General features: G+C 44.5%; 1 protein-coding gene across 4 annotated transcripts; it reads left to right on the plus strand.

Annotated features, from left to right (window-relative positions):
• The first annotated feature begins 46,658 nt into the window (after window positions 1-46,658).
• LOC109909287 (protein FAM168A) lies at window positions 46,659-103,274 on the plus strand. Of its 4 annotated transcripts, XM_031795491.1 has the most exons (9): window positions 46,659-47,088; window positions 66,012-66,119; window positions 73,509-73,597; window positions 80,720-80,800; window positions 97,154-97,317; window positions 101,904-101,948; window positions 102,068-102,248; window positions 102,510-102,643; window positions 102,927-103,274. In XM_031795491.1, exons 2-8 carry the CDS (start codon window positions 66,058-66,060, stop codon window positions 102,623-102,625), a joined length of 738 nt encoding a protein of 245 aa, XP_031651351.1. In that variant the 5' UTR covers window positions 46,659-47,088; window positions 66,012-66,057; the 3' UTR covers window positions 102,626-102,643; window positions 102,927-103,274. The 4 variants fall into 4 exon arrangements, with proteins under 4 accessions (XP_031651351.1, XP_031651352.1, XP_031651354.1 ...); XM_031795492.1 differs by lacking the exon at window positions 101,904-101,948; XM_031795494.1 differs by lacking the exon at window positions 80,720-80,800.
• Window positions 103,275-114,070: the final 10,796 nt, after the last annotated feature.

Here is a 114,070-nt window from a genome sequence, read left to right on the forward strand (position 1 = left end):
CCGCAATACCGGAAAAAGACGTAAACAAAGGAATTAGCGTAGCCGGCGCTACACAAACGCAGGAATAAAATATAAAACATTCATTACCTTTGACGAGCTTCTTTGTTGGCACTCCTATATGTCCCATAAACATCACAATTGGGTCTTTTTTTTCTATTAAATCCGTCCATGTATACCCAAAATGTCCATTTATGAACCCCGTCTGATCCAGGAAAAAGCAGCTTTCCAAAACGCAACGTCATTTTTTTTTTATTAAAAAAGTTGCCGATAAACTTTGACAAAACACTTCAAACTACTTTTGTAAACCAACTTTAGGTATTAGTACACGTTAATAATCGATCAAATTGATCACGGGGCGATCTGTATTCAATAGCAGCAGTTCTTGAAATGATGCTCCGTTTTCTCTCTCTCAAAAGTTCAAGATGTGTGCTCGATGACAGGAAGTGCCTATTTCTCATCTGACCAAGGATTAACTTCAAAGCAAATGACAGTACTGGCGACATCGTGTGGAAGCTGTAGGCATTGTAACCTCCTCGCTATCTATTTTCCCTTGCCATAGACAATACAGGCAACTGGCGGAAGGATATCCTTTTTTTTGTGAACAGTTTTCCTTGGGCTTTTGCCTGCTCCTCACGCTCTGTTATAGTCACAGACATGATTTAACTAGTTTTATAAACTTCAGAGTGTTTTCTATCCACACATACTAATATGCATGTACTATATTCCTGGCATGAGTAGCAGGACGTTGAAATTTTGCGCAATTTTTAACAAAATGTTGAAAAAAAAGTCCCGAGCTTTAAGAGGTTTTAAACAAGTCTTCCCATGGTGCCCCAAATTCCTAATGAGTTCATTGTTAAATGATTAATTTAAATTGAGTAACAATTAAAACATACAGTGCCTTGCGAAAGTATTCGGCCCCCTTGAACTTTGCAACCTTTGCCACATTTCAGGCGTCACACATAAAGATATGAAACTGTATTTTTTTGTGAAGAATCAACAACAAGTGGGACACAATCATGAAGTGGAACGACATTTATTGGATATTTCAAACTTTTTGAACAAATCAAAAACGGAAAAATTGGGCGTGCAAAATTATTCAGCCCCCTTAAGTTAATACTTTGTAGCGCCACCTTTTGCTGCGATTACAACTGTAAGTCGCTTGGGGTCTGTCTCTATCAGTTTTGCACATCGAGAGACTGAAATTTTTTCCCATTCCTCCTTGCAAAACAGCTCGAGCTCAGTGAGGTTGGATGGAGAGCATTTGTGAACAGCAGTTTTCAGTTCTTTCCACAGATTCTCGATTGGATTCAGGTCTGGACTTTGACTTGGCCATTCTAACACCTGGATATGTTTATTTTTGAACCATTCCATTGTAGACTTTGCTTTATGTTTTGGATAATTGTCTTGTTGGAAGACAAATCTCCGTCCCAGTCTCAGGTCTTTTGCAGACTCCATCAGGTTTTCTTCCAGAATGGTCCTGTATTTGGCTCCATCCATCTTCCCATCAATTTGAACCATCTTCCCTGTCCCTGCTGAAGAAAAGCAGGCCCAAACCATGATGTTGCCACCACCATGTTTGACAGTGGGGATGGTGTGTTCAGGGTGATGAGCTGTGTTGCTTTTACGCAAAACATAACGTTTTGCATTGTTGCCAAAAAGTTCAATTTTGGTTTCATCTGACCAGAGCACCTTCTTCCACATGTTTGGTGTGTCTCCCAGGTGACTTGTGGCAAACTTCTTGCCACTCTTCCATAAAGGCCAGATTTGTGCAATATACGACTGATTGTTGTCCTATGGACAGAGTCTCCCACCTCAGCTGTAGATCTCTGCAGTTCATCCAGAGTGATCATGGGCCTCTTGGCTGCATCTCTGATCACTCTTCTCCTTGTATGATCTGAAAGTTTAGAGGGACGGCCAGGTCTTGGTAGATTTGCAGTGGTGTGATACTCCTTCCATTTCAATATTATCGCTTGCACAGTGCTCCTTGGGATGTTTAAAGCTTGGGAAATCTTTTTGTATCCAAATCCGGCTTTAAACTTCTTCACAACAGTATCTCGGACCTGCCTGGTGGGTTCCTTGTTCTTCATGATGCTCTCTGCGCTTTTAACAGACCTCTGAGACTATCACAGTGCAGGTGCATTTATACGGAGACTTGATTACACACAGGTGGATTGTATTTATCATCATTAGTCATTTAGGTCAACATTGGATCATTCAGAGGTCCTCACTGAATTTCTGGAGAGAGTTTGCTGCACTGAAAGTGAAGGGGCTGAATAATTTTGCACGCCCAATTTTTCAGTTTTTGATTTGTTAAAAAAGTTTGAAATATCCAATAAATGTCGTTCCACTTCATTATTGTGTCCCACTTGTTGTTGATTCTTCACAAAAAAATACAGTTTTATATCTTTATGTTTGAAGCCTGAAATGTGGCAGAAGGTCGCAAACTTCAAGGGGGCCGAATACTTTCGCAAGGCACTGTAGTTGGTGAATTAAATAAATAATTGTCATCAGATTAAGGAAAGTTAAGTCACAACTACACAATATTTAAGGAATGTAGTGTTTGGTAGCCTAAGATATAAACAAGGTGTTCCAGAGGGTTAGACTCAGACTTTTAAATATCTTCAGCCCTCATTATAGCCTATTCAGGGTAACACATGTCAGTAGTCTCACCACCCTGTGGACACGCCACCATTATAATTGCTGTCTGACCCCATGTACTTCTGATCTAAGAGGGAAGCTCTGTGTGTGTGTGTGTGTGTGTGTGTGTGTGTGTGTGTGTGTGTGTGTGTGTGTGTGTGTGTGTGTGTGTGTGTGTGTGTGTGTGTGTGTGTGTGTGTGTGTGTGTGTGTGTGTGTGTGTGTGTGTGTGTGTGTGTGTGTGTGTGTGTGTGTGTGTCTGCATGTCAGTCTGTTAATTATGACAAGATACTGACAAAGTAAACTAACAGACTTCATTAAACATGATTAGACCTAGCTCACTTTGGTTCAGAGGAGGAAGTAGCAAGGAAGGGAGGGAGGAATTAAACATTTTCTTAAATTGATATGTTTTTGTTACTGGCCTACACACAATACCCCATAATGTCAAAGTGGAATTATGTTTTTTAAATTTTGTACAAATGAATAAAACATTAAAAGCTGAAATGTCAATAAGCATTCAACCTCTTTGTTATGGCCAGCCTAAATAGGTTAGGAGTAAAAATTAGCTTAACAAGTCACATAATAAGTTGCATGGACTCACTCTGTGCAATAGTAATGTTTAACATGATTTTTGAATGACTATCGCTGTACCCCACACATACAATCAATTTGTATCTGTAAGGTGCTGACATGTCACATTCTTAAAATAAAGTGGGGATCCTAACTGACCTAAAACAGGGATTTTTTTACAAGGATTAAGTGTCAGGAATTGTGAAAAAATGAGTTTAAATGTATTTGGCTAAGGTATATCTATAGAGTCGGCCCGATAATTGAACCCTGTGGCATCCCCATAGAGACTGCCAGAGGTCCGGACAAAAGGCCCTCCAATTTGACACACTGAACTCTATCAGAGAAGTAGTTAGCGAACAGGGCGAGGCAGTCATTAGAGAAACCGAGTCTGTCAATAAGAATACGGTGATTGACAGAGTCGAAAGCCTTGGCCAGGTCGATTAAGACGGCTGCACAGTACTGTGCATACACGTTGGATGATGTATCAATACACCCAGTCACTACAAAGATAAAGGTGTCTTTCCTAACACAGTTGCCTAGGAAGAAAGGAAACCGCTCATGGATTTCACCATGAGGCCAATGATAACTTTAAAATGGTTACAGAGTTTAATGGCTTAAATAACAGAGAACTGAGGATGGATCAACAACATTGGAGTTACTCAGCCTGGTCTCATAGACTAGATGTAACATACTAAATGTAAATGGAATATTTTTTATTTACATTTAGTATGTTACATCTAGTCTATGAGACCAGGCTGAGTAACTCCAATGTTGTTGACCTGTTTGCAACAAGGCACTAATGTTGCAAATCAACGTAACTTTTTTGTCCTGAATACAAAAGTGCTATGTTTGGTGCAGATTCAATACAACACATTACTAAGTATCACTCTCCATACTTTCAAGCATAGTGGTGTCTGCATCATGTTATGGGTATGATTGTAATTGTCAAGGACTTGGGAGTTTATCACCATAAAAAATCAAATCAGTCCAGGCAAAATCCTCGAAGGAAACCAGTTTAGGCCAAATCTGCACTGGAGATGCTTACCAAGAAGACAGTGGAAGTTCCTGAGTGGCCGAGTTACAGTTTGTCTAGCAATGATCAACAACCAATTTGACAGAACTTGAGGATTTTTTTTATAATAATGGGCAAATGTTGCACAATCCAGGTGTGGAAAGCTCTTCTAGACTTACCCAGAAAGACTCACAGCTGAAATCACTGCCTAAAGGCACTTCTACAAAGTATTAACTCAGGGGTGTGAATACTTATGTAAATTAGATATTTCTGTATTTCATTTTTCAATACGTTTTCTAAATATGGGGTAGTGTGTGTAAATGGGTGAGAGAAAGAAATCTATTTAATCCATTTTGAATTCAGGCTGAAACACCTAAATGTGGAATAATTCAAGAGGTGTGAATACTTTCTGAAGGCACTGTGTGGCTGTACTAATGAACACTTATGAACACTTATGAACACTTATGAACACTTATGAACACGTATGAACACTTATGAACACTTATGAACACTTATGAACACTTATGAACACTTATGAACACTTATGAACACGTATGAACACTTATGAACACTTATGAACACTTATGAACACTTATGAACACGTATGAACACTTATGAACACTTATGAACACTTGCAAAGAGTTCTCAACATAGAGGAGATCTCTTTCCCCCTGATCTGTGTTTTCTGACTGTCACCATCCCATAAACCTGGCTCTACACAGTGGTTACCAGCAGTTTCCAAAACTCTCTACCCATGAAGCAAATTGCTTTCCATCCCCACTGATCACATCACCAGTGGATCAGCTGCCATCAAAGCACCACACACGCACTCACACAGGCACACACAAAACCATTGAAGTGCTCTCACTTCACTTCCTAATGTCTCAAATAAAGCTATGAATGTTAGCCTCTTGAATGCTGTCTCTTTGAAATGTAAAAAAAACGGGGGAAAGGAAAAAACTGACAGAGATGAGAAAGACGAGTGCTACCTAGCTCCTGCTGTCTCTCGTGGAGTTTGGTGAGAAAGACGAGTGCTACCTAGCTCCTGCTGTCTCTCGTGGAGTTTGGTGAGAAAGATGAGTGCTACCTAGCTCCTGCTGTCTCTCGTGGAGTTTGGTGAGAAAGACGAGTGCTACCTAGCTCCTGCTGTCTCTCGTGGAGTTTGGTGAGAAAGATGAGTGCTACCTAGCTCCTGCTGTCTCTCGTGGAGTTTGGTGAGAAAGATGAGTGCTACCTAGCTCCTGCTGTCTCTCGTGGAGTTTGGGGAGAAAGATGAGTGCTACCTAGCTCCTGCTGTCTCTCGTGGAGTTTGGGGAGAAAGATGTTAATTTGAAAATCTGCTTGTATCAGTGGAGGTCAGTGCCGTTTAAGGTGAGGGAGGACAAAAAAAATGTTAATGAGCATGGCCTTATTTCTATTACAGCATATTGGATGACTATCATTTGTAAGTGCACACAGGTCAAGAGACAAATTTGATGTGACCGCCTTGCGCACTCTTACCTGCATCTAGATGATATAGGGTGTAATCATTAGTCCAACATTTGCAAACAAGAGTTTCTATTCGTCAAATTCAGGTATGTTTATCCCCATTTTGTTCCTTTTGCTTCCATTTAAGGTGGTGAGAACAATGAGGCTCCTAGGTTTTGTATTGAAGTCAATGTACCCAGAAGAGGATGGAAGCTAACTGTCCTCCGGCTACACCATGGTGCTACTCTACAGAGTGCTGTTGATGCTACTGTGGACCTTCTTTGCAAAACAGTGTGTTTTAATCAATTATTTGGAGACAGGTGATTATATTTTGTATAGTTTTATCTAAAAAGGATAACTAAAATGATTTAATCTTATTTTTATGAAATTCACTGAGGAGGATGGTCCTACCTTCCTCCTCTGGGGAGCCTTCCCTGGCCTGTCTGTATGTGTGGTTTGTGTGGTGTGTCTTCTCTCATCATCACACATTGAGATTATTATTTTGGGAACTGTGTCATTTAAGGGCTGGGGCACAGTGCATGGTATAATCCACACTGTATCCCTTAAACAGCTATTTGTTTACCTTGATGGTCCACAATACAGCAAATGAGGTTTATTGGAATCCTTTGCTAATGACATTGTTTTTCTTTTCACTGTTGGAACGAGTCAGTGTGCCGTTCTTTCTGTGAGCTGTTGGAGAAGGTTTTACCCTCTGAATCGAATGAAAAGCTATTAGATCTGTCTACAGCAGGGGGAAGAAGAGTTAAGCATGTACTGTGAACTAAACGGGTCTGATATCATACTGTCTTCTTTCTCCATTCCCTGCTTTCACCTTAGATGAACAGAGGGAAGAAGATCATTGAGAGGGGTAATGAGAGAGAGAGAGAGAGGGGGGGGGGGGGGGACTTGTATTAGGAGTTGAAGGGCAGTACTCAGTGGAGGTGTCTGAAGTTCTCTCTCTCACTCAGTACTCAGTGGAGGTGTCTGAAGTTCTCTCTCTCACTCAGTACTCAGTGGAGGTGTCTGAAGTTCTCTCTCTCTCTCTCTCTCTCTCTCAGTACTCAGTGGAGGTGTCTGAAGTTATCTCTCTCAGTACTCAGTGGAGGTGTCTGAAGTTCTCTCTCTCTCAGTACTCAGTGGAGGTGTCTGAAGTTCTCTCTCTCAGTACTCAGTGGAGGTGTCTGAAGTTCTCTCTCTCAGTACTCAGTGGAGGTGTCTGAAGTTCACTCTCTCAGTACTCAGTGGAGATGTCTGAAGTTCTCTCTCTCAGTACTCAGTGGAGGTGTCTGAAGTTCTCTCTCTCTCAGTACTCAGTGGAGGTGTCTGAAGTTCTCTCTCTCTCAGTACTCAGTGGAGGTGTCTGAAGGTCTCTCTCTCTCAGTACTCAGTGGAGGTGTCTGAAGTTCTCTCTCAGTACTCAGTGGAGGTATCTGAAGTTCTCTCTCTCAGTACTCAGTGGAGGTGTCTGAAGGTCTCTCTCTCTCAGTACTCAGTGGAGGTGTCTGAAGTTCTCTCTCTCTCTCTCAGTACTCAGTGGAGGTGTCTGAAGGTCTCTCTCTCTCTCTCAGTACTCAGTGGAGGTGTCTGAAGTTCTCTCTCTCTCTCAGTACTCAGTGGAGGTGTCTGAAGGTCTCTCTCTCTCTCTCTCAGTACTCAGTGGAGATGTCTGAAGGTCTCTCTCTCAGTACTCAGTGGAGGTGTCTGAAGTTCTCTCTCTCTCTCAGTACTCCATAAGGCTACTCAGCTGTATGCCTGGTCGTGATATGAGTAGCGTTTTCCACTACTGCAGGTCTTCATCACGCTTCAACAAAGATAACATGTGTGTTTACTGACACACCAGCTTCTTTTATCTGTTTAAACTGCCACCACCGCATCTCTCAAGACATCATTACAGTGCAGGGAGGCAGAGATTACAGCTTCACTCACTGCTCTTATGTTTTCCATTTAGATAGCCCTCATTTCGCTACTGACCCCTTTGATGTCCTGACTTCGCTCGGAGGAGAGACAGACAGACAGAGTAGAAAGAGAAAGGGGGAAAGTGAAAGGGAGAAAGAGAGAGCAGAATCTGTTCTTTTCTTTTGATCGTGAGGTCTGTGAGTGTCTCGTTGTGTTAGATAATGAGAGAGTTGATGGTGTCTGTGTCAAACTCTTCTGAAGTCAGGTCAGAACCAAAACAAAGTTTCCATCTGTGCGTGTGCGCGCATGTGTGTGTGTGTATGCGGTGCGTTTGTGTGTTTCCTCAGGTGGGGGGGGTATTCCTTCTGGCTTTCATCTTTAATGAAGCGATGGGTTAGCTGGCTGACTGTGAAGTTGTTTGATCCAGCAACACCGTCATCTTTAACAGGAGAAAGGTTGCCGGTTCAAACCCCAGTTGTACCTTAAGACTTCTGAAGTCTATTGGTTTGTGTCTGGACAGTAATGGCTTCCTCTCCTTGAGTCTTTGAAATGTCCCTTTTCAGTACTGATGTGAAATCATTCAACAGGTGACCAAAGCAAATACCTGGTAGGCATCTGTAGTGTATTAGTGACACCTAGTGGTGCCATACCAGGAACGGATGAGGCTTGGGGGTATAAAGTTGGATGGGTTTTGAGACCAGAAGTAAAGTACAGGTTAATGATTCCTGTGAGTCTGAGTCAAGTTGATACATTACAAATGGCGACGATGATATGGAAATAAAAATAAACATTATCCACTCAAGAAGCTGGGTGAGTACAGGAAAAATTCATTTGTAAAAGGACTTTTCATGAAAATCTAGCAAGCCAAACTGTTCAGTTAACAGAGCTAACTAGCAAACAAATGTGCTACCTAGCAAAATAAGCTAAGAACAATGGCACTGAGCTTACCTTATCTTCCACTGTTTGATGTGCATTCAGACCCAGCCAGTGTTGGTTTGCTATGGGCAAAATGAATTACTCGTTTCAAACTGTTCATCACTTATTCAGGAGTCAAATATGCAGCATGAAAACAAGCTCTTGTATTGCACTTGGGAGGTTGGGATGAGCAGAATATATTCACCACGTTAGAGGACATGGGGGAAGACAAGGACTATGAGATCGCGTTGACAAATCTAAACGAGTATTTCATTCCACAAAAAAACAAAAAAACATTCCTTATAAGAGACATTTGTTTAAGCTGAACAAGCGCAGGGGGAAATCAGTGGACACGTTTGTGAGTAGACAAACAGTTGGCTGCTACATGTGATTAAGGGGCCGAGTGATTGACCAGTGTCACTCAAATGTGTTGCGCAAGCGGCATCTATGCGAGAGGGACTTCGCTCTCACCGCTCTAATGGTTAGAGCAAGAACAATGGAGGCTGTTGACCAGCAGGCAGCCAGAATGGAAAGACAATATCAATACAATTCAAAAGGGGAAAAGAGAACAAAAATAACCCAGACGGGAATAGGACAAACTGGAAAACAAGATGTTCTTCAACTAACGATGACCACGCTGTCCACATTTTATTCCAAACCTTTATTTAACTAGGCAAGTCAGTTAAAACTACTTGGCACCACACGTCCCGCTAGGGCACCTCCCCCCACTGCTCAACTGACACAGTAGCACACAGAACGCAAAAAATATTCTTAGAAATATTTAACCTCCACACATTAACAAGTCCAATATCTCAAATGAAAGATAAACACCTTGTTCATCTAGCCACCAAGTCAGATTTCTAAAATGTTTTACGGAGAAAACATAGCACATATTTATGTCAAACCACCACCAAAGATAGGCTAATTTACATAGCCATTTTGTAGAACAATAGATGCAATCACAAAAGCAGGATTAAAAGTAAAATAATTCACTAACCTTTTGAAAATCTTCATCAGATGACAGGAATAGGACATGTTATACAGTACATTTATGTTTTTTTCAATAATATGCTAATTATATCCATAAATCACGGTTTACATAGAAGGTCATGGCTAAAAAATGCTACAACAATGCCTGGAGAAATTATGGTAACTCTGCCAGATAACAGAAATACACATCATAAACGTTGACTAAATATACATGTTCTACATATACTTAGAAAGATACACTTCTTCTTAATAAAACAGCTGTGTTACATTTATTTTTAACTTTACAGATTTCGTTCACTAGGCTATAATGTGAGTCGGCGCTCAGGAATTAGCATTTTGGCTCCTCCACAGAAACCCAAATTTAACACATAAATGTTCCCTTACCTTTGCTGTTCTTCCATCAGAAGACCTGGAAGGGTTTATACTTACCAAAAACAGCTTTAGTTTTGAAGTCTGTGTCTTTCGGTTATCAAACAAGGTCTCTTTCACTTGATTAGAATATTCCACGACAAGGGCAAGCCATCTAATGATGACCACACTGTCAAATGCTTCAGATGTGTTCAGGAGGGCCATGGAGGATAGGCAAGTTCCTTCACAAAAGGTAAACAATGCAACAAATGTGGCAAGGATAGACATTTCTCCAAAATGTGCAGGACAAAGACAAAACAGAATCAAAATCAAGTCACAAACATATGTGCTATACAAAATTAAACAGCCAATGATGAACATGTGTTCACACTTCCCAGCAGTACTGATGATGCTAAAATACAGTTAATAGTTAATGGCCAGCCAGGTAACATGTTCATTGACTCTGGGGTTAGCTATAATATTGACTCTGGGGTTAGCTATAATATTGACTCTGGGGTTAGCTATAATATTGACTCTGGGGTTAGCTATAATATTGACTCTGGGGTTAGCTATAATATTGACTCTGGGGTTAGCTATAATATTGACTCAGGGGTTAGCTATAATATTGACTCTGGGGTTAGCTATAATATTGACTCTGGGGTTAGCTATAATATTGACTCAGGGGTTAGCTATAATATTGACTCTGGGGTTAGCTATAATATTGACTCTGGGGTTAGCTATAATATTGACTCTGGGGTTAGCTATAATATTGACTCTGGGGTTAGCTATTATATTGACTCTGGGGTTAGCTATAATATTGACTCTGGGGTTAGCTATAATATTGACTCAGGGGTTAGCTATAATATTGACTCTGGGGTTAGCTATAATATTGACTCTGGGGTTAGCTATAATATTGACTCAGGGGTTAGCTATAATATTGTGAGGACAGCAACATTCCGTCATTTGCAGACCAAATGCAATGTGCAATTGAAAACATATTCCAAGATACTTTACCCATATGGTTCAACACATCCATTAGCAGTTCAAATCAAATGAAATTTCCTTGGTCACATATACATATTTAGCAGATGTTATTGCGGGTGTAGCAAAATTATCGTGTTTCTAGCTCTAACAGTGCAGTAGTATATCATTCACAACAATACACACACATCCAAAAGTAAAAGAATGGAATTAAGAAATATATACATATTAGGATGAACAATGTCTGAGTGGCATTGACAAAAATACAGAAGAGTACAGTATAGACATATGAATGAGTAAAACAGTATGTAAACATTATTAAAGTGACTAGTTTTCCATTTAAAGTGACCAGTGATTCCAAGTCTATGTATATAAGCCAGCAGCCTCTAAGGTGCCGGGTTGAGTAGCCGGGTGGCAGCTGGCTAGTGATGGCTGTTTAACAGTCTGATGGCCTTGAGACAGAAGCTGTTTTTCAGTCACTTGGTCCCAGCTTTGATGCACCTGTACTGACCTCGCCGTCTGGATGATAGCGGAGTGAACAGAATATGTTTCGGGTGGCTGATCCCCACCCTCCTCCAGAGAGCCCTGTGGTTGCGGGCGGTGCTGTTGCCGTACCAGGCGGTGATACAGCCCGACAGGATGCTCTCAATTGTACATCTGTAAAAGTTTGTGAGGGTCTTAGGGGCCAAGCCAAATTTCTTCAGTCTCCTGAATTTGAAGAGGCGCTGTTGCAACCTTCTTCACCACACTGTTTGTGTGGGTGAACCATTTCAGTTTGTCAGTGATGTGTACGCCAAGGAACTTGAAGCCTTTTGAGAGCTTGTTCACTGCCAACATTACAACAGTTGTTAGTTCTGAGTCAGTCACTGCAGACATTCTAGTCATGAAAGATGCACAGACATCTGTCCTGGGAAAGAGACATATGTACTGGGAAAGATAACAGCAGTTGCTCTTGGCATTTTGTACATAGGACCAAAAGGCACAAACTCAGTCCAAGATGATGACACACAGACATTCAAAGCTGCACTGCAGGAGGAATACAAAAAGACAGTTTCACAGGGATGGGAAAACTGAACGACGTCCAGTTATGAATTCATGTAGATGAGACTGTCACACCTGGTGCACATCCAGTAAACGAAATACCATTCAGTATCAGGAAGCTGGTTGAAGAGAAGATGAACGAGCTAGAGGACATGGATGTTATTGAGAAAGTGAATTGGACCTTCTCCGTGAGTTGTAGTACACAAGAAAACCGGTGACGTCAGAGTATGTGTTGACATGCGTAGAGCGAGTGAAGCTGTTGTGCTGGAGCGACAACCCCCATCCCCACCATCGACGAGATCCAGGAGGACATGTCAGGAGCCGTGGTCTTCTCAAAGCTGGACCTAAAGTGGAGATATTATCAAGTTCAAACTGAAACCAGAGTCTTGTTCACTGAGCACAGTTGTGACTCACACAGGTGTGTGGCTTTTTCTCTGCTCCAGAGACATATCAACATATCATCCACCAAGTCCTACAAGAGACTGATGTTTGGTGTCTCCTCTGCTCCAGAGACATATCAACATATCATCCACCAAGTCCTACAAGAGACTGATGTTTGGTGTCTCCTCTGCTCCAGAGACATATCAGCATATCATCCACCAAGTCCTACAAGAGACTGATGTTTGGTGTCTCCTCTGCTCCAGAGACATATCAGCATATCATCCACCAAGTCCTACAAGAGACTGATGTTTGGTGTCTCCTCTGCTCCAGAGACATATCAACATATCATCCACCAAGTCCTACAAGAGACTGATGTTTGGTGTCTCCTCTGCTCCAGAGACATATCAGCATATCATCCACCAAGTCCTACAAGAGACTGATGTTTGGTGTCTCCTCTGCTCCAGAGACATATCAGCATATCATCCACCAAGTCCTACAAGAGACTGATGTTTGCTGTCTCCTCTGCTCCAGAGACATATCAACATATCATCCACCAAGTCCTACAAGAGACTGATGTTTGGTGTCTCCTCTGCTCCAGAGACATATCAGCATATCATCCACCAAGTCCTACAAGAGACTGATGTTTGGTGTCTCCTCTGCTCCAGAGACATATCAACATATCATCCACCAAGTCCTACAAGAGACTGATGTTTGGTGTCTCCTCTGCTCCAGAGACATATCAACATATCATCCACCAAGTCCTACAAGAGACTGATGTTTGGTGTCTCCTCTGCTCCAGAGACATATCAGCATATCATCCACCAAGTCCTACAAGAGACTGATGTTTGGTGTCTCCTCTGCTCCAGAGACATATCAACATATCATCCACCAAGTCCTACAAGAGACTGATGTTTGGTGTCTCCTCTGCTCCAGAGACATATCAACATATCATCCACCAAGTCCTACAAGAGACTGATGTTTGGTGTCTCCTCTGCTCCAGAGACATATCAGCATATCATCCACCAAGTCCTACAAGAGACTGATGTTTGGTGTCTCCTCTGCTCCAGAGACATATCAACATATCATCCACCAAGTCCTACAAGAGACTGATGTTTGGTGTCTCCTCTGCTCCAGAGACATATCAACATATCATCCACCAAGTCCTACAAGAGACTGATGTTTGGTGTCTCCTCTGCTCCAGAGACATATCAGCATATCATCCACCAAGTCCTACAAGAGACTGATGTTTGGTGTCTCCTCTGCTCCAGAGACATATCAACATATCATCCACCAAGTCCTACAAGAGACTGATGTTTGGTGTCTCCTCTGCTCCAGAGACATATCAGCACATCATCCACCAAGTCCTACAAGAGACTGATGTTTGGTGTCTCCTCTGCTCCAGAGACATATCAGCATATCATCCACCAAGTCCTACAAGAGACTGATGTTTGGTGTCTCCTCTGCTCCAGAGACATATCAGCATATCATCCACCAAGTCCTACAAGAGACTGATGTTTGGTGTCTCCTCTGCTCCAGAGACATATCAACATATCATCCACCAAGTCCTACAAGAGACTGATGTTTGGTGTCTCCTCTGCTCCAGAGACATATCAGCATATCATCCACCAAGTCCTACAAGAGACTGATGTTTGGTGTCTCCTCTGCTCCAGAGACATATCAACATATCATCCACCAAGTCCTACAAGAGACTGATGTTTGGTGTCTCCTCTGCTCCAGAGACATATCAGCATATCATCCACCAAGTCCTACAAGAGACTGATGTTTGGTGTCTCCTCTGCTCCAGAGACATATCAGCACATCATCCACCAAGTCCTACAAGACATCGAGGGGGTCCACAACATCTCAGATTATATCATTGTGTTTGGGAAGAACACACAAGAACACAACAAAAATGACGGCACCAAGTCCTGAAAGAACTGCAGGAGAGTGGGGCTCACGCTCAACAGTGACTAATGTGATGTACATAGACATGGAATCACCGATCACTTTAATAATGTTTACATACTGTACTACTCATTTCATATGTATATACTGTATTTTAGTCAATGCCACTCAGACATTGCTGGTCCTAATATTTATATATTTCTTAATTCCATGATTTTACTTTAGACTTGTGTGTATTGTTGTGAATTATTAGATACTACTCCACTGTTGGAGCTAGGAACACAAGCATTTAGCTATACCTGCCATAACATCTGCTAAATATGTGTATGTGACCAATTTGACTGTTGTTCAACAGCCAAATTTGAACCAAACTGCCAGAGCTATCAGCCAACATGCAGCCAGGAGCTGAACCACACCATCCGATGTAGGAGAGAAACAGAAAGCAGAATCCAGCAAGGTGGCATGATTCTGCTTCAGCAAGACAGTTGTCAACTACCTTCGAACCAGAGCTATAGACCTTCGTGGACAGGAAGGGGAATACTGTTGTCCTGGAAAGGAATAGCAACAAGCGGTGCAGACAACAAGCGGTGCATCTGAAGGACAATGTTAGATAGACATGTTGCCATAATGGAATATAATCATCTCTGGCACAGTCTCAATGGCAGGGCAGTCTACTCCTAGCCATCACAGAACATCTTTGGCACAGTCTCAATGGCAGGGCAGTCTACTCCTAGCCATCACAGAACATCTCTGGCACAGTCTCAATGGCAGGGCAGTCTACTCCTAGCCATCACAGAACATCTCTGGCACAGTCTCAATGGCAGGGCAGTCTACTCCTAGCCATCACAGAACATTTTTGGCACAGTCTCAATGGCAGGGCAGTCTACTCCTAGCCATCACAGAACATCTCTGGCACAGTCTCAATGGCAGGGCAGTCTACTCCTAGCCATCACAGAACATCTCTGGCACAGTCTCAATGGCAGGGCAGTCTACTCCTAGCCATCACAGAACATTTTTGGCACAGTCTCAATGGCAGGGCAGTCTACTCCTAGCCACCACAGAACATTTTTGGCAAGAATTCTTATTAAATAAACAACAAAAGAGTTCCAGCAATGTAACCAGTGTTATGGTTCCGAGTTTAAGGAAACAATGGTAGGACATAACAGTATGTTGTTGTTGGAAAATATATTTTTTATTTTGAGTACTAAATCATGTTTTGTTACATTATAATGCATTGATCTGCAGTATGGAGATGTGCCATCATAATGGTTAGTGTCATCATAATGGTTAGTGTCCTCAAAATGGTTAGTGTCCTCAAAATGGTTAGTGTCCTCAAAATGGTTAGTGTCATCATAATGGTTAGTATCATCATTATGGTTAGTGTCATCATAATGGTTAGTGTCATCATAATGGTTAGTGTCCTAAAAATGGTTAGTGTCATCATAATGGTTAGTGTCATCATAATGGTTAGTGTCATCATAATGGTTAGTGTCATCATAATGGATAGTATCATCATAATGGATAGTATCATCATAATGGTTAGTGTCATAATGGTTAGTGTCATCATAATGGTTAGTGTCATCATAATGGTTAGTGTCATCATAATGGTTAGTGTCATCATAATGGTTAGTGTCATCATAATGGATAGTATCATCATAATGGTTAGTGTCATAATGGTTAGTGTCATCATAATGGTTAGTGTCATCATAATGGTTAGTGTCATCATAACGGTTAGAGTCATAATGGTTAGTGTCACCATAATGGTTAGTGTCATCGTAATGGATGGTATCATCATAATGGTTAGTGTCATAATGGTTAGTGTCATCATAATGGTTAGTGTCATAATGGTTAAATAAAATCAAATCAAATTGTATTTGTCACATACACATGGTTAGCAGATGTTAATGCGAGTGTAGCGAAATGCTTGTGCTTCTAGTTCCGACAATGCAGTAATAACCAACAAGTAATCTAACTAACAATTCCAAAACTACTGTCTTATACACACTGTAAGGGGATAAAGAATATGTACATAAGGATATATGAATGAGTGATGGTACAGAGCAGCATAGGCAAGATACAGTAGATGATATCGAGTACAGTATATACATATGATATGAGTATGTAAACAAAGTGGCATAGTTAAAGTGGCTAGTGATACATGTATTACATAAGGATGCAGTCGATGATATAGAGTACAGTATATACGTATGCATATGAGATGAATAATGTAGGGTAAGTAACATTATATAAGGTAGCATTGTTTAAAGTGGCTAGTGATATATTTACATCATTTCCCATCAATTCCCATTATTAAAGTGGCTGGAGTTGAGTCAGTGTCATTGTCAGTGTGTTGGCAGCAGCCACTCAATGTTAGTGGTGGCTGTTTAACAGTCTGATGGCCTTGAGATAGAAGCTGTTTTTCAGTCTCTCGGTCCCAGCTTTGATGCACCTGTACTGACCTCGCCTTCTGGATGATAGCGGGGTGAACAGGCAGTGGCTCGGGTGGTTGATGTCCTTGATGATCTTTATGGCCTTCCTGTAACATCGGGTGGTGTAGGTGTCCTGGAGGGCAGGTAGTTTGCCCCCGGTGATGCGTTGTGCAGACCTCACTACCCTCTGGAGAGCCTTACGGTTGAGGGCGGAGCAGTTGCCGTACCAGGCAGTGATACAGCCCGCCAGGATGCTCTCGATTGTGCATCTGTAGAAGTTTGTGAGTGCTTTTGGTGACAAGCCGAATTTCTTCAGCCTCCTGAGGTTGAAGAGGCGCTGCTGCGCCTTCTTCACGATGCTGTCTGTGTGAGTGGACCAATTCAGTTTGTCTGTGATGTGTATGCCGAGGAATTTAAAACTTGCTACCCTCTCCACTACTGTTCCATCGATGTGGATAGGGGGGTGTTCCCTCTGCTGTTTCCTGAAGTCCACAATCATCTCCTTAGTTTTGTTGACGTTGAGTGTGAGGTTATTTTCCTGACACCACACTCCGAGGGCCCTCACCTCCTTCCTGTAGGCCGTCTCGTCGTTGTTGGTAATCAAGCCTACCACTGTTGTGTCGTCCACAAACTTGATGATTGAGTTGGAGGCGTGCATGGCCACGCAGTCGTGGGTGAACAGGGAGTACAGGAGAGGGCTCAGAACGCACCCTTGTGGGGCCCCAGTGTTGAGGATCAGCGGGGAGGAGATGTTGTTGCCTACCCTCACCACCTGGGGGCGGCCCGTCAGGAAGTCCAGTACCCAGTTGCACAGGGCGGGGTCGAGACCCAGGGTCTCGAGCTTGATGACGAGCTTGGAGGGTACTATGGTGTTGAATGCCGAGCTGTAGTCGATGAACAGCATTCTCACATAGGTATTCCTCTTGTCCAGATGGGTTAGGGCAGTGTGCAGTGTGGTTGAGATTGCATCGTCTGTGGACCTATTTGGGCGGTAAGCAAATTGGAGTGGGTCTAGGGTGTCAGGTAGGGTGGAGGTGATATGGTCCTTGACTAGTCTCTCAAAGCACTTCATGATGACGGATGTGAGTGCTACGGGGCGGTAGTCGTTTAGCTCAGTTACCTTAGCTTTCTTGGGAACAGGAACAATGGTGGCCCTCTTGAAGCATGTGGGAACAGCAGACTCGTATAGGGATTGATTGAATATGTCCGTAAACACACCGGCCAGCTGGTCTGCGCATGCTCTGAGGGCTCTGCTGGGGATGCCGTCTGGGCCTGCAGCCTTGCGAGGGTTAACACGTTTAAATGTCTTACTCACCTCGGCTGCAGTGAAGGAGAGAACGCATGTTTTCGTTGCAGGCCGTGTCAGTGGCACTGTATTGTCCTCAAAGCGGGCAAAAAAGTTATTTAGTCTGCCTGGGAGCAAGACATCCTGGTCCGTGACTGGGCTGGATTTCTTCCTGTAGTCCGTGATTGACTGTAGACCCTGCCACATACCTCGTGTGTCTGAGCCATTGAATTGAGATTCTACTTTGTCTCTGTACTGACGCTTAGCTTGTTTGATAGCCTTGCGGAGGGAATAGATGCACTGTTTGTATTCGATCATGTTAACAGACACCTTGCCCTGATTAAAAGCAGTGGTTCGCGCTTTCAGTTCCACACGAATGCTGCCATCAATCCACGGTTTCTGGTTAGGGAATGTTTTAATCGTTGCTATGGGAACGACATCTTCAACGCACGTTCTAATGAACTCGCACACCGAATCAGCGTATTCGTCAATATTGTTATCTGACGCAATACGAAACATGTCCCAGTCCACGTGATGGAAGCAGTCTTGGAGTGTCGAGTCAGCCTGGTCGGACCAGCGTTGGACAGACCTCAGCGTGGGAGCCTCTTGTTTTAGTTTCTGTCTGTAGGCAGGGATCAACAAAATGGAGTCGTGGTCAGCTTTTCCGAAAGGGGGGCAGGGCCTTATATGCGTCGCGGAAGTTAGAGTAACAATGATCCAAGGTCTTTCCACCCCTGGTTGCGCAATCGATATGCTGATAAAATTTAGGGAGTCTTGTTTTCAGATTAGCCTTGTTAAAATCCCCAGCTACAATGAATGCAGCCTCCGGATAAATCGTTTCCAGTTTGCAGAGAGTTAAATAAAGTTCGTTCAGAGCCATCGATGTGTCTGCTTGGGGGGGGATATATACGGCTGTGATTATAATCGAAGAGAATTCTCTTGGTAGATAATGCGGTCTACATTTGATTGTGAGGAATTCTAAATCAGGTGAACAGAAGGATTTGAGTTCCTGTATGTTTCTTTCATCACACCATGTCACGTTAGCCATAAGGCATACGCCCCCGCCCCTCTTCTTACCAGAAAGATGTTTGTTTCTGTCGGCGCGATGCGTGGAGAAACCCGTTGGATGCACCGCCTCGGATAGCGTCTCTCCAGTGAGCCAAGTTTCCGTGAAGCAAAGAACGTTGCAGTCTCTGATGTCCCTCTGGAATGCTACCCTTGCTCGGATTTCATCAACCTTGTTGTCAAGAGACTGGACATTGGCAAGAAGAATGCTAGGGAGTGGTGCACGGTGTGCCCGTCTCCGGAGTCTGACCAGAAGACCGCCTCGTTTCCCTCTTTTTCGGAGTCATTTTTTTGGGTCGCTGCATGGAATCCACTCCGTTGTCCTGTTTGTAAGGCAGAACACAGGATCCGCGTCGCGAAAAACATATTCTTGGTCGTACTGATGGTGAGTTGACGCTGATCTTATATTCAGTAGTTCTTCTCGACTGTATGTAATGAAACCTAAGATGACCTGGGGTACTAATGTAAGAAATAACACGTAAAAAAAAAAAAATAACTGCATAGTTTCCTAGGAACGCGAAGCGAGGCGGCCATCTCTGTCGGCGCCGGAAGTGTATGTTAGGTTAGTGTCATCATAACGGTTAGTGTCATAATGGTTAATGTCATCATAATGGTTAGTGTCATAATGGTTAGTGTCATCATAATGGTAAGTGTCATAATGGTTAATGTCATCATAATGGTTAGTGTCATCATGGTTAGTGTCATCATAATGGTTAGTGTCTCCTGTCTCAGCCTCCAGTATTTATGCTGCAGTAGTTTATGTGTCGGGGGGCTAGGGTCAGTTTGTTATATCTGGAGTACTTCTCCTGTCCTATTCGGTGTCCTGTGTGAATCTAAGTGTGCGTTCTCTAATTCTCTCCTTCTCTCTTTCTTTCTCTCTCTCGGAGGACCTGAGCCCTAGGACCATGCCCCAGGACTACCTGACATGATGACTCCTTGCTGTCCCCAGTCCACCTGGCCATGCTGCTGCTCCAGTTTCAACTTCCACCTGACTGTGCTGCTGCTCCAGTTTCAGACTGGCCACCCACATAGCCTGGTTCCTCTCTAGGTTTCTTCCTAGGTATTGGCCTTTCTAGGGAGTTTTTCCTAGCCACCGTGCTGCTACACCTGCATTGCTTGCTGTTTGGGGTTTTAGGCTGGGTTTCTGTACAGCACTTTGAGATATCAGCTGATGTACGAAGGGCTATATAAATAAATTTGATTTGATTTGATTTGATCATAATGGTTAGTGTCATAATGGTTAGTGCCATCATAACGGTTAGTGTCATCATAACAGTTAGTGTCATCATAACGGTTAGTGTCATAATGGTTAATGTCATCATGGTTAGTGTGATCATGATGATTAGTGTCATCATAATGCTTAGGGTCATCATAATGGTTACTGTCATCATAATGGTTAGTGTCATCATAACGGTTAGTGTCATCATAATGGTAAGAGTCACCATAATGGTTAGTGTCATAATGGTTAGTGTCACCATAATGGTTAGTGTCACCATAATGGTTAATGTCATCATAAAGGTTAGTGTCATCATAATGGTTCGAGTCACCAGAATGGTTAGTGTCATCATAATGGTTTGTTTCATAATGGTTAGTGTCACCATAATGGTTAGTGTCACCATAACGGTTAGTGTCATCATAATGGTTAGAGTCACCATAATGGTTAGTGTCATCATAACGGTTAGTGTCATAATGTTTAATGTCATCATAATGGTTAGTGTCATAATGGTTAGTGTCATCATGACGATTAATGTCATCATAATGCTTAGTGTCATAATGGTTAGTGTCATTATAACGGTTTGTGTCATCATAACGGTTAGTGTCATCATAATGGTTAGTGTCATCATAACGGTTAGTGTCATCATAACGGTTAGTGTCATCATAATGGTTAGAGTCATCATAACGGTTAGAGTCATATTGGTTAGTGTCACCATAATGGTTAGTGTCATCATAACGGTTAGTGTCACCATAATGGTTAGTGTCATCATAATGGTTAGTGTCATCATAATGGTTAGTGTCATCATAACGGTTAGTGTCGTCATAACGGTTAGTGTCACCATAACGGTTAGTGTCACCATAACGGTTAGTGTCATCATAATGGTTAGTCATCATAATGGTTAGTGTCATCATAATGGTTAGTGTCATCATAACGGTTAGTGTCATCATAACGGTTCGCGTCATCATAACGGTTAGTGTCACCATAACGGTTAGTGTCATCATAATGGTTAGTGTCATCATAATGGTTAGTGTCATCATAACGGTTAGTGTCATCATAACGGTTAGTGTCACCATAACGGTTAGTGTCATCATAATGGTTAGTGTCATCATAATGGTTAGTGTCACCATAATGGTTAGTGTCATCATAACGGTTAGTGTCACCATAACGGTTAGTGTCATCATAGCGGTTCGAGTCATAATGGTTAGTGTCATTATAACGGTTAGTGTCATCATAATGGTTAGTGTCATCATAACGGTTAGTCATCATAATGGTTAGTGTCATCATCACGGTTAGTGTCATCATAACAGTTAGTGTCATCATCATGGTTAGTGTCATCATAACAGTTAGTGTCATCATAACGGTTAGTGTCATCATCATGGTTAGTGTCATCATAATAGTTAGTGTCATCATAATGGTTAGTGTCATCATAATGGTTAGTGTCATCATAACGGTTAGTGTCATCATAACGGTTAGTGTCACCATAACGGTTAGTGTCATCATAATGGTTAGTGTCATCATAATGGTTAGTGTCACCATAATGGTTAGTGTCATCATAACGGTTAGTGTCACCATAACGGTTAGTGTCATCATAACGGTTCGAGTCATAATGGTTAGTGTCATCATAATGGTTAGTGTCATCATAACGGTTAGTGTCACCATAACGGTTAGTGTCACCATAACGGTTAGTGTCATCATAATGGTTAGTGTCATCATAATGGTTAGTCATCATAATGGTTAGTGTCATCATAATGGTTAGTGTCATCATAACGGTTAGTTCCATCATAACGGTTAGTGTCATCATAATGGTTAGTGTCATCATAACGGTTAGTGTCACCATAACGGTTAGTGTCATCATAACAGTTCGAGTCATAATGGTTAGTGTCATCATAACGGTTAGTGTCATCATCATGGTTAGTGTCATCATAACAGTTAGTGTCATCATAATGGTTAGTGTCATCATAATGGTTAGTGTCATCATAATGGTTAGTGTCATCATAACAGTTAGTGTCATCATAACGGTTAGTGTCATCATCATGGTTAGTGTCATCATAATAGTTAGTGTCATCATAATGGTTAGTGTCATCATAATGGTTAGTATCATCATAACGGTTAGTATCATCATAATGGTTAGTGTCATCATAATGGTTAGTGTCATCATAATGGTTAGTATCATCATAACGGTTAGTATCATTATAATGGTTAGTGTCATCATAATGGTTAGAGTCACCATAATGGTTAGTGTCATCATAATGGTTAGAGTCATAATGGTTAGTGTCACCATAATGGTTAGTGTCATCATAACGGTTAGTGTCATCATAACGGTTAGTGTCATCATAACGGTTAGTGTCATCATCATGGTTAGTGTCATCATAATAGTTAGTGTCATCATAATGGTTAGTGTCATCATAATGGTTAGTATCATCATAACGGTTAGTATCATCATAATGGTTAGTGTCATCATAATGGTTAGTGTCATCATAATGGTTAGTATCATCATAACGGTTAGTATCATTATAATGGTTAGTGTCATCATAATGGTTAGAGTCACCATAATGGTTAGTGTCATCATAATGGTTAGAGTCATAATGGTTAGTGTCACCATAATGGTTAGTGTCATCATAACGGTTAGTGTCATCATAACGGTTAGTGTCATCATAACGGTTAGTGTCATCATAACGGTTAGTGTCATCATAATGGTAAGAGTCACCATAATGGTTAGTGTCATAATGGTTAGTGTCACCATAATGGTTAGTGTCATCATAACAGTTAGTGTCATCATAATGGTTAGTGTCATCATAACGGTTAGAGTCATAATGGTTAGTGTCACCATAATGGTTAGTGTCATCATAATGGATAGTATCATCATAATGGCTAGTGTCATAATGGTTAGTGTCATCATAACGGTTAGTGTCACCATAACGGTTAGTGTCACCATAACGGTTAGTGTCATCATAATGGTTAGTGTCATCATAATGGTTAGTGTCATCATAATGGTTAGTGCCATCATAACGTTAAGTGTCATCATAATGGTTAGTGTCACCATAATGGTTAGTGTCATCATAACGGTTAGTGTCACCATAACAGTTAGTGTCATCATAACGGTTCGAGTCATAATGGTTAGTGTCATCATAACGGTTAGTGTCATCATAACAGTTAGTGTTATCATCATGGTTAGTGTCATCATAACAGTTAGTGTCATCATAACAGTTAGTGTTATCATCATGGTTAGTGTCATCATAACAGTTAGTGTCATCATAATGGTTAGTGTCATCATAGTGGTTAGTGTCATCATAACGGTTAGTGTCATCATAACGGTTAGTGTCACCATAACGGTTAGTGTCATCATAACGGTTAGTGTCATCATAACAGTTAGTGTCATCATAACGGTTAGTGTCATCATAATGGTTAGAGTCATCATAACGGTTAGTGTCATCATAACGGTTAGTGTCATCATAACGGTTAGAGTCATAATGGTTAGTGTCACCATAATGGTTAGTGTCATCATAACGGTTAGTGTCATAATGGTTAATGTCATCATAATGGTTAGTGTCATAATGGTTAGTGTCATCATAATGGTTAGTGTCATCATAATGGTTAGTGTCATAAATGTTAGTGTCATCATAACGGTTAGTGTCATCATAACGGTTAGTGTCATCATAACGGTTAGTGTCATCATAACGGTTAGTATCATAATGGTTAATGTCATCATAATGGTTAGTGTCATAATGGTTAGTGTCATCATGATGATTAGTGTCATCATAATGCTTAGTGTCATAATGGTTAGTTTCATAACGGTTAGTGTCATAATGGTTAGTGTCATCATAACGGTTAGTGTCATCATAACGGTTAGGGTCATCATAATGGTTAGTGTCATCATAATGGTTAGTGTCATCATCACGGTTAGTGTCATCATAATGGTAAGAGTCACCATAATGGTTAGTGTCATAATGGTTAGTGTCACCATAATGGTTAGTGTCATCATAACGGTTAGTGTCATCATAATGGTTAGTGTCATCATAATGGTTAGTGTCATCATAACGGTTAGTGTCATCATAACAGTTAGTGTCATCATAACGGTTAGTGTCATCATAACAGTTAGTGTCATCAAAACGGTTAGTGTCATCATCACGGTTAGTGTCATCATAACAGTTAGTGTCATCATCATGGTTAGTGTCATCATAACAGTTAGTGTCATCATAACGGTTAGTGTCATCATAACGGTTAGTGTCATCATAACAGTTAGTGTCATCATAACGGTTAGTGTCATCATAATGGTTAGAGTCATCATAACGGTTAGTGTCATCATAACGGTTAGTGTCATCATAACGGTTAGAGTCATAATGGTTAGTGTCACCATAATGGTTAGTGTCATCATAACGGTTAGTGTCATAATGGTTAATGTCATAATGGTTAATGTCATCATAATGGTTAGTGTCATAATGGTTAGTGTCATCATAATGGTTAGTGTCATCATAATGGTTAGTGTCATAAATGTTAGTGTCATCATAACGGTTAGTGTCATCATAACGGTTAGTGTCATCATAACGGTTAGTGTCATCATAACGGTTAGTATCATAATGGTTAATGTCATCATAATGGTTAGTGTCATAATGGTTAGTGTCATCATGATGATTAGTGTCATCATAATGCTTAGTGTCATAATGGTTAGTTTCATAACGGTTAGTGTCATAATGGTTAGTGTCATCATAATGGTTAGTGTCATCATAACGGTTAGGGTCATCATAATGGTTAGTGTCATCATAATGGTTAGTGTCATCATCACGGTTAGTGTCATCATAATGGTAAGAGTCACCATAATGGTTAGTGTCATAATGGTTAGTGTCACCATAATGGTTAGTGTCATCATAACGGTTAGTGTCATCATAATGGTTAGTGTCATCATAATGGTTAGTGTCATCATTACAGTTAGTGTCATCATAACAGTTAGTGTCATCATAACGGTTAGTGTCATCATAACAGTTAGTGTCATCAAAACGGTTAGTGTCATCATCACGGTTAGTGTCATCATAACAGTTAGTGTCATCATCATGGTTAGTGTCATCATAACAGTTAGTGTCATCATAACGGTTAGTGTCATCATAACAGTTAGTGTCATCATAACGGTTAGTGTCATCATCATGGTTAGTGTCATCATAATAGTTAGTGTCATCATAATGGTTAGTGTCATCATAATGGTTAGTGTCATCATAACGGTTAGTGTCATCATAACGGTTAGTGTCACCATAACGGTTAGTGTCATCATAATGGTTAGTGTCATCATAATGGTTAGTGTCATCATAACGGTTAGTGTCACCATAACGGTTAGTGTCATCATAACGGTTCGAGTCATAATGGTTAGTGTTATCATAACGGTTAGTGTCACCATAATGGTTAGTGTCACCATAACGGTTAGTGTCATCATAATGGTTAGTGTCATCATAATGGTTAGTCATCATAATGGTTAGTGTCATCATAATGGTTAGTGTCATCATAACGGTTAGTTCCATCATAACGGTTAGTGTCATCATAATGGTTAGTGTCATCATAACGGTTAGTGTCACCATAATGGTTAGTGTCATCATAATGGTTAGTGTCATAATGGTTAGTGTCATCATGATGATTAGTGTCATCATAATGCTTAGTGTCATAATGGTTAGTTTCATAACGGTTAGTGTCATAATGGTTAGTGTCATCATAACGGTTAGTGTCATCATAACGGTTAGGGTCATCATAATGGTTAATGTCATCATAATGGTTAGTGTCATCATCACGGTTAGTGTCATCATAATGGTAAGAGTCACCATAATGGTTGGTGTCATAATGGTTAGTGTCACCATAATGGTTAGTGTCATCATAACAGTTAGTGTCGTCATAATGGTTAGTGTCATCATAACAGTTAGAGTCATAATGGTTAGTATCACCATAATGGTTAGTGTCATCATAACGGTTAGTGTCATCATAATGGTAAGAGTCACCATAATGGTAAGTGTCATAATGGTTAGTGTCACCATAATGGTTAATGTCATCATAACGGTTAGTGTCATCATAATGGTTTGAGTCACCATAATGGTTAGTGTGCGCCACACCAAACTGGAAGTCTTCCGACTAGCTTGGAAAGACAGTACCGTGCAGTACCGAAGAGCCCTTACTGCTGCTCGATCATCCTATTTTTCAAACTTAATTGAGGAAAATAAGAACAACCCGAAATTCCTTTTTGATACTGTCGCAAAGCTAACTAAAAAGCAGCATTCCCCAAGAGAGGATGACTTTCACTTTAGCAGTGATAAATTCATGAACTTCTTTGAGGAAAAGATTATGATTATTAGAAAGCAAATTACAGACTCCTCTTTAAATCTGCATATTCCTTCAAAGCTCAGTTGTCCTGAGTCTGCACAACTCTCCCAAGACCTAGGATCAAGAGAGACGGTCAAGTGTTTTAGTAATATATCTCTTGACACAATTATGAAAATAATCATGGCCTCTAAACCTTCAAGCTGCATACTGGACCCTATTCCAACTAAACTACTGAAAGAGCTGCTTCCTGTGCTTGGCCCTCCTATGTTGAACATAATAAACGGCTCTCTATCCACCGGATGTGTACCAAACTCACTAAAAGTGGCAGTAATAAAGCCTCTCTTGAAAAAGCCAAACCTTGATCCAGAAAATATAAAAAACTATCGGCCTATATCAAATCTTCCATTCCTCTCAAAAGTTTTAGAAAAGGCTGTTGCGCAGCAAATTACTGCATTCCTGAAGACAAACAATGTATACGAAATGCTTCAGTCTGGTTTTAGACCCCATCATAGCACTGAGACGGCACTTGTGAAGGTGGTAAATGACATTTTAATGGCATCGGACCGAGGCTCTGCATCTGTCCTCGTGCTCCTAGACCTTAGTGCTGCTTTTGATACCATCGATCACCACATTCTTTTGGAGAGATTGGAAACCCAAATTGGTCTACACGGACAAGTTCTGGCCTGGTTTAGATCTTATCTGTCATAAAGATATCAGTTTGTCTCTGTGAATGGTTTGTCCTCTGACAAATCAACTGTAAATTTCGGTGTTCCTCAAGGTTCCGTTTTAGGACCACTATTGTTTTCACTATATATTTTACCTCTTGGGGATGTTATTCGAAAACATAATGTTAACTTTCACTGCTATGCGGATGACACACAGCTGTATATTTCAATGAAACATGGTGAAGCCCCAAAATTGCCCTTGCTAGAAGCATGTGTTTCAGACATAAGGAAGTGGATGGCTGCAAACGTTCTACTTTTAAACTCGGACAAAACAGAGATGCTTGTTCTAGGTCCCAAGAAACAAAGAGATCTTCTGTTGAATCTGACAATTAATCTTAATGGTTGTACAGTCGTCTCAAATAAAACTGTGAAGGACCTCGGCATTACTCTGGACCCTGATCTCTCTTTTGAAGAACATATCAAGACCATTTCAAGGACAGCTTTTTTCCATCTACGTAACATTGCAAAAATCAGAAACTTTCTGTCCAAAAATTATGCAGAAAAATTAATCCATGCTTTTGTCACTTCTAGGTTAGACTACTGCAATGCTCTACTTTCCGGCTACCCGGATAAAGCACTAAATAAACTTCAGTTGGTGCTAAATACGGCTGCTAGAATCCTGACTAGAACCAAAACATTTGATCATATTACTCCAGTGCTAGTCTCTCTACACTGGCTTCCTGTCAAAGCAAGGGCTGATTTCAAGGTTTTACTGCTAACCTACAAAGCATTACATGGGCTTGCTCCTACCTATCTCTCTGATTTGGTCCTGCCGTACATACCTACACGTACGCTACGGTCACAAGACGCAGGCCTCCTAATTGTCCCTAGAATTTCTAAGCAAACAGCTGGAGGCAGGGCTTTCTCCTATAGAGCTCCATTTTTATGGAACGGTCTGCCTACCCATGTCAGAGACGCAAACTCGGTCTCAACCTTTAAGTCTTTACTGAAGACTCATCTCTTCAGTGGGTCATATGATTGAGTGTAGTCTGGCCCAGGAGTGGGAAGGTGAACGGAAAGGCTCTGGAGAAACGAACCGCCCTTGCTGTCTCTGCCTGGCCGGTTCCCTTCTTTCCACTGGGATTCTCTGCCTCTAACCCTATTACAGGGGCTGAGTCACTGGCTTACTGGGGCCCTCTCATGCCGTCCCTGGAAGGGGTGCGTCACCTGAGTGGGTTGATTCACTGATGTGGTCATCCTGTCTGGGTTGGCGCCCCCCCTTGGGTTGTGCCATGGCGGAGATCTTTGTGGGCTATACTCGGCCCTGTCTCAGGATGGTAAAATGGTGGTTGAAGATATCCCTCTAGTGGTGTGGGGGCTGTGCTTTGGCAAAGTGGGTGGGGTTATATCCTTCCTGTTTGGCCCTCTCCGGGGGTGTCCTCGGATGGGTCCACAGTGTCTCCTGACCCCTCCTGTCTCAGCCTCCAGTATTTATGCTGCAGTAGTTTATGTGTCGGGGGGCTAGGGTCAGTTTGTTATATCTGGAGTACTTCTCCTATCCTATTCGGTGTCCTATGTGAATCTAAGTGTGTGTTCTCTAATTCTCTCCTTCTCTCTCTCGGAGGACCTGAGCCCTAGGACCATGCCCCAGGATTATCTGACATGATGACTCCTTGCTGTCCCCAGTCCACCTGGCCGTGCTGCTGCTCCAGTTTCAACTGTTCTGCCTTCTTATTATTCGAACATGCTGATCATTTATGAACATTTGAACATCTTGTCGATGTTCTGTTTTAATCTCCACCCGGCACAGCCAGAAGAGGACTGGCCACCCCACATAAGCTCTCTCTAATTCTCTCTTTTTTTCTCTCTCTCTCGGAGGACCTGAGCCCTAGGACCATGCCCCAGGACTACCTGACATGATGACTCCTTGCTGTCCCCAGTCCATCTGACTGTGCTGCTGCTCCAGTTTCAACTGTTCTGCCTTATTATTATACGACCATGCTGGTCATTTATGAACATTTGAACATCTTGGCCATGTTCTGTTATAATCTCCACCCGGCACAGCCAGAAGAGGACTGGCCACCCCACATAGCCTGGTTCCTCTCTAGGTTTCTTCCTAGGTTTTGGCCTTTCTAGGGAGTTTTTCCTAGCCACCGTGCTTCTACACCTGCATTGCTTGCTGTTTGCAGTAGTTTATGTGTCGGGGGGCTAGGGTCAGTTTGTTATATCTGTAGTACTTCTCCTGTCCTATTCTGTGTCCTATGTGAATCTAAGTGTGTGTTCTCTAATTCTCTCCTTCTCTCTCTCGGAGGACCTGAGCCCTAGGACCATGCCCCAGGATTATCTGACATGATGACTCCTTGCTGTCCCCAGTCCACCTGGCCGTGCTGCTGCTCCAGTTTCAACTGTTCTGCCTTCTTATTATTCGAACATGCTGATCATTTATGAACATTTGAACATCTTGTCGATGTTCTGTTTTAATCTCCACCCGGCACAGCCAGAAGAGGACTGGCCACCCCACATAAGCTCTCTCTAATTCTCTCTTTTTTTTTTCTCTCTCTCGGAGGACCTGAGCCCTAGGACCATGCCCCAGGACTACCTGACATGATGACTCCTTGCTGTCCCCAGTCCATCTGACTGTGCTGCTGCTCCAGTTTCAACTGTTCTGCCTTATTATTATACGACCATGCTGGTCATTTATGAACATTTGAACATCTTGGCCATGTTCTGTTATAATCTCCACCCGGCACAGCCAGAAGAGGACTGGCCACCCCACATAGCCTGGTTCCTCTCTAGGTTTCTTCCTGGGTTTTGGCCTTTCTAGGGAGTTTTTCCTAGCCACCGTGCTTCTACACCTGCATTGCTTGCTGTTTGGGGTTTTAGGCTGGGTTTCTGTACAGCACTTTGAGATATCAGCTGATGTACGAAGGGCTATATAAATAAATTTGATTTGATTTGATATGATTTGAGTGTCATCATAATGGTTAGTTTCATAATGGTTAGTGTCACCATAATGGTTAGTGTCATCATAATGGTTAGAGTCACCATCATGGTTAGTGTCATCATAATGGTTAGTTTCATAATGGTTAGTGTCATCATAACGGTTAGTGTCATCATAACGGTTAGTGTCATCATAACGGTTAGTGTCATCATAATGGTTAGAGTCACCATAATGGTTAGTGTCATCATAATGGTTAGAGTCATAATGGTTAGTGTCACCATAATGGTTAGTGTCACCATAACGGTTAGTGTCATCATAACGGTTAGTGTCATCATAACGGTTAGTGTCATAATGTTTAATGTCATCATAATGGTTAGTGTCATAATGGTTAGTGTCATCATGACGATTAGTGTCATCATAATGCTTAGTGTCATAATGGTTAGTTTCATAACGGTTAGTGTCATAATGGTTAGTGTCATCATAACGGTTTGTGTCATCATAACAGTTAGTGTCATCATAATGGTTAGTGTCATCATAACGGTTAGTGTCATCATAATGGTTAGAGTCATCATAATGGTTAGAGTCATCATAATGGTTAGTGTCACCATAATGGTTAGTGTCATCATAACGGTTAGTGTCATCATAATGGTTAGAGTCACCATAATGGTTAGTGTCATCATAATGGTTAGTGTCATCATAATGGTTAGTGTCATCATAATGGTTAGTGTCGTCATAATGGTTAGTGTCATCATAACGGATAGTGTCACCATAACGGTTAGTGTCATCATAACGGTTAGTGTCATCATAACGGTTAGTATCATCATAATGGTTAGTGTCATCATAATAGTTAGTTTCATCATAATGGTTAGTGTCATCATAACGGTTAGTATCATCATAATGGTTAGTGTCATCATAATAGTTAGTTTCATCATAATGGTTAGTGTCATCATAATGGTTAGTATCATCATAACGGTTAGTGTCATCATAACGGTTAGTGTCATCATAACGGTTAGAGTCATCATAACGGTTAGTGTCATCATAATGGTTAGTGTCATCATAACGGTTTCGAGTCATAATGGTTAGTATCATCATAATGGTTAGTGTCATCATAATAGTTAGTTTCATCATAATGGTTAGTGTCATCATAATGGTTAGTATCATCATAACGGTTAGTTTCATCATAACGGTTAGTGTCATCATAACGGTTAGTGTCATCATAACGGTTAGAGTCATCATAACGGTTAGTGTCATCATAATGGTTAGTGTCATCATAACGGTTTCGAGTCATAATGGTTAGTGTCATCATAACGGTTAGTGTCATAATAACGGTTAGTGTCATCATAATGGTTAATGTCATCATAATGGTTAGAGTCACCATAACGGTTAGTGTCATAATGGTTAATGTCATCATAATGGTTAGTGTCATAATGGTTACTGTCATAATGGTTAGTGTCATCATAATGGTTAATGTCATCATAATGGATAGTGTCATAATGGTTAGTGTCATAATGGTTAGTGTCATAATGGTTAGTGTCATCATGACGATTAGTGTCATCATAATGGTTAGTGCCATCATAATGGTTAGTGTCATCATAATGGTTAGTGTCATCATAATGGTTAGTGTCATCATAACGGTTAGTGTCATAATGGTTAATGTCATCATAATGGTTAGTGTCATAATGGTTAGTGTCATCATAACGGTTAGTGTCATCATAACGGTTAGTCAAACATCTAAGAAGAGAAGGGTATTTAGTGACACCAAGTGGTGCAATACCAGCAGGGACTATGAGGCATGTGAGGAATGGATGGGGCTAGGCTTGGGGTATAAAGTTGGATGGGTTTTGAGACCAAGAATAAAGTACAGGTTAATGATTCCCATGAGTCGGAGTCAAGTCGATACATTACAGCATTCATTTTGCTCTCACCTATCCTATGTTTTCATATCAGTGGAGAGGAAGGAAAGGAAAGGAAACGAGGAAGCAATGTTAGACTATTTAGATGTGCCCAATGTCTTCTGAACAGGCGGCTTTCGCTGATTCAAGCAGTGGTGTGTCCTTGATGTGTCCGCAACTACCTGAGGCACGTACAGTGCGGCTGTTGCCTCCACTTGGCAACGCATTTAACCGCAGTCTCAACCCAGCCAGACATCAAAGGACAAACACACGCACACTCTGAAGAGAGCTGCCATCTGTTGTCACCTTGACAGCTTTCTCATGTCTGTCCTTGTTCTTCTAAAGTACATCTCTATCATCTTTCTCTGTCTCTCACCCGTGCTCTCTCCCCATCCTCAGTCTTTAGTTTCTCCATCTCTCACCCTCGCTCTCTCCTGCATCCTCCTCAGTTTTTGGTTTCTCCATCTCTCACCCTCGTTCTCACCCTCGCTCTCTCCTGAATCCTCCTCAGTTTTTGGTTTCTCCATCTCTCACCCTCGTTCTCACCCTCCCTCTCTCCCCCATCCTCCTCAGTTTTGGGTTTCTCCGTCTCTCCCCCTCGTTCTCTCCCCATCCTCCTCCGTCTTTGGTTTCTCTAACGTTCCCTTTCTTCGCATCCTTAGGTTTCTCCCCTCTGTCTCTCCCCCTCTACTTTTCCTTTGGTAGTTAGGTGTGTATGTCTGGTTAAATGCACTGCAGCATGTGTATGTGTGTGTCAGGCCGCTGGAGGACTTTTAGAAGTCAGAGAGAGACCTCAGATTCCCCTCAAAGAGCCTTGGTCTCCATAGATGCAAGACGCTCAGAAAAAAACAAAAGGAGGGGTGGTATTTTTCTCCTTTTCTGACTCAATCTCGTTTTCCCGCTCACTGTCATTACCAGTCTCTACAGAGCTGTACAAACATGAAGAGTGATCAAAGTGTCTGGGGTGTCAGTCAGTCAGAAGAGAGGGACAAGAAGAGGGATGTGAATGGAAGACATGATGAGCTGGTCACCATAGAAACATATATTCCATTACCCTCAGTCACATTTACCATGCCATGGTGAGCTGGTCACCATAGAAACATACATTCCATTACCCCCAGTCACATTTACCATGCCATTGTGAGCTGGTCACCATAGAAACATACATTCCATTATCCCCAGTCACATTTACCATGCCATGGTGAGCTGGTCACCATAGAAACATACATTCCATTACCCCCAGTCACATTTACCATGCCATGGTGAGCTGGTCACCATAGAAACATACATTCCATTATCCCCAGTCACATTTACCATGCCATGGTGAGCTGGTCACCATAGAAACATACATTCCATTACCCCCAGTCACATTTACCATGCCATGGTGAGCTGGTCACCATAGAAACATACATTCCATTACCCCCAGTCACATTTACCATGCCATGGTGAGCTGGTCACCATAGAAACATACATTCCATTACCCCCGGTCACATTTACCATGCCATGGTGAGCTGGTCACCATAGAAACATACATTCCATTACCCCCGGTCACATTTACCATGCCATGGTGAGCTGGTCACCATAGAAACATACATTCCATTACCCCCGGTCACATTTACCATGCCATGGTGAGCTGGTCACCATAGAAACATACATTCCATTACCCCCAGTCATTTTTACCATGCCATGGTGAGCTGGTCACCATAGAAACATACATTCCATTACCCCCAGTCATATTTACCATGCCATGGTGAGCTGGTCACCATAGAAACATACATTCCATTACCCCCAGTCATTTTTACCATGCCATGGTGAGCTGGTCACCATAGAAACATACATTCCATTACCCCCAGTCATATTTACCATGCCATGGTGAGCTGGTCACCATAGAAACATACATTTCATTACCCCCGGTCACATTTACCATGCCATGGTGAGCTGGTCACCATAGAAACATACATTCCATTACCCCCAGTCATATTTACCATGCCATGGTGAGCTGGTCACCATAGAAACATACATTCCATTACCCCCAGTCATTTTTACCATGCCATGGTGAGCTGGTCACCTTAGAAACATACATTCCATTACCCCCAGTCATATTTACCATGCCATGGTGAGCTGGTCACCATAGAAACATACATTCCATTACCCCCAGTCATATTTACCATGCCATGGTGAGCTGGTCACCATAGAAACATACATTCCATTACCCCCAGTCACATTTACCATGCCATGGTGAGCTGGTCACCATAGAAACATACATTCCATTACCCCCAGTCACATTTACCATGCCATGGTGAGCTGGTCACCATAGAAACATACATTCCATTACCCCCAGTCATTTTTACCATGCCATGGTGAGCTGGTCACCTTAGAAACATACATTCCATTACCCCCAGTCACATTTACCATGCCATGGTGAGCTGGTCACCATAGAAACATACATTCCATTACCCCCAGTCATATTTACCATGCCATGGTGAGCTGGTCACCATAGAAACATACATACCATTACCCCCGGTCATTTTTACCATGCCATGGTGAGCTGGTCACCATAGAAACATACATTTCATTACCCCCGGTCACATTTACCATGCCATGGTGAGCTGGTCACCATAGAAACATACATTCCATTACCCCCAGTCATATTTACCATGCCATGGTGAGCTGGTCACCATAGAAACATACATTCCATTACCCCCAGTCATTTTTACCATGCCATGGTGAGCTGGTCACCTTAGAAACATACATTCCATTACCCCCAGTCATATTTACCATGCCATGGTGAGCTGGTCACCATAGAAACATACATTCCATTACCCCCAGTCATATTTACCATGCCATGGTGAGCTGGTCACCATAGAAACATACATTCCATTACCCCCAGTCACATTTACCATGCCATGGTGAGCTGGTCACCATAGAAACATACATTCCATTACCCCCAGTCACATTTACCATGCCATGGTGAGCTGGTCACCATAGAAACATACATTCCATTACCCCCAGTCATTTTTACCATGCCATGGTGAGCTGGTCACCTTAGAAACATACATTCCATTACCCCCAGTCACATTTACCATGCCATGGTGAGCTGGTCACCATAGAAACATACATTCCATTACCCCCAGTCATATTTACCATGCCATGGTGAGCTGGTCACCATAGAAACATACATACCATTACCCCCGGTCATTTTTACCATGCCATGGTGAGCTGGTCACCTTAGAAACATACATTCCATTACCCCCAGTCATATTTACCATGCCATGGTGAGCTGGTCACCATAGAAACATACATTCCATTACCCCCAGTCATATTTACCATGCCATGGTGAGCTGATTCAGCTACACAGTTGATATTATGTTCCATAAATGTTTGAACGTCAAATCACTTCACTGCGGTAGACAACAAAAGCAACGCTGACATTTCAGACGGGAGCCAAGCCAGATCACAGCACACAGACAGAACACACTATCATCTGTGCTCCTTAGCTAGACGAAGATAGAGTGTGTCTGTGCTCCTTGCAGGGGCATGTATAGGACTTTTTGATCTTTGATCTTTCGTCTCTCTGCGATTCCTACATTTCCTTCAATTTGCCTAGTAACTGAATGCATCTCACCGGAGAATCATCTTATCAAACGAAACAGCGCCTTTCTGTCTCAGTATGAGTAGTGTATCGATCTGATGCTGTCTGGTCAAAAAGAGTATGACATTGTTGTCGCTCATTGCCTTGAATGCAAGGGAAGCCAGCAAGCACTTAGCCAATCAGCGTTGAACTAAGCTCAGTTGTGAATTGTCCTGGTGCACCAAAAAACTGAGTAAAGAGAAGCCAGTGTGGATTTGGCTTCAGACCAATCACTTCATATCAGAAGCCAAACATCATTGACAGAAATAAACTTGAATTGTTCCATCTCGTTGTGTTGTTGTCCTCTGGTGGCTCGCTAGCTAAAATCAGCCTTTTCCTAAATTAGCTATGGATGGAGAAAGGGATTTGGACTTGTGGTTTAACTTAATTCTCCGTACTGGCTAATGATTATAACGGTGATTGTGATCTAACCATAAATTCCTACATTGTGCCCCCAGCCTGAGAGGATGTAAATTGAACATGTAGCTAGATGTGGTATGCTAATGTTAACTAGCTGGCCTGGCACATTGCTGAAGATGAAAGGAAGTTAGGCTTGCAAGTAAGCAATTTAGCCAGATAGCCTAGGACAACAAAAACAACAAGCCTGTATTGTATAACAGAGTCATAGACGGTTTATGCAACATGAAAGAGGATGGCATTGGGAGAAGTCAACAGTTTTACTACTTGCACCTACACACACACACACACACACACACACGACACACACAGAAATTAATACCATGGACGGACACATATCTAGCTTACGTTGATTGGACTAAATAGTTTTGGTGTCTTTTAGATGTCACTGTATTAAACTAAACTAAGATGATGTTGAAATGTTGAAGTTGAAATGTTGCTGGAATAGTGGAGGCGGCTCCTGTTTTCTTTGCATCTTGCAGTAACTCTCCGTGGTTCTAAATCAATAGTTGTTTAGTGGTCTGACAATGTGGAAACCATGAACTTGCCTGACCATACTGTAGGTCATGTCTAACTGTCTATTACTGTACATGCACAGTACTTTGTGGACTTCACCAGACAGATGTTGCTCTCCGGTTTTGTAATAAAACAAAATGTATGGTTGAATTTATTCTGCCACTGTGTCTTCTTATTGTCTTGGCCTTAGGCCTATATATCACGGTGGCAAGACATATGAACTAACAGATTAAAGAACAAACAACACAATTATCATAACACATAGATTGTCATATGGCTTTTTTTCTGGCTTCCCGGTGATTGTACCCAAGCACCGCTATTGGCTCCTTGGCTAGACGGAGGAGTTTGTGCTCCTTGGCTAGACGGAGGAGTTTGTGCTCCTTGGCTAGACGGAGGAGTCTGTGCTCTTTGGCTAGACGGAGGAGTTTGTGCTCCTTGGCTAGACGGAGAGGAGTCTGTGCTCTTTGGCTAGACGAAGATGAGTCTGTGCTCCTTGGCTAGACGAAGAGGAGTCTGTGCTCCTTGGCTAGACGAAGAGGAGTCTGTGCTCCTTGGCTAGACGGAGAGGAGTCTGTGCTCCTTGGCTAGACGAAGATGAGTCTGTGCTCCTTGGCTAGACCAAGAGGAGTCTGTGCTCCTTGGCTAGACGAAGAGGATTCTGTGCTCCTTGGCTAGACGAAGAGGAGTCTGTGCTCCTTGGCTAGACGAAGAGGAGTCTGTGCTCCTTGGCTAGACGAAGAGGAGTCTGTGCTCCTTGGCTAGACGAAGAGGAGTCTATGCTCCTTGGCTAGACAAAGAGGAGTCTGTGCTCCTTGGCTAGACGAAGAGGAGTCTGTGAACAGAGTGCAGTAGTAGTTCCCTACTGGGTTGCAGCACAGTGGAACAGCTGCAGAGGCTGTGTAATTCCTCTAAAACAGTGTCTGCTAGATAAATATGCCCTTTTCAAAAGACTGATCACGGGTGCATGAAGGAAAGGAGAAAAAGTCTTAAAGACATTTCTTCACCTTGTCTCCTCTTGTTCATCTGCACGTACATTGAAGAACCAGACAGCTGAGAACAAGCACAATCTTGCTTTTTCAACTATCCCCTTTAAAGTCAAATCCCCTGATAACCTGAGTGTCAATGGTTCTCCTTAGTCCTGACAACTAGCAGGGAACATCTGTTCTGTGTCAAGGAGTAACTCTCCCACCCACACGGCCATGCTCAGCTGTGAGTGTGTCAATGTTATTGATGCCATGGGAACAATGTCTGTCTATCTGTCAGTATGTCTGAGGTGCTGTGGAGTCACATCGCCCTCTAGAGGATCCTCTGCATCATAGCAGCAACAGAACTGCCCCTGTATCAGACTACATTAAATCACTACAGAACAGCAGACTTGGTGCACCTCAATAGTCTAGAGACTTGCTACTCCCCACACACACACATGCACACACGCACACGCACACACACACAATTGTTTAGCACTCAGATTCACTGTTTCAGAATGTTCTGAGGGGAAATGAATGCTGAAAACCACCAGTGGGCGTAAGTGATACACACAAGAACCAATACTTCTCATGTCATACTTATTAATACGTTAGGGGCGGTGCCGCATATACACAGAGTGTACAAAACATTAAGAACACCTTCCTAATATTGAGTTTTTTGCCAATTATTTGCATACTTATCTATTACCTAATGTGTAAACACCAAAAAACACATGGAATCTGATCTTTGAACTTCCAGTTCAATTCCACCTCCATATGGCTGCGTTTACACAGACAGCCCAATTCTGATATTTTTTCAGTAACTGGTCTTTTGACTGATCAGATCAGCTCTGAAAAAGATCGGATGTGATTGGTCAAAAGAACAATTAGTGGAAAAAAGATCAGAATTGGGCTGTCTGTGTAAACGCAGCCATTGTGGCTCTGAATCCTGATACAAACCCCATCCTCCATATGCAACCTATTTCTGGACGCTCAGATCAGATTTATTTGCTCTGAAGTGGTGTTTTTGCACATGATCTAGCCTAGTGGTTAGAACATTGGGCCAGTAACCGAAAGGTTGCTAGATCGAACCCTGAGCAAGGCAGTTAACCCATTGTTCCTAGGCCGTCGTTGTAAATAACAATTTGTTCTTAACTGACTTAAATAGTTGAATAAAGGTTAAATAAAAACAAAACAAATATCCATGACAGAAATGTGAACAACTGAACAATTACCTGACGCATAAAAGTACCTTTTGTCTAAATTAATCTAAAAAGATACAATTCTATGAGGGAGAGCCCTTAAATCATGGGAAAAGGCCGCACCGTTGCAATTGAATCATTCCCTTGGTGAAGGGCAAGGCTATGAAACCACACACTATGGCAGAGACTTGAATTTTACCGGCCACGATATGGTGAAAAGAATGTGTGGGGAAGCAGAGGCACATAAAGTCACATCAATACTTAATTAACACTTTTAAACAAATAATTTATTCTCTGACTGAACGACTCAAAAACTCCCCAGTTTATGCTCCCCAAATGGACGTTAGCTGTGAGGGCCGAGATGCCCGTGCATTGACTTTTGTCTTCTATACATGTCAGGGGATGCTATTCACGAGGACATATTGTTCTGTCTCACGATTTCCAAGCATGAATTGGCATAGAGGGTGATCAGTGTGCTGCGTGGCTATATTGACGAAAAACAGATTCCGTATGGGATCGAATGGTGGGCTTTTGCACAGACGGGGCTCCATCTATGGCGGGACGGCGAGCAGGCCTCTACACTCTAGTTAGTAATGTGTCTCCCTCTGCAATAAAATGCAAATTAATTACTTAAAAATCATACAATGTGATTTTTGTTTTAGATTCCGTCTCTCACAGTTGAAGTGTACCTATGATAAAAAATTACAGACCTCTACATACTTTGTAAGTAGGAAAACCTGCAGTGTATCAAATACTGTGTGTGTGTGTGTGTGTGTTAGTGTGTGTTAGTGTTAGTGTTACTGTTAGTGTGTGTGTGTGTGTGTGTGTGTATATATATATATATATAAACAAGCAATATGTCTTTTTTTATATTACATTTTTTTAAATGAATTTTACCCCCTTTTTCTCCACAATTTTGTGATGTTCAATTGTGATCTTGTCTCATCACTGCAACTCCCCAACAAGCTCGGGAGATTCGAAGGTCGAGTCATGCATCCTCTGAAACATTACCCGCCAAGCTTCTTAACACCTGCCCGCTTAACCCAGAAGTCAGCCACACCAAATTGTCGGAGGAAACACTGTTCAACTGACAACAATAGTCAGCATGCAGGCGCCCGGCTCACCACAATGAGTCGCTAGAGTATGGCCAAGTAATGGGATAGAACCCCAGGCTGTAGTGACGCCTCAACACTGCGATGCGGTGCCTTAGACCGCTGCGCCACTCAGGAGGCCCTCAATAGAAGCTATGTTGATACTGCCATGTTGAGCTGAGCTTTGCTGTTGGAAAACCACTACAGTTGACATGTTCACATGCTAGTCGAAACTACGAAACTCAGAAATGTCTGACTTGCTGATTCGTTGAACGCGGCACATGTATAACTACAACCAGCAAGTCGGAAATTTACAAGTTTCCTAGCTAGCATGAGAATGCAGCAAATGTCCGACTTTCTGCTGTAACAGATGCACCAACCAACCATACTCGCTGACTTTCATCTACATTCGGCTTCATTAGGCTTACCGCATGAACATACTCAACAGCTGAAAGGTCTCACCTGATCTAAAGGGCTTTTTTATGGGGCTCCTGAGTGATAAGGCGAAAGCAACTGACTGTAGACAAAAGTCGAGGAGTGAAGTTCGGGGAGTAGGACACTGGCTTGGTTTTCCAACAGCAAGGCTCAGTACAACATAGCATTGTTTCTAAAAGTTGTTCTTTATAATGTCTCCAACCCCCATAACATACACTCACAAACTGGAAATATGTGTGTACATTGTACAATCAATTGGTGAGAGAGTCTCAAATATCACATTAATTTGTACATATCCACTACATGAATTGTGGCAAAGTTGCTTCCTGTTTCCATCATGTCCTTGGTCACGTTTGCGTGGGTCAAACAAAAACACCATAATGATTGGTTGACAATAAAGCCTCCCATAATAGAGTCCCACAGTTCAATACCCATAAAACCTAGAGGTCACACCGGGGAATGGTTCCAAACATTTTTACACCATTAATTTTTCCCGTTAGGGATTTTAGAAATACTTAAAATAAGGGCTGTGTTTGGTGTAGACCTACCCTGGCGTGACGTTTTGATAATTATGTAAATCTCTCTCGGACAATGTGACTTTTATCAATATATTTGGCTCTATTTACTCTCAGGTTCGAAAATGCTAATTAGCATCAAAGTAGACATCATGCAAAACAACAAATCCCTGCACGCTCCTGTACGTAATCTCTCGCTGACACCTTTGCTAAGAGGTATAGTGTCAAAGAAAAACTTGTGCAAGACAATTCATAGAATTGTCCATTTAAAGACATTTTGCCAATTTTTAATTACTACATATAGCTAACATTAGATAGTTAATCCAGAGATTCTTACCTTTTCCTCGATTCAGCAGCCTGTCCAGATCATCATCGCATTTATAGTTCTTTATGATAGCCACATTAGCAGCTGATTAACATTTCATTTGTGGGTAAATTCAGGCAAATGTATTGATAATAGTCACACTGTCCTAGAGAGATTTACACAGCTATCAAAATGTCACGCCAGGGTAAGCCTACACAAAACACAGCAATAATTTTAATTGTTTCGAAAATCCCCTATGGGAAAAAACGATTGGAACTGTTTCCCTGTTTGACCAATAGGTTTTATGGGTATTATGACTCATACTGTGGTACTCTATAAAGGCGATGGTTGCAGGATGAAGTTGAAGAGCAACTTGCAGTTGAAAATTCATGACATTTGATCACATGATTTTTTGTCAAATTCATGCAGTCAAGTCGGCCATTTTGTATCCCCATAATGCAATACACTTTGAAAGGAGGTGACCAACGATGGTCATCGACTTGACAAAAGGAATCCACTGAAACGCCCCCATTATATTCTCACTCAATCATTTGATATCTATATGGAATGCAACGCTGGTTTCCTTTAATTATTTTTCGATTTGCGATTGTTGTTTAGATCATAGTACTTTGTTCTATATTCCACTTTGTCGTCTATAGTTTCACTCAATGCTAGGGGGTTAAGAAATAATGTAAAGCGCAAAGCATTATTTTTTATTTGCCAAACAGTTTAAAACAGATTTATGTTATTTTCAAGAGTCTCATTCAGTTGCTACTTCTGGAGATCTCAGTGGGGTAATGATGTATGTCTCTCTCATGGTTCTGAACGCTCTGCTGCAGTTATCACTCTAAAGAATCATTTCAATGGAAGTATTTTGCACTCCGACTGTGACCCTTTTGGTCACTTTCTTCTGTCTTGTTATCAACTGTAACAGCATCATCATTACCAACATTTATTGGTTCAATTCCAAACTTGAAAATGAGCACTTACTTGAATCTTTATAAAAGCGTATTCACCATTGGCTAACCAAGATCCCGAATGCTTTACTTATAGTAGGTGGGGATTTTAATATTTCTCTGAATAATTTCATTGATTGATGGCCTCCGGGACAGTCCACTTCTATGAATACAAGTTTGAGGCAGTTTATGGAAAGGTTTGATATTATAGATATTTGGAGAGTAAAGTTTCCTAATGACAAGTCTTTCACATGGAGTAATGAGGCACGCTCCAGACTGGTGTTTAAATGTTTTGATAAACAGGGTATTTCTGTTAACATCCTGGCCACTCCCCTTACTGATCATAAAGCTATTTATATAGACATTCAACTTTTTCTCTCTGATACTGGCCTTGGCAGAGCATCCTACTGGAAGCTGAATAGCTCTATATTAAAACACGAGTTGGTCAAAATGGAGATAGACAATTTAATTACACACTTTTGGAACAAAGCTATAAGTCATACAATTCATACAGTAATAACTGGGAGCTTTTTAAATATGAGATTGGGAAATATTTAAGAAAATATGGGAGTTTTCTTGCCAAGATCAGGAGAGCTGAAGAAGAAAGTGTAATTACAAAGATCACCTGTCTTGTTCAAAAGCCTGTTGAAAGTCTCTCAGAGGAGGACAAGTCTGTTCTGTTTGAGCTGCAACACAAGTTGGATGATATGTATAAACTGAAAGCAGAAGGGAGCCTGTATAAACTGAAAGCAGAAGGGAGCCTGTATAAACTGAAAGCAGAGGGAGCCTGTATAAACTGAAAGCAGAGGGAGCCTGTATAAACTGAAAGCAGAAGGGAGCCTGTATAAACTGAAAGCAGAGGGAGCCTGTATAAACTGAAAGCAGAAGGGAGCCTGTATAAACTGAAAGCAGAAGGGAGCCTGTATTAACTGAAAGCAGAAGGGAGCCTGTATAAACTGAAAGCAGAAGGGAGCCTGTATAAACTGAAAGCAGAAGGGAGCCTGTATAAACTGAAAGCAGAAGGGAGCCTGTATAAACTGAAAGCAGAAGGGAGCCTGTATAAACTGAAAGCAGAAGGGAGCCTGTATAAACTGAAAGCAGAAGGGAGCCTGTATTAACTGAAAGCAGAAGGGAGCCTGTATAAACTGAAAGCAGAAGGGAGCCTGTATAAACTGAAAGCAGAAGGGAGCCTGTATAAACTGAAAGCAGAAGGGAGCCTGTATAAACTGAAAGCAGAAGGGAGCCTTTGTCAGATCTAGGAAGAAGTGGCTCGAGGAAGGTGAACAAAATGTATCTTATGTTTTCAGGTTAGAAAAATACCACTCTAAAAATAATACGATTCAACAATTAAATATTAATGGTCTCATCACAGATGATCCCAAATGAATCTCTAACTTTAGTTGCAACTTCTACAGGAATTTATATAGTTCTGAGTATTGTGAGGTTTCCTCAACTCTTCTTTTTACTCTCTGGGGGATGTGAAATCAATTGGGGAGGCTGAGAGGGAACATTGTGATGACCATATTTTAGTTGAAGAGATAATTTATTCTATTGAACACCTTAAAAATAATATGTCTCCTGAGACTGATGGTATATCTGCTGAGTTTTACAAAACTTTTTCTCAACAGTTGGCCCCATTTCTGTTGGGAGGTCTTTTCTGAAAGCATTGTAAATAATGCTCTCCCTCCCCGTTTGACTTAAGGTCTGATTACATTTATACCTAAGCCCAAGAAAGACTTGCTTCTCCTCCATAATTGGCGTCCAATCTGTCTGCTCAATAATGACTACAAAATACTAGCCTCTATATTTGCAAAAACAATGAAGGCAGTATTGGACTCAATTATAGAAGAGACCCAATCTGGCTTCATGAGGAATAGACATATATCTAATAATATCCGACTGGTGTTAGATCATATTGACTATTCTGAGTTAATCTTCGAAGATAGTTTTGTCTTCTTAGACTTTTATAAAGCCTTCGATACAGTGGAACATGAGTTTATATTTCTCTCCCTTGAGAAATGTGGTTTTGGGGAATTATTGTGTAGTACTATTAAAACCCCCTAGCATATGTTATCATTTTATAAGAACTGGTTCAATAATCATATCCTGCTGGTGAGTCAACTTCTTAATGCAGAAGGATTGTTACTCAATTATGAGGAATTTTTATCTCGTTACAATATCCCTGTAAGACCTAGAGAGTTCTCCATAGTCTATTCCACCTGGAACTCTCATGTTGTTTAACCAGGCCTCACCTTCTTGACCTACCCTCGCTTAATCCAGTTGACTCTCCGTTAGGAAAAATATGTTTCTCCTTGTTCCATCAGAACAACAGATCTATACATGTTTTGTTTCAAAGGGAGATTGTATCCATTCCTTATGTCACAAGTTACTGGAATACATTGGTCACTAATATCTGTTGGGAAAAAGTCTGGTTATTACCACACACATACTTTATTTTTAACAAGGTCAAAGAGATCTCTTTCAGAATGATCCATAATAATTACCCTGCGAATCATTACCTGAAGAAACTCAAAACAGACATTAACATTGATTGTACTTTTTGTGTTGAGCATGCAGAAGCAGTTTCGCATTTATTTTGGCATTGTCTACATGTCAAACAATGGAAAAATATTTATAGTTTTATCATTATTAATATACTTGATGACTTTTGTTTGTTATGGGAGAATGTGCTGCTCGGTTTCCTTAACGATAATAAAGATAAAGAAAGACAAATTTACCTCAAATCTTATTGTGCTAATGGAAAATGTTCATATTCATAAATGTAAATTCACGAATAAAAAAACACTCTTCTGTGTTTTCTATAAGGTGTTCGAGCAGTACATTAAAAATCTCTTTAGGCTGAGATCCTTCTAACGGGATCGATATGACAACAGCCAGTGAAAGTGCAGGGCGCCAAATTCAAAACAACAGAAATCCCATAATTAAAATTCCTCAAACATACAAGTATTTTACACCACTTTAAAGATACACTTCTTGTTAATCCCACCACATTGGCCAATTTCAAAAAGGCTTTACGACGAAAGCAAACCAAACGATTATGTTAGGTGAGTGCCTAGTCACAAAAAAACACAGCCATTTTTCCAGCTAAAGAGAGGAGTCACAAAAAGCAGAAATAGAGATAAATTAATCACTAACCTTTGATGATCTTCATTAGATGACACTCATAGGACTTCATGTTACACAATACATGTATATTTTGTTCGATAACGTTAATATTTATATTAAAAAATCTCAGCGCGTTATGTTCAGTAGTTCCAAAACATCCGGTGATTTTGCAGAGAGCCACATCAATTTACAGAAATAGTCATAATAAACATTGATAAAAGATACAACTATTATGCATGGAATTATAGATACACTTCTCCTTAATTCAACCGCTGTATCAGATTTAAAAAAAGCTTTACCGAAAAAGCACACCATGCAATAATCTGAGTACAGCGCTCAGAGACCAAAACAACCCAAACAGATATCCGCCATGTTGTGTAGTCAACAGAAGTTAGAAATAGCATTATAAATATTCACTTACCTTTGATGATCTTCATCAGAATGCACTCCCAGGAATACCAGTTCCACAATAAATGTTTGTTTTGTTCGATTATGTCCAGCATTTATGTCCAAATACCTCCTTTTTGTTCGCGCGTTTAGCCCAGTAATCCAAATTCATGACGCGCGATCACTAGGAGCAGACGAAAAGTCAAAAAGTTCCGTTACAGTCCTTAGAAACATGTCAAATGACGTATAGAATCAATCTTTAGGATGTTTTTAACATAAATCTTCAATAATGTTCCAACCGGAGAATTCCTTTGTCTTCAGAAATGCAATGGAACTCAAGCTAACTCTCACGCCCGTGGTCAGCTCATGCCTCTCTGGCAGACCTCTGACTCAATCCCCTCTCATTCGCCCCCACTTCACAGTAAAAGCATCAAACAAGGTTCTAATGACTGTTGACATCTAGTGGAAGCCTTAGGAAGTGCAATTTGACCCCATAGACACTGTGTATTTGATAGGGAATTAGTTGAAAAACTACCAACCTCAGATTTCCCACATCCTGGTTGGATTCTTTCTCAGGTTTTTGCCTGCCATATGAGTTCTGTTATACTCAGACATCATTCAAACAGTTTTAGAAACTTCAGTGTTTTCTATCCAAATCTACTAATAATATGCATATATTAGCAACTGGGCCTGAGTAGCAGACAGTTTACTCTGGGCACCCTTTTCATCCAAGCTACTCAATACTGCCCACAGCCATAACAAGTTAAGACCGTTCTACATTCTTCTAATAAGAAAGCTGTTAAAACAATCCATATGTGTGTTTCTTTTAAGGTCTTTGTATAATCTTTAATTTCTTGTACAACCTAGCATATGTTATCATGGTCTATTTATGTACTTTTTGTTTTTGTAAAAAAAATGTGCACCCCTGTTATTTTTTACCTGTTCTACTAACTAGAGTCCCAAAACTATATTCCTACCCTTTCACAGTTATTCAGCCTAACAAAACTCTGTGATTTGAATTTCCCAAAAAGAGAGGCAAACATTTTATCTCGTCGTTTTTAGTGACTGTGCTAGTTTGTTAAATTATGTTTGGGAAAAATCCAAACGTGCCGCTCAAGGGCCATCCATTGCCTACAAAACGTCATAAAATGGCGCCGCACTCTAAAATACTTTGATGGGAAATGTCGTATTTTCTTTTTTGCTCAAACGAGCTCAAGTTTCAACCTCGACCTTCTTTATCCTCCTGACCAAATCTTTTCAATTTTCATTCTCTTTAAAAATGAGTTACTTCCAAACTGATATATCTGTACCCAATTTCAAGTTTAGGTTGTAGTTCTAGAGGTGGTGTCCTTTTGTAATTATGGGAGGCTGAAAAGCCCATCACCATCCAATGTTTGTTTGCCTGCTCATGGCCCCTCTCTCCACCCATCACTCCCAATCTCGGCATCCCCATCCCCCACTCCGTGGTGTTCCCAACGCCGCTGCTAGCCGGATAACGCTGTAGCAAAGTGAGAAGCTAGAACACCGATAGCGTTAACATAGCCACTGTCAACGAGTTTGAAGATACCGGAACAAAATAAGGATTTTAGATAACCACATTTGTCCATCACATTGGTAAGACTCGCCCGCTGAATATTGTTGTGTCATCTCTGCTCTTTCCCCTCTTTTTTTCTGTCAATTGTCCGACACCGATATGGCATGGTAACGTTACATGGAAAATGTATTGATGGTGGAGGACAACTAGCATTAGCGAGCTAGCTAGAGCTATCTTAGTAGTTGGACAAAAATAACATTTCAGTGATGGGCTTCAGAGTGTAACTATTTTATGTGACTTAAATGTAATGCACTTCCTCCATCGTTTGAGATAAAATAGCTAGCCAATCTACGTATCGGATTGTATGAGAAGGGACAGTGTGTGGCAAGGATGCTAGGAAACGTGATGGGATCTAGTATGATTGCGGTGGAATTGTCTAGTGTCTAGCTAGCTACTACTTTCCAATAGCTCGCTGGTCACGCATTTTTAAACCACCCAGCGCAGTAAAGGACAGTGGTTTTTCAAAATGGTGTCGGCATCTCTGTTTGGTTTAATTAATAATGTTGGACTGTAACTAACTAGCGTAACTCGCTTAAACTATTGCTGCGGGTGTGGATTTTTAGGTATCAGAAATTCACTTTGTCAAAGAGTTTTGTCATATAACATTTTCATTTTTGTTTACCGACCTCGAACCTTGAATAACTGAAGTGGGCCATTGCGTTATCAATTAGCCTGGTATTGTTTCGATTTAACAAGGCAATCAACAATTTCAGATGCGTGTTGAAAGAGAAACGTTAACAGGTCAAATGCTTTCTGGATTATTGTCTTGATGTGAGCCTAATCTGCGAATTTCCGATTATCCTGTTTGTAATAGGGATTTATCGCAGGTTTTATGGCTACTGACTGACGTTATAACCCGTGTGGGAATGTGTGCAATCAATCACGACAGGCACTATTAATAATGAGGACATTTGAATGCTGAACATGTTTTTTTTATTTGATCTAGATATGGCTGAATAACTAGGCTTTGTAATAACGTTATAACGCATCACTGAAAATGATTCACGGCCCAACCAGTAATGACAACACTTGCGTCTAGCTATCCAAAGTGAGTGGGACAATTCATGTCATTGTGCGTTTTATTCATACCTGTATACCTTGACACAAAGAAAATACAATAAATTTACAGTAAAGTAAAAGATTAGCTATAGAGAAAGTGGCACTCAAGATACAATTATTTAACCCTATATAGCTTGAAACCACGTGTACCTTTGTGTGCTTGAGTTATTTATTGTTATGTACTTGAACAGTAGGCAGCTCAGGAACAATGCATTCAGCCATAAAACTTTCACAGGGAGGGAGAAAGGAAGAGAGCCCTACAGGACCAAGGTCTGTGATCAGACAGTCTTCTCTTCTGTCTGATCATTCTGCTTGAGAATAGGACCAGTGGATTAGTACAGGCTACTTGCTCTCAATTCAGGAGGAATCGTTCCATCAGAGGCAGAATATTTATTTACTTACTTCTTTGTGTGTTGAATGAATGTTCACCTGTCAAGGACTTGAAAGGCCTTTATTTGAACAGTTTCATGACTTCAGAACATTGTTGTCTTGTTTTGATTTCTGGAGTTGTTTGTTTTGATGTTTCAGTGGGGGGTGGATATTGGAAATAGGCTTAATCGTCAAACGTCTGCAGAAATGACTTGACAGAAGAGTCATGTTCATTCCAGTTCTCTCTATGTCCTTTGACTTACTTGTGACTTTTTAGGTGAAATTACACCGTCAATGACCTCAGTGTTCTAATGCAAGATACGTGTGCTTCTTCATCTGTTGTTTGTGTGTGTGTGTGTGTGTGTGTGTGTGTGTGTGTGTGTGTGTGTTGTTTGAACATTTCTCACCATGTGTTTGCCAGGATGAAACAATCCTGTGTGTCTTTCTGTACTCGTGGCCGAGGTGCCAGGGTGGAAACTGGAAGCCGGGCATTTCTGTGTTCTTATTCTCAACCCTATTTCTGCTCCAGGATCATTCGTTTCCTGTGTTCCTCCTACACCTGGAGATGAACCCATTGATAGTCCAGTCAAGTGTGACAGCGTGTGCTTGCCCACCTCTGTGTCTTGTTGTCCCTTGCCCTACCTGACGGTGCTGCTTCTTGTTGGTGACAATCACTCATCGGCCTCTGTAGTGTCTGCCAAATCAGTTTTAATGGTCAGTGCCTCTCTGTCCTCTTGCCTTGTGAGAGGTTAGTTCTGGCCTACACCCTATTTTCTGTGCAATCCCCAAAAGGTGAGCTTTTCCCACCAGCCAGAGAGACAGACCTTGAGAAGTGCTCAAGTCCAGGGCCAGGTCTGTGAGTCAGCCATGCTGTGACCAGTGGGCTAGTCATCCTTTCAGTCTGCTCTCTGAGACACTGCTACAGAGAGGTGTGTGTTGGCATTCCCTCTACAGAGAGGTGTGTGTTGGCATTCCCTCTACAGAGAGGTGTGTGTTGGCATTCCCTCTACAGAGAGGTGTGTGTTGGCATTCCCTCTACAGAGAGGTGTGTGTTGGCATTCCCTCTACAGAGAGGTGTGTGTTGGCATTCCCTCTACAGAGAGGTGTGTGTTGGCATTCCCTCTACAGAGAGGTGTGTGTTGGCATTCCCTCTACAGAGAGGTGTGTGTTGGCATTCCCTCTACAGAGAGGTGTGTGTTGGCATTCCCTCTACAGAGAGGTGTGTGTTGGCATTCCCTCTACAGAGAGGTGTGTGTTGGCATTCCCTCTACAGAGAGGTGTGTGTTGGCATTCCCTCTACAGAGAGGTGTGTGTTTTCAATGACAGCCTAGGAACAGTGGGTTAACTGCCTGTTCAGGGGCAGAATGACAGATTTTGTACCTTGTCAGCTCAGGGATTTGAACTTGCAACCTTTCGGTTACTAGTCCAATGCTCTAACCACTAGGCTACCCTGCTGCCCCTGTAAACAATATGAATATCGATGTTTGTCTGGTCTAGACCCCTGTTTTTATAGAATCCCAACAGTCAATATTTGATTCACACGTTTCTCTCCATCCCTCATTCATGTTCCCTGGTGGAGCCATGTGTGTTGTTTAGAAGGCCCACTGGAATGGTCTCAATGGAAACTAACTAGGGGTCCTTGTTGATTTATAATTCATGATTGCTGTCTCATGTCATCTTTAGCTGTGCTTCCCAGAATATGACAGCTTCAGGGTTCCCTGGAATAAAGGAGCTCACCTCTTGAATCAAATAAAATCCAAGTTTATTGGTTGCGTACACAGATTTGTAGATATCACAGGTGCAACAGCAATACAAAACAATCTGCACATAATCCATAAGTAAAAAGATAGAAGTTAAGAAATATCAGAGCGATCAGAGTCGGAGTCCAGAGTATACAGTGCATTCAGAAAGTATTCAGACGACTTCACCTTCTCCACATTTTGTTACGTTACAGCCTTATTCTAAAATATATTAAATTGTTTTTCCCTCCTCAATCTATACACACAATACCCCATAATGACAAAGCAAAAACAGGTTTTTAGAAATGTTTGCAAATTTATAAAAAATGTAAAACTGAAATATCACATTTACGTAAGTATTCAGACCCTTTACTCAGTACTTTGTTGAAGCACCTTTGGCAGCAATTTACAGCCTCAAGTCTTCTTGGGTATGATGCTACAAGCTTGGCACATCTGTATTTGAGGAGTTTCTCCAATTCTTCTTTGCACATCCTCTCAAGCTCTTGTCAGGTTGGATGGTGAGCGTCGCTGCACAGCTATTTTCAGGTCTTTCTAGAGATGTTTGATCGGGTTCATGTCCAGGCTCTGGCTGGGCCACTCAAGGGCATTCAGAGACTTGTCCTGAAGCCACTCCTGCATTGTCTTGGCTGTGTGCTTAGAGTCGTTGTCCTTTTGGAAGGTGAACCTTTGCCCCAGTCTGAGGTCCTGAGTGCACTAGAGCAGGTTTTCATCTAGGATCTCACTGTAATTTGCTCATTTCATCCTTCCCTAAATCCTGACTAGTCTCCAAGTCCTTTCCGCTGAAAAACATCCTCACAGCATGATGCTGCCACCACCATGCTTCACCGTAGGGAAGGTAACGCTTGGCATTCAGGACAAGGAGTTCAATCATGGTTTCATCAAACCAGAGCATCTTGTTTCTCATGGTCTGAGTCCTTTAGGTTCCTTTTGGCAAACTCCAAGCGGGCTGTCATGTCCCTTTTTACTGAGGAGTGGCTTCCGTCGCGCCACTCTGCTATAAAGCCCTGATTGGTGGAGTGCTGCAGAGATGGTTGTCCTTCTGGAAGGTTCTCCCATCTCCACAGAGTAAATCTGGAGTTCTGTCAGAGTGACCATCGGGTACTTGGTCACCTCCCTGGCCAAGGCCCTTCTCCCCCGATTGCTCAGTTTGGCTGGGCAGCCAGCTTAATGAAGAGTCTTGATGGTTCCACACTTCTTCCATTTAAGAATTTAATATATATATATATATATATATATATATATATATATATATATATTTTAAAAGTGTACCTTTTATTTAACTAGGCAAGTCAGTTAAGAAAAATTCTTATTTTCAATGACGGCCTAGGAACAGTGGGGTAACTGCCTTGTTCAGGGGCTGAACAACATATTTTTACCTTGTCAGCTCGGGGATTCGATCTTGCAACCTTTTGGTTGCAGGTCCAACGCTCTAACCTCCAGGCTACCTGCCACACCATGATGATGGAGGCCACTGTGTACTTGGGGACCTTCAATGCTGCAGACATTTTTTGATACCCTTCCCCAGATCTGTGTTGTGACAAAATCTTGGAGCTCTACGGAGAATTTCTTCAACCTTATAGCTTGGTTTTTGCTCTGACATGCACTGTCAACTGTGGGACTTTATATAGTCAGGTGTGTGCCTTTCCAAATCATGTCCAATGAATAGAATTTACCACAGGTGGACTCCAAGTCGTAGAAACATCTCAAGGATGTTCAATGGAAACAGGATGCACCTGAGCTCAGTTTCGAGTCTCATCGCAAACGGTCTGAATACTTACAGTTGAAGTCGGACATTTACATACACCTTAGCCAAATACATTTAAACTTAGTTTTTCACAATTCCTGACATTTAACCTTTCTAGCGAGGCGCCCTCGACAACATTCCGCTGAAAAGGCAGTGCGAGAAATTCAAAAATATTTTTTAGAAAATGTAACTTTCACACATTAACAAGTCCAATACAGCAAATGAAAGATAAACATCTTGTTTACAGCTAAAGCACAACATATTATGTTAGATCACCACCAAGTACAAAAATACACAGCCATTTTTCCAGCCAAAGATAGGAGTCACAAAAAGCTGAAAAATAGATAATCACTAACCTTTGATCTTCATCAGATGACACTCATAGGACACCATGTTACACAATACATGTATGTTTTGTTCGATAATGTGCATATTTATATCAAAAAATCTCAATTTACATTGGCGCCTTATGTGCAGTAATGTTTTGATTCCAAAACATCTGGTGATTTTGCAGAAATACTCATAATAAACATTGATAAAAGATGCTAGTGTTATTCACAGAATTGAAGACAGACTTCTCCTTGATGCAACCGCTGTGTCAGATTTCAAAAAGGCTTTACGGAAAAAGCACAATCTGAGAACGGCGCTCAGAACCCAAAACAGCCAGAGGAATATCCGCCATTTTGGAATCAACAAAGTTAGAAACAACACCATTAAATATTCACTTACCTTTGATGATCTTCATCAGAAGGCACTCCCAGGAATCTCATTTCGACAATAAATTACTGATTTGTTCCATCATTTATGTCCAAATAACCACTTGTTGTTAGCGTGTTCAGCCCAGTAATCCTTCTTCACGAGGCGCAGGCACTTCATCCAGACAAAAACTAAAAGTTCTGTTACAGTCCTTTATAAACATGTCAAACGATGTATGGAATCAATCGTTAGGATGTTTTTAACACAAAACATCAATAATGTTCCAACCAGAGAATTCCTTCTCTGGTTCTCTTCTCTCAGAGAGGTAACTCTGTCGGGAGTGCTCGTCATGAGACCAAGGCTCTCTGCCAGACCACTGACTCAGAGGTCTCCATGAGCCCCTCCTTTATAGTAGAATCCTCATTCAAGTTTCAATAGACGGTTGACATCTAGTGGAAGCCCTAGGAAGTGCCAAGTAGGCCAAGCTTTGAAAAACCACAAACCTCAGATGTCCCACTTCCTGGTTGGATTTTTGTCAGGTTTTCGCCTGCTATATGAGTTCTGTTATACTCACAGACATCATTCAAACAGTTTTAGAAACTTCAGAGTGTTTTCTATCCAATACTAATATGCATATATTAGCATCTGGGACAGAGTAGGAGGCAGTTCACTCTGGGCATGCTATTCATCCAAAAGTGAAAATGCTGCCCCCTATCCCAAAAAAGTTAACCCTAGTAAAAATTCCCTGTCTTAGGTCAGTTAGGATCACCACTTTATTTTAAGAATGGGAAATGTCAGAATAAGAGTGGAGAGTGATTTATTTCAGTTTTTATTTCTTCCATCACATTCCCAGTGGGTCAGAAGTTTACATACACTCAATTAGTATTTGGTAGCATTGACTTTTAATTGTTTAACTTGTTTAACGTTTCGGGTAGCCTTCCACAAGCTTCCCACAATAAATTTGGTGAATTTTGTCCCATTCGTCCTGGCAGAGCTGGTGTAACTGAGTCAGATTTGTAGGCCTCCTTGCTCGCACATGCTTTTTCAGTTCTGCCCACAAATTTTCTATAGGATTGAGGTCAGGGCTTTGGGATGGCCACTTCAATACCTTGACTTTGTTGTCCTTAACTTTGGAAGTATGCTTGGGGTCATTGTCCATTTGGAAGGCCCATTTGCGGCCAAGCTTTATCTTCCTGACTGATGTCTTGAGATGTTCCTTCAATATATCCACATAATTTTCCACCCTCATGATGCCATCTTTGTGAAGTGCATCAGTCCGACTTGAAGCAAAGCATACCACAACATGATGCTGCCACCCCCGTGCTTCACGGTTAGGATGGCGCTCTTCAGTTTGCAAGCATCCCCCTTTTTCCTCCAAACAAAACAATGGTCATTATGGCCAAACAGTTCTATTTTTGTTTCATCAGACCAGAGGACATTTCTCCAAAAAGTATGATCTTTGTCCCCATGTGAAGTTGCAAACCATAGCCTGGCTTTTTTAATGGCAGTGGCTTCTTCCTTGCTGAGCGGCCTTTCAGGTCCTGTCGGTATAGGACTCGTTTTACTGTGGATATAGATACTTTTGTACCTGTTTCCTTCAGCATCTTCACAAGGTCCTTTGCTGCTGTTCTGGGATTGAGTTGCACTTTTCAAGACAAAGTACGTTCATCTCTAGGAGACAGAACGCGTGTCCTTCCCGAGCGGTATTTATTGGTCTTGGCTGATTTCTTTTGATTTTTCCCATGATGTCAAGCAAAGAGGCACTGAGTTTGAAGGTAGGCCTTGAAATACATCCACAGGTACACCTCCAAATGACTCAAATTATGTCAATTAGCCTATCAGAAGCTTCTAAAGCCATGACATTTTCAGGAATTTTCCAAGCTCTTTAAAGGCACAGTCAACTTCTGAACCACTGGAATTTTGATACAGTGAATTATAAGTGAAATAATCTGTCTGTAAACAATTGTTGGAAATATGAGTTGTGTCATGCACAAAGTACATGTCCTAACCGACTTGCCAAAACTATAGTTTGTTAACAAGAAATTTGTGGAGTGGTTTAAAACGAGTTTTAATGACTCCAACCTAAGTGTATGTACACTTCTGACTTCAACTGTATGTAAAAAAGTTATTTCTGTTAGTTGTAATTAATGTGCAAAAATGTCTAAACCTGTTTTTGCTTTGTCATTATGGGTATTGTGTGTAGATTGATGAGGAAGTTTCATTTATTTACTGAATTTTAGAATAAGGCTGTAACGTAACAAAATGTGGAAAAAGTGAAGGGGTCTGAATACTTTACGAATGCACTGTATATTTACACTATATTTATACAAAAGTATGTGGACACCCCTTCAAATGAGTGGATTCGGCTATTTCAGCCACCCTTTGCTCACAGGTGTATAAAATCGAGCACACAGCCATGAAATCTCCATAAGCCAACATTGGCAGTAGAATGGCCTTACTGAAGTGCACAGTGACTTTCAACGTGGCACCGTCATAGGATGCCACCTTTTCAACAAGTCAGTTTGTGAAATTTCTGCCGTGCTAGAGCTGTCCCAGTCAACTGAAAGTGCTGTTATTGTGAAAATGAAACGTCTAGGAGCAACAACGGCTCAGCCGCTAAGTGGTAGGCCACAAAATCTCACAGAACTGGACCGCCAAGTGCTGAAGTGTGTAGCGTGTGAAAATGGGCAGTCCTCGGTGGCAACACTCTCTACCGACTTCCAAACTGCCTCTGGAAGCAACGTCAGCACAAGAACTGTCAGACTGGAGCTTAATGAAATGGTTTCGCATGGCCGAGCAGCTGCACACAATCCTAAGAACACCATGCTCAATCCCAAGTGTTTGCTAGAGTGGTGTAAAGCTCGCTGCCATTGGACTCTGGAGCAGTGGAAACACTTTCTCTGGAGTGATGAAGCAAGCTTCACCATCTGACCGTCCGACAGACGAATCTGGGTTTGGCAGATGCCAGGAGAACGCTACCTGCCCCACAATGTGGTGATGAGATTGGACAATGGCCATATACTTCAGAGACTAACGTATTGAGACCAACATAGCAGACCGCAGTAAAAGAGGACTCAGTAAAACACTTGCTGTTAGGAAACGATCCAATTATAGTACTTTTGTTTTTAGGTCTGTGCCGGTCCAGTTTTTTGTTTTGGTCGGTTTGTTTTTATTTAGTGCCAACTGTTAAGTTTGGTGGCGGAATGAATCACAGTCTGGGGCTGTTTTTCATGGTTTGGGCTAGGCCTCTTAGTTCCAGTGAGGGGAAATCTTAACACTACAGAATACAATGACATTCTAGACTATTCTGTGCTTCCAACTTTGTGGCAACAGTTTGGGGAAGGCCCTTTCCTGTTTCAGCATGACAATGCCCCAGTGCAAAAAGTGAGGTCCATACAGAAATGGTTTGTGAGATCGGTGTTGAAGAACTTGACTGGCCTGCAAAAAGCCCTGACCTCAACCCCATCGAACACCTTGGGGATGAATTGGAATTGGCCATAATCATCCAACATCAGTGCCCGACCTCACTAATGCTCTTCCCAGAAGAGTGGAGGCTGTTACAGCAGCAAAAGGCGAGACCAACTCCATATTAATGCCCATGATTTTGGATTGAGATGTTCTACGAGCAGGTGTCCACATACTTTTGTTAATGTCAGCCTACAATCAATGCAGCCTCGGGATATGCGGTTTCAAGTTTGCAAATAGTTGTCGCGGTGTCTGCATGGAGCCGTCGCGGTGTCTGCTTGGGGGGTAATATATACGGCAGCGACCAAAGGAAATTATCTCGTAAAATAATGTAATCTGCATTTAATGATGAGGTATTCCACGCAATCATCTCTCTTAATCCACTCTTCATAAGTTAATCCTTCACCCAATATCTTCATGAAGGCTTTAAATGGCTTGGCCAATAGAGTTTCAAACTTTCAGAGCTAGAATCAGTCCTTGCGGCAAGAAAGTGCCTCCCTCTCACGTGTGTCTGTAACGTGAATCTAGTAGAGGGCTATCTACTACTGACACTACAGAGCCCAGGGTTATTTCTGAGTGATGGGGGAGGAACATATGTTGAATAGTAGTATGTCATTATGTCCTAATAACACAAGGCTGCCCAGACAGCAGATGCTGGAGGAGAGGGGGGGGAGAATATACGTTTATATTACTTTCACTGTAACCCCCCCCCCCTCCCCCTCCATAACTACCAACTAGGCCCACTAGAGAACCCAAGAGAAGGAGAACAAAAAAACACCTGCTCCCGCACACAGTGTTAGCATGTAGCGGTTAGCATGGAGCTGTGCACATCACCAGGCTAGGAACAGCTGCTCTCTCTCTTATTCTTGTGCCCCATGGCCACTGAGTGTGTTCTGCTTAATTAAGTCCCCCTAGCTGCTCGGCTGAGTCTGGGATCAGGTGTTTTGCACTTAATCGCCCCCCCCCCCCTCCTCTCATATGCCCCATCATATGGTTGTTTGACATTGTAGTTGTGTGAACTAAAGCTCTGACACAAAGGTGTCGATCACTCATAATGCCTGTATGAATTTAAAGCTCTGATGTGTTGGTTCAGTGTGATTGTCCTGTGAGGAATAGTTTTAAGTGGTCTGTGGAATGGAGAACTTAGGGGAAGAATGGGCTTTTCACAACCAAGGGGGCAAAAACACTCAACATCGACCAGTTAAAACACAGACACACACTGTCATACTCTGACACACAGACACTTCACCTCGTCTTTTTATTCAGGCACAGCTAGGACGTGCCATGGGGTCCTGGGTAGGGCTGGGCGATGTGGCCTAAAAATCCTATCTCAATTTTTTTTCAAACTTTTCAATAGATAACAAATATTTTTTTTGATAATTTTTCTCAAAATAAGTGTTGTGCATTTAAAGTTTAAATACACTGCATTTCAGACAGTCAGCAATAATCTAATGAGTTCAGTCATACCTAGGCTAAATATAGGCTTTCCACAGTCATAAGACCCACTACTAATATTTATCTATATAGTTAAACCTGCTTTTTTGATGTTGCAATGATCATTGATCTGGCATTCAAGTCTATGAAAAAGGCCCCTTTGTCATTACAGATTTAACTAGAACCATGTATAATGCAGATTCACTAATAATGACTAACATCTTGTAGCAGGCATTAGAAAATGAACACAGGTCTCATCAACAGCTAGATGCCCTCTATCTCACACAAATCACCAAGGAACCCTAAATCTGTAAACAAGGGCACCCTCATAGATGTTATCCTGACCAACTGACCCTCCAAATACACCTCCGCTGTCTTCAATCAGGATCTCAGCGATCACTGCCTCATTGCCTGTATCCGCTACGGGTCCGCAGTCAAACGACCACCCCTAATCACTGTCAAACGCTCCCTAAAGCAGCGAATGAGCAGGCCTTTCTAATCGACCTGGCCCGGGTATCCTGGAAGGATATTGACCTCATCCCGTCAGTTGAGGATGCCTGGTCATTCTGTAAAAGTAACTTCCTCACCAACTTAGATAAGCATGCTCCGTTCAAAAAATTCAGAACTAAGAACAGATATAGCCCCTGGTTCACTCCAGACCTGACTGCCCTCGGCCAGCACAAAAACATCCTGTGGCGGACTGCAATAGCATCGTATAGTCCCCGCGATATGCAACTGTTCAGGGAAGTCAGGAACCAATACACGCAGTCAGTCAGGAAAGCAAAGGCTTGCTTTTTCAAGCAGAAATTTGCATCCTGTAGCTCTAACTCCAAAAAGTTCTGGGACACTGTAAAGTCCATGGAGAACAAGAGCAACTCCTCCCAGCTAATCACTGCACTGAGGCTAGGTAACACGGTCCCCACCGATAAATCCATGATAATCAAAAACTTCAACAAGCATTTCTCAACGGCTGGCCATGCCTTCCTCCTGGCTACCCCAACCCCAGCCAACAGCTCCGCACCCCCCGCAGCTACTTGCCCAAGCCTCCCCAGCTTCTCCTTTACCCAAATCCAGATAGCAGATGTACTGAAAGAGCTGCAAAACCTAGACCCGTACACATCACCTAGGCTTGACAATCTGGACCCTCTATTTCTGAAACTATCCGCCGCAATTGTCGCAACCCCTATTACCAGCCTGTTCAACCTCTTTCATATCATCTGAGATCCCCAAGGACTGGAAAGCTGCCGCGGTCATCCCCCTCTTCTCCGCTGTGCAATCTGGTTTCCGAGCCGGTCACGGGTGCACCACAGCCACGCTCAAGGTACTAAACGATATCATAACCGCCACCGATGAAAGACAGTACTGTGCAGCCGTCTTTATCGACCTGGCCAAGGCTTTTGACTCTGTCAATCACCATATTCTTATCGGCAGATAAGAAGTCTAATGACTGCCTTGCCTGGTTCACCAACTACTTTGCAGACAGAGTTCAGTGTGTCAAATCGGTGGGCATGTTGTCCGGCCCTCTGGCTGTCTCTATGGGGGTGCCACAGGGTTCAATTCTCGGGCCGACTATTTTCTCTGTATATATCAATGATGTTGCTCTTGCTGCGGGCGATTCCCTGATCCACCTCTACTCAGACGAAACCATTCTGTATACTTCTGGCCCTTCCCTGGACACTGTGCTATCTAACCTCCAAACAAGCTTCAATGCCTTACAACACTCCTTCCATGGCCTCCAACTGCTCTTAAATGCTAGTAAAACCAAATGCATGCTTTTCAACCGTTCGCTGCCTGACCCGCACGCCTGACTAGCATTCACACGCTGGATGGTTCCGACCTAGATTATGTGGACATCTATAAGTACCTAGGTGTCTGGCTAGACTGTAAACTCTCCTTCCAGACTCATATCAAACATCTCCAATCCAAAATCAAATCTAGAATCGGCTTTCTATTTCGCAACAAAGCCTCCTTCACTCACACCGCCAAACTTACCCTAGTAAAACTGACTATCCTGCCGATCCTCGACTTCGGCGACGTCAGCTACAAAATAGCTTCCAATACTCTACTCAGCAAACTGGATGCAGTTTATCACAGTGCCATCCGTTTTGTTACTAAAGCACCTTATACCACCCACCACTGCGACCTGCATGCTCTAGTCGGCTGGTCCTCGCTACATATTCGTCGCCAGACCCACTGGTTCCAGGTCATCTACAAGTCCATGCTAGGTAAAGCTCCACCTTATCTCAGTTCACTGGTCACAATGGCAACACCCACCCGGTGCACGCACTCCAGCAGGTGTATCTCACTGATCATCCCTAAAGCCAACACCTCATTTGGCTGCCTTTCCTTCCAGTTCTCTGCTGCCTGTGATTGGAACGAATTGCAAAAATCGTTGAGGTTGGAGACTTTTATCTCCCTCACCAACTTTAAACATCTGCTATCTGAGCAGCTAACCGATCGCTGCAGCTGTACATAGTCCATCGGTAAATAGCCCACCCAATTTACCTACCTCATCCCCATACTGTTTTTATTTATTTACTTTTCTGCTCTTTTGCACACCAGTATCTCTACCTGCACATGACCATCTGATAATTTATCACTCCAGTGTTAATGCAAAAACAAAGTGTTGGAGAAGAAAGTAAAAGTGCAATATGTGCCATTTAAGACAGCTAACTCTTAACATATGAAAACTGGTGGTTCCTTTTAACATGAGTCTTCAATATTCCCAGGTAAGAAGTTTTAGGTTGTAGTTATTATAGGAATATTAGGACTATTTCTCTGTATACGATTTGTATTTCATTAACCTTTGACTATTGGATGTCTTTCAATTTGCAGAGGTTTTGTTTCCTGACTACTGAACATGACGGTTGAGCAGAATCTCTGATGAAGCAATAAGTCTCGAGGGGGTGTGGTATATGGCCAATATACCACGGCTAAGGGCTGTTCTTAGGCACGACGTAATGCGTAGTGCATGGACTCAGCCCTTAGCCGTTGTATATTGCCCATATACCACAAACCCCCGAGGTGCCTTATTGCTATTATAAACTGGTTACCAACGTAATTAGAGCAGTTAAAATAAATGTTCTGTCATACCCGTGGTATACGGCCTGATATACCACAGCGGTCAACCAATCTTCATTCAGGGCTCAAACCACCCAGTTTATACTAAACTACCAGAGAGGAAAGGAAAACAGCAGTACTTGTTTATTAAGATAGTATTTAATGTTGGATTTGAGTGGCAACAGTAGTGGTAGCAGACTTTATGTTTGTGGGGGTAGATTAGTGGTATCACGGTGGGTTGGTTCCCTCTGTCTTATTGTACTGATGACCTCCTTTATCAAGTGTGAGCCAGCCGTCACCATGGATACCTGGGGAGGGGGAGCTGTGATGGAATGGGGAAAGGGAGAGCAGGCAAACGAAAGAGGAGAGAGAACCCGAGTACGGAAGGGGTAAAGAGATGGGAGAGAGGAATATATCTGATTGAGGTTGAGTGGGTTCCAATCAGTGACTCTGACCTGCTATCTCTCTTCTTCACTTCCAATCAATGACACTTAGCATGGAACCAGGGGTCTGGAGTGGCAGTGTGCAGGTTCAAGCCCAGCATTAACACACAAGTCAACTAACTGTGTCTGTGTGTGTGTCAGAGGCTGCCTCGGAACCTGTCCTTTGGCCAGCGATAGCTAGTTAACCAACAGGACTGGCGCGCACAGGGTTCCCACAGAGTGGCGCGCACAGGGTTCCCACAGAGTGGCGCGCACAGGGTTCCCACAGAGTGGCGCGCACAGGGTTCCCACAGAGTGGCGCGCACAGGGTTCCCACAGAGTGGCGCGCACAGGGTTCCCACAGAGTGGCGCGCACAGGGTTCCCACAGAGTGGCGCGCACAGGGTTCCCACAGAGTGGCGCGCACAGGGTTCCCACAGAGTGGCGCGCACAGGGTTCCCACAGTGCACTCTTGGCTTACTATGCTGCTACAGTGTTCCTCTCAACAGTCAGCAGCTGAATCATTTATACCTGGCCTTATTCATTCTCTCCCTGCCTCTCTCTCCCTGCCTCTCTCTCCCTGCCTCTCTCTCCCTGCCTCTCTCTCCCTGCCTCTCTCTCGCTCTCCTTGCCCCTCTCTCTCCTGCCTCGCTCTCCTTGCCCCTCTCTCTCCTGCCTCTCTCTCCTTGCCCCTCTCTCGCTCTCCTTGCCCCTCTCTCTCCTGCCTCTCTCTCTCCTTGCCCATCTCTCTCCCTGCCTCTCTCTCCTTGCCCCTCTCTCGCTCTCCTTGCCCCTCTCTCCTGCCTCTCTCTCTCCTTGCCCCTCTCTCTCTCTCCTTGCCCCTCTCTCTCTCTCCTTGCCCCTCTCTCTCTCTCCTTGCCCCTCTCTCGCTCTCCTTGCCCCTCTCTCCTGCCTCTCTCTCCTTGCCCCTCTCTCTCTCTCCTTGCCCCTCTCTCTCTCTCCTTGCCCCTCTCTCTCTCTCCTTGCCCCTCTCTCTCTCCTGCCTCTCTCTCTCCTTGCCCCTCTCTCTCCTTGCCCCTCTCTCTCCTTGCCCCTCTCTCTCCTTGCCCCTCTCTCTCCTTGCCCCTGTCTCTCCTGCCTCTCTCTCCTGCCTCTCTCTCCTGCCCCTCTCTCTCTCGCTCTCTCCCTGCCCCTCTCTCTCTCGCTCTCTCCCTGCCCCTCTCTCTCTCGCTCTCTCCCTGCCCCTCTCTCTCTCGCTCTCTCCCTGCCCCTCTGCCATTCTTTCTCTCTCGCTCTCTCCCTGCCCCTCTGCCATTCTTTCTCTCTCTGCCTCTCTCTGGGAAAGAGGGGGAAGGATTGAGAGTGAGTCTGAAGAAACGAGTGAGTTGTTGAAGATGAGGCGATGGATCAGTGCATGTTATCCTGTAGGCTTGTGATTGTGTGTGCACATAGCTGCTCTGCCTGGATGGAGCCTCAGGCCGTGTGTCTGCCTGGGGCCATATAGGGTGGTAGGAGGAGGTAGAGAACAGTGGATGAGAGAGAGAGAGAGAGAGACGGGCTGCCAAATTTTGATGCATTAATTAAAAATCAAATCAATCAAATCAAATTTGATTTGTCACATACACATGGTTAGCAGATGTTAATGCGAGTGTAGTGAAATGCTTGTGCTTCTAGTTCCGACAGTGCAGTAATAACCAACAAGTAATCTAGCTAACAATTCCAAAACTACTCTTATACACAGTGTAAGGGGATAAAGAATATGTACATAAAGATATATGAGTGAGTGATGGTACAGAGCGGCATAGGCAAGATACAGTAGATGGGATGAGTTTGTAAACAAGTGGCATAGTTAAAGTGGCTAGTGATACATGTATTACATAAAGATGCAGTAGATGATGTAGAGTACCGTATATACATATGAGATGAATAATGTAGGGTATGTAAACATTATATTAGGTAGCATTGTTTAAAGTGGCTAGTGATATATTTTACATCATTGCCCATCAATTCCCATTATTAAAGTGGCTGGAGTTGAGTCCGTGTCATTGACAGTGTGTTGGCAGCAGCCACTCAATGATAGTGGTGGCTGTTTAACAGTCTGATTGCCTTGAGATAGAAGCTGTTTTTCAGTCTCTCGGTCCCAGCTTTGATGCACCTGTACTGACCTCGCCTTCTGGATGATAGCGGGGTGAACAGGCAGTGGCTCGGGTGGTTGTTGTCCTTGATGATCTTTATGGCCTTCCTGTGACATCGGGTGGTGTAGGTGTCCTGGAGGGCAGGTAGTTTGCCCCCGGTGATGCGTTGTGCAGACCTCACTACCCTCTGGAGAGCCTTACGGTTGTGGGCGGAGCAGTTGCCGTACCAGGCGGTGATACAGCCCGACAGGATGCTCTCGATTGTGCATCTGTAGAAGTTTGTGAGTGTTTTTGGTGACAAGCCACATTTCTTCAGCCTCCTGAGGTTGAAGAGGCGCTGCTGCGCCTTCTTCACGATGCTGTCTGTGTGGGTGGACCAATTCAGTTTGTCTGTGACTACCCTCTCCACTACTGTTCCATCAATGTGGATAGGGGGGTGTTCCCTCTGCTGTTTCCTGAAGTCCACAATCATCTCCTTAGTTTTGTTGACGTTGAGTGTGAGGTTATTTTCCTGACACCACACTCCGAGGGCCCTCACCTCCTCCCTGTAGGCCGTCTCGTCATTGTTGGTAATCAAGCCTACCACTGTTGTGTCGTCCGCAAACTTGATGATTGAGTTGGAGGCAAATGTTTCCCCAAAATTCAATAACACAAATATCCCCACAACACAGTGCATTTGAACATGTTCACATTGTAACACCTTACGCCTATTGAAAACAACACTTTTCAGTAGCCTTGTAGAAAGTCTAGATCCCTTACCCCACTGAGTGTAGATCCCTGACCCTGCTGAGTCTAGAACCCCCCCTGACCCTGCTGAGTCTAGAACCCCCCCTGACCCTGCTGAGTCTAGAACCCCCCCTGACCCTGCTGAGTCTAGAACCCCCCCCTGACCCTGCTGAGTCTAGAACCCCCCCCCCCCCCGACCCTGCTGAGTCTAGAACCCCCCCCTGACCCTGCTGAGTCTAGAACCCCCCCCTGACCCTGCGGAGTCTAGAACTCCCCTGGCCCTACGACCAAGGGAGCGAGAGGGATGCACATGGGGGGCACCTTTATTTTCTATCAGCAGCAGGAGGTGATCCTGTCATGGCCTGATTAATCAGACACAGAGCAACACACACACACACACACACACTGAGTCAACACTAAATAACATGTACACAGTCTACACTCAGCAGTAAAATACATATGGGGCACACAAATCGGAGCACCACACTGGCTGACTGGCTGACTGGCTGACTGGCTGGCTGGCTGGCTGGCTGGCTGGCTGGCTGACTGGCGCACACACTTGACTCTCAACACATTTGCCTGTGATTAGCTCATCTGTGTATTGATCCATTGCTTGGTGGATAATTTGGCAAATTCCTCTCTCTCTCTCTCTCTCTCTCTCTCTCTCTCTCTTCCTCTCTTGATCTCTCTCTCTCTCTCTTCCTCTCTTGATCTCTCTCTCTCGATTTTTCTCTCTCTCTCTCCCTCTCTCGATCTCTTTCTCTCTCTCTCTCTTCCTCTCTTGATCTCTCTCTCTCTCCCTCTCTCAATCTCTCTCTTCCTCAATCTCTCTCTTCCTCTTGATCTCTCTCTCTCTTCCTCTCTCAATCTCTCTCTTCCTCAATCTCTCTCTTCCTCTTGATCTCTCTCTCTCTTCCTCTCTCGATCTCTCTCTTCCTCTCTCGATCTCTCTCTTCCTCTCTCGATCTCTCTCTTCCTCTCTCGATCTCTCTCTTCCTCTCTCGATCTCTCTCTTCCTCTCTCGATCTCTCTCTTCCTCTCTCGATCTCTCTCTTCCTCTCGATCTCTCTCTTCCTCTCGATCTCTCTCTTCCTCTCGATCTCTCTCTTCCTCTCGATCTCTCTCTTCCTCTCGATCTCTCTCTTCCTCTCGATCTCTCTCTTCCTCTCGATCTCTCGATCTCTCGATCTCTTCCTCTCGATCTCTCGATCTCTTCCTCTCGATCTCTCGATCTCTTCCTCTCTCGTCTCTTCCTCTCTCGGTCTCTTCCTCTCTTGGTCTCTCTTCCTCTCTTGGTCTCTCTTCCTCTCTTGGTCTCTCTTCCTCTCTCGATCTCTTCCTCTCTCGATCTCTTCATCTCTCTTCCTCTCTCGATCTCTCTTCCTCTCTCGATCTCTCTTCCTCTCTCGATCTCTCTCTTCTCTCGATCTCTCTCGATCTCTCTTCCTCTCTCGAGATCTCTCTCTCTCGATCTCTATCTTTTTGTTCCTTCTCAGTGGCAGATGGTGTGTTTTGCTTTGGTCCCTCCATTGTTTTGCTGGTGTGCATTGGGGCTACGCCTGTCTGAGGGTGCCTACATATACACACATACAGATACCTATACATTGAGTGTACAAACCATTAGGAACACCTCCCTACTATTGAGTTGCCATGTTGACTCCAAGTTGGCTGGGTGTCATTTAGGCGGTGGACCAATCTTGATACACAAAGGAAGCCGTTGAGCGTGAAAAACCCAGCAGCGTTGCAGTTCTTGACCCACTCTAAATGACACAAATACACAATCCATGTCTCAATTGTGTCGAGGCTTAAAAATCCTTCATTAACCCGTCTCCTCCCCTTCATCTACACACTGATTTGAAGTGGATTTAACAGGTGATTTCAACAAGGGTTGAATCCAGGTAAAAGCTGTGTCATGGAAAGACAGCCCTCAGTGTACATAAACACACATCAATTAATACAACTGTGAACACGCAACTCTATCACACACACACACACACACACTAGTACAACCGTTCAGCATAAGATCCCTCAACATAAACGAACACAGGCCTCTACCATGACTGTGATTGATGTGCTTCATTATAATCATGATCTGTTGCTGTTTTAATTTCAGATTTGCATATCCACTCCCACCTCTTCCTCATTTGCATACAACGAGAATGGCGAGCGGGCACCCCACTGACAAATACAGTTTCATGTACCAACCAGACACGCACAAGAGGTACGACACACACACACACACACACACACACACGAGGTGCAATACACACACAAGGTATAATACACACACACACACACACAAGGTACAATACACACACAAGGTATAATACACACACAAGGTACAATACACACACACAAGGTATAATACACACACACAAGGTACAATACACACACACAAGGTATAATACACACACACAAGGTACAATACACACACAAGGTACAATACACACACAAGGTACAATACACACACAAGGTACAATACACACACACACACAAGGTACAATACACACACACACACAAGGTATAATACACATACACACACAAGGTATAACACACACACACACACAAGGTCTAACACACACACACACAAGGTCTAACACACACAAGGTATAACACACACACACACACACAAGGTATAACACACACACAAGGTATAACACACACACACACACACACACAAGGTATAACACCACACACCACACACACACACACCACACCAACACACACAAGGTATAACACACAAGGTATAACACACACACACAAGGTATAACACACACACAAGGTATAACACACACACAACACACACACACACACAAGGTATAACACACACACACAAGGTATAACACACACACACACAAGGATAACACACACACACACACACACACAAGGTATAACACACACACACAAGGTATAACACACACACACACAAGGTATAACACACACACACACACAAGGTATAACACACACACACACACACAAGTATAACACACACACACACACACACAAGGTATAACACCACACACACAAGGTATAACACACACACACACAAGGTATAACACACACACACACAAGGTATAACACACACCACACAAGGTTAACACACAACACAAGTATAACACCACACACACATAGGTATATCACACACACACAAGGTATAACACCACAACACAAGGTATAACACACACACAAGGTATAAACACACACACACACAAGGTATAACACATCACACACCACACAAGGTATAACACACACACACACACACAAGGTATAACACACACACACACACACACACAAGGTATAACACAGCACACACACAAGGTATAACACACACACACAAGGTATAACACACACACACACACACACAAGGTATAACACACACACACACAAGGTATACACACACACACACCAACACACACACACAAGGTATAACACACACACACACACAAGGTATAAACCACACACACACACAAGTTATAACACACACACACACCCACAGTATAACACACCACACACACACCAAGTATAACACACACACACACACCACACACAAGGTAATAACACACACACACACACACACACACAAGGTACAATACACACACAAGGTATAATACACACACAGTACAATTACAGACACACAACACACAGGTACAATACACACACACAAGGTACAATACACACACAAGGTATAATACACACACAAGGTACAATACACACACACAAGGTACAATACACACACACAAGGTATAATACACACACACAAGGTACAATACACACACAAGGTACAATACACACACAAGGTACAATACACACACACACACAAGGTATAACACACACACACACACACACAAGGTATAACACACACACACACACACACACAAGGTATAACACACACACACACACAAGGTATAACACACACACACACACACACACAAGGTATAACACACACACACACAAGGTATAACACACACACACACACACACAAGGTATAACACACACACACACACACAAGGTATAACACACACACACACAAGGTATAACACACACACACACAAGGTATAACACACACACACACACACACACACAAGGTATAACACACACATACACACACAAAAGGTATAACACACACACACAAAAGGTATAACACACACACACACAAAGGTATAACACACACACACACACACACAAGGTATAACACACACACACACACACAAGGTATAACACACACACACACACAAGGTATAACACACACACACACACAAGGTATAACACACACACACACAAGGTATAACGAACACACAAGGTATAACACACACACACACACACACAAGGTATAACACACACACACGGTATAACACACACACACACACAAGGTATAACACACACACACACAAGGTATAACACACACACACACACAAGGTATAACACACACACACACAAGGTATAACACACACACACACACACACACACACAAGGTATAACACACACACACACAAGGTATAACACACACACACACACACACAAGGTATAACACACACACACACACAAGGTATAACACACACACACAAGGTATAACACACACACACACACACACACAAGGTATAACACACACACACACACAAAAGGTATAACACACACACAAAAGGTATAACACACACACACACACAAGGTATAACACACACACACACACACACAAGGTATAACGAACACACAAGGTATAACACACACACACACACACACAAGGTATAACACACACACACACAAGGTATAACGAACACACAAGGTATAACACACACACACACACACACAAGGTATAACACACACACACGGTATAACACACACACACACACACAAGGTATAACGAACACACAAGGTATAACACACACACACACACACACAAGGTATAATACACACACACACAAGAGTACAGCACACACACACAAGGTACAACACACACACACCAGACATGTACAAGAGGTAACACACACACCAACTCATAGTTTCAATAGACCAACCAAACACACGAGGTATGGACAGGTACTAACACGACACTCTCACACCAGTAAGACCTACACAGTAGGATAAGGTAAGTACACACATGATGAGGATGTGTTATCAACGGTGTGAATCGCTCTGTTCATCTCCTCTTTATGAATGTAGATTGTGTGAGAAAGAGGCTGGGCTTGTCCTGTTGTTTTTGACTGAGTAACTATTAGAGACCCAGCTTGTCCTATTGTTGTTTTTGACTGAGTAACTATTAGAGACCCGGCTTGTCCTGTTGTTTTTGACTGGGTAACTATTAGAGACCCGGCTTGTCCTGTTGTTGTTTTTGACTGGGTAACTATTAGAGACCCGGCTTGTCCTGTTGTTGTTTTTGACTGGGTAACTATTAGAGACCCGGCTTGTCCTGTTGTTTTTGACTGGGTAACTATTAGAGAGACCCGGCTTGTCCTGTTGTTTTTGACTGGGTAACTATTAGAGACCCGGCTTGTCCTGTTGTTTTTGACTGGGTAACTATTAGAGACCCGGCTTGTCCTGTTGTTTTTGACTGGGTAACTATTAAAAAGAGACCCGCCTTGTCCTGTTGTTTTTGGCTGGGTAACTATTAAAAAGAGACCCGCCTTGTCCTGTTGTTTATGACTGAGTAACTATTAAAGAGACCCGGCTTGTCCTGTTGTTTATGACTGAGTAACTATTAGAGACCCGGCTTGTCCTGTTGTTTTTGACTGAGTAACTATTAAAGAGACCCGGCTTGTCCTGTTGTTTTTGACTGAGTAACTATTAGAGACCCGGCTTGTCCTGTTGTTGTTTTTGACTGAGTAACTATTAGAGACCCGGCTTGTCCTGTTGTTGTTTTAGACTGAGTAACTATTAGAGACCCGGCTTGTCCTGTTGTTTATGACTGAGTAACTATTAGAGACCCGGCTTGTCCTGTTGTTTATGACTGAGTAACTATTAGAGACCCGGCTTGTCCTGTTGTTTTTGACTGAGTAACTATTAAAAAGAAACCCGCCTTGTCCTGTTGTTTTTGGCTGAGTAACTATTAGAGACCCGGCTTGTCCTGTTGTTTTTGACTGAGTAACTATTAAAAAGAGACCCGCCTTGTCCTGTTGTTTTTGACTGAGTAACTATTAAAGAGACCCGGCTTGTCCTGTTGTTTTTGACTGAGTAACTATTAGAGACCCGGCTTGTCCTGTTGTTTATGACTGAGTAACTATTAGAGACCCGCCTTGTCCTGTTGTTTATGACTGAGTAACTATTAGAGACCCGCCTTGTCCTGTTGTTTTTGACTGAGTAACTATTAAAGAGACCCGGCTTGTCCTGTTGTTTATGACTGAGTAACTATTAGAGACCCGGCTTGTCCTGTTGTTGTTTTAGACTGAGTAACTATTAGAGACCCGCCTTGTCCTGTTGTTTTTGACTGAGTAACTATTAGAGACCCGGCTTGTCCTGTTGTTGTTTTAGACTGAGTAACTATTAGAGACCCGGCTTGTCCTGTTGTTTATGACTGAGTAACTATTAGAGACCCGGCTTGTCCTGTTGTTTATGACTGAGTAACTATTAGAGACCCGCCTTGTCCTGTTGTTTATGACTGAGTAACTATTAGAGACCTGGCTTGTCCTGTTGTTTTTGACTGGGTAACTATTAGAGACCCGGCTTGTCCTGTTGTTTTTGACTGAGTAACTATTAGAGACCCGGCTTGTCCTGTTGTTTATGACTGAGTAACTATTAGAGACCCGGCTTGTCCTGTTGTTTTTGACTGAGTAACTATTAAAAAGAGACCCGCCTTGTCCTGTTGTTTTTGACTGAGTAACTATTAGAGACCCGGCTTGTCCTGTTGTTTTTGACTGAGTAACTATTAAAAAGAGACCCGCCTTGTCCTGTTGTTTTTGACTGAGTAACTATTAAAGAGACCCGGCTTGTCCTGTTGTTTTTGACTGAGTAACTATTAAAGAGACCCGGCTTGTCCTGTTGTTTTAGACTGAGTAACTATTAGAGACCCGCCTTGTCCTGTTGTTGTTTTAGACTGAGTAACTATTAGAGACCCGCCTTGTCCTGTTGTTGTTTTAGACTGAGTAACTATTAGAGACCCGCCTTGTCCTGTTGTTTTTGACTGGGTAACTATTAGAGAGACCCGGCTTGTCCTGTTGTTTTTGACTGAGTAACTATTAGAGAGACCCGCCTTGTCCTGTTGTTTTTGACTGGGTAACTATTAGAGAGACCCGGCTTGTCCTGTTGTTTTTGACTGAGTAACTATTAGAGAGACCCGCCTTGTCCTGTTGTTTTTGACTGGGTAACTATTAGAGAGACCCGGCTTGTCCTGTTGTTTTTGACTGAGTAACTATTAGAGACCCGGCTTGTCCTGTTGTTTATGACTGAGTAACTATTAGAGACCCGGCTTGTCCTGTTGTTTATGACTGGGTAACTATTAGAGACCCGGCTTGTCCTGTTGTTTTTGACTGAGTAACTATTAAAAAGAGACCCGCCTTGTCCTGTTGTTTTTGACTGAGTAACTATTAGAGACCCGGCTTGTCCTGTTGTTTTTGACTGAGTAACTATTAAAAAGAGACCCGCCTTGTCCTGTTGTTTTTGACTGAGTAACTATTAAAGAGACCCGGCTTGTCCTGTTGTTTTTGACTGAGTAACTATTAAAGAGACCCGGCTTGTCCTGTTGTTTATGACTGAGTAACTATTAGAGACCCGGCTTGTCCTGTTGTTGTTTTAGACTGAGTAACTATTAGAGACCCGCCTTGTCCTGTTGTTTTTGACTGAGTAACTATTAGAGACCCGGCTTGTCCTGTTGTTGTTTTAGACTGAGTAACTATTAGAGACCCGCCTTGTCCTGTTGTTGTTTTAGACTGAGTAACTATTAGAGACCCGCCTTGTCCTGTTGTTGTTTTAGACTGAGTAACTATTAGAGACCCGCCTTGTCCTGTTGTTTTTGACTGGGTAACTATTAGAGAGACCCGGCTTGTCCTGTTGTTTTTGACTGAGTAACTATTAGAGAGACCCGCCTTGTCCTGTTGTTTTTGACTGGGTAACTATTAGAGAGACCCGGCTTGTCCTGTTGTTTTTGACTGAGTAACTATTAGAGACCCGGCTTGTCCTGTTGTTTATGACTGAGTAACTATTAGAGACCCGGCTTGTCCTGTTGTTTATGACTGAGTAACTATTAGAGACCCGGCTTGTCCTGTTGTTTATGACTGAGTAACTATTAGAGACCCGGCTTGTCCTGTTGTTTTTGACTGGGTAACTATTAGAGACCCGGCTTGTCCTGTTGTTTTTGACTGAGTAACCATTAGAGACCCGGCTTGTCCTGTTGTTTATGACTGAGTAACTATTAGAGACCCGGCTTGTCCTGTTGTTTTTGACTGAGTAACTATTAAAAAGAGACCCGCCTTGTCCTGTTGTTTTTGGCTGAGTAACTATTAGAGACCCGGCTTGTCCTGTTGTTTTTGACTGAGTAACTATTAAAAAGAGACCCGCCTTGTCCTGTTGTTTTTGACTGAGTAACTATTAAAGAGACCCGGCTTGTCCTGTTGTTTATGACTGAGTAACTATTAGAGACCCGGCTTGTCCTGTTGTTGTTTTAGACTGAGTAACTATTAGAGACCCGCCTTGTCCTGTTGTTTTTGACTGGGTAACTATTAGAGAGACCCGGCTTGTCCTGTTGTTTTTGACTGAGTAACTATTAGAGAGACCCGCCTTGTCCTGTTGTTTTTGACTGGGTAACTATTAGAGAGACCCGGCTTGTCCTGTTGTTTTTGACTGAGTAACTATTAGAGACCCGGCTTGTCCTGTTGTTTATGACTGAGTAACTATTAGAGACCCGGCTTGTCCTGTTGTTTATGACTGGGTAACTATTTCTTCTATGTGCTCTAACATTCTTCTTCCTTCTCTCTCTCCTGTCTCTCTCTCCTGTCTCTCTCTCTCTCTCCTGTCTCTCTCTCTCCTGTCTCTCTCTCTCTCTCCTGTCTCTCTCTCTCTCCTGTCTCTCTCTCTCTCCTGTCTCTCTCTCTCTCCTGTCTCTCTCTCTCTCCTGTCTCTCTCTCTCCCCTGTCTCTCTCTCTCCCCTGTCTCTCTCTCTCTCCTGTCTCTCTCTCTCCCCTGTCTCTCTCTCTACACCCATCCCCTGTCTCTCTCCCCCGTCTCTCTCTCTCTCCCCCGTCTCTCTCTCTCTCCCCCGTCTCTCTCCCCCGTCTCTCTCTCTCTCCCCCGTCTCTCTCTCCTGTCTCTCTCTCTCTCCTGTCTCTCTCTCTCTCCTGTCTCTCTCTCTCTCCTGTCTCTCTCTCTCTCCTGTCTCTCTCTCTCCCCTGTCTCTCTCTCTACACCCATCCCCTGTCTCTCTCCCCCGTCTCTCTCTCTCTCCCCCGTCTCTCTCTCTCTCCCCCGTCTCTCTCTCTCTCCCCCGTCTCTCTCTCTCTCCCCCGTCTCTCTCTCTCTCCCCCGTCTCTCTCTCTCTCCCCCGTCTCTCTCTCTCTCCCCCGTGTCTCTCTCTCTCTCCCCCGTCTCTCTCTCTCTCTCTCTCCCTCCCCTATCCCCCGTCTCTCCCTCCCCTATCCCCCGTCTCTCTCTCTCCCTCCCCTATCCCCCGTCTCTCCCTCCCCCTCAGTAAGAACAGATTATCCAGTATGAATCCCGTCTACAGTCCTGTTCAGCCTGGAGCTCCCTACGGTAACCCCAAGAACATGGCCTACACAGGTGAGACACATATTACCTTGCTCCCACCCACCAATAAACACCCTCTCATCAAACCGAAGTGATTGGGCTAAGTGCTAATGATAATGACATGGTGGTTATGAGGCTGCTATACTAAGTCTACTAATGATAATGACATGGTGGTTATGAGGCTGCTATACTAAGTACTAATGATAATGACATGGCGGTTATAAGAGGCTGCTATACTAAGTACTAATGATAATGACATGGTGGTTATAAGAGGCTGCAGTACCAAGTCTACTAGTGATAATGACATGGTGGTTATAAGAGGCCGTTCTACCCCTAGAAAAAAGTGTAAAACCCCTACAGCAATGCAAAGATTTAAAAACAGACACATTTGTGGAATTGTTTTCTTGACATGTCGTCATGGAAACTGTAGGCAGTTAAACACTCAAACAGAATCAGGATGTGTCTTATTTCTATAGATATGGATGATTTACGAAGCCAGGCGTTTTGATCAGAAAGGCTATTGATTATAGACCTAATTAAGTTGGTTTTTCTCTCTCCTCACTTTTCTTATACAATTTAGGCGAGTGCTGTTTTCTCGTCTCCTGACTTCGCCGCTTCCTTCTCCACATTGTTCTCGACACCAATATGCTGGTTAACTGTGTTATTATTCACACAGTTAACATGGTCTAGGAAAAGGCGCACTGAAGTGTTTCTGAACCCGCGGACAGCAACCACTATCTAACATGGGAGAAAGCGTGTTTGTTAAAATATTCTAATTTGTTTTAGTGTTGCGCCATTGTTGTTACATAGTATAACCATATCCCATTTTAGTATCACATGTCTTAGAGTGATGGACTGTACCATCCCCACGGCCTTCATAATGGTTCAGTCCACTCAGACAGGCATGAATCAGACAGGTGTCTTGTACACCATATTGTACACCATTAATATTTATATATACTCGACTAAAGAAAGCTTGGTCGGCCAACAGCCTATCGACCAAACGATTGACCAGTCGATTTAAATGGGGTCAGTCAAAACACATCTTCCGGTAGGAATCAACTCCTTAAAATTCAGAATTTTTGGAAACGTAGGAGACAGATACGTTACCGAGTTTCCGAGAACGCAAACACTTGCGTCTTTCATAGCGAGCTAGCGAGGGACGGAGAGAGAGAGAGGCGAGGGACGGAGAGAGAGAGAGGCGAGGGACGGAGAGAGAGAGAGGCGAGGGACGGAGAGAGAGAGAGAGGCGAGGGACGGAGAGAGAGAGAGGCGAGGGACGGAGAGAGAGAGAGGCGAGGGACGGAGAGAGAGAGAGGCGAGGGACGGAGAGAGAGAGAGGCGAGGGACGGAGAGAGAGAGAGGCGAGGGACGGAGAGAGAGAGAGGCGAGGGACGGAGAGAGAGAGAGGCGAGGGACGGAGAGAGAGAGAGGCGAGGGACGGAGAGAGAGAGAGGCGAGGGACGGAGAGAGAGAGAGGCGAGGGACGGAGAGAGAGAGAGGCGAGGGACGGAGAGAGAGAGGGACGGAGGGACGGAGAGAGAGAGGGACGGAGGGACGGAGAGAGAGAGGCGAGGGACGGAGAGAGAGAGAGGCGAGGGACGGAGAGAGAGAGAGGCGAGGGACGGAGAGAGAGAGAGGCGAGGGACGGAGAGAGAGAGAGGCGAGGGACGGAGAGAGAGAGAGGCGAGGGACGGAGAGAGAGAGAGGCGAGGGACGGAGAGAGAGAGAAGCGAGGGACGGAGAGAGAGAGAGAGAGAGAGAGGCGAGGGACGGAGAGAGAGAGAGGCGAGGGACGGAGAGAGAGAGAGGCGAGGGACGGAGAGAGAGAGAAGCGAGGGACGGAGAGAGAGAGAGAGAGAGAGAGAGGCGAGGGACGGAGAGAGAGAGAGGCGAGGGACGGAGAGAGAGAAGCGAGAGACGGAGAGAGAGAGAGAGAAGCGAGGGACGGAGAGAGAGAGAGAGAGAGAGAGAGGCGAGGGACGGAGAGAGAGAGAAGCGAGGGACAGAGAGAGAGGGGCGAGGGACAGACAGAGAGAGGGGCGAGGGACGGAGAGAGGGGGAGAGAGGGGCGAGGGACGGAGAGAGAGAGGCGAGGGACGGAGAGAGAGAGGGGCGAGGGACGGAGAGAGGGGGAGAGAGGGGCGAGGGACGGAGAGAGAGGGGCGAGGGACGGAGAGAGAGGGGCGAGGGACGGAGAGAGAGGGGCGAGGGACGGAGAGAGAGAGGCGAGGGACGGAGAGAGAGAGGCGAGGGACGGAGAGAGAGAGGGGCGAGGGACGGAGAGAGAGAGAGAGAGAGAGGCGAGGGACGGAGAGAGAGAGGCGAGGGACGGAGAGAGAGAGGGGCGAGGGACGGAGAGAGGGGCGAGGGACGGAGAGAGAGAGAGAGGCGAGGGACGGAGAGAGAGAGGCGAGGGACGGAGAGAGAGAGGCGAGGGACGGAGAGAGAGAGGCGAGGGACGGAGAGAGAGAGGGACGAGGGACGGAGAGAGAGGGGCGAGGGACGGAGAGAGAGGGGCGAGGGACGGAGAGAGAGGGGCGAGGGACGGAGAGAGAGAGGGGCGAGGGACGGAGAGAGAGAGGGGCGAGGGACGGAGAGAGAGAGGGGCGAGGGACGGAGAGAGAGAGAGGCGAGGGACGGAGAGAGAGAGAGGCGAGGGACGGAGAGAGAGAGGCGAGGGACGGAGAGAGAGAGAGGCGAGGGACGGAGAGAGAGAGAGAGAGGGGCGAGGGACGGAGAGAGAGAGAGAGAGGGGCGAGGGACGGAGAGAGAGAGAGGCGAGGGACGGAGAGAGAGAGAGAGAGGCGAGGGACGGAGAGAGAGAGGCGAGGGACGGAGAGAGAGAGGCGAGGGACGGAGAGAGAGAGAGGCGAGGGACGGAGAGAGAGAGAGAGGCGAGGGACGGAGAGAGAGAGAGAGGCGAGGCGAGGGACGGAGAGAGAGAGAGAGAGGCGAGGGACGGAGAGAGAGAGGAGAGAGGCGAGGGACGGAGAGAGAGAGAGAGAGGGCGAGGGACGGAGAGAGAGAGAGAGAGGCGAGGGACGGAGAGAGAGAGAGAGAGGCGAGGGACGGAGAGAGAGAGAGAGAGGCGAGGGACGGAGAGAGAGAGAGAGGCGAGGGACGGAGAGAGAGAGAGAGGCGAGGGACGGAGAGAGAGAGGCGAGGACGGAGAGAGAGAGAGGCGAGGGACGGAGAGAGAGAGAGAGAGAGAGAGAGGCGAGGGACGGAGAGAGAGAGAGAGAGAGAGGCGAGGGACGGAGAGAGAGAGAGAGAGAGAGGCGAGGGACGGAGAGAGAGAGAGAGAGAGAGGCGAGGGACGGAGAGAGAGAGGCGAGGGACAGAGAGAGGCGAGGGACAGAGAGAGGCGAGGGACAGAGAGGCGAGGGACAGAGAGAGAGAGGGGCGAGGGACAGAGAGAGAGAGGGGCGAGGGACAGAGAGAGAGAGAGAGAGAGGCGAGGGACGGAGAGAGAGAGGGGCGAGGGACGAAGAGAGAGAGAGGGGCGAGGGACGAAGAGAGAGAGAGGGGCGGGACGGAGAGAGAGGGGCGGGACGGAGAGAGAGAGGCGAGGGACGGAGAGAGAGAGAGGCGAGGGGCGCAGTAATAGGTAGGTTCGGCCATCAGGCAGACAGGCCCTAGTGCATGGTTCTGTCTGTCTGGTGGCTGACCTGCCTATACTGATAGATAGACCTAGTGCATGGTTCTGACTATCTGCAATCAAAAGCTGTATCTCGCAATGGGATGCTGAATTTCACAATATCTTGGCTTGTAAATGTCTCGCGACTTCAGTAAAGCAGAACCTGTCATCAATGAACAGGCTAGGATATTCTACATGCAAGAGACCGAAGACTGAACACATTGGCATCATTAGCGAGGAGAGTTGAGTTTCATTTGAAGAAGAAAAAAAGAGGGGGAAAAAATGTCCCTTTTTTAGGATTTTTCTCATCGTTAAGGATCCCAATTTTGTTTAAGAGTTTGGACATTTAAACGTTTATGCCTTCCAATCCCTACGCCAACAGCAGACGTTCAGGAAGTGGCCTTTTCAGATCTATGAGTCCCCTGTGCAACCATTTGATGGCTCAGAGACTGACTTTAGAGATGGTATGATAGTCAGTCACTATACCAGGGTTATAACAGGGCCTGTATGTCACAGTGTGATGCTACCATGCACTATACCAGGGTTATAACAGAGCCTGTATGTCACAGTGTGATGCTACCATTCACTATACCAGGGTTATAACAGGGCCTGTAGGTCACAGTGTGCTGCTACCACTCACTATACCAGGGTTATAACAGAGCCTGTATGTCACAGTGTGATGCTACCATTCACTATACCAGGGTTATAACAGGGCCTGTAGGTCACAGTGTGATGCTACCATTCACTATACCAGGGTTATAACAGGGCCTGTAGGTCACAGTGTGATGCTACCATTCACTATACCAGGGTTATAACAGGGCCTGTATGTCACTGTGATGCTACCATTCACTATACCAGGGTTATAACAGGGCCTGTATGTCACAGTGTGATGCTACCATTCACTGTACCATGGTTATGACAGGGCCTGTGTGTCACAGTGTGATGCTACCATTCACTATACCAGGGTTATAACAGGGCCTGTAGGTCACAGTGTGATGCTACCATTCACTATACCATGGTTATGACAGGGCCTGTATGTCACAGTGTGATGCTACCATTCACTATACCAGGGTAATAACAGGGCCTGTATGTCACTGTGATGCTTCCATTCACTATACCAGGGTTATGACAGGGCCTGTATGTCACTGTGATGCTTCCATTCACTATACCAGGGTTATGACAGGGCCTGTGTGTCACAGTGTGATGCTACCATTCACTATACCAGGGTTATAACAGGGTCTGTAGGTCACAGTGTGCTGCTACCATTCACTATACCAGGGTTATAACCGGGCCTGTATGTCACAGTGTGATGCTACCATTCACTATACCAGGGTTATAACAGGGCCTGTAGGTCACAGTGTGATGCTACCATTCACTATACCAGGGTTATAACAGGGCCTGTATGTCACAGTGTGATGCTACCATTCACTATACCAGGGTTATAACAGGGCCTGTATGTCACAGTGTGACGCTACCATTCACTATACCAGGGTTATAACAGGGCCTGTATGTCACAGTGTGCTGCTACCATTCACTATACCAGGGTTATGACAGGGCCTGTATGTCACTGTGATGCTTCCATTCACTATACCAGGGTTATAACAGGGCCTGTATGTCACTGTGATGCTACCATTCACTATACCAGGGTTATAACAGGGCCTGTATGTCACAGTGTGATGCTACCATTCACTGTACCATGGTTATGACAGGGCCTGTGTGTCACAGTGTGATGCTACCATTCACTATACCATGGTTATGACAGGGCCTGTGTGTCACAGTGTGATGCTACCATTCACTATACCAGGGTTATGACAGGGCCTGTATGTCACTGTGATGCTTCCATTCACTATACCATGGTTATGACAGGGCCTGTATGTCACTGTGATGCTTCCATTCACTATACCAGGGTTATGACAGGGCCTGTATGTCACTGTGATGCTTCCATTCACTATACCAGGGTTATGACAGGGCCTGTATGGTACTGTGATGCTTCCATTCACTATACCAGGGTTATAACAGGGCCTGTATGTCACAGTGTGCTGCTACCATTCACTATACCAGGGTTATAACAGGGCCTGTATGTCACAGTGTGATGCTACCATTCACTGTACCATGGTTATGACAGGGCCTGTGTGTCACAGTGTGATGCTACCATTCACTATACCATGGTTATGACAGGGCCTGTGTGTCACAGTGTGATGCTACCATTCACTATACCATGGTTATGACAGGGCCTGTGTGTCAGTGTGATGCTTCCATTCACTATACCATGGTTATGACAGGGCCTGTGTGTCACAGTGTGATGGGACTGAGTGTGATATCTATCAGAATGTATGACTGTCCCCAACCACACAGCTGTCACCTCCACATACCACACACACACAGCAACATGGATGCTGCCTGTGTCATGCTTCTTCTCTCTCTCCATCCATCCCTTTCTCCATCCATCCCTTTCTCTCCATCCCTTTCTCTCTCCATCTATCCTTCTCTCCTCATCTCTCTTTCTCCATCCATCCATATCTCCCTCCCTCTCTTCCTCATTCCCTCCCTCTCTCCATCCCTCTCATTTCTCACCTTCCTCCCTCTCTCTTCCTCATTCCCTCCCTCTCTCCATCCCTCTCATTTCTCACCTTCCTCCCACACAATGTAATCACTGAAAAGACATAAACAATTCCTTGTCTCGTTAGTCGTTATACTGGAGGTTTTAATGTCTGCTAATTGGTGAGCCGATTAGCCGTCTGTTTCATCTCATCATTACACTGACACACAAACACAGTCTGGTTCCAGTTGTCTGGTTGTGTGAAACATCTCTCAATGAAGACAGATTAACAGCCAGAACCACTGTTCAACATGCTGTAGTATCCTGGTGTGCACCATGTTCTACTGTCTACACACACACAGGTGTTAACTCAACAGGAGAGCTCTCCCCCTCCTGCTGTGTGTGCTAAAACCATATGCATACATACTGTAAGACCGAGTGTCAATGTTTACAACTATACATTCACCCCAAAGTGTGTTGTCTGCCAGTGTGTGTGTTGCCTTCACCCTAGAGTGTGTTGTATACCAGTGTGTGTTGCGTTCACCCTCGAGTGTGTTGTATACCAGTGTGTGTGTTGCCTTCACCCTAGTGTGTTGTATACCTGTGTGTGTATGTGTGTGTGTTGCTTTCACCCCAGAGTGTGTTGTATACCAGTGTGTGTGTGTTGCGTTCACCCCAGAGTGTGTTGTCTGACAATGTGTGTGTGTTGCGTTCAGCCCAGAGTGTGTGTGTGTTGCGTTCACCCCAGTGTGTGTGTGTGTGTGTGTGTGTGTGTGTGTGTGTGTGTGTGTGTTTGTGTGTGTGTGTGTGTGTTGCGTTCACCCCAGTGTTTGTGTGTGTGTGTGTGTGTGTGTGTTACGTTCACCCCAGGGTGTGTTGTATGACAGTGTGTGTGTGTGTTGCGTTCTCATCATGTATGAACTGTTTCAGACTGTTTCTGGTGGGACTCTCCTTAAGACTCTCTTGTCCTCTGTAGGTTACCCAGGAGGTTACCCTACTGCTGCTCACACCTACACACCTAACCTCTACCAAACGGCTAGTCCAGGGTACCCACCAGGTAAGAACACACACCTAACCTCTACCAAACGGCTAGTACAGGGTACCCACTGGGTAAGAACACACACACACACCTAACCTCTACCAAACGGCTAGTCCAGGGTACCCACCAGGTAAGAACACACACCTAACCTCTACCAAACGGCTAGTCCAGGGTACCCACTGGGTAAGAACACACACACACACACCTAACCTCTACCAAACGGCTAGTCCAGGGTACCCACCAGGTAAGAACACACACCTAACCTCTACCAAACGGCTAGTCCAGGGTACCCACCAGGTAAGAACACACACCTAACCTCTACCAAACGGCTAGTCCAGGGTACCCACCAGGTAAAAACACACACCTAACCTCTACCAAACGGCTAGTCCAGGGTACCCACCAGGTAAAAACACACACCTAACCTCTACCAAACGGCTAGTCCAGGGTACCCACCAGGTAAGAACACACACCTAACCTCTACCAAACGGGTAGTCCAGGGTACCCACTGAGTAAGAACACACACCTAACCTCTACCAAACGGCTAGTCCAGGGTACCCACTGGGTAAGAACACACACACACACACACACACCTAACCTCTACCAAACGGCTAGTCCAGGGTACCCACCGGGTAAGAACACACACACACACACACCTAACCTCTACCAAACGGCTAGTCCAGGGTACCCACTGGGTAAGAACACACACCTAACCTCTACCAAACGGGTAGTCCAGGGTACCCACTGGGTAAGAACACACAAACACACACCTAACCTCTACCAAACGGCTAGTCCAGGGTACCCACTGGGTAAGAACACACACCTAACCTCTACCAAACAGGTTTGTCCAGGGTACCCACTGGGTAAGAACACAGACACCGGTAGAAAATGGCTTATCGCAGTGGTTATTAACAATTTCATAAATCATCACCTAGCTACACTTAAAGGCTTATAGCAGTGACACTTGTAGATGTCAGCTACCTCTAGGAGATAGAGTTACTGTTGGAGCTGTCAGTTAGCTCTAGGAGGTAGATTTACTGTTGGAGCTGTCAGCTAGTTCTAGGAGGTATAGTTACTGCTGGAGCTGTCGGCTAGCTCTAGGAGGTAGTTACTGCTGGAGCTGTCAGCTCGCTCTAGGAGGTATAGTTACTCCTGGAGCTGTCAGTTAGCTCTAGGAAGTTTGGAGCTGTCGGCTAGATCTAGGAGGTAGAGTTACTGTTGGAGCTGTCAGCAAGCTCTAGGAGGTAGAGTTACTGTTGGAGCTGTCAGCAAGCTCTAGGAGGTAGTTACTGTTGGAGCTGTCAGCTAGCTCTAGGAGGTAGAGTTACTGTTGGAGCTGTCAGCAAGCTCTAGGAGGTAGTTACTGTTGGAGCTGTCAGCTAGCTCTAGGAGGTAGAGTCACTGTTGGAGCTGTCAGCTAGCTCTAGGAGGTAGGGTTACTGTTGGAGCTGTCAGCTAGCTCTAGGAGGTAGAGTTACTGCTGGAGCTGTCAGTTAGCTCTAGGAAGTATAGTTACTGTTGGAGCTGTCAGCTAGCTCTAGGAGGTAGGGTTACTGTTGGAGCTGTCAGTTAGCTCTAGGAGGTAGGGTTACTGTTGGAGCTGTCGGCTAGATCTAGGAGGTAGGGTTACTGTTGGAGCTGTCAGCTAGCTCTAGGAGGTAGGGTTACTGTTGGAGCTGTCGGCTAGATCTAGGAGGTAGACTTACTGTTGGAGCTGTCAGCTAGCTCTAGGAGGTAGGGTTACTGTTGGAGCTGTCGGCTAGCTCTAGGAGGTAGAGGTACTGTTGGAGCTGTCAGCTAGCTCTAGGAGGTAGTTACTGTTGGAGCTGTCAGCTAGCTCTAGGAGGTAGGGTTACTGTTGGAGCTGTCAGCTAGCTCTAGGTGGTATAGTTACTGTTGGAGCTGTCAGCTAGCTCTAGGAGGTAGGGTCACTGTTGGAGCTGTCAGCTAGCTCTAGGAGGTAGGGTTACTGTTGGAGCTGTCGGCTAGATCTAGGAGGTACAGTTACTGCTGGAGCTGTCGGCTAGCTCTAGGAGGTAAGGTTACTGTTGGAGCTGTTGGCTAGCTCTAGGAGGTAGAGTTGCTGTTGGAGCTGTCAGCAAGCTCTAGTAGGTAGAGTTACTGCTGGAGCTGTCAGCTAGCTGTAGGAGGTATAGTTACTGTTGGAGCTGTCAGCTAGCTCTAGGAGGTAAAGTTGCTGCTGGAGCTGTCAGCTAGCTCTAGGAGGTAGGGTTACTGTTGGAGCTGTCAGCAATCTCTAGGAGGTAAAGTTACTGATGGAGCTGTCAGCTAGCTCTAGGAGGTAAAGTTACTGATGGAGCTGTCAGCTAGCTCTAGGAGGTAGGGTTACTGTTGGAGCTGTCAGCTAGCTCTAGGAGGTAGGGTTACTGTTGGAGCTGTCATCTAGCTCTAGTAGATATAGTTACTGCTGGAGCTGTCAGCTCGCTCTAGGAGGTATAGTTACTGCTGGAGCTGTCAGCTCGCTCTAGGAGGTAGGGTTACTGTTGGAGCTGTCAGCTAGCTCTAGGAGGTAGGGATATTGTTGGAGCTGTCAGCTAGCTCTAGGAGGTAGAGTTACTGTTGGAGCTGTCTGCTAGCTCTAGGAGGTAGAGTTACTGTTGGAGCTGTCAGCTCGCTCTAGGAGGTAGGGTTACTGTTGGAGCTGTCAGCTAGCTCTAGGAGGTAGGGATATTGTTGGAGCTGTCAGCTAGCTCTAGGAGGTAGAGTTACTGTTGGAGCTGTCAGCTAGCTCTAGAAGGTAGAGTTACTGTTGGAGCTGTCAGCTAGCTCTAGTAGGTATAGTTACTGCTGGAGCTGTCAGCTCGCTCTAGGAGGTAGGGTTACTGTTGGAGCTGTCAGCTAGCTCTAGGAGGTAGGGATATTGTTGGAGCTGTCAGCTAGCTCTAGGAGGTAGGGTTACTGTTGGAGCTGTCAGCTAGCTCTATGAGGTAGAGTTACTGCTGGAGCTGTCAGCTAGCTCTAGGAGGTATAGTTACTGTTGGAGCTGTCAGCCAGCTCTAGGAGGTAGAGTTACTGTTGGAGCTGTCGGCTAGCTCTAGGAGGTAGGGTTACTGTTGGAGCTGTCAGCTAGCTCTAGGAGGTAGGGATATTGTTGGAACTGTCAGCTAGCTCTAGGAGGTAGAGTTACTGTTGGAGCTGTCAGCTAGCTCTAGGAGGTAGAGTTACTGTTGGAGCTGTCTGCTAGCTCTAGGAGGTAGAGTTACTGTTGGAGCTGTCAGCTCGCTCTAGGAGGTAGGGTTACTGTTGGAGCTGTCAGCTAGCTCTAGGAGGTAGGGATATTGTTGGAGCTGTCAGCTAGCTCTAGGAGGTAGGGTTACTGTTGGAGCTGTCAGCTAGCTCTATGAGGTAGAGTTACTGCTGGAGCTGTCAGCTAGCTCTAGGAGGTATAGTTACTGCTGGAGCTGTCAGCTAGCTCTAGGAGGTAGAGTTACTGTTGGAGCTGTCGGCTAGCTCTAGGAGGTAGGGTTACTGTTGGAGCTGTCAGCTAGCTCTATGAGGTAGAGTTACTGCTGGAGCTGTCAGCTAGCTCTAGGAGGTAGAGTTACTGTTGGAGCTGTCAGCTAGCTCTAGGAGGTAGAGTTACTGTTGGAGCTGTCTGCTAGCTCTAGGAGGTAGAGTTACTGTTGGAGCTGTCAGCTCGCTCTAGGAGGTAGGGTTACTGTTGGAGCTGTCAGCTAGCTCTAGGATTTAGGGATATTGTTGGAGCTGTCAGCTAGCTCTAGGAGGTATAGTTACTGTTGGAGCTGTCAGCTAGCTCTAGGAGGTATAGTTACTGTTGGAGCTGTCAGCCAGCTCTAGGAGGTAGAGTTACTGTTGGAGCTGTCGGCTAGCTCTAGGGGGTAGGGTTACTGTTGGAGCTGTCAGCTAGCTCTATGAGGTAGAGTTACTGCTGGAGCTGTCAGCTAGCTCTAGGAGGTATAGTTACTGTTGGAGCTGTCAGCCAGCTCTAGGAGGTAGAGTTACTGTTGGAGCTGTCGGCTAGCTCTAGGTGGTAGGGTTACTGTTGGAGCTGTCAGCTAGCTGTAGGAGGTAGGGTTACTGTTTGAGCTGTCAGCTAGTTCTAGGATGTAGGGTTACTGTTGGAGCTGTCAGCTAGCTTTAGGAGGTAGGGTTACTGTTGGAGCTGTCAGCTAGCTCTAGGAGGTAGAGTTACTGTTGGAGCTGTCAGCTAGCTCTAGGAGGTAGAGTTACTGCTGGATCTGTCAGCTAGCTTTTGGAGGTAGGGTTACTGCTGGAGCTGTCAGCTAGCTCTATGAGGTAGAGTTACTGCTGGAGCTGTCAGCTAGCTCTAGGAGGTATAGTTACTGTTGGAGCTGTCAGCCAGCTCTAGGAGGTAGAGTTACTGTTGGAGCTGTCGGCTAGCTCTAGGAGGTAGGGTTACTGTTGGAGCTGTCAGCTAGCTCTATGAGGTAGAGTTACTGCTGGAGCTGTCAGCTAGCTCTAGGAGGTATAGTTACTGTTGGAGCTGTCAGCCAGCTCTAGGAGGTAGAGTTACTGTTGGAGCTGTCGGCTAGCTCTAGGGGGTAGGGTTACTGTTGGAGCTGTCAGCTAGCTCTATGAGGTTGAGTTACTGCTGGAGCTGTCAGCTAGCTCTAGGAGGTATAGTTACTGTTGGAGCTGTCAGCCAGCTCTAGGAGGTAGAGTTACTGTTGGAGCTGTCGGCTAGCTCTAGGTGGTAGGGTTACTGTTGGAGCTGTCAGCTAGCTGTAGGAGGTAGGGTTACTGTTTGAGCTGTCAGCTAGTTCTAGGATGTAGGGTTACTGTTGGAGCTGTCAATCTGCTAAGTTTGGGTCTCAATTTACTGTTGCAAGTTAGTATAGTAGAGTATTTGGTTGTGCGCTAGCATTTTTTCTCTCATGTCAGTCACTGATAGTTACTCAATTAGCCCATGTCAGCAAACATATTTAGATTGGTAAGTTAGTCTAGCTACCAGGATCTCTAAACTTAGTAATCATGGTCGAATTACCTGCCGATGGTTCCTCATTGATTTTGTTAGTCAGTCTCACTCAGATGTCATATTTCAAACTGCAAACATTTCTCTCCATCCTATTTCAAAATTTGTAAAATTGCAGGAAATTAGTTATAAAATGGCAAAATTGTTCTCTGCGCCCCATGACAAAGTGTGTAGAATTGCCCAAAATGTATTCTAAAGTGTAAAAATGTCTGTCCCCTGTCAAGAAGTGGGAATCTTAAACAAATTGGCTCTCAATGTGTGTGGGGAGGGGGTGTGGATGCAGGTACGCACAGACACACAAGCAACTGCGGCCCCTCATGAATCTAAAGCTAACGTAACCTTGTCTCGTCTCCACCTTCTGGCCCATCTCCACTTTCTGGCCCATCTCCACTTTCTGGCCCATCTCCACCTTCTGGCCCATCTCCACCTTCTGGCCCATCTCCACTTTCTGGCCCCAGTGATTCTCTGGTGGGTTACATGAGGACTTCGTGTTTTCAGCACTAGACCTCAACGTTTTTGAATAGACTACGCAGGTCAATTTCAGAGAGCAGTGTTGTGATTAAATACATTATCCACATACTGTTCATTCACCCACGGCCTTCAGTCTGGAGACAATAACACAGTTTGGTAGCGGCTGTACGCTGATGCTGCCGTTCAGAGCTGGTTGATGGTGATGCATACTGGAGCTCCTCAGCATCTCTCTCTCTTTGTTCCGGTGTCCTTGGCTCTGTATTCTAGAAGCCTCTAAACAGAGCAGCACTTTACTGTATGACCTTCATCTGCCCCCTGGTGGTTTTAACAGAGTACTACACAACGGTGTACAGTTGAAGTCGGAAGTTTACATACACCTTAGCCAAATACATTTAAACTCAGTTTTTCACAATTCCTGACATTTAATCCTAATAAAAATCCCCTATTTTAGGTCAGTTAGGATCACCACTTTATTTTAATGTCAGAATAATAGTAGAGATAATTATTTATTTCAGCTTTTATTTCTTTCATCACATTCCCAGTGGGTCAGAAGTTTACATACACTCAATTAGTATTTGGTAGCACTGCCTTTAAATTGTTTAACTTGGGTCAAATGTTTTGGGTAGAGTTCTGTGTTGGGTGAATTTTGGCCCATTCCTCCTGACAGAGCTGGTGTAACTGAGTCAGGTTTGTAGGCCTCCTTGCTCGCACACGCTTTTTCAGTTATGCCCACAAGTTTTCTATAGGATTGAGGTCAAGGATTTGTGATGGCCACTCCAATACCTTGACTTTGTTGTCCTTTAAGCCATTTTGCCACAACTTGGGAAGTATGCATGGGGTCATTGTCCATTTGGAAGACCCATTTGCGACCAAGTGTTAACTTCCTGACTGATGTCTTGAGATGTTACTTCAATATATCCACATAATTTTCCTTCCTCATGATGTGAAGTGCACCAGTCACTCCTGCAGCAAAGCACCCCCACAACTAGAGGCTACCACCCCTGTGCTTCACGGTTGGGATGGTGTTCTTCGGCTTGCAAGCCTCCCCTTTTTTCCTCCAAACAAAACAATGGTAATTAGGGCCAAACAGTTCTATTTTTGTTTCTTCAGACCAAAGGACATTTCTCCGAAAAGTATGATCTTTGTCCCCATGTGCAGTTGCAAACCGTAGTCTGGCTTTTTTATGGCAGTTTAGGAGCAGTGGCTTCTTCCTTGCTGAGCGGCCTTTCAGGTTATGTCGATATAGGACTCGTTTTACTGTGGATATAGATAGTTTTGTACCTGTTTCCTCCAGCATCTTCACAAGGTCCTTTGCTGTTGTTCTGGGATTGACTTGCCCTTTTCACACCAAAGTACGTTCATCTCAAGGAGACAGAATGCGTCTCCTTCCTGAGCGGTATGAAGGCTGCGTGGTCCCATGGTGTTTATACTTGCGTACTATTGTTTGTACAGATGAATGTGGTACCTTCAGGCATTTGGAAATTGCTCCCAAGGATGAACCAGACTTGTGGAGGTCCACAATGTTTTTTCTGGGGTCTTGGCTGATTTCTTTTGATTTTGTCAAGCAAAGAGGTACTGAGTTTGAAGGTAGGCCTTGAAATAAATCCACAGGTACACCTCCAATTGACTCAAATGATGTCAATTAGCCTATCAGAAGCTTGACATAATTTTCTGGAATTTTCCAAGCTCTTTAAAGGCACAGTGAACTTAGTGTATGCAAACTTCTGACCCACTGGAATTGTGATACAGTGAATTATTAATTAAATAATCTGTCTGTAAACAATTGTTGGAATAATTACTTGTGTCATGCACAAAGTAGATGTCCTAACTGACTTGCCAAAACTATAGTTTGTTAACAATACATTTGTGGAGTGGTTGAAAAACGAGTTTTAATGACTCCAACCTAAGTGTATGTAAACTTCTGACTTCAACTATAGATCAGGGGTTTCCAACAGGTTGATTGGGAGCTACCAGTAACTCAGAGCTACCAGTAGTAACTCAGAGCTACCAGTAGTAACTCAGAGCTACCAGTAGTAACTCAGAGCTACCAGTAGTAACTCAGAGCTACCAGTAGTAACTCAGAGCTACCAGTAGTAACTCAGAGCTACCAGTAGTAACTCAGAGCTACCAGTAGTAACTCAGAGCTACCAGTAGTAACTCAGAGCTACCAGTAGTAACTCTGAGCTACCAGTAGTAACTCTGAGCTACCAGTAGTAACTCTGAGCTACCAGTAGTAACTCTGAGCTACCAGTAGTAACTCTGAGCTACCAGTAGTAACTCTGAGCTACCAGTAGTAACTCTGAGCTACCAGTAGTAGCTCTGAGCTACCAGTAGTAACTCTGAGCTACCAGTAACTCTAGCTCGGAGCTACCAGTAGTAGCTCGGAGCTACCAGTAGTAGCTCGGAGCTACCAGTAGTAGCTCGGAGCTACCAGTAGTAGCTCGGAGCTACCAGTAGTAACTCGGAGCTACCAGTAGTAACTCGGAGCTACCAGTAGTAACTCGGAGCTACCAGTAGTAACTCGGAGCTACCAGTAGTAACTCGGAGCTACCAGTAGTAACTCGGAGCTACCAGTAGTAACTCGGAGCTACCAGTAGTAACTCGGAGCTACCAGTAGTAACTCGGAGCTACCAGTAGTAACTCGGAGCTACCAGTAGTAACTCGGAGCTACCAGTAGTAACTCGGAGCTACCAGTAGTAACTCGGAGCTACCAGTAGTAACTCGGAGCTACCAGTAGTAACTCGGAGCTACCAGTAGTAACTCGGAGCTACCAGTAGTAACTCGGAGCTACCAGTAGTAACTCGGAGCTACCAGTAGTAACTCGGAGCTACCAGTAGTAACTCGGAGCTACCAGTAGTAACTCGGAGCTACCAGTAGTAACTCGGAGCTACCAGTAGTAACTCGGAGCTACCAGTAGTAACTCGGAGCTACCAGTAGTAACTCGGAGCTACCAGTAGTAACTCGGTGCCAACATATGAGTAGCTCGCCAAACAATTCTGAAAACACATTACATTTTCTATATTTTCCACTGAAAACTGTCATTAACAAATCAGACAATGCAAGCTCACAGTTTATATCTAATTTATGCAGCATTGACATTATCCCACCCCTGGTTAGCCACTAAAGCCAAACCTAACACAATATCTGCCAATTAATTTCCAGCAATATTGCCCCTGGCTATCTGTGTGCGTTTGTCTATTTTTTGTATTTCATCTAGTATTAACTAGGCAAGTCAGTTAAGAAAAAAATTGTATTTTTATTGACGGCCTACCCCAGGCAAACTCTGACAACGCTGGGCCACCTTATTGGACTCCCAATCACGGCTAGATGTGACACAGCCTGGATTCGAACCAGGGACTGCAGTGTTGCCTCTTGCACTGAGATGCTGCGCCACTCGGGAGCCCTTTAATTGCACATCTAGTGAGTGAGGAATGTGCAGGTACTTTAACTTTGCAGTAAACGTTTAATTAAGGTTTTTGGGGAAGTATCTGTCAACTCACACCAACTGGCTACAGACGGTGTTCCTAGGCCGTCATTGAAAATAAGAATTTGTTCTTAACTGACTTGCCTAGTTAAATAAAAAATTAAAAAATGTTTTCTTCCAGACCAAAATAAAATTGTTCTGATGTGATTTAAGCATTGAAATTCTCTATGAACAATTTTTTATTTTGAGAGTGAAAAACAAAACAAAACCAGGAACATTTTAACTGAATATAATTTGGGGAAAAGCCCAGATTGTATAGCCCCCCCCCCCTCTTAGTTATTATTTTACCATGTATATTGATAAAATCTGTGCACTACTTTCTCTTGTACACTAAGGACCCAGGGGAGGGGAGAGAAGAAGAGAAGAATGTGCCTATTTGAAAGCTAGAAAAAATGGTGTAGCTTGGACATGTTTAATTTTAAAAAGTAGCTCTCATGCTAGAAAAGGTTGTAAACCCTGTTGTAGAGTAGTCGGCTGCCCACTGGTGGTTCTATCAGAGTACTACAAGTCAGTCGGCTGCCCCCTGGTGGTTCTATCAGAGTACTACAAGTCAGTCAGCTGCCCCCTGGTGGTTCAATCAGAGTACTACATGTCAGCTGCACCCTGCTGGTTCTATAAGGGTCTGAATTATGTGTGTGTGTGTGTGTGTGTGGTGTGTGTGCGTGCGTGCGCAGTGCATTCGGAAGGTATTCAGACCCCTTGACGTTTTCCATTTTGTTACATTACAGCCTTATTCTAAAATTGATGAAAAAAATATGTTCCTCGGTAATCTACACACAATACCCCATAGTGACAAAGCAAAAAAAAAATGTTTTTAAATGTTTGCAAATTTATAAAAAGTGAAATTACATTTACATAAGTTTTCAGACCCTATGCTCAGTACTTTGTTGAAGCACCTTTGGCAGCGATTACAGCCTCGAGTCTTCTTGGGTATGACGCTACAAACTTGGCACACCTGTATTTGGGGAGTTTCTCCCATTCTTCTCTGCAGATCCTCTCATGCTCTGTCAGATTGGATGGGGGGCGTCACTGCACAGATATTTTCAGGTCTTTCCAGAGATGTTTGATCATGTTCAAGTCCAGGCTTAGGCTGAGCACTCAAAGACATTCAGAGACTTGTCCTGAAGCCACTCCTGCATTGTGTTGGCTGTGTGCTTAGGGTCGTTGTCCTGTTGGAAGATGAACCTTCGGCCCTTTCATCTTTCCCTCGATCCTGACTAGTCTCCCAGTCCCTGCTGCTGAAAAACATCCCCACGGCATGATGCTGCTACCACCATGCTACACTGTAGGGATGGTGCCAGGTTTCCTCCAGACCCATGGCATTCAGGCCAAAGAGTTCAATCTTGGTTTCATCAGACCAGAGAATCTTAGGTGCCTTTTGACAAACTCCAAGCAGGCTGTCATGTGTCTTTTACTGAGGAGTGGCATCCAACTGACTACAGGTTTTCTGGAAGGTTTTCCCGTCTCCACAGAGGAACTCTAGAGCTCTGGGAGAGTAACAATCGGGTTCCTCCCTGCCCAAGACCCTTCTCCCCTGATTGCTCAGTCTCGCCGGGCGGCCAACTCTAGGAAGAGTCTTGGTGGTTCCAAACTTCTTCCGTTTAAGAATGTGTTCTTGTGGACCTTCAATGCAGCAGAAATGCTTTGGTACCTTTCCCCAGATCTGTACCTCAACACGATTCTGTCTTGGAGCTCTACAGACAGTTCCTTTGACCTCATGGCTTGGTTTTTGCTCTGACATGCACTGTCAACTATGGGACCTTATATAGACAGGTGTGTGCGGAACAGGAGAGGAGCTCAAGCAGGAGAACATTTGAGGTGTCGGCACTCGGCTCCGGCCCAAGTCAAGCACTGTGGAAATGTCATGTTATAGAAGGGCCGAGCTCAAAAACACCCCAAAACGTTGTTTTAGAAACGCCACTGGGCCCCAAAACGTTGTTTTAGAAATGCCACTGGGCCCCAAAACGTTGTTTTAGAAATGCCACTGGGCCCCAAAACGTTGTTTTAGAAATGCCACTGGGCCCCAAAACGTTGTTTTAGAAATGCCACTGGGCCCCAAAACGTTGTTTTAGAAATGCCACTGGGCCCCAAAACGTTGTTTTAGAAATGCCACTGGGCCCCAAAACGTTGTTTTAGAAATGCCACTGGGCCCCAAAACGTTGTTTTAGAAATGCCACTGGGCCCCAAAACGTTGTTTTAGGAATGCCACTGGGCCCCAAAACGTTGTTTTAGAAACGCCACTGGGCCCCAAAACGTTGTTTTAGAAACGGCACTGGGCACCTAAACGTTGTTTTAGAAACGGCAAAGCTCTCAGTATAGTGATGCAGGTCTTTTAGATGTTGTACACATGCCATTGTGCCTACCCAAACTTTATCCGCAACGTTACATTCCATTTACCTCTCCGTCCATTCTTCAGGTGACTGCCTAAATAAACAAAACACTACACGAGGGAAACATAGTACATTGAAAGCATGGGGTGCTTCCACACAGGAAGTTCCAGACACTTGTAGAATCTATTACAGTCTCCTTTAGTGATGAGGCTCTCCCACAAGGAGACTGTAGTAATGAGGCTCTACCACTATGAGGAGACTGTAGTAATGAGGCTCTACCACTAGGAGGAGACTGTAGTGAAGAGGCTCTACCACTAGGAGCCTGTAGTGAAGAGGCTCTACCACTAGGAGCCTGTAGTGAAGAGGCTCTACCACTATGAGAAGACTGTAGTAATGAGGCTCTACCACTAGGAGGAGACTGTAGTGATGAGGCTCTACCACTAGGAGACTAGTGATGAGGCTCTACCACTAGGAGACTGTAATGACGAGGCTCTACCACTAGGAGGAGACTGTAGTGATGAGGCTCTACCACTAGGAGGAGACTGTAATGACGAGGCTCTACCACTAGGAGGAGACTGTAGTGATGAGGCTCTACCACTAGGAGACTGTAGTGATGAGGCTCTACCACTAGGAGACTGTAGTGATGAGGCTCTACCACTAGGAGACTGTAGTGATGAGGCTCTACCACTAGGAGACTGTAGTGATGAGGCTCTACCACTAGGAGACTGTAATGACGAGGCTCTACCACTAGGAGACTGTAATGACGAGGCTCTACCACGAGGAGGAGACTGTAGTGATGAGGCTCTACCACTAGGAGGAGACTGTAATGACGAGGCTCTACCACTAGGAGGAGACTGTAGTGATGAGGCTCTACCACGAGGAGACGACTGTAATGATGAGGCTCTACCACTAGGAGGAGACTGTAGTGATGAGGCTCTACCACGAGGAGGAGACTGTAGTGATGAGGCTCTATCACTAGGAGGAGACTGTAATGACGAGGCTCTACCACTAAAAGACTGTAATGACGAGGCTCTACCACTAGGAGACTGTAATGACGAGGCTCTACCACTAGGAGACTGTAGTGACGAGGCTCTACCACTAGGAGGAGACTGTAGTGACGAGACTCTACCACTAGGAGGAGACTGTAGTGATGAGGCGCTACCACGAGGAGACGACTGTAATGATGAGGCTCTACCACTAGGAGGAGACTGTAGTGACGAGGCTCTACCACTAGGAGGAGACTGTAGTGACGAGACTCTACCACTAGGAGGAGACTGTAGTGACGAGGCTCCTGGTGGCCCAACGCCCTGTTAAGTCACTTTATATTGGTGTTTCCTGTATTTTGTCAGTTACCATAATGGGGATGATGAATTGATTTGCAGTTTGGGGTAGGTTAAAAACGTGAAATCACAGGAAAGGTTTCTGTACCTTTTGGAATATTCCATCTACATAAATAATTTGTTTGGTTGTAAAAAATAACTTCTCCTTTAAGCCTTATACCAGTCTTGGTCCATTAGTGCAGCGCATATACATCAAATCAAATGTATTTATATAGCCCTTCTTACATCAGCTGATATCTCAAAGTGCTGTACAGAAACCCAGCCTAAAACCCAAACAGCAAGCAATGCAGGTGTAGAAGCACATCAAGAAAGATCTATTAGAGGATATAGGACTATTGACACGCGCCAAATGTCAACAGTACAATAGTGGTATGTGGGTGGGGAGCTAGGTGACACAGCAGGATGTATAGAAGACTGTAGTGATGAGGCTCTACCACTAGGAGACTGTAATGATGAGGCTCTACCACTAGGAGACTGTAATGATGAGGCTCTACCACTAGGAGGAGACTGTAATGATGAGGCTCTACCACTAGGAGGAGACTGTAATGATGAGGCTCTACCACTAGGAGGAGACTGTAATGATGAGGCTCTACCACTAGGAGGAGACTGTAATGATGAGGCTCTACCACTACATGGATACTGTAATGAGGCTCTACCACTAGGAGACTATGGTGATGAGGCTCTACCACTAGGATGATACTGTAATGATGGGGCTCTACCACTACGTGGATACTGTAATGATGAGGCTCTACCACTACGTGGATACTGTAATGATGAGGCTCTATCAATAGGAGGAGACTGTAGTGATGAGGCTCTACCACTACGAGACTGTAATGATGAGGCTGTACCACTTGGAGGAGACTGTAGTGATGAGGCTCTACCACTAGGAGGAGACTAGTGATGAGGCTCTACCACTACGAGACTGTAATGATGAGGCTGTACCACTAGGAGGAGACTGTAGTGATGAGGCTCTACCACTAGGAGACTGTAATGATGAGGCTCTACCACTAGGAGGAGACACTGACTTGGTGACAATGTTAATTGTGCCATTCTTTTTTTATAGATTTATTCTGGTTTTAGTCATTTGAATAACGATTGTCTAGTTATTGTCAATGACACAAAGTGGGCCATTTTAGTCAACTCCGTTCCCTTTAATTTTCGTCATCAGATTTGTATTGCCTCATTAATATAGTAAACATAAATAACTGATTCCATGTGCATACGTAGCCTTGTCCTAATGCCAGGGCCACGTTCAGTAGACTACTGGTGATGTTACCAGGGCCACGTTCAGTATGCTACTGGTGATGTTACCAGGGCCACGTTCAGTAGACTACTGGTGATGTTACCAGGGCCACGTTCAGTAGACTACTGGTGATGTTACCAGGGCCACGTTCAGTAGACTACTGGTGATGTTACCAGGGCCACGTTCAGTAGACTACTGGTGATGTTACCAGGGCCACGTTCAGTAGACTACTGGTGACGTTACCAGGGCCACGTTCAGTAGACTACTGGTAACGTTGCCATGGCTACGTTCAGTAGACTACTGGTGATGTTACCAAGGCCACGTTCAGTAGACTACTGGTGATGTTACCAGGGCCACGTTCAGTAGACTACTGGTGATGTTACCATGGCCACGTTCAGTAGACTACTGGTGATGTTACCAGGGCCACGTTCAGTAGACTACTGGTGATGTTACCAGGGCCACGTTCAGTAGACTACTGGTGATGTTACCAGGTCCACGTTCAGTAGACTACTGGTGATGTTACCAGGGCCACGTTCAGTAGACTACTGGTGACGTTACCAGGGCCATGTTCAGTAGACTACTGGTAACGTTGCCATGGCCACGTTCAGTAGACTACTGGTGATGTTACCAGGGCCACGTTCAGTAGACTACTGGTGATGTTACCATGGCCACGTTCAGTAGACTACTGGTGATGTTACCAGGGCCACGTTCAGTAGACTACTGGTGATGTTACCAGGGCCACGTTCAGTAGACTACTGGTGATGTTACCAGGGCCACGTTCAGTATGCTACTGGTGATGTTACCAGGGCCACGTTCAGTAGACTACTGGTGATGTTACCAGGGCCACGTTCAGTAGACTACTGGTGATGTTACCAGGGCCACGTTCAGTAGACTACTGGTGACGTTACCAGGGCCACGTTCAGTAGACTACTGGTAACGTTGCCATGGCTACGTTCAGTAGACTACTGGTGATGTTACCAAGGCCACGTTCAGTAGACTACTGGTGATGTTACCAGGGCCACGTTCAGTAGACTACTGGTGATGTTACCATGGCCACGTTCAGTAGACTACTGGTGATGTTACCAGGGCCACGTTCAGTAGACTACTGGTGATGTTACCAGGGCCACGTTCAGTAGACTACTGGTGATGTTACCAGGTCCACGTTCAGTAGACTACTGGTGATGTTACCAGGGCCACGTTCAGTAGACTACTGGTGACGTTACCAGGGCCATGTTCAGTAGACTACTGGTAACGTTGCCATGGCCACGTTCAGTAGACTACTGGTGATGTTACCAGGGCCACGTTCAGTAGACTACTGGTGATGTTACCATGGCCACGTTCAGTAGACTACTGGTGATGTTACCAGGGCCACGTTCAGTAGACTACTGGTGATGTTACCAGGGCCACGTTCAGTAGACTACTGGTGATGTTACCAGGGCCACGTTCAGTAGACTACTGGTGACGTTACCAGGGCCAAGTTCAGTAGACTACTGGTAACGTTGCCATGGCTACGTTCAGTAGACTACTGGTAACGTTGCCATGGCTACGTTCAGTAGACTACTGGTGATGTTGCCATGGCTACGTTCAGTAGACTACTGGTGATGTTACCATGGCCACGTTCAGTAGACTACTGGTGATGTTACCAGGGCCACGTTCAGTAGACTACTGGTGATGTTACCAGGGCCACGTTCAGTAGACTACTGGTGACGTTACCAGGGCCACGTTCAGTAGACTACTGGTGACGTTGCCATGGCTACGTTCAGTAGACTACTGGTGATGTTACCATGGCTACGTTCAGTAGACTACTGGTGATGTTACCATGGCTACGTTCAGTAGACTACTGGTGATGTTACCATGGCTACGTTCAGTAGACTACTGGTGATGTTGCCATGGCTACGTTCAGTAGACTACTGGTAACGTTGCCATGGCTACGTTCAGTTGGAAAAACATTATTGAACGTTGCAAATAGAAAACCATGAATAGAGCCACCGTAATTTCTTATTCCACATGTCAGAGAGGCATGTTTGTTCGACATACCATTTTTCTATCTGATCGTTCCAAAACATTGCATCCTGCTGAATGCAGCCCAGGGTGTTAGCCATAGCTAGCTAATGAGGTAACATGACTGAACAAGGTATATCCTGAACAAATGGTTAACGGTCCGATAGCCTAGTTTTACAACGTCTTTATGAATGTAAAATGTGGCGCGTCAGTATATAAATAAAGAGAACGTAGCGCGGGTAGACTTCATCGTCAGATTTTAGTCAAGATAGAGACAAAACTATTTTTAGTTTTGAAAAAATCATTTAGCTATTGTTTTTTTCTGGGTCTATTTCGTCAGTAATAGCGTCTTCAATTGCCACTGGAAAAGTTGTGTTTGACAAATATTTTAGTCACAATTTTTGTTGACAAAATGAATACTGTGCTATGGTACCTCATTAGGACTGAGAGGAAGGCTGTGTTAACCTGATGCATGTGTCTTGGCTGTCGGACTTATGTTGGTCTCTCTCTCTGTGTGTGTGTGTGTGCAGGATACACAACAGCGGGTACTCCATATAAAGTGCCCCCCACCCAGATGAACGGAGCCCCCCCGCCCTACTCCCCCTCCCCCAACCCCTACCAAACAGCCATGTACCCCATCAGAAGTGCCTACCCCCAGCAGAGCATGCAGAACCTGCAGAACTTATATGCACAGGTGAGCACACACACCCTACTCCACCAGCTCCTACCATCAACAGCTTCTACACACACACCAATACACAATCCTAACCTCAGCAAACACACACACCCTACTCCACCAGCTCCTACCATCAACAGCTTCTACACACACACCAATACACAATCCTAACCTCAGCAAACACACACACCCTACTCCACCAGCTCCTACTATCAACAGCTTCTACACACACACCAATACACAATCCTAACCTCAGCAAACACACACACCCTACTCCACCAGCTCCTACCATCAACAGCTTCTACACACACACCAATACACAATCCTAACCTCAGCAAACACACACACACACACACACACACACACACCCTACTCCCTCAATGTCTGCCCTCAGTAGAACCTTTATGTACTGGTAAACACACACACAAATCAAATCAAATCAAATATATTTATAAAGCCCTTCGTACATCAGCTGATATCTTAAAGTGCTGTACAGAAACCCAGCCTAAAACCCCAAACAGCAAGCAATGCAGGTGTAGAAGCATGGTGGCTAGGAAAAACTCCCTAGAAAGGCCAAAACCTGGGAAGAAACCTAGAGAGGAACCAGGCTATGTGGGGTGGCCAGTCCTCTTCTGGCTGTGCCGGGTGGAGATTATAACAGAACATGGCCAAGATGTTCAAATGTTCATAAATGACCAGCATGGTCGAAAAATAATAAGGCAGAACAGTTGAAACTGGAGCAGCAGCACGGCCAGGTGGACTGGGGACAGCAAGGAGTCATCATGTCAGGTAGTCCTGGGGCATGGTCCTAGGGCTCAGGTCCTCCGAGAGAGAGAGAGAAAGAAAGAGAGAAGGAGAGAATTAGAGAACGCACACTTAGATTCACACAGGACACCGAATAGGACAGGAGAAGTACTCCAGATATAACAAACTGACCCTAGCCCCCCGACACATAAACTACTGCAGCATAAATACTGGAGGCTGAGACAGGAGGGGTCAGGAGACATAGTGGCCCCATCCGAGGACACCCCCGGACAGGGCCAAACAGGAAGGATATAACCCCACCCACTTTGCCAAAGCACAGCCCCCACACCACTAGAGGGATATCTTCAACCACCAACTTACCATCCTGAGACAAGGCTGAGTATAGCCCACAAAGATCTCCGCCATGGCACAACCCAAGGGGGGGGCGCTAACCCAGACAGGATGACCACATCAGTGAATCAACCCACTCAGGTGACGCACCCCGTCCAGGGATGGCATGAGAGAGCCCCAGTAAGCCAGTGACTCAGCCCCTGTAATAGGGTTAGAGGCAGAGAATCCCAGTGGAAAGAGGGAAACCGGCCAGACAGAGACAGCAAGGGCGGTTCGTTGCTCCAGAGCCTTTCCGTTCACCTTCCCACTCCTGGGCCAGACTACACTCAATCATATGACCCACTGAAGAGATGAGTCTTCAGTAAAGACTTAAAGGTTGAGACCGAGTTTGCGTCTCTGACATGGGTAGGCAGACCGTTCCATAAAAATTGAGCTCTATAGGAGAAAGCCCTGCCTCCAGCTGTTAGCTTAGAAATTCTAGGAACAATTAGGAGGCCTGCGTCTTGTGACCGTAGCGTACGTGTAGGTATGTACGGCAGGACCAAATCAGAGAGATACAGTGCCTTGCAAAAGTATTCGGCCCCCTTGAACTTTGCGACCTTTGCCACATTTCAGGCTTCAAACATAAAGATATAAAACTGTATTTTTTTGTGAAGAATCAACAACAAGTGGGACACAATCATGAAGTGGAATGACATTTATTGGATATTTCAAACCTTTTTAACAAATCAAAAACTGAAAAATTGGGCGTGCAAAATTATTCGGCCCCTTTACTTTCAGTGCAGCAAACTCTCTCCAGAAGTTCAGTGAGGATCTCTGAATGATCCAATGTTGACCTAAATGACTAATGATGATAAATACAATCCACCTGTGTGTAATCAAGTCTCCGTATAAATGCACCTGCACTGTGATAGTCTCAGAGGTCCGTTAAAAGCGCAGAGAGCATCATGAAGAACAAGGAACACACCAGGCAGGTCCGAGATACTGTTGTGAAGAAGTTTAAAGCCGGATTTGGATACAAAAAGATTTCCCAAGCTTTAAACATCCCAAGGAGCACTGTGCAAGCGATAATATTGAAATGGAAGGAGTATCAGACCACTGCAAATCTACCAAGACCTGGCCGTCCCTCTAAACTTTCAGCTCATACAAGGAGAAGACTGATCAGAGATGCAGCCAAGAGGCCCATGATCACTCTGGATGAACTGCAGAGATCTACAGCTGAGGTGGGAGACTCTGTCCATAGGACAACAATCAGTCGTATATTGCACAAATCTGGCCTTTATGGAAGAGTGGCAAGAAGAAAGCCATTTCTTAAAGATATCCATAAAAAGTGTTGTTTAAAGTTTGCCACAAGCCACCTGGGAGACACACCAAACATGTGGAAGAAGGTGCTCTGGTCGGATGAAACCAAAATTGAACTTTTTGGCAACAATGCAAAACGTTATGTTTGGCGTAAAAGCAACACAGCTCATCACCCTGAACACACCATCCCCACTGTCAAACATGGTGGTGGCAGCATCATGGTTTGGGCCTGCTTTTCTTCAGCAGGGACAGGGAAGATGGTTAAAATTGATGGGAAGATGGATGGAGCCAAATACAGGACCATTCTGGAAGAAAACCTGATGGAGTCTGCAAAAGACCTGAGACTGGGACGGAGATTTGTCTTCCAACAAGACAATGATCCAAAACATAAAGCAAAATCTACAATGGAATGGTTCAGAAATAAACATATCCAGGTGTTAGAATGGCCAAGTCAAAGTCCAGACCTGAATCCAATCGAGAAAAGAACTGAAAACTGCTGTTCACAAATGCTCTCCATCCAATCTCACTGAGCTCGAGCTGTTTTGCAAGGAGGAATGGGAAAAAATTTCAGTCTCTCGATGTGCAAAACTGATAGAGACATACCTCAAGCAACTTTTTTTTATTTATTTTTTACCTTTATTTAACTAGGCAAGTCAGTTAAGAACAAATTCTTATTTTCAATGACGGCCTAGGAACAGTGGGTTAACTGCCTGTTCAGGGGCAGAATGACAGATTTGTACCTTGTCAGCTCGGGGATTTGAACTTGCAACCTTCCGGTTACTAGTCCAACGCTCTAACCACTAGGCTACCCTGCCGCCCTGGGCGGCTGTAATCGCAGCAAAAGGTGGCGCTACAAAGTATTAACTTAAGGGGGCTGAATAATTTGCACGCCCAATTTTTCAGTTTTTGATTTGTTAAAAAAGTTTGAAATATCCAATAAATGTCGTTCCACTTCATGATTGTGTCCCACTTGTTGTTGATTCTTCACAAAAAAATACAGTTTTATATCTTTACGTTTGAAGCCTGAAATGTGGCAAAAGGTCGCAAAGTTCAAGGGGGCCGAATACTTTCGCAAGGCACTGTAGGTAGGAGCAAGCCCATGTAATGCTTTGTAGGTTAGCAGTAAAACCTTGAAATCAGCCCTTGCTTTGACAGGAAGCCAGTGTAGAGAGGCTAGCACTGGAGTAATATGATCAAATTTTTTGGTTCTAGTTAGGATTCTAGCAGCCGTATTTAGCACTAACTGAAGTTTATTTAGTGCTTTATCCGGGTAGCCGGAAAGTAGAGCATTGCAGTAGTCTAACCTAGAAGTGACAAAAGCATGGATTAATTTTTCTGCATAATTTTTGGACAGAAAGTTTCTGATTTTTGCAATGTTACGTAGATGGAAAAAAGCTGTCCTTGAAATGGTCTTGATATGTTCTTCAAAAGAGAGATCAGGATCCAGAGTAACGCCGAGGTCCTTCACAGTTTTATTTGAGACGACTGTACAACCATTAAGGTTCATTGTCAGATTCAACAGAAGATCTCTTTGTTTCTTGGGACCTAGAACAAGCATCTCTGTTTTGTCCGAGTTTAAAAGTAGAAAGTTTGCAGCCATCCACTTCCTTATGTCTGAAACACATGCTTCTAGCAAGGGCAATTTTGGGGCTTCACCATGTTTCATTGAAATGTACAGCTGTGTGTCATCCGCATAGCAGTGAAAGTTAACATTATGTTTTCGAATAACATCCCCAAGAGGTAAAATATATAGTGAAAAAAATAGTGGTCCCAAAACGGAACCTTGAGGAAAACCGAAATTTAAAGTTGATTTGTCAGAGGACAAACCATTCACAGAGACAAACTGATATCTTTCCGACAGATAAGATCTAAACCAGGCCAGAACTTGTCCCTGTAGACCAATTTGGGTTTCCAATCTCTCCAAAAGAATGTGGTGATCGATGGTATCAAAAGCAGCACTAAGGTCTAGGAGCACGAGGACAGATGCAGAGCCTCGGTCCGATGCCATTAAAATGTCATTTACCACCTTCACAAGTGCCGTCTCAGTGCTATGATGGGGTCTAAAACCAGACTGAAGCATTTCATATACATTGTTATACATACATACACACACACCCTACTCCCTCAATGTCTACCCTCAGTAGAACCTTTACGTACTGGTAAACACACACACACACACCCTAACCTCTCTCTCTGTCTCCCTGTAGGCAGCAGCGTATTATGGCCAGCCAGTGTATGCGGCCCAGCCCTATGTAAATCAACACACTACTCACATGTACACACACACATAAACACACACTAACACAGACACACACTAACACAGACACACTCTAACACAGACACACTCTAACCTCTGTCTCTGTGTCTGTAGGCGTATTACACCCAGCCAGTGTATGCTGCTCAGCCTCAGCCTCATGTAATCCACCACACCACAGTGGTTCAACCAAACAGCCTGCCCTCAGCCCTCTACCCCGCCCCGGTCCAAGCCCCTAGAAACAACGGAATGGCTGCCATGGGGATGGTTGCCGGGACCACCATGGCTATGAGTGCAGGTCGGGCTGATGACTGAGGAAGCTGATGTAGCTACAGCATGTGTTGTTGAAGATATTTTCATATTAAATACCTTTTTGAATGATCTCATTTCATTTCCTATGCTAAACTTAAGTTATGCTAAAATTATTATATTGCTGTTGTGTGTTTTTTGGTGTAAACTCTATTAGTTTTGGTCGGTGCCATATTGACCATAGTGCTGCAGTCAAAACAACAGTGACAAAATGACACCCGACGCTGATGATTCGTGTGTCGTCCTGTAGGAACCCTGCTGACCACACCTCAGCACGCTCAGCTGGGAACGCACCAACACGTCACCATGCCGCAGTTCCGGCCCCAGGGTGCACCTGGATACAGCTATGTCCCGCCCCACTGGTAGACCCCCACCCCACGAGAAGTACGTCATGTGACTAGCACTCCTTTACTAGCTCGCTCTCTTTCGCTTTCCTCATTTCTCTCCTCTCTTTCTTTCGACTTCCTCATTTCTCTCCTCTCTTTCTTTCGACTTCCTCATTTCTCTCCTTCTCTCTCTTTCTTTCGACTTTCCTCATTTCTCTCCTTCTCTCTCTCTTTCACCCCGGAACATTTTCAGAACCTTTCCAAGTCATCTTATAATTCCAAATGTCCACATTCAACTCTCCAATCAATCCAATGTTTTCTCACTTTCTCTGTGGTTTCAGATCTGGAGTCCGACATGGTATGCAACTACTCCAGTCTTACACAGGCTTCTTATGGTCACCATGGCAACCTCACACCTGTCTGCAACAACAAAACTAAAGAGCAACGGACACTTGCTGCACTCTCTAGGGTTTTACAAAAGCTGCTTGATATTTTTTGGTTTACTCAACGATTCTTTTCTTTTCCTCCTTTGATTGGCCAATATGTCGTGTCATTACATTGTTTTTTACATTGTTACATCATCATTGGAACTCCAGAGTGATTGACCAATCGCGAGTGTCTGTTGCTCTGCTCGTGTACTGTGTGCTGCTGCTGTGTGTCAGAGGTGGGAATGTACTGGCCACGTCCTGCTCCATCCCTGTCATCATCACCACCTTTATCATCACCAACTTTATGCTGCCAAGTCTTCTAACCATTAGATATCAGCACAGTGCTTTGGTTGAATTTAATTAGAGTTGTTTTAATCCCTTACTTTTACCTTTCCAACAAAGCACTGTGTTGGAACAGCAAACCTGTCGTTGTCTTTACATCCTGTGTGTTGGAACAGCAAACCTGTCGTTGTCTTTACATCCTGTGTGTTAGAACAGCAAACCTGTCGTTGTCTTTACATCCTGTGTGTTGGAACAGCAAACCTGTCGTTGTCTTTACATCCTGTGTGTTGGAACAGCAAACCTGTCGTTGTCTTTACATCCTGTGTGTTGGAACAGCAAACCTGTCGTTGTCTTTACATCCTGTGTGTTGGAACAGCAAACCTGTTGTTCTGATCTTCAGTTCATCTTCCACTTCTGATAGCAAGGGTTGTCTTCCAGCTGTTTCTTAGATAGATCTGTAACGACTAGATCCGCTGTCTGACTAGATCCGCTGTCTGACTAGATCCGCTGTCTGACTAGATCCGCTGTCTGACTAGATGCAGCATCACAATGGCCACAGTACTTACCAGTTACTGAATTCGTTTCAATCTAGAGGTATTTTGTCATTAAGCTTAAACCTATAAATTACAATATATATATTTATATAGCTGTGTGTGTGTATGTGTGTACAGAATGTGTGGTCATGCACACAGTCACACAATTACAGATACACACAGTCTTGCATAATTAACCTTGTGGGGACACAGAATTCAGTCCCATTCAAAATCCTATAAATACACACAGAAGTCATACTTAAAGCAGGGTCACTTAATGTCAATCAAATAATCCTATGTGGAATCAAACGTGTGCCAACACAGTTAACCACACACACACACACACAGAGAGTACATTAGACTACCACTCTGACTGATAGCGTGTTGATGAACATGTTTAGGAGTTAAAGGGATGTGGAAGCACTGGGCAGGGTGACGTGGCAGAGGAGGGGAGGGTCAGGAGAGGAGTGGTGGATCAGGAGAGGGGAGTGGTGGATCAGGAGGGGAAGGGAGGGGAGTGGGGGGTCAGAAGGGGAAGGGAGGGGAGTGGTGGGTCAGAAGGGGAAGGGAGGGGAGTGGTGGGTCAGAAGAAGGGAGTGGGTCAGGGGGGGAGTGGAGGGGTGGGTCAGGAGGGGAGGGGTGGGGTGGGTCAGGGGGGAGTGGAGGAGTGGGTCAGGAGGGGAGGGATGGAGGGGAGGGGAGTGGTGGGTCAGGGGGGAGTGGAGGAGTGGGTCAGGAGGGGAGGGGAGTGGTGGGTCAGGAGGGGAGGGGAGTGGTGGGTCAGGAGAGGAGAGGAGAGGAGGGGAGTGGTGGGTCAGGAGAGGAGGGGAGTGGTGGATCAGGAGAGGAGAGGAGTGGGGGGGTCAGGAGAGGAGTGGGGGGGTCAGGAGAGGAGGGGAGTGGTGGATCAAGAGAGGAGAGGAGTGGGGGGGTCAGGAGAGGAGAGGAGTGGGGGGGTCAGGAGAGGAGAGGAGTGGGGGGGTCAGGAGAGGAGAGGAGTGGGGGGTCAGGAGAGGAGAGGAGTGGGGGGGTCAGGAGAGGAGTGGGGGGGTCAGGAGAGGAGAGGAGTGGGGGGGTGAGGAGGGGAGTGGTGGATCAGGAGAGGAGAGGAGTGGGGGGGTCAGGAGAGGAGAGGAGTGGGGGGGTGAGGAGAGGAGAGGAGTGGGGGGGTCAGGAGAGGAGGGGAGTGGTGGATCAGGAGAGGAGAGGAGTGGGGGGATCAGGAGAGGAGAGGAGTGGGGGGGTCAGGAGAGGAGAGGAGTGGGGGGGTGAGGAGAGGAGAGGAGTGGGGGGTCAGGAGAGGAGGGGAGTGGTGGATCAGGAGAGGAGAGGAGTGGGGGGGTCAGGAGAGGAGTGGGGGGGTGAGGAGAGGAGTGGGGGGGTCAGGAGAGGAGGGGAGTGGTGGATCAGGAGAGGAGAGGAGTGGGGGGATCAGGAGAGGAGAGGAGTGGGGGGGTCAGGAGAGGAGAGGAGTGGGGGGGTCAGGAGAGGAGAGGAGTGGGGGGTCAGGAGAGGAGAGGAGTGGGGGGGTCAGGAGAGGAGAGGAGTGGGGGGGTCAGGAGAGGAGGGGAGTGGTGGATCAGGAGAGGAGAGGAGTGGGGGGGGTCAGGAGAGGAGAGGAGTGGGGGGGTCAGGAGAGGAGGGGAGTGGTGGATCAGGAGAGGAGTGGGGGGGTCAGGAGAGGAGAGGAGTGGGGGGGTCAGGAGAGGAGGGGAGTGGTGGATCAGGAGAGGAGTGGGGGGGTCAGGAGAGGAGAGGAGGGGAGTGGTGGATCAGGAGAGGAGAGGAGGGGAGTGGTGGATCAGGAGAGGAGGGGAGTGGTGGATCAGGAGAGGAGAGGAGGGGAGTGGTGGATCAGGAGAGGAGAGGAGTGGGGGGGGTCAGGAGAGGAGGGGAGTGGGGGGGTCAGGAGAGGGGAGGGGGGGGGAGAGGAGAGGAGGGGAGTGGTGGATCAGGAGAGGAGGGGAGTGGTGGATCAGGAGAGGAGGGGAGTGGTGGATCAGGAGAGGAGAGGAGGGGAGTGTTGGATCAGTAGAGGAGAGGAGGGGAGTGGTGGATCAGGAGAGGAGGGGAGTGGTGGATCAGGAGAGGAGAGGAGGGGAGTGGTGGATTAGGAGAGGAGAGGAGGGGAGTGGTGGATCAGGAGAGGAGAGGAGGGGAGTGGTGGATCAGGAGAGGAGAGGAGGGGAGTGGTGGATCAGGAGAGGAGAGGAGGGGAGTGGTGGATCAGGAGAGGAGGAGTGGTGGATCAGGAGAGGAGAGGAGTGGTGGATGAGGAGAGGAGTGGTGGATCGGGAGAGGAGAGGAGAGGAGTGGTGGATCAGGAGAGGAGAGGAGGGGAGTGTTGGATCAGTAGAGGAGAGGAGGGGAGTGGTGGATCAGTAGAGGAGAGGAGGGGAGTGGTGGATCAGTAGAGGAGAGGAGGGGAGTGGTGGATCAGGAGAGGAGAGGAGGGGAGTGGTGGATTAGGAGAGGAGAGGAGGGGAGTGGTGGATCAGGAGAGGAGAGGAGGGGAGTGGTGGATCAGGAGAGGAGAGGAGGGGAGTGGTGGATCAGGAGAGGAGAGGAGGGGAGTGGTGGATCAGGAGAGGAGAGGAGTGGTGGATCAGGAGAGGAGAGGAGTGGTGGATCAGGAGAGGAGAGGAGTGGTGGATCAGGAGAGGAGAGGAGTGGTGTGGTGGATCAGGAGAGGAGAGGAGAGGAGTGGTGGATCAGGAGAGGAGAGGAGAGGAGTGGTGGATCAGGAGAGGAGAGAGCATCAGGGAACGGTGTGTGTGCCATGTTTCAGGGTTTTAATAGATGAGTATGAATCACAGGATCTGTGAGACACGGGTCATTACAAAGCAGTTACAGTGTATCCAAGTAGATCAAGTCATTTACTTGCAATAATAAGAGAACACGCCTCGCTATACGGTTACCGCACAGTCATTATTTTAGTCATTTAGAATTAAGATCATTTTTAAATCCTAATTCTGGTCATCCTTAAGTCTGTATTTTGGGCTCTGTATCCAGATTCAATCCCTTTGAATCACTGTTACTGTAATCTGAGGTGGCAGCAGTACATATCAGAGTTCACTGTTACTGTAATCTGAGGTGGCAGCAGTACATATCAGAGTTCACTATTACTGTAATCTGAGGTGGCAGCAGTACATATCAGAGTTCACTGTTACTGTAATCTGAGGTGGCAGCAGTACATATCAGAGTTCAATGTTACTGTAATCTGAGGTGGCAGCAGTACATATCAGAGTTCACTATTACTGTAATCTGAGGTGGCAGCAGTACATATCAGAGTTCACTGTTACTGTAATCTGAGGTGGCAGCAGTACATATCAGAGTTCACTGTTACTGTATTCTGAGGTGGCAGCAGTACATATCAGAGTTCACTATTACTGTATTCTGAGGTGGCAGCAGTACATATCAGAGTTCACTGTTACTGTAATCTGAGGTGGCAGCAGTACATATCAGAGTTATTGTAATAATCTCACAAGGAAGCGTTGCACAATAAATAACCAGACAACAATCATTTCTACTAGGTACCAGGTAGCTAGACCTCATAGTGAAACAGAGAGAGGCAGTTTAAACTGGCATTTAAGAAAAACGAAACAATAGATATTAAGCGTTCAGTAAGGTGTCCTTAGTCCTGATAATGTTTGTACTACTTAGTATATTTCTCAACAAATGAAAATGGCTTATTGTTGTTCATGAGCATTTATTTAATCAACCACTATTTCAGTGTTGTTTCACATTGAGGTTAAGAAAAAAGATGTCGTGTTTTTTCTTCCGTGGTCTTTTGATTGTGGGGATGGTTCATTTTCAGGTGTAGTGTAGCATGGAGCGTCATGCACCACAATGCAGTCTATTTATACACTGAGGGTTGTGTGTTACTGCAAAGCATGCTGGAATCAACATGAAGAAATACACTACCTTTTAGAATCTAAGAAATCAGACAATACCCCCTCTCTCACGTTGTCCCTCTCTTCTTCGCTCTCTCACGCTGTCCCTCCCTCGCTCCCTCTCCTTCTCTCACTCTGTCTCTCTCCCTTTCTCACGCTCTCTCGCTGTCCCTCTCTCTCCTTCGCTCTCTCCCTCTCACACTGTCCCTCCCTCTCACACTGTCCCTCTCTCTCACACTGTCCCTCTCTCTCACGCTGTCCCTCTCTCTCACGCTGTCCCTCTCTCTCCCTCTCTCACGCTGTCCCTCTCACGCGGTCTCTCCCTCCCTCTCTCTCCCTTTCTCACGCTGTCCCTCTCACTCCCTCTCTCACGCTGTCCCTCTCTCTCACGCTGTTCCTCTCTCTCCCTCTCTCACGCTGTCCCTCTCTCTCACGCGGTCACTCCCTCCCTCTCTCTCCCTTTCTCACGCTGTCCCGCTCTCTCACGCTGTCCCTCTCTCTCCATTTCTCACGCTGTCCCTCTCTCTCACGCTGTCCTTCTCTCCCTCCCTCTCTCACGCTGTCCCTCTCTCTCACGCTGTCTCTCTCTCCCTCCCTCTCTCTCACGCTGTCCCTCTCTCTCACGCTGTCCCTCTCTCTCACGCGGTCTCTCTCTCACGCTGTCTCTCCCTCCCTCTCTCGCCCTTTCTCACACTGTCTCTCTCTCCCTCTCTCACGCTGTCCCTCTCTCACGCTGTCTCTCTCTCCCTCTCTCACGCTGTCCCTCTCTCTCACGCTGTCCCTCTCTCTCACGCTGTCCCTCTCTCTCACGCTGTCTCTCCCTCCCTCTCTCTCTTTCTGTCTCTCTCTCTCACGCTCTCTCCCTCCCTCTCTCTCCCTCTCTCTTACGCTGTCCCTCTCTCTCACTCTGTCCCTCCGTCCTTCACACTCTCTGGTTTGTCTTTCCTTCTCCGTGGTGAATTTTAGTAAATGTTATTTAATAAGTTACTTGTAAATCCAGTTGTTGGTCTTTGTCGAATCCCAAACATAATCTGTCTGAAAATCTGTTCAAGTCAGTTCAAATGTAATAGTTGGTTATTAAGGACCTCCATATCTGGGCGGAGCCTAGTGGGGCGGAGCCTAGTGGTTAGAGCTTTGGACTAGTAACCGGAAGGTTGCAAGATCGAATCTCTGAGCTGACACAGTATAAATCTGTCGTTCTGCCCCTGAACAAGGCAGTTATTCCACTGTTCCTAGGCTGTCATTGAAAATGAGTTTTTTTTCTTAACTGACTTGCCTGGTTAAATAAAGGTCAAATAAAATATCCTGCCATTGGGGTTGGAACTGGTCTGCATTTCTCTCTTCCTGAATTTTACTTCCCCCTCTCTGTCTGTGGCTCTGTCCTCCAGCTCTCTCTCTCTCTGTCTCTCTCCCTCTCTCTGTCTCTCCCCCCCTTTAAGTCTTGGTAAAGAGCAGCCCTCTGCATCTCTTCATAACAGAGATGAATGAGATGATGAATGAGAAGTGAGGTGTAATGGCAGACTGGAACCATTTAGATAACCCAGACTGTAGATGTCTCATGTAATCCAATCTGTTAAAGCTATGGATGCTGTGTCACTAAACCACCACAGTCTGGTGCCCAGTCTAACATCTCTACCTCATGTAGATCTGAGAGGATTGGATGGTTGTTCAACTCTACTGAATCATCCAGAAGGCGACTGTAGGTGGCGCTATTACCATGTTTCTTAAACCCATCATGTCCTTTAACAGCAACACAAAAAGGGGGGTGATTTTGGAACGGCCAACATTCTACACCTCGGCCTAAAACAGGAAGCAGAATGTTGGATTTCCTGAGCCGTGTAAAATGGAGCACTTGTTACCATGAGTGTTATTTAAGGTTTCAACTGCGATTTGTTATTTTATTATTCTATGGTACCAAGTTTCAGCGGTTCTGCTAAGACACTCGCTCCGAGGGGACTCGTTTCAGACTTTCTCTCACACACACAAAATGTCACTTGTTCGCATGACTGTGTTTTTGATTTCAGGAGGTTTGGGGTCAATTCCACTTCTACTCCGTCATTTCAGGAAGGTAACTAAATTTCAACTTGTTCTCTGAATTGAAATGGACTTGACCCCAACCCTGATTAACTTACCTGCAGAGCTCAAAAGGGGGATATATTTTAAGGTATTTTGACCCCAACCCTGATTAATTTACCTGCAGAGCTCAAAAGGGGGATATATTTTAAGGTATTTTGACCCCAACCCTGATTAACTTACCTGCAGAGCTCAAAAGGGGGATATATTTTAAGGTATTTTGACCCCAACCCTGATTAACTTACCTGCAGAGCTCAAAAGGGGGATATATTTTAAGGTATTTTGACCCCAACCCTGATTAACTTACCTGCAGAGCTCAAAAGGGGGATATATTTTAAGGTATTTTGACCCCAACCCTGATTAACTTACCTGCAGAGCTCAAAAGGGGGATATATTTTAAGGTATTTTGACCCCAACCCTGATTAACTTACCTGCAGAGCTCAAAAGGGGGATATATTTTAAGGTATTTTGACCCCAACCCTGATTAACTTACCTGCAGAGCTCAAAAGGGGGATATATTTTAAGGTATTTTGACCCCAACCCTGATTAACTTACCTGCAGAGCTCAAAAGGGGGATATATTTTAAGGTATTTTGACCCCAACCCTGATTAACTTACCTGCAGAGCTCAAAAGGGGGATATATTTTAAGGTATTTTGACCCCAACCCTGATTAACTTACCTGCAGAGCTCAAAAGGGGGATATATTTTAAGGTATTTTGACCCCAACCCTGATTAACTTACCTGCAGAGCTCAAAAGGGGGATATATTTTAGGTATTTTGATTCGTTCACTATCAACTTATGATTCCTTCACCTTTTTGTATCATTCCATCTCTAAATACGTGTAAAAGAAGTTAAAGATCCTTTTAAAGATGTTTAATGATTTATTTGTTGTTGATGTTTGTGTACTATTCATTTCTTCACAACTATGGGAAGTCAAAATGATGTTTATGTTGAAATATATCCTCCAACACCGACCGCCACTTCTCTTTTTCTGACTCTTTTTCTGACTCTTCTCTGCATCAGTGGTCATGTCTTAGCAGTTTCCTCAAATTAAAACCCAACTATCGAGGGCATTTTTTTGGGGGGGGGGGGGTCCTCAATGTTCTGCAGATTATTATTTCTAAAATAATAATTTGAAAATTAAAATGATGCAAAAAAGTGGAAATTCCTCGTCTTCCAAAAGACGTTTATCCCTGGAGCGAGTTTAGGAACAACCCCCTTGAATTTTGGGATCCAGTTTGCACAAACAATGGTAACATTACCCTACAGTTGTGGCAAACCATGGCACAACGTTTTCTCAACGTTGCGTGAACTGAATTGTTTGTTAGCTATTGGTTCAGCGTTGCAGACCCATGTCAGGCTTGTGATATGAAGTGTAAATCTTTTTTTTATTAAAAAAATAATAATTTGTTTATAAAAAAAAAAAATTGAAGATCAGATAGTGATCTTTGTATCATAACTAAGCCACGTTTGTAATTGTATAATATGTACTGTAAGATGTAGGCCATTGAATAACTATTAAAAATGTCCTATAAAAGGAATTCTGTCTTAGTCTCTCCTTTCTGAGTGGAAGTTTTTCTGATCTGTCGAATATAGGTGTGTATTACGAGCAATCGTATGACTAACGATAGTGATGGATGAATGGAGATGTGGGTGGGTACTATAAGGAGTGGTTACTTTAGAATAGCTTTAAGTTATAGTAGTGGTAGTGAGCTGGGTGCAATCCGTAGCCTCTGACTAGTGATGGTTTAAGCCTATAGATTTCAGTTAGGTCCCATTGCCTTGAGCACATATTGTAGAGATCATGCTGATGATACTACAGACAGTGAAAGTGTGTTTGTGTAGAAGTAACTGATTGAGAAAGAGACGTCTTGTCTGTCTTTCACTTCTCCCTCCAAGCCCCCTGGCAGGCTTTATAGGTAGTTGAGCAATACACACCACTCCCTATACATACACATACACACACACTGATGACACAAGTGGGGAGTCCAGCCAACAGAGTTGCAGAAGTCCAAACAGGATATGACAAGTGCCTGGATTAGGACCTGATGAACCCCAAAGGTCTCTGTCAGCGCTGTCATCACCCCAGACTGATGGAGGAGTGAAGCTGAAAGCCCAGACTGCTGGAGGAGTGAAGCTGAGAGCCCAGACCGCTGGAGGAGTGAAGCTGAGAGCCCAGACCGCTGGAGGAGTGAAGCTGAGAGCCCAGACCGCTGGAGGAGTGAAGCTGAGCGCCCAGACCGCTGGAGGAGTGAAGCTGAGAGCCCAGACTGCTGGAGGAGTGAAGCTGAGAGCCCAGACCGCTGGAGGAGTGAAGCTGAGACACCGATCCAGAGAGGCGTCAGACATCTGATCTAGGCCTGTCTCAAAACGTGTTCAGTGTCAGTACATCTACGACCAATGTCCAGAAATGGAATGAATGTCCGTGAATGAAAGGTTTAATTTCCAATCAGAAGAGTAGATGATCAGTGCAGACATTTCCGCTGCAGTGGCATCCAACATACATATTGGCCAGGGAGACTATGATCTTTGTGGGAAAATGCCTGATAGTTCCAATGAAAATCGCCCACATATCCTGGACCCATGTGTGAGTAGTGGCTGACTCTCTCTTGAACACAGCTACTGTTAGGGAAGATTCAGAATTTGTTGGTAACATTTGTAAGATGTTTAATATTCATCAAATGTGTGTAAGTTACTTCTCATCAGAATGGTATTTTTGATAATACTGTGGCGAGGTTGCAGTTATCTGTTCTATGTGTGGCGGCAGCGTAGCCTAGTGGTTAGAGCGTTGGACTAGTAACCGGAAGGTTGCGAGTTCAAACCCCTGAGCTGACAAGGTACAAATCTGTCGTTCTACCCCTGAACAGGCAGTTAACCCACTGTTCCCAGGCTGTCATTGAAAATAAGAATATGTTCTTAACTGACTTGCCTGGTTAAATAAAGGTAAAAAAAAAAAAAAAAAAGGTATGACTAAGTTGCATGGGCCGCTGAGAGGGGAGAGGTCAAAGTGTCATCATGTGTAAACATATCTTTCACTCCCTACCTTTTTCTTAGTGGAGAAAGGAGGGTGGCAGTGTCTGGAATCATTTATATGCTCCCTCTAATGTTGTTTCTATCTTAACCTATAGCCTCACCCTCCTCTCCGTGAGTTTGTCCAGGAGTTTGTATTTAGAGTGGGTTGTATCTAAATGACAATTTGATATATGCCTGTTGATTTGGAGGATTGGTTTATGGTTCTGGGGTTTGGGAAAGGAGACAAAGCTGAACGATGAATTATGTCTATGATGTCTTATCCTGTGTGTGTGTCTTTGCTATAAAGGACCTCATTTGAAATGTGGAAGGGGCTCTCAGAGAATTCATTGAGAGACACTGAATTACCTGAGAGTCACAGGAAAATGCTATAGAGCTTATATAATTAAAGATGGAGTTTTATAACTAACTCTGATTTGTGTGCGTGGTTTGCTCTCATGATTTGGTAAATAGAGGACAGTTCCACGACACTACAGAGCAAGCTCTCTTTAGGTACAACTGATGATAGCTCCAACATAACTTTTTTTTTAAACAATCTCCTGATATTCATCTTATTAGGTTTCCCAAAACAAGGGGTTGAGCATCATTAGTGGGGTAGTGGCTGAATCCCTCTTAAACACAGCTGCAGAGCAAGCTTCCAGACCTAGCTGTTCGTTCATCATGACCATAGAGATATTGAGATTATTATTCATGTCAAATTGTGATGACCACCTACAGTGCCTTGCGAAAGTATTCGGCCCCCTTGAACTTTGCGACCTTTTGCCACATTTCAGGCTTCAAACACAAAGATATAAAACTGTATTTTTTTGTGAAGAATCAACAACAAGTGGGACACAATCATGAAGTGGAACGACATTTATTGGATATTTCAAACTTTTTTAACAAATCAAAAACTGAAATTGGGCGTGCAAAATTATTCAGCGCCCTTAAGTTAATACTTTGTAGCGCCACCTTTTGCTGCGATTACAGCTGTAAGTCGCTTGGGGTATGTCTCTATCAGTTTTGCACATCGAGAGACTTAAATGTTTTCCCATTCCTCCTTGCAAAACAGCTCGAGCTCAGTGAGGTTGGATGGAGAGCATTTGTGAACAGCAGTTTTCAGTTCTTTCCACAGATTCTCGTTTGGATTCAGGTCTGGACTTTGACTTGGCCATTCTAACACCTGGATATGTTTATTTTTGAACCATTCCATTGTAGATTTTGCTTTATGTTTTGGATCATTGTCTTGTTGGAAGACAAATCTCC

Source organism: Oncorhynchus kisutch, linkage group LG18, assembly GCF_002021735.2.
Source record: "Oncorhynchus kisutch isolate 150728-3 linkage group LG18, Okis_V2, whole genome shotgun sequence".
NCBI classification, from domain to species: Eukaryota; Metazoa; Chordata; class Actinopteri; order Salmoniformes; family Salmonidae; genus Oncorhynchus; species Oncorhynchus kisutch.

Coding starts and splice junctions, on each gene's coding strand:
- LOC109909287 (XM_031795491.1), top strand. CDS start 66,058: ATGGCGAGCGGGCACCCCACTGACAAATACAGTTTCATGTACCAACCA. Junction 97,318..101,903: donor TGCAGAACTTATATGCACAG/GTGAGCACACAC, acceptor GTCTCCCTGTAG/GCAGCAGCGTATTATGGCCA. Junction 101,949..102,067: donor TGTATGCGGCCCAGCCCTAT/GTAAATCAACAC, acceptor CTGTGTCTGTAG/GCGTATTACACCCAGCCAGT.